General features: G+C 45.2%; 1 protein-coding gene across 2 annotated transcripts; it reads left to right on the top strand.

The window, feature by feature from the left end:
- The first annotated feature begins 39,901 nt into the window (after positions 1–39,901).
- PCIF1 (phosphorylated CTD interacting factor 1) lies at positions 39,902–118,862 on the top strand. 2 transcript variants are annotated; one of them, XM_044299215.1, is made up of 16 exons: positions 39,902–40,268; positions 48,821–48,943; positions 49,018–49,142; positions 57,457–57,597; positions 57,680–57,786; positions 60,136–60,311; positions 69,660–69,807; positions 69,893–69,976; positions 77,577–77,676; positions 78,682–78,844; positions 95,434–95,609; positions 95,689–95,775; positions 105,086–105,270; positions 108,121–108,214; positions 108,292–108,467; positions 118,038–118,862. In XM_044299215.1, the coding sequence occupies exons 1-16, from the start codon at positions 40,148–40,150 to the stop codon at positions 118,249–118,251; spliced, it is 2,220 nt and encodes a 739-aa protein (XP_044155150.1). In that variant the 5' UTR covers positions 39,902–40,147; the 3' UTR covers positions 118,252–118,862. The 2 variants fall into 2 exon arrangements, 1 of the variants encoding a protein (XP_044155150.1); XR_006390520.1 differs by lacking the exon at positions 108,121–108,214 and having other exon boundaries at positions 118,038–118,174.
- The last annotated feature ends 25,317 nt before the right edge of the window (positions 118,863–144,179 follow it).

Genomic DNA, 144,179 nt, shown 5'->3' with positions numbered 1-144,179 from the left:
CTATGAAGGGAACACAATGGGGATTATTACTGTGAAGGGGGCACAATGGGGATTATTACTGTGAAGGGGGCATAGAGAGGGCATAACTACTGTGAGAGGGCACAATGTGGGCATAACTACTGTGTGTACACATCTGTACAAAACTACTGTGAATGTTGTACAATGAGGGCAATACTACTGTGAGGGGGTACAATTTTTTTAAAAGTATTGGGTGGGGGTGCCAGAGAAAGGACCCGCCCGGGTGCCAAACACCCTAGGCACGCCACTGGTCCCTACTAAGTCCGCAGATTTGGTTTTTAATACCACCCCTATGCTGATAACACCCAACTATACACATCATCCTGTGGCATCACCCCTTCTGTTCTACAGAACACCAGTGACTGTCTGTCTGCTGTCTCTAACACCATGTCCTCTCTCTCTCTGAATCTGAAAGTTTCAAAAAAGAAACTTCTTCTATTTTCACCAACAACCTACCTAAATCTGATATCCCCTTCTGTGTGTGGCACTACCATGCCAGCTGTCACAGTGTTATCCGAGCAAAGAAAATGAACAGGATCAAGCGATTAAAAAACACACTGGATCCAGTTCCTTTTTTTACTTGGATTATCCTGGCTGTGAACTCATTGTGGATCCCTGCTGGGGACATGCCACAGCCTTTCTGGGAGCGTGGACAGCCTCCAAAATCCAGGACTGTCCTGCTGGATCTGGGATGGTTGAGACATATGCATTTGAACCCTTTTCATATTTTCGGTGGGCCCTTAGGGAGGAAGACAGAAGATTTACTGGGGCCTGTGAAATAAATGGACCCCATGTTTGCACATTATGGCCTACAAAATAAAGCCTATTAACACAAACGGAGTCTTGTGAGGTCGAGGTTGATGACAGCCATCTCATTATCCTGAGCCCTCGACTACGGTACCACCTGTAATACCCCGGAAGCTAAAACACTGGTAATATGGTTGCCAATCCCTGCAACAGACTGATGTGAATGTATGGTATGCATAGGAATATTATACATTTGGGAAATGCTTCCATACAGGAAGGCATCAGGGGCGTAACTATAGGGGAAGCGGCTGCTTTGGGGCCCTGACCCAGAAGGGGCCCATCCAGGAGGAGGAGGACTAAAGGATTTGGTCAGGGCCCCCTCAACAGTATTACACAATTAAATTTTATACAGTGACAGTATAGACTAGTGATGGCGAACTTATGGCACGGGTGCCAGAGGCGGCACTCAGAGCCCTCTCTGTGGGCACCTGCACCCTGGAAAATGTCTACGGTGTACCAATATGCCTTAGACTTCTCCTGCCATTCATTAATGCAGGGCACACTATGAACAGCGCAGGCAGCGCACTTTGAACAGCGCAGGCAGCGCACTTTGAACGGCGCAGGCAGCGCACTATGAACGGCGCAGGCAGCGCACTATGAACGGCGCAGGCAGCGCACTATGAACGGCGCAGGCAGCGCACTTTGAACAGCGCAGGCAGCGCACTTTGAACGGCGCAGGCAGCGCACTATGAACAGCGCAGGCAGCGCACTATGAACAGCGCAGGCAGTGCACTATGAACAGCGCAGGCAGCGCATTTTGAACAGCGCAGGCAGTGCACTATGAACAGCGCAGGCAGCGCATTTTGAACAGTGCAGGCAGCGCAATTTGAACAGCGCAGGCAGCGCAATTTGAACAGCGCAGGCAGCGCAATTTGAACAGCGCAGGCAGCGCGCTGCATGCATGCAGCTATTATAGCTAAGTGATAAAGTACATGGAAGATATACTAGACTGGACTGTAATATTCAGGGTACATTGCTGTGTTGGCACTTTGCGAGAAATAAGTGGGTTTTGGGCTACAGTTTGGGCACTCGGTCTGTAAAAGGTTCGCCATCACTGGTATAGACAGTGTAGAAAACGGATAGAACAGCCGCCGGGCCTGGTCTGAGAGAGCGATCTTTACTAGCCGCAGGAATGGGGGTGGCATGAAAGGAAGGGGTTGCGAATTTGCTGTGGGGCCCAGTCAATTCTAGCTACGCCATTGGAAGGCATATATGTACGAGAAGTATTCCATCTGTGTACTTTATTCCTATGGACTCGCACATATCTTCCCCTTGTGACTGGAGGATGAGGAGACCGTTTGATTGGTGCAGGGTCTCCTTATTCTAGAGAGAGTCTATTGGTAAGCACAACATGCAGGCGAATGGTCCAGCTGTTGCCAGGCAGTGGTTTCCATTAGAGCTATGTCGTCATAAGAATTCAGGCAAAGAGGAAAGCGCTGCACTCGGCCTGAATACACCACTCGCACTCTCTTTCACTTTCCTCTTTCCCTCTCCCACAGTCCGATTTGTGTTGCTATGGTTTATCTGTCAGCCAATCGGCACGAAGGAGGCGGTTCTTGTTTGTTTTCCAAAGTCAGCCAATAGAAACAAGCCTCCTGCAGCCAATGAGAAACCAGAGCAATTAATGATGTCACGAGAGAAGGTAGGAGAAGGCAGCCATGTTGAGTGTGGCAGTGCAGAAGCACAGTAAAAAAGGATGCAGTCTTTTGTGACTTTTTTTTTAGATAACTGGAATGCTGTGTGTCCTCCAGGTGCCTGAATGTGGCTTTTGTGAATACGTCTCATAGCCAGTGGGCATATACAGGAGGGGGCCATTACCGTAGATTACATACCTCAGCTTGTGTATGTAGTTTCTGTTATGTTACCTATCTGTTTGCCTTTTAGAAGCAAGTAGGTTTTGAATCGCGCTGTGTCTGTCTTTCAGGAATGTAAAGAAAGGATTGCTGGAATTCTTAAAGTATTAAGGGGATTTTGCTAATTCCTCTGATTCCTTTGGAGAAATTTGTATCTGAACCAAAATCAAATTGTACGCAATGAACGAAGAAGATTTTTATTTCTTTTTCTTTTTTTTTTTAAGATATCGTATTCTCTGATACCTTGTAATGATATGTCTATTTTTTAACATTACAGCCCATGGGAAAAAGATGCATCGCTGTGTTCTTATCCATTATAATGACGACACGACTTGGATGGAGAGTTTAAGCCTGCTGCAGCACCACGTGGGAATTTATCATCCCCACCACGCCAGTTTTCTGGCATACAAAAGTCGCAAACCAAGGGGGAGATTAATCAAACTGGTGTAAAGCAGAACTGGTTTTGTTGCCGATAGCAACCAATCAGATTCCACCTTTCATTTTCCAAAGAAGCTGTGAAAAATGAAAAGTTGAATCTGATTGGTTGCTATGGGCAACTAAGCCAGTTTTACTTTACAACAGTTTGATAAATTCCCCCTTGTTGTTAGTAACTTTTTAAAGCTTTTAAACTTTTAAAAAAAGTGACGTTTCTACACTGAGGAGAGGGCATGGTGAAGGCATGGACATGGACAAATGCACACGACCGTATGTATTTTGTGGTCCGCAAAAAATACAGATGACGTCCGTGTGCGTTCCGTATTTTGTGGAATGGAACAGCTGGCCCCTAATAGAACAGTCCTATCCTTGTCCATAAGGCAGACAATAATAGGACATGTTCTTTTTTTCTGCGGAACAGAAATACGGACATACAGAAACGAAATGCACACGGAGTAACTTCCGTTTTTTGCGGACCCATTGAAATGAATGATTCCGAATATTGTCCACAAAAAATACGGAACGGACACGGAAATAAAATACGTTCATGTGCATGAACCCTAAATGTCCGCATTCTGCAAAGGAAAACATTTTAGCATCATATTCAGAACATTCACACAACGGGGGAGATTTATCAAAACCAGTGTAAAGGAAAAGCGGCTTAGGCTACTTTCACACTCGCGTTTTGTGCGGATCCGTCAAGGACGGACCTGTTCAGACAATACAACCGTCTGCATCCGTTCAGAACAGATCCGTTTGTATTATCTTTAACATAGCCAAGACGGATCCGTCTTGAACACCATTGAAAGTCAATGGGGGACAGATACGTTTTCTATAGTGCCAGATTATGTCTGAGAAAACGGATCCGTCCCCGTTGACTTACATTGTGTGCCAGGACACCAGTTTCATCAGACGGACACCAAAACGCTGCTTTCCAAAGCAGAATGGAGACTGAACTGATGCATTCTAAGCGGATCCTTTTCCATTCAGAATGAATTAGAATTCAAACTGATCCGTTTTGGACCGCTTGTGAGAGCCCTGAACGGATCTCACAAACGGAAAGCCAAAACACGAGTGTGAAAGTAGCCTTAGTTGCCCACAGCAACCAGTCAGAGTCCAGCTCTGAAAAATGAAAGCTAGAATCTGATTGGTTGCTATGGGAAACTAAGTTTTGATAAATCCTCAGGATGTCCATTTCTGTTGTGGAGTTTCAGTGCAGGTTTCACTTCTTTCAATGTGGCAGTGGTGAAATCCACAATAATTTGGCAGTAAGTCCACATGCAGGAATTGTTATGGATTCACAGTGGATTTGTGGTAAAATTCAGAGCAGATTTATGGTTGACAAATCTGCTGTGTGTGCAGGTTCCCTAAGGTTACGTCTACACATGGCATAAACATACAGTAAGTTGTATAGGTAGAAAGCAGCGGAACACCCCTTGCGATCCCAGCAGCAATGCCGCAGTGAAAACCATCCAGTTTTGGGAAAAATTGTGCAGTGGACTTGCCATGTACCTCTACTTAGTGACCACCAATACGACTTTTTACGGCGGCCCTGTCTAAGCAATGCACAGGGAAGCTTGGGCTTGGCTCTCACATGAGAGCCGCGCTCTTGCTCTAACAGCCGGGACTAGATGGAGTGCCGATCCAGGCTGTTTATCCCCTTACATGCCGCAGATAATGGTGCCCGCCAGCTGTAAGTGGTGAGAGAGATGGAGCGGACTTATTGGCACCCCACAATCGCATTTGTCTGTAAAGGCTGGCTGGAGCCTGGTATAGGCCCCAAGCCAGCCTTGAGTGATTTCCAGCAGGCTGTGCCTCTCTGGCAGACAGACCACACAACTGCTATGGCGCCCGGTGGTGTGCAGGTTGAACTCCTTCTTTCTCTTCACGATGTAAAAGCACTGCATTTTCATACAACCGTCACTAGGGGGAGCTCAGTGCAAAGAGATTGTTTCAGCTTCCAGTGAATAGTAACTGTAGGCACTGAGCTCCCTGTAGTGGTGGCTGCTGGCAAACAACTGTATAATAAAAGAAGCAGGAGATGTATTAATGTATTTTTTTTTTCCAGTTGCCTGGTGTGAATACAGTAGTTACATAGTTAAAGGGGTTTTCCGAGATTTTTATACTGATGACCTGTCCGCAGTATAGGTCATCAGTATCTGATCGGTGGGGGTCTGACATCCAGCGCTCCTGGGAGTGCCGCAGCTTTCTCTCTGCTTTTCCTAGGCTGAGTGATGACACGTTCATATGCCACATGGTCTAGGAGCATCTCAGCCCCATTTAAGTGAATAGGGCTGAACGTGATACCAAGCACAACCGCCATACAATGTACGGCACTGTGCTTGGTGAGCTTCAAGAAGGCAACCCCGCTTACAGGAGCGCCGGTGTATTCTCAAGGCAACTGATCGGCGGCAGACCCGGGTGTCGGACACCGATCACATACTGATAATCATCATAAAAAAAAATCTTGGAAAACCCTTTTAAGGGTATTTTCACACTTGCGGCAGAGGATTCCGGCAGACAGTGTCGTCGCCGGAACTGCCTGCCGGATCCGTCAAAACGTATGCAAACTGATAGCATTTGTCAGACGGATCAGGATCCTGATCCATCTGACAAATGCATAGAAATGCCAGATCCGTCTCTCCGGTGTCATCCGGAAAAACGGATCCGGCATTTTTTTTTCAATTTTTTTGCGGTCTGAGCATGCGCAGACTGCAATGCCGGATCCGTTTTGTCGGAACACTCAGGGCCGGATCTGGCATTAATGCTTTTCAATGGGAAAAAATGCCATATCTGGCATTCTGGCAAGTGTTCTGGAATTTTGGACGGAGATAAAACCGCAGCATGCTGCGCTATTATCTCCGTCCTGAAAAGGCAAAAAGACTGAACTGAAGACATTCTGATGCATCCTGAATGGATTGCTCTCCATTCAGAATGCATTAGGATAAAAACTGATCAGTTCTTTTCCAGTATTGAGCCCCTAGGACGGAACTCTATGCCGGAAAAGGATAACGCTAGTGTGAAAGTACTCTAATACAGTTGAAATAAAACATAAGTCCATCAAGTTCAACTAAGGTGTAGGCGGGGGTGTGAATTTTAGAAAATACATTGAGAAATATGGTATTCAAAATGAGCGCTGTATTTATGAAGTATCTTTTTCACTTTTTCTGAAATATAAGTCAATTACAGTGATTGAGGTGCAGGCACACTTATTTTTTATTACTATTTTTTTAATTAAAATTTCTCCTACCTAATAAAAAAAGTAAATTCAACAGAAATCAGGGGCATTGCAATGTGTGTTACCTGGGAGTGATTGTCACACGCATATAGGAAACTGGGGCAGAGGCCGCCCATACTAAGTTTTGCTATGGGGCTGTCACTGGGGGAACAAATAGACTAAATTCCACCCGCACCCCTGTCCCTGCCTACTTGCACGACCGCCCTAAGTGGCGTACCACAACTGGTCGACAGTCCCTGCTTATTTATGTGCTGGGGTTTACCAGGGAAAAGCAGAGGGGAAAAAAACAATAAACAAAGTGACAGGCAGACACACAAATACTGAGAAAAACCCAGAACCAAAGTACTCTGAGTCAAACGTACCGGATCAAAACCAAGAGAGAACAATGAAGCCAAATCAGAAAGCAGATCACTAAACATTACCAAGCCAAGGTCATACACAAGCGGTCATGTCTCGGTCCAAATATGTCAGAAACAAGCCATGGTCAAACCAGAAGATGCAGAAAAGCCAAATCAGAATGCAAAAATCAGAGTCAAAAGGAGTATCCAAAGTCAGAAGTTAGAGGAGGTCAGAACAATTCACAATACAAAGCACTGGTGAGGTATGTAGAACCATTCACAGACAATCTGTAACCAGCAGATTGCCTGTTTAAATACCCCGCTCTTCCTGGTCACGTGATACGCCCGGTGTCACGTGATCTATGACATCAGAACACCTGACATGGGTGATCAGACTGTCTCCCTGGCAACCAGATACTGGCAGGTACGCGGAGAATCGTGTCTGCTGGCGCTGGTAGTGGCAGGGGCCCTATGAGATCTGTGTAGGCCCCTGGTCCGAAAAATACGCTCCATGTGTCTGAGGTATTTCCTGTCCTGAATGATGCTCCTATGACATAGACTCATGGCATTATAATGATTTATAAATCTGTGTGTTCCTGCCTGACCTCAACGCTAATGATTTGTATTAACGGCATTATAGGAGTATAGTTCATTAGAGTTGATATCAGGCAGGAACACACAGCATTATAAATCACTGTAATGTAATGGGCCCAGGACATAGGAGCAGCATTCAATACGGCAAATACCTCTGAAACATGAAGTGCATTTCTTGCACTGAATACACTCGTTTGATATTGGCCTATGTGTTTCCCTAATCAGGGAAAGCTACTTATGGATCTACTCCTGGTTTAAAGCAGTGAATTGACCAAGCATGCAATTTTACATTAATTGAACCACTGAATTACAGTGAGGGCACGTTCACATCAGCACTATTATTTCCACTATGAAAATAACGGAAGTGCCGGATTCAGCACATGACAGGACAGGAACGGAGCCAAACAGATCCAACTGACACTAATGAGGTCCGTTTGGTGTCCATTCGGGAGAACTTTCCTTTAGTGAAGATAAAACGTCCTGCATGAAGGACTTTTCACGCCACTATGTTTGATGTACTCTGTGCCAGAGGCCCCAAATGGGACCTCTAATGCAGATGTGAATGTGCCTTGATAAGTTTATGGGAATCTGTTGTATGACTGATGCATTCTGCATGATATAATCCTGTAGTCTGATGTTCAAATATATTTATTAAAAGTGTTATGACACCTCTAGTCGGTAACAGTAGAGTCAGACAGTTGAGGAGGGTGCAGTGACTGAATACGGCAGAGGGCCACAAGTTAATCCAAGCGCTCTACCTAATGGCTGGTTAGAATCTTTATTACAATTTATTAACAATTAGGGAGTTTTTTTGTACCTTTATATTGTCGTACTACCATTGCACTTGCCCATATCCTGTTATAATTGAGCAAAATGATCATTTAGATGTTCACTACCTTTTAAAAATATTTTAGATATCATTATTACAGTAGCTATAACTATATCGTCTTGTCGCTACCCTGTAGTTTGTCCTTACCAATAACATAAAGGCGTGTCAGGTCCTTCAGACGTCACTTTCTATTCTAGAGAAAGGGATGGATTTATGAGAATTGAAACTCTCGCTCTGCAAATTAGTCACAAAGCCTAAGGAGAGGTCTCTTTTATTACATTGTTCAAGGAATACAAGTGCTTCAGGTTGTCAGGAGAGCTTGAAAGTTTCCAAGATACGACCTGATCGCCATTTGGGTCAAAATTATAATCATATTATTTTATCTTGCTGATGTGCTGTTTATTGACTAAATTAAATAAGTGTTTCTCAAACAGGAACAGGTCTTGAAGATTACATAAAGAAAAGACTCCCAGGGCTATTACCAAGATAATCACACCAAATAAATAATTTGGAGAAACCATAAAACCAGTGACTTTTTCCTTGAGGTAACTTTAATCCTGTCCCTTCGCTGTGCTGGCTAGTGTCCACTGGACATTGGGAAATTTCTTGGCTTTTCAGTATTCCTTCCAACGCCTCCCCTTGACTTATGGACCTAGTGTCTTCTTATGTCATTAAAACACTATTGAACATAAGATCTTTCTTACAAAGTCTCATATTCCACTAACTTGCGGCAAAAAATAAAAAATTCTAGGAACTCGCCATGCCCCTCACAGAATACCTTGGGGTGTCTTCTTTCCAAAATGGGGTCACTTGTGGGGTAGTTATACTGCCCTGGCATTCTAGGGGCCCAGATGTGTGAGAAGAAATTTGCAATCAAAATCTGTAAAAAATGGCCTGCGAAATCCGAAAGATGCACTTTGGAATATGTGCCCCTTTGCCCACCTTGGCTGCAAAAAAGTGTCACACATCTGGTATCGCCGTACTCAGGAGAAGTTGGGGAATGTGTTTTGGGGTGTCATTTTACATATACCCATGCTGGGTGAGAGAAATATCTTGGTCAAATGCCAACTTTGTATAAAAAATGGGAAAAGTTGTCTTTTGCCAAGATATTTCTCTCACCCAGCATGGGTATATGTAAAATGACACCCCAAAACACATTCCCCAACTTCTCCTGAGTACGGCGATACCAGATGTGTGACACTTTTTTGCAGCCAAGGTGGGCAAAGGGGCACATATTCCAAAGTGCACCTTTCAGATTTCGCAGGGCATATTTTACACATTTTAATTGCAAAGTACTTCTCACACATATGGGCCCCTAAATTGCCAGGGCAGTATAACTACGCCACAAGTGACCCCATTTTGGAAAGAAGACACCCCAAGGTATTCCGTGACGGGCACGGCGAGTTCCTAGAATTTTTTATTTTTTGTCACAAGTTAGCGGAAAATTATGATTTTTTTTTTCTTTTTTCCTTACAAAGTCTCATATTCCACTAACTTGCGACAAAAAATAAAAAATTCTAGGAACTCGCCATGCCCCTCACGGAATACCTTGGGGTGTCTTCTTTCCAAAATGGGGTCACTTGTGGGGTAGTTATACTGCCCTGGCATTCTAGGGGCCCAGATGTGTGAGAAGAAATTTGCAATCAAAATCTGTAAAAAATGGCCTGCGAAATCCGAAAGATGCACTTTGGAATATGTGCCCCTTTGCCCACCTTGGCTGCAAAAAAGTGTCACACATCTGGTATCGCCGTACTCAGGAGAAGTTGGGGAATGTGTTTTGGGGTGTCATTTTACATATACCCATGCTGGGTGAGAGAAATATCTTGGTCAAATGCCAACTTTGTATAAAAAATGGGAAAAGTTGTCTTTTGCCAAGATATTTCTCTCACCCAGCATGGGTATATGTAAAATGACACCCTAAAACACATTCCCCAACTTCTCCTGAGTACGGCGATACCACATGTGTGACACTTTTTGCAGCCTAGATGCGCAAAGGGGCCCAAATTCCTTTTAGGAGGGCATTTTTAGACATTTGGATCCCAGACTTCTTCTCACGCTTTAGGTCCCTTAAAAAGCCAGGGCAGTATAAATACCCCACATGTGACCCCATTTTGGAAAGAAGACACCCCAAGGTATTCAATGAGGGGCATGGCGAGTTCATAGAAATTTTTTTTGGGGGCATAAGTTAGCGGAAATTGATTTTTTTTGTTTTTTCTCACAAAGTCTCCCTTTCCGCTAACTTGGGACAAAAATTTAAATCTTTCATGGACTCAATATGCCCCTCACGGAATACCTTGGGGTGTCTTCTTTCCGAAATGGGGTCACATGTGGGGTATTTATACTGCCCTGGCATTTTAGGGGCCCTAAAGCGTGAGAAGGTCTGGAATATAAATGTCTAAAAAATGTTACGCATTTGGATTCCGTGAGGGGTATGGTGAGTTCATGTGAGATTTTATTTTTTGATACAAGTTATTGGAATATGAGACTTTGTAAGAAAAAACAAAAAAAAAAAAACAATTTCCGCTAACTTGGGCCAAAAAAATGTCTGAATGGAGCCTTACAGGGGGGGTGATCAATGACAGGGGGGTGATCAATGACAGGGGGATGATCACCCATATAGACTCCCTGATCACCCCCCTGTCATTGATCACCCCCCTGTAAGGCTCTGTTCAGACGTCCGGATGATTTTTACGGGGGGTGGGGGGTGTAGTGTAGTGTGGTGTTTGGTGCTACTTTACACAGCTACCTGTGTCCTCTGGTGGTCGATCCTAACAAAAGGGACCACCAGAGGACCAGGTAGCAGGTATATTAGACGCTGTTATCAAAACAGTGTCTAATATACCTGTTAGGGGTTAAAAAAAATCACATCTCCAGCCTGCCAGCGAGTGATCGCCGCTGGCAGGCTGGAGATCCACTCGCTTACCTTCCGTTCCTGTGAGCGCGCGCGCCTGTGTGCGCGCGTTCACAGGAAATCTCGGCTAGCGCGAGATGACGCGCCGATGCGTCCAGGAGGAGTAAATCAACCACCTCCCGGACGCATCGGTGCGTACAGCGGTCGGGAGGTGGTTAAGGTGGTACATGTAGCTGTGCGTGTTCCTCCTCTCATTGGTTGCTTGGTGCACACAGAGGTAACTAGAAGCAGCACACTATATGTGCAGGGTCTTCTCTCCTGTAGATGTCCAACGGCAGTGGCGTAGCTAGAAATGACTGGGCTCCACAGCAAATTTTTGAATGGGACCCCCCTCCCCCAATAATTTTTTCACAACCCCTTCCTTTTATGCCGCCCCCATTCCTGCAGCTAGTAAATATCGCTCTCTCAGACCAGGGCCGGCAGCTGTTCCCTTCGTTTTCTACACTGTCTATACTGTCACTTGATATAATTTCATTGTGTAATACTGTTGAGGGGGCCCTGACCAAATCCTTTAGTCCTCTTCCTCCTGGATGGGCCCTTTCTAGGTCAGGGCCCCAAAGCAGCCGCTTCCCCTGCTTCCCCTATAGTTACGTCCCTGTCCCACGGCATAGAAACATAGAATGTGTCGGCAGATAAGAACCATTTGGCCCATCTAGTCTGCCCAATATACTAAATACTATGGATAGCCCCTGGCCCTATCTTATATGAAGGATGGCCTTATGCCTATCCCATGCATGCTTAAACTCCTTCACTGTATTTGCAGCTGCCACTTCTGCAGGAAGGCTATTCCATGCATCCACTACTCTCTCAGTAAAGTAATACTTCCTGATATTACTTTTAAACCTTTGCCCCACTAATTTAAAACTATGTCCTCTTGTAGCAGTTTTTCTTCTTTTAAATATTCTTTCCTCTTTTACCTTGTTGATTCCCTTTATGTATTTAGCAGTTTCTATCATATCCCCTCTGTCTCGTCTTTCTTCCAAGCTATACATGTTAAGGTCCTTTAATCTTTCCTGGTAAGTTTTATAGGAAGGTTTAGAGTAGGACCTGCTTGACTGAGACCACCTTGGAGCTGGTAGGTGGGCACAGATGTGTTTTGATCAAAATATATTGGCTGAGAGTATCAGATTTTATCATATCAGAGTGAGGGCTTAGTCCATATATAATGTTTGAATCTATTGTGCATTATTTTCTGTGATTTTTCTGTCGTAACATGAGCTGGGCAGCAAGTCTCGAAGGTTGGACAGAAGAGGAGGTGTGTGGGGGTGTAAAAAGGAACAGGAAGCAGGCTCTGTTGTGCCCACCATGACACCTCTATATTGCTGGGCTGTTAAAACTCAGGAGGCAAGTACAGGTACGTATAACTATATATGTGTGTATGTATGTGTTTAAAGGAGTTGCCTCTTCAAGTGTAAATGCGCTTCTATTTTATCTTGGGAGCAGTATTTTTGTGCACTTTTGACCCACCTATCCCATAGGCGACCTTGATTAGGTGGTACATATAGCTGTGCGTGTTCCTCCTCTCATTGGTTGCTTGGTGCACACAGAGGTAACTAGAAGCAGCACACTATATGTGCAGGGTCTTCCCTCCTGAATGTAGATGTCCAACTGTATAGAAACATAGAATGTGTCGGCAGATAAGAACCATTTGGCCCATCTAGTCTGCCCAATATACTAAGTACTATGGATAGCCCCTGGCCCTATCTTATATGAAGGATGGCCTTATGCCTATCCAATGCATGGTTAAACTCCTTCACTGTATTGTGCAGCTACCACTTCTGCAGGAAGGCTATTCCATGCATCCACTACTCTCTCAGTAAAGTAATACTTCCTGATATTACTTTTAAACCTTTGCCCCTCTAATTTAAAACTATGTCCTCTTGTAGCAGTTTTTCTTCTTTTAAATATTCTCTCCTCTTTTATCTTGTTGATTCCCTTTATGTATTTAAAAGTTTCTATCATATCCCCTCTGTCTCGTCTTTCTTCCAAGCTATACATGTTAAGGTCCTTTAATCTTTCCTGGTAAGTTTTATAGGAAGGTTTAGAGTAGGACCTGCTTGACTGAGACCACCTTGGAGCTGGTAGGTGGGCACAGATGTGTTTTGATCAAAATATATTGGCTGAGAGTATCAGATTTTATCATATCAGAGTGAGGGCTTAGTCCATATATAATGTTTGAATCTATTGTGCATTATTTTCTGTGATTTTTCTGTCGTAACATGAGCTGGGCAGCAAGTTTCGAAGGTTGGACAGAAGAGGAGGTGTGTGGGGGTGTAAAAAGGAACAGGAAGCAGGCTCTGTTGTGCCCACCATGACACCTCTATACTGCTGGGCTGTTAAAACTCAGGAGGCAAGTACAGGTACGTATAACTATATATGTGTGTATGTATGTGTTTAAAATACTGTACGTATATGCAGGTGTGCATATTGTGAATAGTGTATGTAATGTATGTATATATGTGTGTATTATATAGTATATAATGTGTACATATGAGTGTGTAATGTATGTATGGGGGGGCCACATTAAATCTTTGCTGTCGGTTAAAAAACACCTGGCTGCAGGTCAGAGCTGTTGTGGTGGGGCAATGTAAGCAGTCCAATGAACAGGGGTATACTTGTGCACAGGGCATATGTCTTCTAGAGGGCATCTCACATCTCTCTCTTCAGCTCACAGCTTATCCTTTGTGGTTGGTTTGGGTCACTGACAAGGGATGAGATACATTTTTGTATTACTAGCAAGATAATATGGCGATGACCTCTGAAGATTTCTACAGACCACCCAGGAGACCAGGAGATGGCAAAATTAAATGCCATACAGGGAGATATGTTTATGTTCTCACATGTCAGATTTTAAAAAGATTTCCTCGGTCAAATCTTACTTCTTGAGACAATTCTGTTCATTCCTAAATCTTCTAATTAAAAGCCAGAACAGCATAGCAGGACAGGCTAATGAATGGCTTTTGGCTGAAATATTTGCCTGCACAAAGTCTCTTTGTACAGAGAACATGAAAGCCCTCTGTGTGCAGATGCCACCTGAATACAAAGTGCACCGATCTGCTAATCTGGGACTAATCACTCAATCTGAGAATTAAAGGGGTGGTCTCACAAAAAAATATTCTGCAGTTTTGAAACCAGCACCGGGATCTGAATACTTTTGGAAGTGAATGTAACTAAAAATGTAATATAGCCACTGAGTTATTAAATAAAATGTATCTGTATAGTGCCACCTGCTGTTCATTATTTTTCTTATTTCTATGTCCACCTCTCTGAGGTGGACACATGTGCTCGGTTATATCCTTCAACTGCCTCCTGAGCTGTGAGGGGGAACGAGCTTCACCAGAAAGGACTCGCCCCCTGAGCTGCCAGTTTGATATACGGTAAATCTAGCAGAGAAATTGTAGCAATAAATGGGGAGATCTCTGGATCCATGTGAGGTACAGGGCTGGTCCTAGCTTTGTTAGAAAGAGATTGTCATGTACTTTATGATGTCTGATTTTCATTTTTTACATTAGTCATGGGATAACCCCTTTAATAATAGAAGACCCCAAATTACCTTTATCAGCATTCAGTAACTACACAACACAAAATGTTACATTTAATATAACAGTGAATAGATGTACTAAATGAAATCCATGGATGGACATTCAGCATGAACTTATGATAAAGCCATAAATTGTGACAGTAACTGCCACAAACTCAGGCCAATAGTAAAGAACAATATATTATTAATTATTGCTTTTTTTTAATACAGTGTGTTGGGACTTGAATTTGTAGGTGGGCTCGGCAATGACAGATTTTACTGGATTCAGAAGTTTAAAAGTCCAAATAATATATTTTTTTTTCCAACCAAGTTATACAGTCACTGGAGTGGATCAACGACACCAAAACAGAACTTAAACAACAAAACAAAAGTCCTTGCCCGTGTGGGCACTAACTAAAAATGGTTTTCTCATGTATGTTCTCAGTAACAGAGTAGATCAGGTTTACACAGCAGACAACTTACAGCTTCCAGGCACGGACACTGAATGAAGCTCTCAGGCTTATCTTTATCTCCACAGCAATAAGCCCAGAAGCTACACCAGGGACTGCCCAGACTAGAAGAAAGTTCTGTACTGGAAGGGATGGAATGGAAGTCCCCTTTACCAACACCTACCTGACATTCCATAAAAATTCAGGGCCATAAAACAATTTAAAGAGAAGTGCCTCGGCAAAGTACACTTTGTGAAAATACTATCCTGGATTCTTTTACCTTATCCACCTGAACATTCTGAGTGAGATATATACCCTCTCCAGTACTTTACCACATAGTGTTACATATCCCTGGAGGTCTGGCCACTTTCAACCATCATACAGTGCACTCTGGACAATGCATCATCTCTCACCTACAACTTTCCCCTCTTATGTTCCACTTTAAAATTTTGTAAAGACAGGAATCATCTAGTCACTCTTACATGTCAGAGGAGTATGATCTGTTACCAACCTAAAATCTCTACCCAACAGGCATTATTTAAGTTACTCTAATAGCTAAACACTCTTACTCCACAATGTCATAATTTTTTTCTGCAGTGGTTAGCTGCCTACTCCGATACATCACCAGATGTTCCTCCCCATTCATGAACTGTGACAGAACTGCTCCCAGTCCTACATCAGAAGCATCTGTCTGATACAGAAACTCCTTCATAACATTTGGCATGATGAGCACTGGCTGTTGAAACAGGGCAGACGTCAGGTTTTGAAAAGCCTTCTCTGCCTCGGGGGTCTATGTTACCATTACTGACTTACTGCTCTTTGTTAAGTCAGTCAATGGTGTTGCAAAGTTTGACACAAACCACATGTAGTACCAGTTATGTCAAAAATGCCCTAACTTGTTTTTTTGTTAATGTCTTAGGCCAGTTTTGTATTGCCTTGGCCTTGTTAACCTGGGCCTTAACTAACCCTTTGCCAACAATGTAGCCCAAGTTTTTTTTGCTTCTTCTAAGCCCACTGCATCAGTAATGGAATCTATGACAGCCCATACTTTGCAGATGTGACTTTTCCAATCTGAACTAAACATTACCACATCATCCAGGTAGGTGGCTGCGTAATCAAAATGTGGCCTCAAATTCAGATCCATTAACCTCTGACACGTAGCAGGGGCTTCATGTAACCCTGAATGCCATTACTTTATTTTCGAACAAACCCTTTGGAGTAGAGAACGCAGTTTTCTCCTTGGCCTCATGTGAAAATGGTATTTGCCAGTAACCCAGGGTGAGAGCAAGAGTTTTTACATATCTTGATTTACAAGCCTCTCAATCAGGTCATCTACCCTCGGCATGGGTTATGCATACGTTTTTGACATCTCATTTAATTTTCTGAAATCATTAAAAAAAAACTCCATGAACCATTGGGATTTTGGGATCAGTACAATTGGGCTAGACCATTCATTTAGATTTTTCAGTAACCCTGCAAGTCAAGCATGAGCTTGACCTCAAAGGGCACCATCTCTCTGCGTGCTCCTTGTATCCTGTATGGCTTAAGGTTTACTTTACTGTTAAGTTTAGTCTTTATATGCTGTTTTATTAGGTGTGAACGGCCAGGAAGATCAGAAAATGTATGCTTTTTTTGTGGAAACTCCTTTACATCCTGCTGCTGGAGCACTGAAAGTGACGTGCCTATTTTCACAGGGGGAATAGGTTGCGACACATCTCTAAACATGATATTTATGTTTCCCTGTCTTTCCAGGGCTTGGTCAAGTTAACATAATACATCTGAAATGGCTTTCTTCTATATGGATGGTGCACTTTGTAATTCACTTCACCCACCTCTTCTACAATCTTGTAGGGGGCCTTGCCACTTTGCCAATAACTTACTTTCCACTGTGGTCACTGAGATAAAGACTTTGTCCTCTGGATTAAAATTCCTCACGTTGGCAGATCGATTATAAATTCTCCTCTGGTCTTCTTGTGCCCTTTGCTCGTGCTCCTTTACAATAGGCATGACGGATCTTGCATCTGAGCCACATGCTCTGGACCCCGGTATAAGGAGTAGACTTCATCTCCCATGTTTCCTTGTCAACATCCAGCAAACTCCTTGGGTGACGGTCATAAACTAATTCAAAGGGTGAAAACCTATAGACGCTTGGGGCATCTCTCGTATAGAAAACAGCATGTATGGTAACAAGCAATCCCAATCACGACTATCCTTCTCTACTACCTTTTTCAGCATATACTTCAGACCAGGCCATTTACCCCCTTCCTGACCAAGACTAATTTTGCGAATATAAAATGTTTCACTTTATGTGGTAATAACTTTGCAATGCTTTTACTTATCCAAGCCATTCTGAGACTGACACATTGTACGACATGTCAATGGTAAATTAGAGTTACCGTAATATGTTTTACCTTTTATTTATTTAAAAAAAATCCCAAATTTACAGAAAATTTGGAAAAAGTATGTCTCCTTTATGATGGCATCATTTTGGTAATATTTTATTTTTTAGGACATTTAGAAGCAATTTTTTTAATTTTCAAGAAAATTTCCAAAATCAACTTATTAGAGGACCAATTCAGTTCTGAAGTCACTTTGAGAAACTTACATAATAGAAACCACCCATAAATTACCCCATTTTAGAAACTACACCTCTATACCAGAAAATAACTGATCAGTTTTATCCTAATACATTCCGAATGGAGAGCAATCCGTTCAGTATGCATCAGGATGTCTTCAGTTCAGTCTTTTTGACTGATTAGGACAGAGATATAACCGCAGCATGCTACAGTTTTATCTCCGGCCAAAAAAACGAAACACTTGCCTGAATGCCTGATCTGACATATTTTTCCATAGGGATGTATTAGTGCCAGATCCAGCATTCAAAATACTGTAATGCCAGAAAAAATGTGGAAAAAAAAATGCCGGATCCGTTTTCTCCAGATGACACCAGAAAGACGGATCGGCATTTCAATGCATTTATAAGACAGATCAGGATCCTGATCAGTATTACAAATGCCATCAGTTGGCATACGTTTTGACAGATCCGGCAAGCAGTTCCGGCGACGGAACTGCTTGCCGGATCACTCTGCCACAAGTGGGAAAGTAGCCTAGTTGTTGCAAAAGTAAGAATTAAGACTCTTACAAATATTATTCGAGGTCACCTCGGGTGAGCGACATTACTGTTTGAGGACTGTATTTAGACTAGTGGCTCTGGGCGTCCAGAGTGCGGCAAACATACAGTCCCGGGAGAGTAACGTTTTGGGAAGCGGCTTTGATTAATGCCCAAATCATAGTGCAGCGAGCACTGTTATGCTAGTTTCACACTAGCTGCAGGGGACTCCAGCAGGCTGTTCAGGCAGGTGAACAGCTTGTAGGATCCGTCCTGCCGCTAGTTCACGTGTGCCCCCGGACTGCCACTCCGTCCCCATTGACTATAATGGGGGCGGATTTACGGCGGCAGCACGGCAGCGCACGGCGAGAGGCAGCCGGACTAAAAGTACTGCATGCAGTACTTTCTAAGATCAGAGCCAAGGTTGAATTGGGAAATAAAAACACAGAAAAGGAACATAGCTCTTCTTTAGAAGAAGAGAGAGATTTGTTAGGTTTGGGGGAGTTAAGAATAATATATGAGTTAATGTTTCTGGTTTAGTTTCTCTTAAAAACCCTGACAACCGTAAAACAATTGACTAGACAACAGTCTGTGTGAGGGGATAAAGCTAGATAAATCAGGTCTCCCTGGTTCAAATGTCACAGCGTTTGGAGTAACACGGAGTCCATAAAGTCTCTATGTTCTACCTTCACCCCCCTCATCTGTCTCCTATTGATCTCCCTGACCGCTTTACATTAAGGCAGGGGGATGGATCTGTGCTAGAATCTAAACATAAATAAAGTGACCAGCCAAAAGAGGAGGAGGGGGAAGGAAGGGAAGCTGAAGAGTTAATGGTTGTAACAGCTGTAAAAAATAAAATAAAATCAGACTTTTGGATAGATAATTGCAGAGAAAGAGGGAGAATATTATTGCAACCCCTTCTGTGATGATCTGGATATACTGAGCAATATAGAAGTCAGTTTCCACATATATTTCCAGGGGAAGGACTTTTTAGACAAGCAACAATTTAGACAGTTAAGGGTTTTGCATATGGTCAGTAGGGAGATCCAGAAACTCAGGTCATGTATGAAACAAATCATTGTAAAAACTAATTGCATAATTTAACTTGAAGGAGCTGGTTTACTGGGTAAATTTTTAAGGTGTAACTGGCCTTTTGATGAATTTTGCAATAATAAGTAAATACAATGTGTGTAAGTAGAAAGGGGATTGTATGTGAATTTGATGAAGTGAGTGTGAGGTTGAGTTAAGCGGCATATGCTCTACTATGGAGATATAATGAGTGTAAATTTAGGTGAGAGCAAATTAATTCCATAAACTGCATGTTATGCTATGGCACTTTTGAAAGGATTAAGGGTATGTTAATTGGCATATAAGATTGTATAAGACCTGATAGTAGATTTCACAGTTTATAATTTTGAGTGAGAGTGTCTATGAAGTCAGTTAGGTGAAGCTAGAGGGGCTTCTGTGTAGTTTGGATGCACCCCAGTCCTCTCCTTGGAGAATGGGGCATGGCCTGCATAGACAGCGGAAAGAAGGAAGCTGGGGAATGAGTACTAAAGGTCCTGAAATGATGACATAGGAAAAGTGCCAAATGAAAGTGGAGGTGGGGAGATGTGCTGCTGGTTGTAGAATGGTTAACAGATGGAACGTGTAAGGAGAGAAAAGAGCAAATCTTCAGGGCTTTGCTCTCTAGCAGCGAGTCAAAATATGAGATGGATGAAAGTAAGTGATATGGGTCGAGGTATGTGATGATAACAAGGAAGTAGTTAATACAGTATAATGCAAGGTTTATGAATTTGATGTAATGATATTAATTGAGATATTTTTTCTCTTTCCTCGGAGATGAAGATACCTGGGAATGCCTGGTGGGCTTCTTGCTAATTACTTTTACTTTCTTCCAAATGTTTGATTAGGTGAATGTTTTATTTGTAGCAATAATTAAGACCATTACAGAACGTCTGGATAAAAAAATAAAAATAAATTGGTTTGGAGCTCCAATTAATATTTTTATGTTGAAAAGTGTCATGTCCAAAGTGGTCCTTTGTCTGTTTTATGTTGGTATTGCGTGTTACATGTTGTATGTTATATATGTTGAGTTGGGACATCTAATTAGGACCAGTGCACTGTTAACCGCCCCAGGCCCGCCGTACGCAGAATCGCGTCCTGGCGGCGGCCCTGTTATTCCTCCTGGACGGCCCGGCGCGTCCTCTCGCGAGAGGCGAGATTTCCTGTGAACGCGCGCACACAGGCGCGCGCGTTCACGGGATCGGCCGGTAAGCGGGTCGATCTACAGCCTGCCAGCGGCGATCGTTCGCTGGCAGGCTGTAGATGCAATTTTTTTTAACCCCTAACAGGTATATTAGACGCTGTTTTGATAACCGCATCTTATATACCTGCTACCTGGTCCTCTGGTGGTCCCTTTTGCTTGGATCGACCACGGGAGGACAGAGGCAGCTCAGTAAAGTAGCACCAAGCACCACACTACACTACACCCCCCCCCTGTCACTTATTAACCCCTGATCACCCCATATAGACTCCCTGATCACCCCCCTGTCATTGATCACCCCCGTCAGGCTCCATCCAGATGTCCGTATGTGTTTTACGGATCCATGGATCGGATCCGCAAAACACATACGGACATCTGAATGGAGCCCTACAGGGGGGTGATCAATGACACAGGGGTGATCCACCCCATATACACTCCCTGATCACCCCCTGTCATTGATCACCCCCCTGTAAGGCTCCATTCAGACGTCCGTATGTGTTTTAAGGATCCACGCATCCATGGATCGGATCCGCAAAACATACGGACGTCTGAATGGGGCCTTACAGGGGGGTGATCAATGACGGGGGTGATCAATGACAGGGGGTGATCAGGGAGTGTATATGGGGGGGGGATCACCCCTGTGTCATTGATCACCCCCCTGTAGGGCTCCATTCAGATGTCCGTATGTGTTTTGCGGATCCGATCCATGGATCCGTCAGGCTCCATCCAGATGTCCGTATGTGTTTTACGGATCCATGGATCGGATCCGCAAAACACATACGGACATCTGAATGGAGCCCTACAGGGGGGTGATCAATGACGCAGGGGTGATCCCCCCCATATACACTCCCTGATCACCCCCCTGTCATTGATCACCCCCCCTGTAAGGCTCCATTCAGACATCCGTATGTGTTTTACGGATCCACGGATCGGATCCGCAAAACACATACGGACGTCTGAATGGAGCCTTACAGGGGGGTGATCAATGACAGGGGGGTGATCAGGGAGTCTATATGGGGTGATCACCACCCTGTCATTGATCACCCCCCTGTAAGGCTCCATTCAGACGTCCGTATGTGTTTTGCGGATCCGATCCATGGATCCGCAAAACACATACGGACCTCTGAATGGAGCCTTACAGGGGGGGTGATCAATGACATGGGGGTGATCAGGGAGTCTATATGGGGTGATCACCCCCCTGTCATTGATCACCCCCCTGTAAGGCTCCATTCAGCCGTCCGTATGTGTTTTGCGGATCCGTGGATCCGCAAAACACGGACACAGCATATCCGCAAAACACATACGGACGTCTGAATGGAGCCTTACAGGGTGGTGATCAATGACAGGGTGGTGATCACCCCATATAGACTCCCTGATCACCCCCCTGTCATTGATTACCCCCCTGTAAGGCTCCATACAGACATCTTTTTGGCACAAGTTAGCGGAATTTTTTTTTAAAAAAAATCTTACAAAGTCTCATATTCCACTAACGTGTCAAAAAATAAAATCTCACATGAACTCACCATACCTCTCACGGAATCCAAATGCGTAAATTTTTTTTGATATTTATATTCCAGACTTCTTCTCACGCTTTAGGTCCCCTAAAATGCCAGGGCAGTATAAATACCCCACATGTGACCCCATTTCGGAAAGAAGACACCCCAAGGTATTCCGTGAGGGGCATATTGAGTCCATGAAAGATTGAAATTTCTGTCCCAAGTTAGCGGAAAGGGAGACTTTATGAGAAAAAACAAAAAAAATCAATTTCCGCTAACTTGTGCCCAAAAAAAAAAATTCTATAAATTCGCCATGCCCCTCATTGAATACCTTGGGGTGTCTTCTTTCCAAAATGGGGTCACATGTGGGGTATTTATACTGCCCTTGCATTTTAGGGGCCCTAAAGCGTGAGAAGAAGTCTGGAATCCAAATGTCTAAAAATGCCCTCCTAAAAGGAATTTGGGCCACTTTGCGCATCTAGGCTGCAAAAAAGTGTCACACATGTGGTATTGCCGTACTCAGGAGAAGTAGGGCAATGTGTTTTGGGGTGTCTTTTTACATATACCCATGCTGGGTGAGATAAATATCTTGGTCAAATGCCAACTTTGTACAAAAAAATGGGAAAAGTTGTCTTTTGCCAAGATATTTCTCTCACCCAGAATGGGTATATGTAAAAAGACACCCCAAAACACATTGCCCTACTTCTTCTGAATACGGCGATACCAGATGTGTGGCACTTTTTTGCAGCCTAGGTGGGCAAATGGGCCCACATTCCAAAGAGCACCTTTCGGATTTCACAGAGCATTCTCTACAGATTTTGATTTCAAACTACTTCTCACGCATTAGGGCCCCTAAAATGCCAGTGCAGTATAACTACCCCATAAGTCACCCCATTTTGGAAAGCAGACACCCCAAGGTATTCCGTGAGGGGCATGGCGAGTTCCTAGAATTTTTTATTTTTTGTCACAAGTTAGCGGAAAATTATGAGTTTTGTTTTTTCTTACAAAGTCTCATATTCCACTAACTTGTGACAAAAAATAAAAACTTCCATGAACTCACTATGCCCAACACGAAATACCTTGGGGTGTCTTCTTTCCAAAATGGGGTCACTTGTGGGGTAGTTATACTGCCCTGGCATTTTAGGGGCCCAAATGCGTGCGAAGTAGTTTGAAATCAAAATTTGTAAAAAATGGCCTGTGAAATCCGAAAGGTGCTCTTTGGAATGTGGGCCCCTTTGCCCACCTAGGCAGCTAAGAAGTGTCACACATGTGGTATCGCCGTACTCAGGAGAAGTTGGGCAATGTGTTTTGGGGTGTCATTTTACATATACTCATGCTGGGTGAGATAAATATCTTGGTCAAATGCCAACTTTGTATAAAAAAAATGGGAAAAGTTGTCTTTTGCCGAGATATTTATCTCACCCAGCATGGGTATATGTAAAAAAACACCCCAAGGTATTTCATGATGGGCATAGTGAGTTCATGGAAGTTTTTATTTTTTGTCACAAGTTAGTGGAATATGAGACTTTGTAAGGGAAAAAAATAAATAAATAAAAATCATAATTTTCCGCTAACTTGTGACAAAAAATAAAAAGTTCTATGAACTCACTATGCCCATCAGCGAATACCTTAGGGTGTCTACTTTCCTAAATGGGGTCATTTGTGGGGGTTTTATACTGTCTGGGCATTATAGAACCTCAGGAAACATGACAGGTGCTCAGAAAGTCAGAGCTGCTTCAAAAAGCGGAAATTCAAATTTTTGTACCATAGTTTGTAAACGCTATAACTTTTACCCAAACCATCTTTTTTTATTTATTTAGCCAAACATTTTTTTTTATCAAAGACATGTAGAACAATAAATGTAGCGAAAAATTTATATATAGATGTCGTTTTTTTAAAAAAAAATTACAACTGAAAGTGAAAAATGTCATTTTTTTGAAAAGATTTCGTTAAATTTCGATTAATAAAAAAAAAAAAGTTAAAATGTCAGCAGCAATGAAATACGACCAAATGAAAGCTCTATTAGTGAGAAGAAAAGGAGGTAAAATTCGTTTGGGTGGTAAGTTGCATGACCGAGCAATAAACTCGGAAAGTAGTGTAGTGCAGAATTGTAAAAAGTGGTCTGGTCATTAAGGGGGTTTAAGCTAGGGGGGCTGAGGTGGTTAAACACCAAAGCAGAACTGACTTAGGAAACATGGTACCAGCCAGTTGTCTACTCGATACACCAACGCGCACTATCTACAACCTCTCATAGAGAAGGCAGCGATCCATTACAAGCCGGGCGTAATTCTAAATTTTGAGTTATCAACCACGTGGGACACCAGGGATAGCGGGACTAACGATCCAGCCGCACTGCCAATAGGGGAGGAGCCGTTACAGAAGATGGCGATTACAAAAAGATTGTGGAATGGTAACGTATGATTTACAACGTTACAGTCTGCTAAATTATCAAGGGAAATATCACAGTGATAAGATACAATATTTTAAGACTTGCCTATAAAGGAGTGATCTGAACTACGGATCGCTCATAGGATAACATATACGAGTGCACTGAATATTTCTATTATGTCATCATTGCACCCTTGAAATAGAATCTTATTTCCTTTTTTTGGGGAAGAAGACTACTTATATATACAAGTCCACATAATTATTTTATGATCAACTATTTTGCAACATTGTGCCCTAAAGGAAAGCTACATTGTATTCTACAACCTTTGGGTACGCGATTACTTTAAAATAAGTCTTCATCAACATCTTTTGACCAAATATTGAAACGGGACATTTGCATGATTTTAATCAACAAATAATGGTCACTTTTAGAACATACTACTAAAGGATGACTTTGCATCTTTTTGAAAAAAAGTTTGGGAACTTTTCGGATGTATATCTTATATTTTTTTGGGGGACTTAGACTGCTAGTTCCATACTCTACTAATTGTCATCATTTATTGCTGCCTCTATTACCTACTGCTACAATTAGTGCTGATTTTATATGTGCAATTTTTAATCTTTTTTTTTAATCCTGTACTTTTATTTCTATTTATATTTTTGGGTAACACAAAGTGTGCATAAATTTGTTTATAACTTCTTATTCTAATGTAGTCCATGCAACACCAATTTAACCTATGAGGATAAACTTGCATTAGAAACAGGATATAGTGATAAAAATAAATGGTTAAGGCTACTTTCACACTTGCGTTCGGTGCGGATCCGTCTGGTATCTGAACAGACGGATCCGCACCTATAATGCAAACGCTTGCATCCGTTCAGAACAGATCCATCTGCATTAGACAGCTTTTTCAGATCTGAGTTTTCACATTGTGAAAACTCAGATCCGACAGTATATTCTAACACAGAGGCGTTTCCATGGTGATGGGGACGCTTCAAGTTAGAATATACTAAGAACTGTGTACATAACTGCCCCCTGCTGCCTAGCAGCACCCGATCTCTTACAGGGGGCTGTGATCCGCAAAATTGACCTCTCAGGTGCCGCACCTGAGGGGTTAATTGTGCGTATCATAGCCCCCTGTAAGAGATCAGGTGCTGCCAGGCAGCAGGGGCCAGACCCCCCTCCCTCCCCAGTTTTAAATTCATTGGTGGCCAGTGCGCCCCCCTTCCCTCCCTCCCCAGTATTAAATTCATTGGTGGCCAGTGCGGACCCCCCTCCCTCCCCAGTATTAAATTAATTGGTGGCCAGTGTGGCCAACCCTCCCTCCCTCCCCAGTATTAAATTCATTGGTGGCCAGTGCGGCCCCCCCTAATTAAAATCCCTGCCACCAATGATTGGGGGGGTGATTTAAATTAGGGGGTGAGGGGGGGCCGCACTGGCCACCAATGAATGTAATACTGGGGAGGGAGGGAGGGCGCACTGGCCACCAATGAATGTAATACTAGAGGGGAGGGAGGGGGGCCGCACAGGCCACCAATTAATTTAATACTAGGGAGGGAGGGAGGGGGGGGGCCGCAGTGGTCACCAATGAATTTAATACTGGGGCGGGATGGGGGCTGGCCCCTGCTGCCTGGCAGCACCCGATCAGGGGTCTGAGATCCGCACATTTAACCCCTCAGGTGCGGCACCTGAGCGGTTAAGTGTGCGGATCTCAGACCCCTGTAAGAGATCGAGTGCTGCCAGGCAGCAGGGGGCAGTTATGCACACAGTTCTCAGTATATTCTAACTTGAAGCGTCCCCATCACTATGAGAACACCTCTGTGTTAGAATATACTGTCGGATCTGAGTTTTCACGATCTAACTTAAATCCGATGGTATATTCTAACATAGAGGCGTTCCCATGGTGATGGGGACGCTTCAAGTTAAAATATACCATGGGATTGGAGAAAACTCAGATCCGATGGTATATTAATAGGGACGCCTGACTTTACATTGAAAGTCAATGGGGGATGGATCCGTTTGCAATTGCACCATATTGTGTCAACGTCAAACGGATCCATCCCCATTGACTTGGCTCCGCACGGCCAGGCGGATACGAAAACGCTGCAAGCTGAGCGGAACGGAGGCCAAACGGAGCCATACTGATGCATTCTGAGCGGATCCACAAGGAGCTGCAGGAATATCTGGCTGTGTGGTACATGTGACAACAATCTCCCGTATTCTTCATATGTCTGGGCTATGGGGTAGAGTGGCAAGACGAAAGCCTTTTCTTACGAAGAAAAACATCCAAGCCAGGCTGCATTTTGCAAAAACACATCTGAAGTCTCCCAAAAGCATGTGGGAAAAGGTGTTATGGTCTGATGAAACCAAGGTTCAACTTTTTGGCCATAATTTCAAAAGATATGTTTGGTGAAAAAACAACACTGCACATCACCAAAAGAACACCATACCCACAGTGAAGCATGGTGGTGGCAGCATCATGCCAAGGGGCTGTTTTTCTTCAGCTGGAACTGGGGCCTTAGTTAAGCTAGAGGGAATTATGAACAGTTCCAAATGCCAGTCAATATTGGCACAAAACCTTCAGGCTTCTGCTAGAAAGCTGAACATGAAGAGGAACTTTCAGCATGACAACGACCCAAAGCATACATCCAAAATATCAAAGAAATGGCTTCACCAGAAGAAGAATTAAGTTTGGGAACGACCCAGCCAGAGCTCAGACCTGAATCCAATTGAAAATCTGTGGGGTGATCTAAAGAGGGCTGTGCACAGGAGATGCCCTCGCAATCTGACAGATTTGGAATGGGCAAATCTTGCCAAGTCAAAATGTGCCATGCTGATAGACTCATACCCCAAAAGACTGAGTGCTGTAATAAAATCAAAAGGTGCTTCAACAAAGAATTAGTTTAAGGGTGTGCACACTTATGCAACCATATTATTTTATTTTTATATTTTTTCTCCCCCCTACCTAAAAGATTTCAGTTTGTTTTTCAATTGAGTTGTACAGTTTATAGGTCACATTAAAGGTGAAAAAAGTTCTGAAATGATATATCTTTGTCTCGTTTTTTTACATCACAGAAACCTGACACATTAACAGGGGTGTGTAGACTTTTTATATCCACTGTATATATATGTAAATTTTTGTTAGTACTAGGTTAGATTTTTTAACCCACGCATGTGCCGTTTGCGTGCATGGGTCCTGCACCTGCTGAGCGCTGGTCAGTAGTGTTGAGCGAACGTGTGTTTTTAGTTCGGCGTCTAAAGTTCGGGTTATCGAAGTATCCCGTTATGGATTCTGCTACCACGGACCATAACGGAATTTAGAATCCATAACGGGATACTTCGATAACCCGAACCTGAACTTTAGACGCCGAACTTAAAACACAAGTTCGCTCAACACTACTGGTCAGTACTGTCAATTACTGACAGCGTCTGCTCAGGTTTCAGTGCTTTTTTTTTTTAAATTTTTATCTTATTCTTTTACTTATCTTTTTCTCTTTTCTTTGTTTCTCTTTTTTCCTTTTGTCCTAATTATTATTTTTTTTATTCATTACAATTCCCCTCACGTGTTAAATCACTACATACACCCCCCTGACACTTTTCATTTTACACACACCAAGAAAAATGTCCCATCCATCCCAGAGAATGTACTCCGTTGAAGAGGCATACACCATTCTTGCCTCTGAAACGGAGTCTGCAAGTGAGGGAGAAGAGGATGCCACATTACTCTACTCCTTCATCATCATCGTCGTCATCTGGTGATGAGGGACCCTCAAGGAGAGATAAAGTAGCTCCCCCCCCCCCAGTGATCCCTTATGGACCACACCACCTGAGGATTATGAGCCCCAAATTCCAAAGTTTGTGGGAAACTCTGGAATTCAGATTGACTGCACGGGCGTCACAGAAATACAGGGTGGGCCATTTATATGGATACACCTTAATAAAATGGGAATGGTTGGTGATATTAACATCCTGTTTGTGGCATATTAGTATATGTGAGGGGGAAACTTTTCAAGATAGGTGGTTACCATGGCGGCCATTTTGAAGTCGGCTATTTTGAATCCAACTTTTGTTTTTTCAATAGGAAGAGGGTCATGTGACACATTAAACTTATTGGGAATTTCACACGAAAAACAATGGTGTGCTTGGTTTTAATGTAACTTTATTCTTTTATGAGTTATTTACAAGTTTCTGACCACTTATAAAATGTGTTTAATGTGCTGCCCATTGTGTTGGATTGTCAATGCAACCCTCTTCTCCCACTCTTCACACACTGATAGCAACACTGCAGGAGAAATGCTAGCACAGGCTTCCAGTATCCGTAGTTTCAGCATATGCTGTGAAGATACGAGATGTGCAGCACCTGAAACTACGGATACTGGAAGCCTGTGCTAACATTTCTCCTGCGGTGTTGCTATCAGTGTGTGAAGATTAGGAGAAGAGGGTTGCATTGACAATCCAACACAATGGGCAGCACATTGAACACATTTTATAAGTGGTCAGAAACTTGTAAATAACTCATGAAAGAATAAAGTTACGTTAAAACCAAGCACACCATTGTTTTTCTTGTGAAATTCCCAATAAGTTTGATGTGTCACATGACCCTCTTCCTATTGACAAACCAAAAGTTGGATTCAAAATGGCCGACTTCAAAATGGCCGTCATGGTCACCACCCATCTTGAAAAGTTTCCCCCCTCACATATACTAATGTGCCACAAACAGGAAGTTAATATCACCAACCATTCCCATTTTATTAAGGTGTATCCATATAAGTGTCCCACCCTGTATATTTGTTCAAAATCTTTTTCTCTGACGAATTAATAAATTTGATGGTGACCCAAACAAATTTATATGCCCAGCAGTTTATAACTCAAAACCCGACATCCTCATATGCTAGACCCCTAGTTTGGACCCCAGTAAATGCAGCCGACATTATGACATTTTGGGGGCTGTTGCTGCATATGAACCTGGTAAAAAATAAAAATAAAAAAATGAGACAATATTGGAGTTCAGATGTTTTGTATAACACTCCAATTTACAATTTGGCCATGTCCCCCTCAAGATTTGAATCCATTCTAAAATTCCTACATTATAATGATAACACAGTGTGCCCCCACCCAAAATGACCCTCAATTTGACCGTCTATTCAAAATAAGACCCCTCCTGGAGCACCTCAACTCCAAATTTACTGAGATGTTCACCCCAGAAAAAGAACTTAGCATAGAGGAGTCCCTTGTACATTATAAAAGAAGAGTTAAATTCAGCCAGTACCTGCCCAGCAAGCGGGCACGGTACGGAATTAAAATGTACAAGCTGTGCGAGAGTACCTCCGGGTACACCTATAGGTTCCGGATTTATAAGGGGAAAGATTCCCTGATACAACCCTCTGAATGCTCCCCCATCCTAGGAGTTACTGGGAAGATCGTGTGGGACTTACTGCACCCACTGGTGGATAAGGGTTACCACCTCTATGTGGATAACTATTATACCAGCATACCCATATTCATGTCCCTAAAAGCCAGAGTTACTGTGGCTTGCGGCACAGTACGCAAAAATCAGAGAGGCCTCCCTAGATCCCTGGTAGGGCAACTACTCCAAAAAGGCGACAGTAAGGCTCTCTGCCATGAGAACATCCTGGTGGTTAGGTACAAGGACAAGAGGGATGACCTTGTACTTACCACCATTCACACTTACAGAAGTTCTCCTGCCCGAGTGTGAGTTACCACAACCACCGTCAACAAGCCAGACTGCATCCTTTATTACAACAGGCACATGGGAGGGGTTGATCTGTCTGATTAAGTTCTGAAGCCCTACAGTGCCATGCGTAAAACTAGCGTGTGGTACAAAAAGCTGGCCGGATACATTGTACAGATGGCAGTGTACAATGCATACATTTTACATAGAGCTGCAGACCACACAGAAACTTTTCTTCGCTTCCAAGAGGTGGTCATCAAGGCCCTAATTTTCCAAAGTCAGGAAGGGGAGGGCCCGAGTACTTCAGGTCATGGTTCCCGTGTTGTACCAGGGCAACATTTCCCTGGTGAAGTCCCACAAACAGTGAAGAGGGTAAAGACCCAAAAAAGATGTTGGGTTTGTTACAAAAGGGGAATACGAAAAGACACCACTTATCAGTGCGACACCTGCCCAGATAAACCTGGCCTATGCATAAAGGGTTGTTTCTGAACCTACCACTCAACCATGGATTTTTAATTTCATCCTTTATGCTCCCTATAATATTTCCACTTTTGTATCTGATTTATTCCACCTCGCTTGCATATCCACTTTCCAACAACCACTACATATTCTTTTCTTTGAGACAACTGTTAGGTCAAAAGTGCCCTAACCACTCCTTAAAATGTTCGTACGGGGGTGCTCTTTCCGAAATGGGGTCACTTCTTGGGGTTTTTCATTTCTGGGAACCTCAGGAAATCTATTTAATGCGACATGGCAGCTAAAATCCATGTCTGTTTATTCAGGCCTGCAAAAACCATATTTTGCACCTTGCCTCTAGAGCCCTGCTATGCGCCCATACAGCAGGCTACAAGCACATATGGGGTGTTTGCAAAAAGGGGAGAAAATGGGGAACACATACTGGGGTGCATTTTCTCCATTGTGGTCTGCTAGTAATTTTTCATTTTTACAAATGTGTGCTTTGAAATCCTTTCTCTAGTATTTCTGCCTTCTGTGAGACACCTGTTAGCTTAAAAGTACTCTTTCCACCACTTAAAATGTTTGTACGGGGGTGCTCTTTCCGAAATGGGGTCACTTTTTGGGGTTTTACATTTCTCGGGACCTCAGGAAATTTATTTAATGCGATATGGCACTTAAAATGTATGTCTGCCAATTCAGGCCCTGTCAGCAAAACTCATATTTTGCCGTTTGCCTGCTATGCGCGCATACAGCAGGCTACAAGCACATATGGGGTGTTTTCTGAATGGGGAGAAAATGGGGAACACAACCTGGGGTGCATTTTCTCCTTTAACCCCTTGTGGGGAAAAAAATTAGGGTCTGCTAGAAATTTTCTTTTCACAAATATGCGATTTGAAATGCTTTCTCAAGTATTTCTGTCTTCTGTGAGACACCTGTTTGCTGAAAAGTATGGGGGTGATTTTTCCGAAATAAGGTCACTTCTTGGGGTTTTTCATTTCTGGGAACCTCAGGAATTTATTTAATGCGACATGGCACCTAAAATCCATGTCTGCCAATTCAGGTCAGCTAAATCCATATTTAGCTATTTGACTATAGAGCCCTGCCACACGCCCATACATCATTTTTTGAGCACATATGGGGCGTTGGCATATTCGGGGGGAAATGGGGAACAAAATGTGGGGTGCATTTTGTCCTGTTACCCCTTGTAAAAGTGAAAAATGTGGCTGTAAAGCAACCTTTTCCGGAAAAAAAATTCATTTTTCTTTTTCACAGCCAAGCATTTCCTAAATCTGCAAAATGGGGTCACATTTTGGGGGTTTCCACTCTAGGGGTACCTCAGGGTGTGTTCAATTGGAAGATGGCGCCTGTGAATTATTCCGGTGAAATTTGCCTTTCAGAAGCCATTTGGTGCTCTTTTCCTTCTGACCCCTGTGGTACACCCATATAGCAGTATACAAGCACATATGGGGTATTGCTGTAATCAGAAGAAAATGAGCAATATATAAGTGGGTACATTTTCTACAGTTCCCCCTTGTAAAAGTGAAAAATGTGGCTGTAAAGCAACATTTTCCTGAAAAGATTGTCATTTTTCTTTTTCACAGCCAAGCCTTTCCTAAATCTGCGAAATGGGGTCACATTTTGGGGGTTTCCACTCTAGGGGTACCTCAGGGTGTGTTCAATTGGAAGATGGCGCCTGTGAATTATTCCGGTGAAATCTGCCTTTCAGAAGCCATTTGGTGCTCTTTTCCTTCTGACCCCTGTGGTACACCCATATAGCAGTATACAAGCACATATGGGGTATTGCTGTAATCAGAAGAAAATGAGCAATATATAAGTGGGTACATTTTCTACAGTTCCCCCTTGTGAAAGTGAAAAATGTGGGCCTAAAGTAAATTTTTCTGGAAAAATAAATTTAATTTTTCATTTTCATAGCCAATTCCATCAATCACCTTTGAGTTCAAAGTTCTCACTACACATCTTTAAATATTCCTTGAGGGGGGTAGAGTTTCCAGAATGGGGTCACTTTTTGGGGGTTTCCATTGTAGGGCCACGTCAGGGTGTCTTCATATGCGTTATAGCTCCCAATTACCATTCCAGCTAAATCCGCTCTCCAAAAGCCATATGGTGCTCCTTCCACTCTGAAGCCTGCTGTGCGCCCATACATCAGTTTTCGAGCACACATGGGTGTTTCTGTAAACTACGGATTCTGGATAATTGGTTTTGAGTTTTGTTTGGCTGTTAACCCTTGATGCGTTGCAGAAAAAAAAAAGAGATAAAAATTTAAAATCTGCTAAAGAAAAGTGAAATTTTTAAATTAATTCTCATGGGGCATCTAAAAGTTTGTAAAATCAGTTTTGAATAGCTTGAAGGGTGTAGTTTCTAAAATGGGGTGAATTATGGGTGGTTTCCAATATGTAAGCCCCAGAAAGTGACTTAATAACTGAACTGGTCCTGAAAAAAATTGGGTTTTGGAAATGTTCTTAAAGAGGACCTTTCACTAGTTTAAAAACTAACTCTATCTGTCGGCAGAGCGGTGCCCAGGGGTCCCCCTGCACTTACTAGTATGTCTGGGCGCCACTCCGTTCGCCCGGTATAGGCTCCGGTGTCTGCAGCTCCCTCTGTTGAACTGGACGGAGTTTTTGTATTAGGCGTGTCCCTTGCTGCAGCGCTGGCCAATCGTAGTGCACAGCTCATAGCCTGGGACTCCAGGCTATGGATGAGGAAGTGGATGAGGTGAGTAATATTTTTATTTTTTAACCCTCAATTGACATTTGACTTTGCATTCTGTATTAAAGAATACTATTATTTTCCATTATACCTATGTTATAATGTAAAATAATAAAGTAAATGGGGTCCCGGGTCGCTCATCCCTCGTCTCCTTAGCAACCAGACGTGAAAATCGCACTGTATCCGCAAGCAAGATTTTCACGCAGCCCCATTCATTTCTACGGGGCCTGCGTTGCATGAAAAACATCGCTCATGTGCACAGCCCCATTCAAGTGAGTCGGTCAGGATTCAGTGTGGGTGCAATGCGTTCACCTCACACATTGCACCCGGGCAGAAAACTCGCTCATGTGAAAGGGACCGAAGACCATGGGGTACATTTATCAAGCTTGCCTGTTTTTTAATATAAAATTAGACAGACGTATTTCATTTGGCTGTCTTTTTTTTGCTGAGTATTTATTAAAAGTCACATAGCAGTCGATGAATTAGGGTACTTTCACACTAGTGTTGCCGGAACTGCCTGCCGGATCCTGAAATCCGTATGCAAACGGATATCATTAGTTTCCAGATCCGTCTGACAAGCGCAATGAAATACCGGATCCATCTCTCTGGTGTCATACGGAAAAACAGATCCTGTATTTATTTTTTTTTTACATTTATAAAAGTCAGCGCATGCGCAGACCGGAAAACCGGTTCAGTCAAGGTGGCAATTTCATTAACACTTGGTACCGGATCCAGCATTAATACATTACAATAAAAATGCCGGATTCAGCAAGTGTTCTGGAATTTACCGTAAAAGGGACGAGACGGAACGGAAGACATCCTGATGCATACTGAATGGATTGCTTTCCATTCAGACTGTATTAGGATAAAACTGATGTGGTTTTTTTTTCCGGTATTGAGCCCCTATGATAGAACTCAATACCGGAAAATTTTAAGGCTAGTGTGAAAGTAGCCTTAGACTAGGGTTATTTTTATTAGCCTGATCTGGTGGTTTTCATTTAGACAGGTTCATATTCACTGAGACTCATAATTTATTTACGGATGAAAAAAAGTTGCATCTTTGTGGAGAAAAGTCACCTTTCTAGGAAAGTCAGACTTTTAATACAAGAAAAAAGGTGCACTTCAACACTGAAAACAGGCGAAAAAAAGTATGTCAGCCCTGGAGTGGAATAGAAATGAACAAAATTCGGCTGCAGCTACATAAATAGGTTGGAAAAAAGTCGCAAAAGTTAGAAAACGTCTGAATTAGGGATCATGTCCACAACTGTGTGCTGGCCATACCCGTATTGCGGCCTGCAAAATACGGGCACAGGCCATTCTGGCACTGCATCGCAGATGCGGACTGATTCACTTGAATGGGTCCGCAATCTGGAAGGCTGGTACAGAACAGAGGCACAGAACCACTACTGAGTGCTTCTGTGAGGTTTCTGTCCGTGCCGCAAAAAAAAAGTTGTGCATTCAAGTGAATGGGTCGGTGCCTGTGCATTGCAGACCGCAGCACGGGCCCAGTCGGCACACGGTCGTGGGCATGAGCCCTTAACCACCTCCCGACCGCCTAACGCGCCGATGCGTCCGGGAGGTGGTTGATTTATTCCTCCTGGACGCATCGGCGCGTCATCTCGCGAGACGCGAGATTTCCTGTGAACGCGCGCACACAGGCGCGCGCGCTCACAGGAACAGAAGGTAAGCGAGTGGATCTCCAGCCTGCCAGCGGCGATCGCTCGCTGGCAGGCTGGAGATCCGAATTTTTTAACCCCTAACAGGTATATTAGACGCTGTTTTCATAACAGCGTCTAATATACCTCCTACCTGGTCCTCTGGTGGTCCCTTTTGTTAGGATCGACCACCAGAGGACTCAGGTAGGTCAGTACAGTCCCACCAAACACCACACTACACCCCCCCCCCCGTCACTTATTAACCCCTTATAAACCCCTGATCACCCCATATAAACTCCCTGATCACCCCCCTGTCATTGATCACCGCCCTGTCATTGATCACCCCCCTGTCAGGCTCCGTTCAGACGTCCGCATGATTTTTACGGATCCGATCCATGTATCCATGGATCCGTAAAAATCATGCGGACGTCTGAATGGAGCCTTACAGGGGGGTGATCAATGACAGGCGGGTGATCACCCATATACACTCCCTGATCACCCCCTGTCATTGATCACCCCCCTGTCAGGCTCCATTCAGACGTCTGCATGCGTTCTGTGGATCCGATCCATGTATCCATGGATCCGTAAAAAATCATGCGGATGTCTGAATGGAGCCTTACAGGGGGGGTGATCAGTGACAGGGGGGTGATCACCCTGATTACCCCCTGTCATTGATAACCCCCCTGTAAGGCTCCATTCAGACGTCTGCATGCGTTCTGTGGATCCGATCCATGTATCCATGGATCCGTAAAAATCATGCGGACGTCTGAATGGAGCCTTACAGGGGGGGTGATCAGTGACAGGGGGGTGATTACCCTGATCACCCCCTGTCATTGATAACCCCCCTGTAAGGCTCCATTCAGACGTCCGCATGCGTTTTGTGGATCCGATACATGTATCCATGGATCCGTAAAAAATCATGCGGATGTCTGAATGGAGCCTTACAGGGGGGGTGATCAGTGACAGGGGGGTGATCACCCTGATTACCCTGATCACCCCCTGTCATTGATAACCCCCCTGTAAGGCTCCATTCAGACGTCTGCATGCGTTCTGTGGATCCGATCCATGTATCCATGGATCCGTAAAAATCATGCGGACGTCTGAATGGAGCCTTACAGGGGGGGTGATCAGTGACAGGGGAGTGATTACCCTGATCACCCCCTGTCATTGATAACCCCCCTGTAAGGCTCCATTCAGACGTCCGCATGCGTTCTGTGGATCCGATCCATGTATCCATGGATCCGTAAAAAATCATGCGGATGTCTGAATGGAGCCTTACAGGGGGGGTGATCAATGACAGGGGGGTGATCAGGGAGTCTATATGGGTGATCACCCCCCTGTCATTGATCACTCCCCCCCTGGTAAGGCTCCATTCAGCCATTTTTTTGGGCACAAGTTAGCGAAAATTTTTTGTTTGTTTTTGTTTTTTCTTACAAAGTCTCATATTCCACTAACTTGTGTCAAAAAATAAAATCTCACATGGACGCACCATACCCCTCACGGAATCCAAATGCGTAAACATTTTTAGACATTTATATTCCAGACTTCTCACGCTTTAGGGCCCCTAAAAAGCCAGGGCAGTATAAATACCCCACATGTGACCCCATTTCGGAAAGAAGACACCCCAAGGTATTCCGTGAGGGGCATATTGAGTCCATGAAAGATTGAAATTTTTGTCCTAAGTTAGCGGAAAGTGAGACTTTGTGAGAAAAAAAACAAAAAAAAATCAATATCCGCTAACTTATGCAAAAAAAAAATAATTCTAGGAACTCGCCAGGCCCCTCATTGAATACCTCGGGGTGTCTTCTTTCCAAAGTTGGGTCACATGTGGGGTATTTATACTGCCCTGGCTTTTTAGGGGCCCGAAAGTGTGAGAAGAAGTCTGGGATCCAAATGTCTAAAAATGCCCTCCTAAAAGGAATTTGGGCCCCTTTGCGCATCTAGGCTGCAAAAAAGTGTCACACATCTGGTATCGCCGTACTCAGGAGAAGTTGGGCAATGTGTTTTGGGGTGTCATTTTACATATACCCATGCTGGGTGAGAGAAATATCTTGGTCAAATGCCAACTTTGTATAAAAAAAATGGGAAAAGTTGTCTTTTGCCAAGATATTTCTCTCACCCAGCATGGGTATATGTAAAATGACCCCCCAAAACACATTCCCCAACTTCTCCTGAGTACGGCGATACCAGATGTGTGACACTTTTTTGCAGCCAAGGTGGGCAAAGGGGCACCTTTCAGATTTCGCAGGCCATTTTTTACACATTTTGATTTCAAGGTACTTCTTACACATTTGGGCCCCTAAATTGCCAGGGCAGTATAACTACGCCACAAGTGACCCCATTTTGGAAAGAAGACACCCCAAGGTATTCCGTGGGGGGCACGGCGAGTTCCTAGAATTTTTTATTTTTTGTCACAATTTAGCGGAAAATGATGATTTTTCTTTTTTTTTCTTTTTTCCTTACAAAGTCTCATATTCCACTAACTTGCGACAAAAAATAAAAAATTCTAGGAACTCGCCATGCCCCTCACGGAATACCTTGGGGTGTCTTCTTTCCAAAATGGGGTCACTTGTGGCGTAGTTATACTGCCCTGGCAATTTAGGGGCCCAAATGTGTGAGAAGAACTTTGCAATCAAAATGTGTAAAAAATGCCCTGCAAAATCCGAAAGGTGCACTTTGGAATATGTGCCCCTTTGCCCACCTTGGCAGCAAAAAAGTGTGACACATCTGGTATCGCCGTACTCAGGAGAAGTTGGGCAATGTGTTTTGGGGTGTCATTTTACATATACCCATGCTGGGTGAGAAAAATATCTTGGTCAAATGCCAACTTTGTATAAAAAAATTGGAAAAGTTGTCTTTTGCCAAGATATTTCTCTCACCCAGCATGGGTATATGTAAAATGACACCCCTAAACACATTCCCCAACTTCTCCTGAGTACGGCGATACCAGATGTGTGACACTTTTTTGATGCCAAGGTGGGCAAAGGGGCACATATTCCAAAGTGCACCTTTCGGATTTCACCGGTCATTTTTTACAGATTTTGATTGCAAAGTACTTCTCACACATTTGGGCCCCTAAATTGCCAGGGCAGTATAACTACGCCACAAGTGACCCCATTTTGGAAAGAAGACACCCCATGGTATTCCGTGAGGGGCATGGCGAGTTCCTAGAATTTTTTATTTTTTGTCGCAAGTTAGTGGAATATGAGACTTTGTAAGGAAAAAAGAGAAAAAAAAAAAAATCATCATTTTCCGCTAACTTGTGACAAAAAATAAAAAATTCTAGGAACTCGCAGTGCCCCTCACGGAATACCTTAGGGTGTCTTCTTTCCAAAATGGGGTCACTTGTGGCGTAGTTATACTGCCCTGGCAATTTAGGGGCCCAAATGTGTGAGAAGAACTTTGCAATCAAAATGTGTAAAAAATGCCCTGCAAAACCCGAAAGGTGCACTTTGGAATATGTGCCCCTTTGCCCACCTTGGCAGCAAAAAAGTGTGACACATCTGGTATCGCCGTACTCAGGAGAAGTTGGGCAATGTGTTTTGGGGTGTCATTTTACATATACCCATGCTGGGTGAGAAAAATATCTTGGTCAAATGCCAACTTTGTATAAAAAAATGTGAAAAGTTGTCTTTTGCCAAGATATTTCTCTCACCCAGCATGGGTATATGTAAAATGACACCCCAAAACACATTCCCCAACTTCTCCTGAGTACGGCGATACCACATGTGTGACACTTTTTTGCTGCCAAGGTGGGCAAAGGGGCGCATATTCCAAAGTGCACCTTTCGGATTTTGCAGGGCATTTCTTACACATTTTGATTGCAAAGTTCTTCTCACACATTTGGGCCCCTAAATTGCCAGGGCAGTATAACTACCCCACAAGTGACCCCATTTTGGAAAGAAGACACCCCAAGGTATTCTGTGAGGGGCATGGTGAGTTCCTAGAATTTTTTATTTTTTGTCGCAAGTTAGTGGAATATGAGACTTTGTAAGAAAAAAATAAAAATAAAAAATCATCATCATTTTCCGCTAACTTGTGACAAAAAATAAAAAGTTCTATGAACTCACTATGCCCATCAGCGAATACCTTAGGGTGTCTACTTTCCGAAATGGGGTCATTTGTGGGGTTTTTCTACTGTTTGGGCATTGTAGAACCTCAGGAAACATGACAGGTGCTCAGAAAATCAGAGCCGTTTCAAAAAGCGGAAATTCACATTTTTGTACCATAGTTTGTAAATGCTATAACTTTTACCCAAACCATTTTTTTTTTTGCCCAAACATTTTTTTTTTATCAAAGACATGTAGAACTATAAATTTAGCGAAAAATTTATATATGGATGTCGTTTTTTTTGCAAAATTTCACAGCTGAAAGTGAAAAATGTCATTTTTTTGCAAAAAAATCGTTACATTTTGATTAATAACAAAAAAAGTAAAAATGTCAGCAGCAATAAAATACCACCAAATGAAAGCTCCATTAGTGAGAAGAAAAGGAGGTAAAATTCATTTGGGTGGTAAGTTGCATGACCGAGCGATAAACGGTGAAAGTAGTGTAGTGCCGAAGTGTAAAAAGTGGCCTGGTCATGAAGGGGGTTTCACCTAGCGGGGCTGAAGTGGTTAATATAAAAATTCTATAGAGCCGAACCAGGTGCCTCAAAAACAGGCGCGATTTCATAAATGTGACAAAAAAAAAAACTGCATTTTATTCGACTAAAAAGAGTTACAAACACGTTAGTAAATGTGTCCCTCTGTTCACACAGCGGGGGACATTTACAAAGACAGGCATTTTCATGCTGGTCTGTTTCCCCCTTACGCTGCCGGAGGATTCGCCTATGACGAGGAGTGCGCCCCCAGGCCGGTGTAGGTTTTCGAGAACACATACGACCGTTTCCAGACATACATGTTAGGAGATTTGCCGATGCTGGAGTACCGGCCACCGACGCTCCCCTGCCAATCCCCCGTCTCGGCCACTGACAAAAACTTTTCAACGTAAAAAAGGGGACTTAAATAATCACAAGTTCCTTGATAAATGACCCCCAGCATAATGCGTAATTTTGTGAGGTAAAATCCTGTGCTTCCTGAAGAAAACCTGTGAACCAATGACGAACGGTTGGGATCCATTGTTTTCCTATAAAGAGACAGAAGTAAAATTGATGAGAAAGTCCAATATTAATGAATCTCCTCTATAGTACTAGTCCTGCATACACTTCAACAATACTCTCAGATATATATATATATTCTTTTCACATGATTTGATTCCGTTTTTCCTCACAAAACTTCCACTCCGCGCACAACAGCACCCGAGCGGCCGTCTGCCACCTCTAACATGGCGTCACAAGTCGGCCGTTTAGTCCGGCGGGCAGAGCATGCGCACTCGGCAGGGCCGGGGCTGGAATACAAGATGGCGGCCCCGGCGGGGAGGGAGAGGCGGAGGCGGGATAACAGTGAACGGACAGGAGTCAGTGACGGAGATTGCCTCGGCCCCAGGTGAGGCTCCCGGGGCGTCCCACGCTCTGACACCCGAACCGTCTGGCGTCGTAAAACCCCGAGCTGCCGCTGAGCTCAGACTGCGCTCCCAACGCGCCCCGATAACCGCGCAAAATAACTGCAAAGCCCAGAGCCGCCAGCGCAGCTTCCAGCGCCATCTTGTCACCGCCCGGGGAGCGCGCTGCAGAAGGCGCGAGCACGAGGGGGAGAAAGACTAGGCTTGTAACGAGCGCGCCAAAATGAGAGCGAAGCGACTAATAATAAGAATAGGAAATGTGAATAAATAAAGTGGATGGCGGCGGCAGGGGCGGGGAGTGCAGCTCTGGAGGATGGATGTGTGCCCTGCACAACACGGAGACAGCGAGCTGTGTACCTGTAGACATGGCTGCACCCGCCACGGCATTTTACTAGGCGTATTCCTTTGGTGGTCCCCGCACCCGTGTAAGGGGGGCTTCTGTGTAATATGGGGTCCTCTCTGTGGAGGAGTGTATGTATCTATGTGTCTGACAGGAAAATGGTGGAAAACCCCGGACAAACTGTGCTCTAATGAAGGAGGAGTGTTCACTTCAAGGGTTTGTCCACTTGTGGGCATCTAAGACAGGGACCAGTGGTGACCGCTGCGAACTCTGAGATGAGCCAGTATCACGCGCTGGTCCATTCTGGTTAATGTGTAACGAGGCATAGTTTTCGCTGAATTTTGGACCCCCACAAGCTTCCCCCCACTCCCGTATTCAGCGACCCACCTCCTGTCACAAAGTCAACAAATTCACATAACGTTCAATAGCAAAATACCGCACAAGAGATGCAACACGTGAACCTGTGTGTGCGATTTTCTAGAATCTTTTCATGCTAAAAAGTTGGAATTTTTTGTTCAAATTGGGGCTTGATTAATTTATTTCTTTGCCATTTTTGGGCAGCCTGCCATGCTTATTATAGGTTACTGCCGTCTCCGCCAGCCTAGTGCACAACGGCCCGAGATGTGCCACGGTTATGATGATGATGATGATGGTGGTACAGCTGACCGACGTGTAACACTGTCTCCCCGTAGTCTTTTTGACGGTTTTACAGTTTTTGTGTATTCTGAAATTCTCTACAAAGTGGGGCATGTTTACTTTTCTGCCCCCCCCCCCCAATCCCGTGCACACATTTAGGGTTTGATTTATTTGGTGCACAGCTGTTCTTACATGATCCGTGTTTTTCCAGTTTTATGCTGGATAATACTTAGTGATTGTGAGGCCTGGCTATTGCTCCTAATGTATTATTGTGTCGAGTGTCTGTGGTCCGGGTGGTTTTTGGCGCATCCACTACCCGTATACAGGACGCCTCTGTGTGGGACAAATATTGTTTCCCGTCTTTTCTGTAACTTAGATCATTTTGGTTTCGCATCTTTGGTCACGGCTTCAGTTGCTCCTCCATCTTTACAGGGACCTTTCAGCCCTAGTTTTACCTAAATAAAGAATATTAGAAAAATGTTCCCTGTCCCTGCTCATTAGAAAAAACAATATGACAGTAAAGTTTATTAGAACACATCTGAAAAAAGTGCGCCAAAAAATCATACACATGTAGACAAAAAAATACGCCTCCCCCAGTGTGTCATAGTTTTAAAGGGGTTAGCAAACCCCTGTAATGCCCCCCAAAATGCCCGGGACCCTTGTACTGGTTATACTTCGCTACCGGTGTCGCTTCAAAACATCGGGGGGGTGGGGGCCAGGCCGGGCCGCAACGGGAATGAGTCTCCAAACAGCTTATTGTCTAATAAACCTAAAGGGGTTGTCTCATCACAGACAATGGGGGGCATATTGCTATGATATGCCCCCATTGTCTTATCGTTGCGCGTCCCAGCGCCTATATCGGAAACAGAGCCTGCAAGGTGGTGGCTGGAGGACTTCAGTCCGACCACCACCAAGGGCGCTTCCCATAGAAGTGGATCGGAGCGCACCGCACATGACCAGCCACCGCTCCCATTCACTTCTATGGGGCCGATGGAAATAGCCAAGCCAGCTCTCGGCTATTTTCAGCGGTCCCTTAGAAAATGAATGGAGGACGGCTGTGCGTGCGCAGTGCGCCCTCCCAACGCTTTTGGCTCTCCATTCTCGATGCGGGTGGGTCCTGCACCTATAAGACAATGGGGGCATATCCTATATTCCCCCATTGTCTTTGATGAGACAACCCCTTTAAAGTGTGTGTATATATATATATATTCACAAAAAAAGGCGTACCTGAGGGCTCGTTCACACGAATGTGAGAAGCCCGTGCTGTGGACCGCAAATTGGGGCAGCCGCATGGGGATCGTGGACCTATTCACTTGAATGGGTCCGCGATCCCTCCGTTCCGCAAGAGTATGGGCCCTTAGTTTACATTCACACAACTGTATGTATTTTCCAATCTGCAAAATGTGGATCCTCAAAAAAAAAAAAAGGGGGGACGTCTGTGTTTCAGTTTTATTTTCGTGGACCCATTGTAGCAATGTCTATCCTTCTGGTCACGTACGTTTTTTCTGGACTGCAGAACAGACATACGCATGTGGACATCACACAGTGTGCTGTTCGCATTTTTTGCAGCCCCATTTAAAAGAATTGGCCCGTACCCAATCTATAAAAAGTACCTAGCGGAGCAAATATACAGTTATAGGGCCTTAGGGGACCTTCCCACGCTGCAGCTTCATTCACCTGACTAGGGCTTGCGGAAATCCACGTGCTTGTTGCCTTATTCAAATGAATGGAGCAGCAAAATCCGTAGCATGTGAAGGCGCCTTAATACATTACCAGCAAAGACAAATCTCAAGTAGAGTTTCCTTCATTTTTTTTTTTTTTCCAGTGCTGAAATTGACCTGCCATGCGGATTTAGAAAGAGACGGCATGTCAGTTGTTTGTGTCATATTTTTTTATTGCCATACAAAAGGTGAGATCTTCAGCAAACCTGAACCAAAAACTGCAAGTAACAAATGCGGATTTTGGTGCAGAATTTCTGTTAGTCTAACCGCACCAGTGTGCAGGTACCCTAAGTCTCTAATCTCATTGGTGGGATCATTCCTAGGAACAATCTGATGGACAAATGGTCACCGCCTTCTGGCCTATCATAATCCTATGTGTAGGGCTAGGTCTGGGCACGTCAGTGTAAGGCCTCTTTCAGACTATTATTATTATTTTTTTTCATTCAAAAAAAAAAAATCTGAAGACATACGCAAATGCATCCATATGTCTTCTGTATCCATTCCGTTTTTGCAGAACCATTAATTGAAAGTTTTATGCCCAGCCCAATTTTTACTATGTAATTACTGGATATGGAAAAACGGAACGGAAAAACGGAACAACTGATCCGTGAAAAATGGACAGCAAAAAACTAAAAAAAAGCTATACGGTCATGTGAAAGGGACCTAAGGGCTCATGCAGATGGTTGTTGCTTGGCTGTTCCGTGCATCGGGGACTGCAATTTGCACGGGCATAATCAGTGCAGCTGTTGCAGACGGATGCAGGACAATTCAACTTGAATGGGTCTGTGATCTGTCCGCAACTGATGTGGTGTACAAACGGCCGGGGCCCGTATATTGCGGACCTGCTGTCTGCGGGGCACGGCTGTCTCCATGAGCCCTAATACGATGGGTTCTGTAAAAAGAACAGCTCCAGATCAAGCTCTATGGGAAATAGGTATTGCAGAACACACTTTTTTTCTGCTACTTTTTGTTGATTAGGTGGCGTTTGGCGACTAGTACCTCGAAACCGAAGTTTACAAAATCAGCTATCAAAGTTCTTCAACGAAGTCCCGCTCTACTTTGTAAATAACTTACTTTGGCTTATCGGAGCCCATACATTCTAATACTGGTACTGAGACAGATCTCCGCACAGTATTATTCCAGAGTTTTGACCGAAGCGACTTCGGATGAAGCATCCGCAGCTCGCGTCGCTCAACACTTATAATGACATATGATGCAGTGAGTTTCTACCTCACTACGGGTCTATCGTACTGTACTCAATGCATTATCTGAACATGGTCCTGGAAATGCAGCCGTCACACATAGTGGGTCAGACCCATTGACTTGAACAAACAAGCCTAGCGGGAAAAACGGACTAGAACAGAGCATGCTGCGGTCTTGATCGTATGAATTGGAGCTCAGACAGCACATCATGAACATCACTCATTGGAATAAAGACGTTATTGTGCCCTCCCATTTGTAGGAGGCCAGGTTGTAATGAATTTAGCTTACAAGTGCTTGCATCATATGACAGTGCTCGCTAATTAGAAAAAGAGATGTCCCTCCCTGGAAAGAGGCCCGGAGCAGTAGTAAATGCGCCTGTCTTGATTGCATTTCAACAAGTACAAGTCATAACGTGGCCAATTAATGTTAAATGGGGAGGCCTGTCTGTAGATTGTAAGCTCATATGGGCAGGGCTGCCACCTAGTGCATATTGTTACCCTGTGTGTGGACTGAACATGTATAGCTTACATAAATGTCACATCTCCGTCAAGGAGATCCGGCAGGCTGTTCCGGCATAGAGCAGCTGGATCTCGCAGGATTCAGCGTTGCCAGATTTTCTACTTCACCCCGGATCACCATTGACCGTAATGAGACAAAAGCTGTTGCATGCAACATTTTTATGTCTGGCCGACTGCCGGATCTTCTTGACAGAGGTGTGAACTGGGCCTTACTGTGTCGAGTGCCACAAAAGCTGATGGTGCTGTGTGAGTTTCATATACCATTACTGTCAACTTTATTGATTGGAGCATTGAGTAAAACTGACTGGAAATGGTTACAGAATGCAGTGCAGGGTCATGGAGCGATTGTGCTGAGTGCGTGAACCCCTTTCTTCTTTAGGGTAGAGTTTGGTTTAAGTGCCACTGTAGTTTTAATGTGTTTTTTTTAATTTTATTTTTTTATACAAAGTGTATTCAACAGATAAATGTTAACTAGAAAGGTACGGGTTTTAAAGGGGGGTTTCCCAGATTTTTTTTTAAACTGATGACCTATCTTCAGGATAGGTTGGCAGTATCTGAACAGTGCAGGTCCTACACCTGGGACCCACGCCGATCTGCTGTTTGAGAAGGCATTGATGCTTGCAGTAGCGCCATGGACTTTTCACAGCTTTGCCTAGGCCAGTGATAGGCAAACTGCGGCTCTCCAGCTGTTGCAGAACTACTACTCCCAGCATGCAAAGACTTCCTACAGGTATCAGCCTACAGCAGGGCATGGTGGGAGTTGTAGTTTTGCAACAGCTGGAGAGTCGCAGTTTGCCTATCACTGGCCTATGCCATTGTGAAGTCACATTCATCTGTCACATGGTCTAAGCGGAGCTGTGACCCATTGAAGTGAAAGGGGCTGAGCTGCGATACCAAGCATATCTGCTTTCCAATGTACAGCGCTGTGCTTGGTAAGCTGAGAGAAGGCTGCAGCGCTACTGCAATCGACAGAGGTCCCAGGTGTTGGACCCCCACCGATCAGATAGTGATGATCGATCCAAAGGATAGCAAAGAAAAAGGGGGTCAGTCAGCGCATCCCAATGCGCAGCTGCCATGGCAAGAAACGCAAAGAAAAAAAAATACACAATGCAACAGCACTCTGCAAACCAAATAAAGTACAATAATGCTATAGTAATAGAAAATTTTCTGCTGCTAATGCTATGCTTATTTTGTAAAATTGAGATTCTTGGCAAATATATTTTGTACAAAATTATTTGGGCCCGTCTGCCACACGTCAAGGACTAAATGCTAACTGCTACTGCAGTTTGTACTGAAGTTGTGGCTGACTCCACCCCTGACCAGCCTGTCTGCCCCATAGGCTGATTTTAATTAGTGTAAGTATAATGCTCCCTGCACACGAATGTGTGCACCCTGTGATCGTGCTGCAGCCCGCAAAATGTGGGCCGCAATGCACGAACACAGTCCGTGGGGCAGCCACAGCGGATCGCGGACCCATTCACTTGAATGGGTCAGCGATCCGGCCGTTCCGCAAAAAGATAGGACATGTTCTCTCTTTTTGCAGAACGGAAGTACGGGACAAAACCCCATGGAAGCACTCCGTAGGGTTCCGTTCCGTGCTTCCATTCCGCATCTCTAGATTTGCAGACCCATTCAAGTGAATGGGTCCGCATCCGTGATGCGGAATGCCCACCGAACGGCACCAGTGTATTGCGGGTCCGCAATACGGCAAGGCGGCGCACACATTTGTGTGCAGGAGGCCTAAGGGTGCGTGTGTTCAAGGGGTGGTCTCACGTTAACAAATGGCAGTTAGGGTGGGTTCACATCACGTTTTATGCCTCCGTTTCACGTACATGTTAGGAAAAAAAAGATACAAAAACGCAGCAAACCATGTCACAATCCGGTAAAAAAAGTATACATTTTTTTTACAATGGTAAAAAAAAGTATAATTTTTATTTTATTTTTTTGCAATGGAACTCCATGTGGAACGGATGGCCATTGTATGGTATTAGTTTGAGGCATCCGTTTAATCTATAAAAATTTTTTGTATACATTAAACGGACAGGAACAATGTGAAGTGCAATACGGCAACGGGGTGCACACGTTAGTGTGCAGGGGGCCTAAAGCTGTAGCCTGCACTCACTCATTTGGCACCAGGAGAGGTATAGAGTGGGCTCAGCATGCATGTTGGTACCTGCATCTCCTGAATTTTATAGTGGTCGTTATGGCACATAACGGGTAGCATTTAGTGTTAGGTTCCTGTCTTTCAGAGATCACCTTGACGTGTGGCAGACGGGCCCAAATAATTTTGTACAAAATGTATTTGCCAAGAATCTCAATTTAAAAAAAAAAAGCGTAGCATAGCACCAGAATATTTTCTATTACTATGGCATCATTGTACTTTATTTGGTTTGCAGAGTGCTGTTGCATTGTGTTTTTTTTTTTTTTTTTTTCTTTGCGATCCAAAAGATAGGTCATTAGTAAAAAAATTAAATCTCAGAAAAAAACTTTAAAAGGGACTCTGGGGCCAATTTTTATTATTGCATTGTACTTGTTTTGAGCTCAAAATCATTTTTCAATTTGTTTTTATTAAAAAAATGTTGAACCTCTGTCTCTGTGTAGCCTTCAGATTCTCTAGTAGCAGGCTCTGACTTTTCACTCGGTTCATTATCTCTGATCTCCTAAACACTCATTATAGGTCAGTTTTTTCTCTTACTGATAAGAATGCGTCTTAGGCTACATGCACATGACCGTATTTTGTTTGTGTCCGATCCGTTTTTTTCGCGGATAGGATGCGGAGCCATTCATTTCAATGGGTCCGCAAAAAACAAGGACAGCACACAGTGTGCTGTCCGCATCAGTATGTCCGTTCCGTTGCTCAGCTAAAAAAATAGTGCATGTCCTAGTGCATGTTTCTAGTTTGCGGACAAGGATAGGCATTATTACAATGGATCTGCAAAAAAAACGGATCCGCAAAAAAAACTGATGCCATACGGAATGTCATCAGTTTTTTGTTTGCGGACCGCAAAACACACACGGTCGTGTGCATGTAGCCTTAAAAGGAACCTGTCATGTGGATATTTGATTATAATCTAATTATATACAATCATTAACTACTAAAAAGTACCTTGTATTCACTTACTGGTGTGACAGATGGTTACCTCATAATACACACAAAGATGCCGCATGCCACATGCTAATGAGCTGATTTGAGTCCAGCGTATATTTAATTCAGAGCTATAGCCACTCCCCTGCCCACCTGCTGCTGATTCATATGGAAACAAACTGTCACTCAGCAGCAGGGGGGCGGGGAGAGTCAGGAGCTCATGTATATTTATGACTCATCATTATCAGCTGGAGCTTTTCAGTACAAGATGTTGGCAGATTGACTGGGTCAATTAAAGAAAGTGACCCAGCATTTTGCTAAGAGAATCAGTCACTTATTTATGTTGTCCTTAGTTAGGACACCATAAAACTGGTGACAGGTTTCCTTTAAATAAGTGTTTATGACCTCTTAGTAATTTCGAGATTTTTTTAGATGACCAACACAAAGTGAAAAATTATTTTTAGTTCAAAATTAGTAAAATGCGATCATAAAACAATTGCCCCCAAAGGTGTACATAGCCTTTAAACCTTTGCTGAAACCATGATGATCGGCACATTCAGGTTTTCATCGGCATCGCTCAACGGAGATTCGGGGAGCATAGTGACCAGCGGGAATGCTGGGACTTGGACCCCCGCTGATGATCCTATCCTGAGGAAAAGTCATCTTTATCTTTTCCAGGATAACCCCTTTAATTAGAAGATGCTATATATATTTTTTTTATTATTTATCTGATATCCATTGATTTTAACCCCTCAAATAAGTGAAACCATAAGGCAATGAACCAGAGTATTCTCGTTTTTACAGTATATCATTAAATCCCACTACTGGGCCCACATCGCATTGTTTTCTACAGATATAATAATGATGATTATCACTATTGTGCCTCTGCAGAAGTAACATAACACCCATGTCATCCTGCGCTCACTTGTACAGTCATTTGCCAGCATGATATATCTATACATCATATATGTTGTGTCAACACCAGTGATTAATTTTATTTTTTCATATACGTGTGTCTTTTTTTCATTGCTAGTTTGGTCACACAAAATGGCCCGGGATAACCATGGAAGTCCTCAAGAGGATGCCGCCTTGATCAGCCTGTCCCCTAGTACATCAAGCTCACCTCAGCCTCAGTCCGTCTTCTCTGACTTGCCAGGTAACTTACATCCTTCATGGTGGTTTTGCGTTGAGATATAATATGTGATACTCATATCTGCCATATTTCTGCAGATGAGCTGCTGCAGGCTGGATGGGAGAAGTGCTGGAGTAAGAGGGAGAATCGACCATATTATTTTAACCGTTTCACCAATCAGTCCCTGTGGGAGATGCCTGTGCTGGGCCAGCATAACGTCATTGTGAGTACCAGTAATCTTTTCATTGCACAGAATATCACATCTGTAGATCATCGCCATGACATCCGCTTAACTTATTGATCGCTGAGATATTATGTTGGATTATAGGTTTGTCTGTCTGTAAATTGTCATATAATTTCTTTTCACACTGTTTAAAATGGTTTTCAGTCAGTTTAGGTTTTTTAAGGACTCTTCATGGTGTAAAATAATAAAATGTCAAGACTAACCTTACCGGCCCCCCACAGACTGCATACATTAATAAATGTGTGTTCCTAGATCAGTCATTCATGGCTGACGCTTGAATGCCAGTCATATACGTTAACCAGAGGTGGCTTGGGTTATGAAATCTGTCGAGTGGGCTGTGCTGTTTTCTTAACTCCCCATAGAAGTGAATGAGAGCTATGAAAACAATGTAGCACAGCCTTCCCAGCTGTTTCTGTAACCCCAGTCACCTCTGACATTTATGACGTGTATGCCAATCATCCAGATCGGCAGGGGTTCAGCTGTATGACGAGAAGACACATTGCCGATCTTATATTGATGACCTATCCTGAGGATAGGTTATGAATATTAAATGCCTTGAAAAACCCCTTTAACCACTTTTGGACCGCCTGTTGACTATATACCTCGAGGAGGTTCACAGTTCTGGATGTTTCTGAACATCCTTGCAGAGTTAGAAGCAGCATAGTTATCAGACAGCTGCAGGAGAGGTAGATCGACTGTCAGTGACAGCTGGGCTTCTCATAGAGAAGGCAGCGATGGTTGTTACTGTCCCTGTCTTCTCCATTGATGTATACACAGTGCTCAATGACTGCTGTATATACAGATCAGAAATTGACAATGCCGCTTCCTGTTTCAGTACTAGTGATCATGTGATTGCTAGCGGACAGGTATCTGGATGAGATGTTGGATGTTAGCAGACCCAGATCAGCTCTGCAGGAAGGCTCAACCTCCCTTGTAAAGGGAACTGTATCCCCTTGTAACTGGGGCTAATATGTCAGAGAAATCATAAAAATGTTAAATGCCCCAAAAACTCTTTTATAATCTTTTACACAGGCCGATTGGGAATGAATGTTGGTATACAAGATGACTGTAAACATGTCACTGTCAAACACTTGGGTGATGAAATCTTTTATTCTCCTCCATTAAAAATGCTCATTTGTCAGCAGAACACCTCCCCATGTAAAGAGGGAATGTCCTCAATAGCTCTCCTCTCCCCCCCCCTGGCTGTGACGTGCTCACCTGTGATTGGACAGCTCACAGCAAGGGAGTAGGAGACGCCCGTGAGAAACACAGCCATCTCCTCCTCCCTGTACTAATGGTATGGATTTACATACCAAGGTCATTTAGGGGACGGTGAAAGGTCCTGTTTTTTTAAATCAAATCATTTTTATTGAAATTGAAATTTCTGTTTTCTTTTTTCCAAAAAAGACATTTTCAGGGTTCACAATATGACAAAATGAATAACAGAATAAAATTCCATCATGGCTCACAGCAACAAGCATAATAATTATTACCATAGCACAGCATACTCACACTTGAGTACATGAAGTCGCAGAGAGTAAACATCCCCCAAAATCTACCATATCCCTAAACAGGTCAACTTTCCCTTGACCAACAGGACATCTCCCCCCCCCCCTCCCCCCTCTTCCCCTCCCCCCCCAACAAAGAAAAAGGAGTATTAAACCTTCAAACCCATTTTATAACATGAGATGAGTATGAGACAACCATTCATTCCACAGTTTTTCAAACTTCTGAGGGCAGCCACGCTTTACAAACACACTCTTTTCCAAGATCAACATGTCATTCACCTTCCTTTCAAACTCTTCTATAGTTGGCGGACTCCCCTGGATCCACCTCTGCGCCACCAGTTTCCTAGCCACATAAAGCAGTCTTCCCACCGCCACCTTAACCAACTCACTCTCTCCAATCTCAGCTACATATCCCAGCACACACATCTTAGGATCTCTTTGCAATCTCAGCCCCATGTTCCGGTTAATCCTATTCATCACCCTTTCCCAATATCCACTTATAACCGAGCACGACCACAACATATGCACCAGATCCGCTCCTTCCACCATACATTTCGGACACCTATCATCGGTCCTGACCCCAATTTTCCGTAAAAACACTGGTGTCTTATACACTCTGTGAATGATAAAAAGTTGTGAAAATTTTGCCTGCTCGCTGAGAGACACTCTGGGAACCGCCTCCAATATATCATCCCACTGATCCTTCGAAACTGCACCTAAGTCCCCTTCCCACTTCATCATCCTTGACCGGGGGAATCCCTCCAGAAAGCTATCCAATAACACCGTATACACCTGAGAAATCAGTCCTCTCTTCCCGCCCTTCGGAAGGATAAGTTTCTGCACCACATCCATTGTAGCTATACGACACCCTTTTCTCACCGTGACCTCATATGCATGCCGCAATTGCAGATACTGATAGAACCAATTCTTGGGGACATCAAACTCTTGTTGCAGACCCTGAAAAGATTTGAATACCGTGCCATCAAGTAATTGACCTATCCTCATGACTTCCCTAGACTCCCAGTTCCTAAGTCCCGACAGTGACATGAATTCTGGCAACAGACAGTTGTCCCATATTGGGGAAAGCTCCCCCACTCCTCCCACACCCCTAATTTGCTTCACCGTCGCCCACACTTTCTTCATAAGATCAATTACTAGGACCCTATCTTTCCCCCCATGCATGCCCGCCCCCTCCAAAATGCACATAAGGTCCCTACTACCCACCCAATGCTGTAATATCTTTCCCGTCACATCCACGGCCTGAAAGTCAATCCAGCCCTTAAAATGCTGACACTGAGCCGCCAGGAAATACAACCAAGCATTAGGTACAGCCAAACCGCCCTCCGTCTTAGAGTACTGCAGCGTCTCCAATTTAATCCTTGCTTGGCCATACTTCCAAATAAGATCTCTAAAAATGGAGTGTATTTTCCTAAACCTATCTCGCGGAATCCAGACAGGGGCATTATTAAGCACATAGAGTAACTGCGGCATCATTACCATTTTTAAAAGGTTCACTCTACCCACTACCGACAAAAAGAGCTTACACCAAATTCTCACCTTCAGCCTGAAAGCTACCAGCAGAGGGGTTAGATTAAGATCCTCAAAATCCATCAGTCTAGGCGTTATGTACAATCCTAAATATTTAAACTTCGTCACCCAAGGAATTCTATCATCCTCTCGCACCTCAGGCACACACTGTCCATCCACAGGCATCAAAGCAGATTTTTGCCAATTAATCCTAAGACCGGAGAAGCTCCCAAAGCTATCTATCAGTGACATGGCACCATCCAAGGATGACCCAGTATCGCCCAGAAAAAGCAAGGTATCATCGGCGTAAAGAGCCACCTTATTCTGGACATTACCGTATCTAAACCCCACAATATGAGGAGACAGGCGTATCAAAGCAGCTAGTGGCTCAATGGCCAGAGCAAATAATAGGGGCGACAATGGGCATCCCTGTCTGGTGCCTCTTGCCAATTTAAAACTGTCCGACAACCCTCCATTCGCTCTAATACGGGCTCTGGGACAGGAATACAAAACCTGCACCCACCGCACAAACCGGTCCCCAAACCCCATAACTCTCAGAACACCCCACAGGTACGTCCACTCCACACTGTCGAATGCCTTAGCGGCATCTAAGGAAAGCAAGGCCCTATCCCCGCAGTTGTCAGCCGGGACATTCAGACCAGCATACAGCCTCCTGATGTTGATAGCCGTCGACTTCCCAGGCATAAAACCTGTCTGGTCAGGATGTACAATAGACAGAATCACCCTGGACAACCTGTTCGCCAACACCTTAGCCAGGAGCTTCACATCAGCCGTAAGAAGCGAAATTGGTCTATACGATTCTGGAAATTTGGGATCTTTCCCAGGTTTGGGAAGTACTACAATTATAGCCTCCTGCATTGAGGGTGGAAGCGAACCAGTCTCCAGTGAGTATTCCAGCACCTTGAGTAATTCCGGGAGAAGCAACCCCTGCATTTTCTTATATACCTCCACAGGCAAACCATCTGCCCCCGGGGCCTTACCATTCGCCATCCCACCCAGTGCTGCTTCCAGTTCCTCCAATGAAATCGGCTCCTCCAGTCTCTCTCTATCCTCCTCCGACAGAACCTGCAACTGTGCCCCCTCTAAAAAGGCGTTCAGCGCTTCCCCAGAACTAGGGACAGTAGATTCATACAGTGACACATAAAATCCCTTTAATACCTCTAAAATTCCCTTGGTATCCTGCCTACCGCACCCATTCCCATCCCACAGCTCCTGTATACAGGAGGATCCCCGCTGGGCCTGAGAGACGACCGACAGCAAATGCCCTACCTTCTCACCCTCTTCGAAGGACCTTTGGCGGTAAAAACTACGCTTCCGCTCCGCTGCCTGAATTAAGTGACACCTCAACTGCTCCTGAGCCCCCGCCAGCGCCTCACTATTAACCAGGGAAGGCACCCTGCCAAACACTCGCTCAGCTTCTGCCGCTTGTAAATGTACCTTAACATCCGCCTCCCTAGACTTGGTTTTGTGCTTACAAATCTCTTTAATTAACACTCCCCTCAAGAATGCTTTCATAGCATCCCAAACCCCGTGAATCGAGGCCGTTCCTACATTTATTGCAAAGTATTCCTTAACCGCTTTAGAGACTTCAGATAGATCCCCCAATACATTCAGCCAGTGCGGATTGCACTTCCACAACCTCGGTCCCTGTCCAAGCTCCCCCAAGCACAAATCAATCTGTACCAGAGAGTGGTCAGACAACGACCGGGGATGATAAACAACCCCCCGGACCAGAGGTAACATACGGTCATTAACAAGCGCCAAATCAATACGTGATAATGAATGATGCGTAGCAGACCGACACGAATATTCACGCCTATCGGGGTTGCGAACTCTCCACACATCCACCAAACCAACTTCAGCCATAATATTCCTCAAGGCCGCACTACCTGGCGATCCGCCCGCTCCTTCCACCCTACATCTATCCATCAAATCATCCGGCGTGCAATTAAAGTCCCCCACTAGTAGCCAAGGCAACCCAGGGAAGTCCGCCACAAACGACATAATCGCCCTCACCAAGGGAGAAGCAAACGGAGGTGGCACATAAACCGCCACTAATACCACCTGGACCCCATCAATCTTACACACAATACAGACAAACCTGCCCTCACCATCCACACATTGCTGCACATGTTCATACCTGATACTCTTATGCACTAAAACACTCACCCCCCTGGAATGCGAAGAGTGCGTCGCATGAACCACTTGGCCCACCCAATTCTTGCTCAGCCAATGTACAGTATCCCTAGTCAAGTGCGTTTCTTGCAAGCAAAGAACGGCTGGCTGAAAGCGCCCCAAATAGTGAAAAATACTCTGCCGTTTTTTCCCATCCGCCATACCTCTCACATTCCAGCTCAACACTTTAATCCCCCGTGTCATGGTGAAACATACCAACATATCTGAGTCTCACTCCCCGCTCACACCCCATCCACTCACACACACCTCCCTTCATCATACTCCTATCGGTCTTTCTACTCCTACCCCAACCCCCCCCCACCCCCCCACCCCCCTCCCCATCCAATAACAGGTTACTGTACCCGGGGATCTCAGTCCCCCCTCCAACACCCACCCTCCCTAACACAGGGCATACAGAGAGCAACTCGCCCCCAAACCTATTATACTTATAACATATTACAACTCCTTTTCTTGAGTAGAGAATCCTCCCCACTACAGAGAAAAACATCTAACATTGCGAAACCGCCTACTCCCTCCTCAGGATCTACCATACGGTAGCATTGCATAACACACTTCATAACTGGTGCAACATCATAGCAACCTTAAAGTGCAAACACATGGTATTAATAAGCATAAGAACCATATCTCAGCTGTCTTCAAGTGTCCAGGGCCCCACTCCTCAATTGCCGCTCGTGGACGTCCAGCCACTGCGCCGCTTCCTCCGGATCCTCAAAAAATCTGGTGGATCCCAAAGCCACCACACGCAATTTAGCAGGGAACAGCATAGCATACTGGACTTGTAATCCTCTCAGCCTCTTCTTTACATCCATAAATCTACTTCTTCTCCGCTGCACCTCATTCGAGTAATCAGGAAATATGGACACTTTAGCTCCATTCAGGACCATCTCCACATTGTCCCTAGACTGCCGCAGGATAGTGTCCCGGTCCTTAAAGTGCAGAATCTTCGCCAACATCGGGCGGGGGGGCCTGCCGGGCGGCAGCGGCCGCATGGGCACCCTGTGCGCCCGTTCTACCGCATACAGGGAAGAAAGGCCTTTCTCATGAAATAGCTGATACAACCACTTTTCCACGAACTCCGTGGCATTGTCCCCCTCCGCCTTTTCTGGCATTCCCACAATCCGCAGGTTACTTCTTCTGGACCTGTTCTCCAGATCGTCCGTTTTGGCGTATAAAGCAGCTATGTCCTTAGCATTCATTTTCGCCGCCATTTGCAACGGCTGTACAGCATCTTCAATTGTGGACACCCTTTTCTCTAATTCAGAGGTACGCTCAGAAATCTTATGCAGGTCATGCCTAATTATAGACACATCTGATCTCAGGCTGCCAACTTGCACTGTGAGCACTTTCAGGGTACTGTTACAGCTAGCCACAGCAGCCATGATATCTTTCAGGGTGGGCTCCTCAGTAGCTGCAGCCTTAGGGCCTACTGTATTTTTCACTGCGCCTGCAGGAGTGAGCGGCGGCCAGTTCACCGCATCCAGGGCCTCACCATCAAGGGAACCGTCCTCCTGATCAGACGAGGTATGTATGTCCACCTCCTTTCCCTCAGCCCAATCGCCCACTCTGCCATCAGCACGAGCATACTTGCTCAGTTTCGCCGCCACACTCTGACTCATCGTCATCTGCGCCGGCTCCTCTCCTCCATCGGCGCCATCTTGGCCCGCATCCAGCCTGTCAGACCTCGGCGCTTTACTTGACTTCCGCGGCATAACGGGGCACGCACAATCACCGCTGCACTCTCCGGTCTCTGTCTCTCCACCAGGGTACACCAGGAAAGCAATTAGCTGGGTGCTACCATATATTTATTCAGGATATCGGCAGGAGCTGTGAGCGGTGCGTCCTACTCCATGCGCTCTCAGGCCACGCCCCCCCGAAAGGTCCTGTTTAAAGAGGTCTCATCACAGACAACGGGGGCGTATTGCTAGGATATGCCCCCATTGTCTTATAGGTGCGGGCCCCACCACTGGGACCCGCACCTTTATCGAGAATGGAGCCTGCAAGGTGGTGGCTGGAGGACTCCAATCTGGCCACCCCCAAGCGTGCTCCCCATAGACGTGAATGGGAGTGCACTGCGCATGACAAGCCATTGCGCCCATTCACTTCTATGGGCCCGACGGAAATAGCCAAGCCAGCGCTCTGCTATTTTCAGCGGCCCCAAAGAAAATGAATAGATGGAGGCTGCGTATGCACAGTGCGCCCTCCAACACTTTCGGGGCTCTGTTCTCGATATAGGTGTGGGTCCTGGCAGTGTGACCCACACCTATAAGACAGTGTGGGCATATCCTAGAGATATTCCTCCATTGTCAGTCATGAGACAACCCCTTTAAGGATTGAAATGCTTGAGGGCCATGTGAACGATAAATGTGATGTCACAGGCTGAAGAAGAGGCCGCAGCGCTCACTTGAACGCTGTGGTCTGTTCAAACAGTTGATTGCTGTGAGTCAAACCCCCACCCAGATATTGATGACCTAGTTAGTCAGTATTTAACCCTTTTATGACTGCCATACAGCTGTATACATGTTGTTTATGCCCCGTGCAGTTAGCATTCATATCAATGCTAGCCACATGACTACATTTTTGCAGTTTTCTCCCAAATTAAACCTAAAAAATGGAAAAGAAAATCTCTAAAAAATTAATAAAAAGCTTTAGGTGCCACATAAAAAATGTTGCAAAAAGATTTTAGCCAAAAAAGTAAAACAAGTTAGGGCTGTTAACCCACTAAGTGTGCAAAATCACAAAAAAACTGTCTGGTCATTAAAGAGGTTGTCTAGCTTCCTACATTGATGACCTATTCTCAGCATAGGTCATCAGTATCCTATCGGCAGGGTGACAACTCCCGGCTGTTTGACCTTCACTGTTAACTTGATGAAATGCTGTCCAGTGCTGCCTGTAGAAAACTCCATTCAATTAAACTAAGATTCATCTGGAGTACAGACTATGAAAAGGCAGCCTTGCAACAGTTAGATGTATGTCATGAATGTTATACTAGATATTACTGAAGAGATTTCAGAAAAAAAACAATGTTGTGTCTTTTCCGTTAGTCGGATCCTCTTGGCCTTAATGCAGCACCGGTGCCTGCAGAAGGAGGAATGCCCTTGCCCACAACACCCAAGGAGACAAAACCAGCAAAGAGAAGATTGTCTGAGGAGTTGCCAACTACTGATGTCCCAAAAAAGCCGAAAGTTAGTAATTTTCTGTTTGTTGTCAGTTCTGAGAAGCTTCCTTTTTAGGTTCATTGATCTTAACCTCATCTTTAACTTCTAGATTGAGTCTACTCCTACAACCACACCAGCTGCTGTGCCATGTTCGCCAGCTGTCCCTGGGGTATCTTTGGAAGAAAAGCAATTTGCAAACCTGATAAAAGCTACGGAGTGAGTTATGAGACTTATGAAGAAAAAATGTACAGGGAGAATTAGTGATTATAAAGTATAAACCATAGTGGTTTTTAGTCCACTGTTGTATGCAGAGGACAACGCTGCCAGAACAATCAGATCATTGCCCAGGAATGTGTTTACAAAACCCTGGCTATAAACTGATATCACCAGTTGTGGCCAGCAATAGAAAATGTAGTTTTACATGGTGCACTTTAAAATGGCAACCAAGTCTACGAGCCACTCTTGGTAACAGAAATGACTTGTATTTGGCTTTCTTTACCACCAGTTTTCCCCTCTGCAGACTCTATCTGTAATTCTCAGTTGTCCCTAAGCTAGTGGTTGTAGACCGACTGCTATGATGTCTCCTATACACATCACATATAAAGTAGAGGAGATCCTGCTAATCTGTCACTATTACTTATATACAGAGAAGCATGGAACATTAAAGAGAAGTGCTTAGTAAATTCGATGGGAATCCACTATCCACCCCTTACTATAAGGCCTCATTCACACATCTGTATTTTTGGTCCTCGCTTGATCAGAATTTTTTCCGAATCACACGTGGATCTATTCATTTCTATGGGGCCAACAAAAATGCAGACAGCACATGGATGTCATCTGTATGCTGTCCACATTTGTGCGGCTGAGCCGCAAATCATAGATCATGTCCCATTCTTGTTTGTTTTGTGGACAGGAATAGGTATTTTGACAATGGTGCCTGCCAAAAGTGCAAAATGCACATGGCCGGTATCATCATTTTGCAGACTGCAAAACTGATAAAGCTGTGTGAATGTAGCCTTAGCTGCATCAGCATGTCTGTGTGTGATTGAGACTGTTAAGGGCACCTTTAGAATACCGCAGATAATGGCTAATGAGCATCCAAAAATATGTAAATGTACCACGATTACCCGATGAACGAGTGAAATGGGTAATAGGTCGTTTGCACTGTCACAAAAATGATCGTTTGCCCACAGTAGATCATGCTAAACAGCATCTGCTACCTGCAAGCAATTAGTCTGTATGGGGACATGCGATGTCATTAGCTATCGACCCTCCACATACTGTGGAGGAGATCGTTGCATGTAAATGCAGCGGTCTTCTCCACCAGCGAGCAGGCCATTCCTTCCCGACAATCTGCTGCTGTATCATACTTGTAAAGGGACCTTTATATACGTGGTGATACCAATTATGTTACTTCTGTATTGTTGTTTACCTTTTTTACATAGTAAATAAAAAAGTTTTTTTTTTTTACTCTTTGCCTTCCAAGAGCCATCACCTTTTTACTTTTCCATTTACATAAGGGAAAAAGTAGTTTCCATGCCATGTCAACTTTTTTATATTAAAGAATGGAGTACTGCGCACAGTTTTGCTCTTCCTGGTGCCAGAAAAGTACAGACGATCATCCAACCATAGTATGAATATGCGGCACACGGAATATTCTTTGCAATTTAAAGGTCATTTTATTTACTGACTTTCGCAATAAGAGGTTCATGATCTAGTTTATAGGAAATTAAATGCTGCGTAACCACTCGCCATATATGAGCCGGACGTTTCGGTCCATAGGGACCTTTTTCAGCGGCTTGGGGTTTCTGTGGTCAGGGATGAAGGGATAGCATTTAATTTCCTATAACTTTCCTATGGATCATGAACCTCTTACTGTGAAAGTCACTAAATAAAATTACCTTTAAATTGCAAAGAATATTCCGTGTGCCGCATAGTTATACTAATGCCCACTTTTTTAGACCTGGTTTGAACGGGGAAAAGTCGCAGATTGCGGCGCAGATGACCTTTGCGCTGCTAATGTAGGTGTAATAAATTACCCCCATAATCTATAGAGAATCCACTCCAGTGCCACTGCTCCGATCTTCCTGGCCAATGCAGCCATGACGTCCTGTAGAGCGCTTCAGGCAATCGCTGGCCTCAGCAGTATATGTCCAATGATTGACTGCAGTCGTCACATGCGGCATAGATGGCATGTCACCACTCAAGTTATATAAACTAAGCCATGGTCACTATTGACGGGCGGATGTCAGCTGTATAACACAGCTGCACCTGCTGTGGATGGAACCCGCTCCATACTTCCCATGTACGCAATATTTCAAGGAAGAATTAGAAGAATAGTAAACCTAGAACCGAGTGACAAGTAATCAGATACAGTTCACCCTCTTGGTTTGTCAGTCTGCAGATTTGTAGAAATCCTGCAGAAAACACAGTTAATCTGCTGATCTCTTCAACTTTATACTGCTAAATGGTTGAGTAGTTGGGGTTAACACTGCAGACAGGGGAGAGTGGGAGGCTTCTGCTGCAGAAATAATGATCTTTTTCAAACTTTTTTTGTGTCATTAGTGTTTTTTGGGATTTGGACATACAGAGTAATGTAGTGGTCAAGCCACCTTCAGCTTCACACCTTCTGCCACCTCCATCAGAGTCGCTACCACCACATCCTGAAGTGGAACTGCTCCGTTCACAACTTATCCTTAAACTACGGCAACATTATCGGGAGCTTTGTCAGCAGAGAGAGGGTATGTACCCTAAAGTAATCTACATGCTTTCTGTGTTTGTTTACAGTCCCAAGCTTCTTGTGTTGGACATAGCATATTTTAAAAACATTAGGTGCACTTTTTTTGCAAAAAATAAATAAAAAATAGTCATATGTTGGTTCAATTAATCATCCAGATTAGGGCTAAAACGATTACTCGATTGAATCGAGTGATTCGACAAATTGACACCAAAAAAAATTTGTGCATCGAGGATTCGTTTGTGTCATGTCATGTGACCACGGAGCGGGAGTGAAGCGTTTGCTATTACTCACTGCTCCGTGGGGACCCGCCGGCCCGTACTGCATTGCTACCTCCGCCAGGCACAGCTGCGGCCTCTCATCTCTCCTGCTGCTTGAACCAGTCTGTGCGCTTCTGTCTGTTCTTCAAGAAAATGGCCGCCGTCTACTTTGTATGTAGGCACGTAGTATGCCGCTCACCCTCTAGCGACCGCAATGGCTTGTGGTTGCTATGGGGATGGGAGCGTGGCTCTGGAAATCACTTTTGTGTATTTCAGTTTAACGGAGTTTCATAGTGATCATTTGGAGATCGGTGCAGCAGGTACTGTACTGATTTCCCCATATGTATATTCATGCCAAGGTGTAGCTGGGGTTGCACCCTGTGCAGGTGTGGGTGGCCCGGCAATGTGGATCGTCTGATACAGTGAGGCTACTAGAAAAGGAATATACAGCCCTGCTGTTATATCTATTATTATTACCTGTAGTAATGCTCTGATTTTTCTGCACCATAAAGTAGGGAAACCGTTCAGTTCATGTCCACATTGGTTTTCTGGAAGGGATTGTCGAATAACAGGTGGAATTAGGTGTCTGCAGTTCATATTTGGGCAAGCTGATGGCACAGGGGGGAGCTGATGGCACTGGGGGATTGTGGAGCTGATGGCACTGGGGGATTGTGGAGCTGATGGCACTGGGGGATTGTGGCGCTGATGGCACTGGGGGATTGTGGAGCTGATGGCACTGGGGGATTGTGGAGCTGATGGCACTGGGGGATTGTGGAGCTGATGGCACTGGGGGATTGTGGAGCTGATGGCACTGGGGGATTGTGGAGCTGATGGCACTGGGGGATTGTGGAGCTGATGGCACTGGGGGATTGTGGAGCTGATGGCACTGGGGGATTGTGGAGCTGATGGCACTGGGGGATTGTGGAGCTGATGGCACTGGGGGATTGTGGAGCTGATGGCACTGGGGGATTGTGGCGCTGATGGCACTGGGGGATTGTGGCGCTGATGGCACTGGGGGATTGTGGCGCTGATGGCACTGGGGGATTGTGGCGCTGATGGCACTGGGGGATTGTGGCGCTGATGGCACTGGGGGATTGTGGCGCTGATGGCACTGGGGGATTGTGGCGCTGATGGCACTGGGGGATTGTGGCGCTGATGGCACTGGGGGATTGTGGCGCTGATGCACTTGGGCTGATCGCACAGGGGGAACAAAGGGTGTTGGAGACTGATGGCAGGGGGTCTGATGAGTTTTTATAAAGGAAAACCGTCTATTAATTCATTTTTTCTTATTGGATTACTCGATTAATCGTAAAAAATAATCAATAGAATACTCGATTTCTAAAATAATCGTTTACTGCAGCCCTAATCCAGATATAGACCGCTGCAGGGGAAGGCCTCGCTGAGGAGCACTAATCTGTCTGTGTATTACAGCTCCATCCGGAGGCCTGTGTATTTTCCAGCACAAGTAATTTACTGTCAGCATTAGGGGAGTAGCGGTGCTGGTAACTGTCAAGAGTAGCATGCTGATTTTGTGTTCCTTCCGCACTGATTTTTGTGTTAAATTTTCAGTGCAGTAAATGCTTGTAATGCCAACAGACCACATTGCTTAGGGCTTGTTCACACAAACGTTTTTCTGCATTCCGTATACGGGCCGTTTTTTGAGTTCCGTATAGGGTCCGTATATGGAACCATTCATTTCAATGGTTCTGCAAAAAAAAAACGGAATGTACTCCGTATGCATTCCATTTCCTTTTTTCCCGTTCTGTTCAAAGATATAACATGTCCTATTATTGCCCACAAATCACGTTCCGTGGCTCCATTCAAGTCAATGGGTCCGCAAAAAAAAAAAAAAGGAACACATACGGAATGTACTCCGTATGTCTTCCGTATCCATTCCATTTTTGCGGAACCATCTATTGAAAATTTTATGGCCAGCCCAATTTTTTCTATGTAATTACTGTATCCTGTATATAACATACGGAAAAACTGAATGGAATGAGAAACACTACTGAAACAAAAAACGGATCCGTTAAAAACGGCCCGCAAAACACTGAAAAAGCCTTACGGTCGTGTGAACAAGCCCTTACATAGAGGGCAGACTCAGTGTCCGGTAACAAGTATTATATTAATCTATTAACCCCTATTCCACCTGGAAAACAAAACTTATCCGGCGATATGCAAACACTACAATATCAATATAACAGAATGTTTATTTTTTGTGGTTGGAGAAGATTGCAATTGCCATTCTGGTAAGGGGTAATTAAGAAGAAAAGCACATGTCCCATGGCCATCAAATGGCTAAAAAGAAATCGAGATCATAATCACCTCGCAAACCACAATTCATTCCTGTTCCTATCTTGCCCCATGTCCCCGCTGCACTCTACTTCTGCCTGACGTCCCGACACAACAGGAAATAGCTGGGAATGCTGCTCAGGCAGAGGCGGGTGACTGATGAAGCCATTTCCTACTGTGTCAGGATGTCAGCCAGAAGTGGAGCACAGTGGAAATCAAGAGTGTAATCTTCTTTAATTTATTTTTTTACAATTTGATGGCCATCGGATGTATTAGGGTTGTGCAATCTTCTGACTCAAAGCCAGAAGTGGATCCAGCAGGAATGAAAAGTTTATATTAATGTAAAGAGGAGCTACTAGACAACCAGTATAGGTGTTTTACTAGCGAAATAGCCATGTTGGTTGTTGGGTCTAGCTTCAATTTACGGTAGTCCAGGGAAGAACCCTTGTAAGTTGAAAATATTGTATTCTGAGGCCATTGTATCCTGAGGGATCACTGTACAAGCGGGCAGCCACATCCATTGCGGATAGATGCATTCTGATCTGCAAATCTGTCTGGTCACCTGTAAGTGCTATTATTATACACTTGAAGCACCTAGGAGTAAGAACAGTCGGCCACAAAGCGATAGACTCACTTCAGCAAGGCTTGTAACTTATACTTTAAGTCTTTACTTTTCCAGAATACAGTTGTACGCAGCGGCTGTCTTTATCAGTAAAACTGCTATCCAGGTATGCACCCTTACACCGGGAGTGCTATCAGTCACAGACAACAGGTGAATTAGAAAGAGCAGAGATTCAACATGTTATCTTGAACATATATAAAGGTATCAGTCATGTCTCCCCTCTCCATTTTTGGGCTATTAAAAGATTTTTTTGCAAGGCCTTATGTCTAGCTACACCATGCATTTAGACAATCGTCACTTTTAACTTTGTGGCAACAAAGACCCTTTCTGGTGCGGTATAGCTTTGCCTCTGTGCACAAAATGAGGCCCATGAAGACAACGATTGATTAACAAGTTTATTTGTGAAGAGACTCAAGTGGCTCCACAGAGCCCTGACCTCCACCATATCCTACACTTTTGAGATAAATTAGAACACAGATTGTGAGCTCGATCTTCTCATCCAACATCAGTGCCTGACCTCACATATACGTTTGAATGGGGACAAATTCCCACAGACTCGCTCTGAAATCTTGTGGGAAGCCTCCCCAGGTGAAAGGTTGCTATAGCTGGTTTTGGATGTTGAAGCTTATATACGTGTGTGGGTCAGGTGTCCACACATATAATGTATGTACATTCATTAATTCATGTATAAACCTACAGGTATAGTGCTTCTCAAAGACATTGCATTTGGCTATGTCTGTCATTCCCACGGCATTTCCCGAATACACAGATTCTGTGAGGTCTTTGTGGTTAGTCAGTCCATGGCCTACAGTGTACATAGGGGTAGGTTCTCCATTCTGTAGAAATTGATTAGTTTCTGTTATTAACAATGAGGCATAAAGGTCACATACAGATCCCAGTGACACCTGTAGAACTGCTGACTTTTTTATGTCACTTGCTTTCTCTTCTCTTTATTTCTCCATATGATATGTATTCTGCAATGTAAACCTGTAACCTATTTGGGCAAAGAAAGTGACAGATTTTAAGGAGTCCTTTCTCCTTCCTGATAAGTTGTATTGTAGGATAAACCTGTTCATAGATTGCACTGGAAGGAGAGTAACTCATGGGAGCAAGTCTTATACTGTCCATCACACCAGCGTCACGCAGAGCAGTTATGTCAGATTTAAAGGGGTTATATAAAAATGAAAATCTGACATCATATAGTACATGACATCAAATTTTTTGTATTGCATTCTACTCATTTTGTGCTAAAAAAACATTTTTTAAATTGGTCTTTATTAAAAAATGTGGAGCCCTTTTTTCTATGCAGAGCTGAGATGCTGTAATAGCACCCTCTGTCAGTTGGGGAGCTGACGGGCTCCTGATCTCTGCTCTGACATTATAAACACTCATTAAAGCTCGGCTGTTATCTTACTGATAAGACTGGCTTTAAATAAGTGTTTAGGACCTCATAGTATTTTAGAGTTGAGGTTTATTAGATGAAAGTAGCGTTTTTTGCAGATCCGTCATGGATCTGCAAAAGAGCTTCCGTTACAATAATACAACCGCATGCATCCGTCATGAACGGATCCGGTTGTATTATGTCTTCTATAGCAATAACGTATCCGTCATGAACACAATTGAAGGTCAATGGGAGACTGATCAGATTTATATTGTGCCAGATTGTGTCGGAGAAAACAGATCCGTCGCCATTGACTTACATTGTGTGTCAAGATGGATCCGTTTGGCTCTGCTTCATCAGACAGCAAAACGCTGCAGGCAGCGTTTTGGTGTCCGCCTCCAGACGGTAATGGGGACGGAACAGAGGCAAACTGATGCATTCTGAGTGGAACCTTTTCCACTCAGAATGCATTAGGGCAAAACTGATCTCACAAACGGAAAGCCAAAACGCGAGTGTGAAAGTAGCCTAAAAGTACCAGTCGCACAGTTAGAAAAACGGTTAACCTTTTGTGATAGAATGGCTCAATATTTTTAATAAAGGCCAATTGAAAATATGACTTTTAGCCAAAAATGAGTAAGATTCAATCGTAAATAAAAATTCTACATAGCCTTTAAGTCCAACATTCTGTGTGATCTTATATTTTATAGCAGTCAGAGCTCCACTATCTGATATAGAGCTCCAAATCCCCCACATAAACATAATTATAAAAAAAATTGTCTGTCCACCAGCAGTTGCTTAAGATGACCATACTATACACATGAGAAAAGTGTCAGAGGCAGCCTTGGCAGCAACTTATCTCCCCGAGAACAGGAGTTGGGCATTGAAATGCAACATGCCCGATCCTAATTTCCCTCTACATCAGCTGTTTTGGGGTGTCTCCTTATATATACCCATGCTGGGTGAGAGAAATATCTTGGCAAAAGACAATTTTTCCCTTTTTTATTTTTTTTTATACAAAGTTGTCATTTGACCAAGATATTTCTCACCCAGCATGGGTATATGTAAAATGACACCCCTAAACACATTGCCCAACTTCTCATTAGTACGGCGATACCACATGTGCAACACTTTTTTCCAGCCTAGGTGGGCAAAGGGGCACATATTCCAAACAGCACCTTTAGGATTTCACAGGGCATTTTTTACACATTTTGATTTCAAACTACTTCTCACACATTTGGGCCCCTAAAAAGCCAGGGCAGTATAACTACCCCACAAGTGACCCCATTTTGGAAAGAATACACCCCAAGGTATTTTGTGATGGGCCTAGTGAGTTCATGGAAGTTTTTATTTTTTGTCACAAGTTAGTGGAATATGAGACTTTGTAAGGAAAAAAAAGAAAATCATAATTTAACTTGTGTCAAAAAATAAAAAGTTCTATGAACTCACTATGCCCATCAGCGAATACCTTAGGGTGTCTACTTTCCGAAATTGGGTTATTTGTGGGGTGTTTCTACTGTCTGGGCATTGTAGAACCTCAGAAAACATGACAGGTGCTCAGAAAGTCAGAGCTGCTTCAAAAAGCGGAAATTCACATTTTTGTACCATAGTTTGTAAACGCTATAACTTTTACCCAAACCATTTTTTTTTTACCCAAACATTTTTTTTATCAGTCAAGTAGAGCAATAAATTTAGCGAAAAAATTTATATATAAATGTCGTTTAAAAAAAAAATAATTTACAACTGAAAGTGAAAAATGTCATTTTTTTGCAAAAATTTCGTTAAATTTGGATTAATAACAAAAAAAGTAAAAATGTCAGCAGCAATGAAATGCCACCAAATGAAAGCTCTATTAGTGAGAAGAAAAGGAGGTAAAATTAATTTGGGTGGTAAGTTGCATGACTGAGCAATAAACAGTGAACGTAGTGTAGGGCAGAAGTGTAAAAAGTGGTCTGGTCATTAAGGGGGTTTAAGCTAGGGGGGCTGAGGTGGTTAAAGCGTTGAACATTGACTTATAGGATAGCTGCCTTACATCTGGTGGCATCAGAGGCAGAGCTTGTTAGAGCTCATTTGCATCCCTTTCTTACCATTTAATTCAACACATAAACACAGTAAGCACCTAAGCTGCTTTTAATGGTAGCTGAAATCGGCTACATTTGTATCATTTTGTAGAGGAAAGTTGCCAGCAAAACAAATCTTAAAAAATAAATCAGTACATCATTTTGGGTGAGTGAAGTCCACCAAAAACCGCTGTTGGACATTGTGGATTTTGGTATGGATACGCTGCAGAAACGTACAGAAATTCGTGTGGATCTTATGTGCGTTCACCCGCACCCATGTGCATGTGGCCTAAAGGGGGTTGGCCAGTTTATATTACTAGCTGCATGCTTGCACTGCGCTGGGTACTTGGCTGCTGATGGAGAGTTCAGTCCATCAGTGGCCTCTATTCACTTATACTGTGGACTGCGTATGCTCTAGTTCCTCTGACCGTATCCACTATAAGTGAATGGAGGCCGCTGATTGAACTGTTCATCAGCAGCCATGTTCCCAGCACTGGCACTCGGGTCTGGAGACCTACATGTAAACCTGAATTATTTATAATCAGTGCCAATACTTTTTTAATGCTTATTACTAGCTGCATGCATGTGCTGTTACCAGGATATGTGCAGCTAGTCATATAAGCTTGCCAACCCCTTTAAGATAACCCATTAAAGGGGTTATCCAACCCCTAATAATGCCCAGGCCCATCACGCTGGTTATACTTAGCCCTCTCCCCGTCACCCGTGCCGCTTCTGATGCCCGCACGCCCGCCGTTGAATTTCCCTTTGCACGGATCAAAACATCAGTCGACAGAGGGGCAGCCAATAGCTAGCCACACTGGGAACAAGCTGCCCTAGCGACACCTGTATGCAACGGGGAGATGTGGTGGCCATGCAGGGATCAGGAGCGACATAGGTGCTGGGAAGCGGGATAAGTATAACCAGTGTTAGGGTCCTGGGCATTTTGGGGGGCTTTATAGGGGTTGGATAACATATATGTACTGTAAGTCATTATGCTTAAGGTACAGTGTGGAGCGAGCTCACACGTTTGGCTTGCTACATAAAGTTCATAGCAGGTGCTGGCTGTATAATACAGCAGGCATCTGGCCGCAATAAATGGAATCCGCAATGATGCCATGGACAATAGCGATTGCGGCGTCTTTGGGGATCGGAAGAGGGAATGAAATCGTGCGACTCCAATCAGTTACCATGTTGCATTGCATTAAAGGGAGTCTTTCACCTAAAATCACCATTATAGCACACTAACATCAGGATCTCCATTACATTCCCCATATTAGAATAGTACCTTCCATATTGCTGTCCATCGCCGATTTTCTCAGAAAAACACTTTTTTTCAATGTTAATTAGCTTCTGAAGGTGCCCAGCTGCTGTTGCCCAGGCCCCTTCTCGCTTTTTATACGAAACACCTCCCCTTTCACCCCTCTGGCCCGCCCTAGGTTCTTCTGATTTACATCCTCTTCTTAGTGACAAATCCAGCGCCAGCGCCGTTCAACAGATTTGCCGCGCCTGCGCACTTCATTCCCCATTATGGGCAGAGGCACAAGAGCGCTTAATGCGCATGTGCCGGCCCATACATCCCGATCTAGCCGGCCTTGTGCCTCTGCCCATAATGGGGAATGACGTGCGCAGGCGTGGCGAATCTGTTGAACGGCGTTTCGTTTGAAAAGTGACGAGGGGCCTGGGAAACGGCTGCATAAATGCTGCGCCTGGCACCTTGAATAAGTGTTTTTCTGAGAAAATCGACGATGGCCAGCAATATGGAAAGTACCATTCTAATATGGGGAATGTAATGGAGATCCTGATGTTAGTGTTCTAAAATGGTGATTTTAGGTGAAAGACTCACTTTAACTATAATGGGGACCGGTGGAGATCCAGCCCCAACCTGGCCAGTACATTGAGAATCAGCTGGTGCTGAGCACAGTCCTCAAACTGCAGAATTTGTGTCCCCGAATTGATCCTGACATCAGGTAATAATCCTGCGAAGCTTTATTGGATTACCATCTGTAATGGGGACGGCCTGAACCGAATACTGGAATCGGTCAAGTAGGTTATGCATTGGAGGTGTTATACCAGTACTCTGCAACCAGTGGCTCTCCAGCTATTGACACTACAACCCTCAGTATGTTCTGATCACCATCAGAGCCACAGCTTGGAAATCCTAGCAGGTTTACAGTGTATTATTCCCCAAGTGTGTAAACTGGAGGAAATCTATTAAAATCCAAGAGAGTGACTGCATTGCAGTAAACTAATCGGGATCGTTGTTTTAATTGAAATCAAGTTTACTGAGAACCGGACAGCCATTAATAACCTAATTGATAGCATGCTGAGGTGTGTAAGTGCGTGTGTTTCTGCAAGTGGTGCTCATACTCACTAGTGAATAAATCAAAATGTTTTGAATACTGTTTCCATTGATTTAACATTTGCATATCGTTACCTTGTCCATCCATCCTGTGATTTCAGTGTTGAGGAGTGTAGTTTTATGTATGACTGATCAGAGTAGGGCCGCCCACTGGACTCCTAAGAATAGAAAAGCGGGTATTTAAATTAATAAATAGCAAGTTATACTGAATAAGACTATAGTCTGCTCAGCTCCTCATCTGTGACAGGTTCCCTGTAAGAGTATTTTTCTGTATAAGAAATATGAATTGATTGTGCTGTGGTGTTCTCTTGCAAACCAATCTAAAGATTAATGTGTTTTAATGTAAAATAATGCTAAAAGCATTCCATTTTTCTCTTTAAGGCATTGAACCACCGCGGGAGTCATTTAACCGTTGGCTGTTGGAGAGGAAGGTCCTAGATCGTGGACCAGACCCCCTTCTCCCAAGCGACTGTGATCCAGCAGTGTCTCCATCCATGTTCAGAGAGATTATGAATGATGTTCCAATAAGGTGATGATCAGCCTCGCGGTTATGTACAGACAGAACACATAGACTTTTTTTCTATTTCGCAAATTCGACTTCTTAATTCTTCCAGGTTATCACGTATCAAACATCGAGAGGAAGCAAAACGATTGCTATTTAAATATGCAGAGGCCGCCAAGCGACTTATTGAATCCAGGTGAGACCCTCAACCATTTAAGTACCAAGTCTATTTTGGCATTGGGGCCCACTGGGTTTTTAGTTTTTGTGCTGCTGCATTCAGCCTTAACTTTTTTTAAATTTTTCCTTTGACATAACCATTTGTGGACTTGCTTTTTCGCAGCATGAGTTGTATTTTTCATTGGCACCATTTTGGGGTACATATAACTTTTGCACTGATGGTGCAACATAACTACCATTTTGATTTTATTCGATGGCTGGGTATGATTGCCGCAGTACCAAATATGCATGGGCCGCATGAATAAGTATTTTTGTAGGACAAGCTGTATTTTTTTTTATTGCACCGTTTTGGGGTACATGTAACTTACAGATTTAATTTTTTTAACCCCTTACTGACCACTAATACACCTTTTTACTGACGTAAACAAAGGGGGTCTTTAGCTAAACAGCTGGCTTTAATCAATCATTACATGTACTTAAAATGGTTCATTAAAAACTATAACTTGTCCTGCAGAAAGTAAGACCTCATACAAGTACATTGATGAAAAAACAAAAAAGTTATAGCACTTGAAATGCGATAGTGTGCGTGGTCACTATTTAAGGGTAGAACTGGAAAAAAAAGCAATGGTATTATTGGTTTTGCTTTTTAAATTTACTGTGTGGCATAAACTAACATTTCAATTTGTACTATTACTTAACAGTAGCACATATTATGCAAATAGGGGAGAGGAATGGGAAACAATTCCAATTTATTTATTTATTTTTGTTGCTCGCCGGGTTTAATTAGCAATTAACTTTATTATATAGGTCGTGGCGATTGAGTTGACACCATGTGTGTATGTTTTTACTTGTTGTACAAAATAAAGCCACCTTATATGGAAATTTATTGTTTAAACTTAACGTATATGTAATATTTTTTAAGTCCTACTAGGGGACTTCACAATGCGATCAGGCGATCGCTTATATAATGCTTTGGTATGCTCTGTGTACCGGTACATTGTAACCTGTCAGTGTAAAATTGACAGGATCTCTATTAGGCTGTTCCACATGCACAGCATAAAACACAAAGTCATGGGAGGTCTTTGCTAGGCCCCCAGATGCCTCGACACCCCAAAATTGCATAGAGGGGCATAAGTATAAAAAGACAGATTTTAAAAAGTGTCAACACTGTAAGCCTACACCATAAAGGGTAAGCACAAGTGGTGAAGACACAGATTAGCTGTCCATGACAGTCATACAAAAATGCCAATTAGAGGGGAAAAAAAATATATAAACTTCATTCTAGTCCAAGGTGACAGTATATAAATCCACGTACACAAAATAGTTTAAAAAAAATACACATAATACTGAGAACGGAACAAGGGGGACACCTGGTGGACAAAAAACAGCATCCACAAAGAGTAAATGGCTCATAGCGAGGGCATGAGAATAAATAGACAATTGAACGTGAAAATGTGCAAATTTGCAGGAAGCCTTGCTTGCTGGAGTGGCGGGGCATCCTGTGAAACGCATTGGGCGTGGTGGGTCACTGTCGGTGGCCTGCATCTATTGTCCCTTAATTTTCCGGTGTTACATTTTTATGATTTTTCAGGTTCAGTTGTCTGTCTGTATTCTCATGCACTCTCTGTGAGCCCCTTACTCTTTGAATTGCTGTGTATACTCAGTCATGTGACGATTTCACATACTAGTCGCTTTGTGGATGCTGCTCCACCAGGTGTCCTCCCTTGTTTTGTTCCCTGTTCTGTGTGGATTGTTTATGGGGATTTATATATGCTTTATTTTACCTCAGACTACAATAAAGTTTATGTATTTTCTAGTTTTCTGTGTATCTGTTTATAGTGCAAAAAGATTAAACTTAACCCCTTAAAGAGAACCTGTCGCCACTCCTGACATTCCTGTTTTAATAGCTTAATGCATTCCCCATGTAATAACAATTCTGGAACATCTATTTTTATGTCTGTATGTTGTGCCATTCCTGTTTTATTTCTACTAGAAGGTATGAAGAAATTCCTATTAGCCTTCAGTAAAGGTACAGAAGGGAGGTAACCAGTTGGGGGCGTGTACCTGCACAGTCTGAAAATGACGGCACTGATTGGATAGTGAGAGTCTGTGGAGGTACACCCCCCCAACTGGTTACCTCCCCCCTATACCCTTACTGAAGGCTAATAGCAATTGATTCATAACTTAAAGTGCAAATAATAATAATGAGAAAAGGGTGGACTCGTATCGCCCCATCTCTCTTCTCAACACAGATTTTAAATTATGCGCCAAGTTACTTGCAAATCGCCTAAAAAGAGTTATTGAGAAGTTAATACACCCGGATCAATCAGGGTTTGTACCTAGACGCCAGGCCCAGACGAATATCCGACGGACGTTTCTGAATCTGCAGAGGGGTGGGGAGGGTGCCCACTCCATCCTGTCTCTGGACGCTGAGAAAGCGTTCGACAGGGTGGAGTGGGCATACCTCTGGAGGATTATGCACGAGTTTAATTTGGGGGAAAAATTTATTGGATGGGTGCAAACGCTATATAAGAAGTCGAAAGCCAGGATAAAAATAAATGGAGTAATATCAGAGCCCATACCCCTGCAGAGAGGAACCCGTCAGGGGTGTCCACTCTCCCCATTATTGTTTGCCATATTTGTCGAGCCGCTAGCCTGTAAGGTCCGAGCGGACAACAAAATTAGGGGGTTTGGGGGAAGAGGTGTATCGGATAAGATGGGCCTTTATGCCGACGATATCTTGTTTTTCCTGGCGGGGGGAATACCAACGGTATCATACCTCATAGGAATAGTAAATCAGTTTGGCTCAATCTCAGGTTTTAGGGTGAATTGGACAAAATCGGTGTTGCTCCCAATCGGTTATGAAACAGGGCAGGAGGAAATTAACGTCAAAGTTTTGAAATCCACTGAATCGTTTGATTATCTGGGCATCAAGGTTAGTTCGAGGATACAGGAGTATCTAGAACTAAATATTGATCCTCTCTTAAAAAGGATTAGAGAAAAAACATGTACCTGGCAAAAACTGTTAATCCGACAGGCGGATCGAATCGCGATAATAAAGATGGTTCTTCTGCCGCAGATTTTGTATGTTATCTCCTCCTGTCCTGTATGGATAGGGGATCACTTCTTTAATGCATTAGAAGGAGTAATAAATGATCTCATTTGGGGGAGAAAGAGGGTCAGGCTGAAACAAAAATATTTATGGTTAGATGAGGAAGATGGTGGCCTGTCTGTTCCATGTTTCCGGGGTTACTATTATGCATCCCAGCTTCAGTGGTTAATGATGGAGGACGATGGATTGCGACGTTTTTTGGAGGGGGAAATTGGAGGTCTCCAATATAATATAGTCAGCCTTTTAGAAACTGGTGCTCTAAGAATCAAGGGCAGGAAGTGCCCAATTAGTAAGATGATACATCTAGTCTGGGTTAAGGTTAAAAAATTATTGGGTATAAATTATTTATTAAGCTTCACTCCTATTTGGGGAAATCTGAATTTAAGAGAGTTTTGGAAGTCTGAAGATTATGTATTTTGGGATAGACAGGGTATTAGGTTTGTGGCTCAGTTGGTGGTGGAAGGACAGGTGAAGACTTTAGAGGAAATGGGGGTTAACACAGATGTAGATGGTCTTACTTGGTTTAGATATGTTAGTTTAAAACACGCGTTTGATTTAACAGAGAATAGAGAATATTTTAACACTAAACACTCTGAATTTGCTGAATTTTGTTATCAGGGAGTTGGGAGTAAAGTATCAATTTCACAGATTTATAAAAAAAATAAAGAAGGGGTTAGGAGGAGTGATCAGATTTAATAGTGAAAATAAATGGGCACAAGAGGTGGCACCGTCTATCCTGGACTGGAGAAGTATCTATAAAAATATAAAAAGGAGCACCATTTCTAGTAACTTTCGACTGACGCAGTTCTTTATCCTCCATCGGACTTATATTACCCCCTGGGCATTGAGCAAGATGTATAAAACATCGGAGGCAAAGTGCTGGAAGTGTAGTAAGGTGGGGGCCGATTTTGATCATTTGATTTGGTATTGCCATATTGTGCAGGGCTATTGGGCGCAAGTATTTCAGGACCTTAGTAGAGCAACGGGACATCTCGCCCCACTAGAGATCAGCATAGCAGTGCTGGGGGATACCAGAAGAATTGGGGTGAACAGAGAAAGTGAAAGGAAATGGGAAAAAGGTTTAATGCTTGCGCGGGTGGTGCTGGCTAGAGGATGGGGAGCGAGCAGCCCTCCAAGTGTGGAAGAGTGGAAAAATCTATGTGAGAGAGTGCAGAGATATGAGTATATTAGTCAGGAGAAAAAATGCGATAATAAGGAAGGGAAAAGGAGGAATAAATAAATAAATAGATAAAAATTAAGAAGGAGGGATACTGGTTAGAAATAGAAAATAGAAGCCTGAAAAAGGACTACGGAAACAAATCGCCTGCAGAGGCCCCCCAGGACAATCAAGAGGGTGGGGGGATGGGTGGGATAGGGCGGGGGTGAGGGTATGTTCATTTTCTTGATGTATTTGTTTTGTGAAGTAAAATGAATTCGATACGGGGAATATATGTAGTAAAGGGAGTCCACTAAATAACTATGTAATACATGTTGATCAAAAACTTAACCGATAGTAACTATGAAATGCATGAGGATGTAAACAATTTGTATTCTGCAATGTGTACCCCCACTGTGTAACTGGGGAATTGTTGGCTTCCTGTTTTAAATATATGTATGAAAAGTGATAAATAAATATTTATAAAAAAAAAAAAAAAAAGTGCAAATAATAAAGGAATGGCACAACATACAGACATAAGAATAGAGGCTCCAGAATTGTTATTACATGGGGAATGCATGGAGTTATTAAAACGGGAATGTGAGGAGCGTGACAAGTCCTTGTTAATGACCGGGCCATTTTGCACCTTCATGACCAGGCTTATTTTTGAAAATCTGACATGTATCACTTTATGTGGTAATAACTTTGGAACACTTTTACTTATCCAAGCCATTCTGAGATTTTCTCGTTACACGTTTTACTTCATGACAGTCATAAATTTGAGTCAATATATTTCACCTTTTATTTATGGAAAAATCCCAAATTTACCCCAAATTTTTTTAAATTTGCAATTTTCTAAATTTCAATTTCTCTGCTTTTAAAACAAAGTGATAACTCATAAAAATATTTATTAGAATTTTAATTTAAGAAAATTTCCAAAACCCACTTTTTAAGGACCAGTTCAGGTCTAAAGTCACTTTGTGGGGCTTACATAGTGGACCCCCCCCCCCCCCACACACCTTTTAGGTGTTCTAAAAAAATTAAGGGAAAGTGGAGATGGAATTTCTAAATTGCACTTTTTTGGTAGATTTTCCATTTTAATCCATTTTAATCCATTTTTTGCTTTAACACATCGAGGGTTAACAGCCAAACAAAACTCAATATTTGTTACCCTGATTCTGCGGTTTACATAAACACCCCACATGTGGTTGCAAACTGATGTAAGGGCACACGGCAGGGCGCAGAAGGAAAGAACGCCATATGGTTTTTAGAAGGCAGATTTTGCTGGACTGGTTTTTAGACACCATTTCCCATTTGAAGCCCCCCAGATGCACCTTACAGTAGAAACAATCAAAAAGTCGCCCCATTTTGGAAACTGAGATAAAATGACAGTTTTATTGGTACTATTTTGGGGTACTTATGATTTTTAATCGCTCTGTAAGATGTTTTTTGTGAGGCAAGGTAACCAAAGAATGGATGTTTTGGCATAGTTTTTCATTTTTTGTTTGTTACAACATTCATCTGACAGGGTAGATCATGTGCTATTTTTATAGAGCAGGTTTTTACGGATGCAATGATATCAAATATGTCTAATTTCTTTGTTTCAGTTTTACATAATAAAGCATTTTTGAAAAAAATGTTTTTGTGTCTCCATTTTCTGAACGCCATATTTATATTTTTCTGCCGATTGTCTTGTGCAGGGGCTCGTTTTTTGCAGGAAGAGTTGGTTTTTATTGGTACAATTTTTGGGTACATATGATTTTTTTTGATCATTCATTATTACGCTTTTTGGGACAAGGTGACTAAAAAATTGGTAGTTTTGGCACAGTTTTTATTTATTTATTTTTACGGTGTTTACCTTCTGATATTACAGGAACAACAATCCACAGGGAACCAAATATATTAAATATATTAAATAGATAAAAATACTTTAATGAAAAAATACTGGTCTAGTGCATATATTCTAAAACAAAACAAAAAATAAATCTGTCTAAAAACATGGATAACGAAATCCACCCTTTTTAAAAATGCCCAAAATTGCGATAGTATACTGCTCAATCAGTATCACTCAATAGATAAAAATAAATCTGTACATAACGGACAACCATGAAGTAGTAGTTATGAGTATTACTGATTAGGTATACTGCAATTAGTACGTAGTACACACTATGCAGACAATTGCTCAAAGTAGTTGGTTTCTAATGCTGAGTTTGGATATTGCCCCATACAAATCCTCTCTGTGATTAAGTCCACAATATCAATGTGGCCAAATATATTCCCTCCAGATAAGTAACAAGTGTCCAGAGTAATCCGTACTTGACAATGCGAGGTGGATGCACAGTCCACAAATAAGTGACAAAAAGCAAATGTCCAGAATAATCCGTACTCATCAATGAAGGATAGATACGTAGTAGTCTAAACTAGTGGTAGGCATTGGTAGATGTTGCACATTTATATCTCCCACTTGTTAGAACAGTTGGCGATCATGTAGATTAATAGTGAGCATAAATCTTTTCTATCATTACATATCTGTAATCGATATGGCAGAATGAATCGGATGTGGAAAGGTGACTCTACCTGCCACATACATTTGTGTGATTCTGTATATGTTGACCTTTTATAAATGTGTGTGTGCATCAATCACTATTATCTCTATATCTATATGAGCACTTGCTTAATTATATATAAGAAACATGACAACAGAATCTGTTCAAAACATGCCTAGAGTTTTAAAGTTGATCTGTGAGGTTTACTGTGCGAGGTCTATTTGAGAATATAAGATACAGAAGGAAATTTTGAGCTCAGGAGTGCACAGTTTTTATGATTTGACTGTGTTTGTGGAAAAAGCTGATTAAATGATGTGAGGAGCCATAGAGAAAACCACTTACCGACCACCAACTCCACATGGTGATTGACAGCTCACTTATATAGCGCTGACTTATTCCACAGAGATTTACAGACATTATCATCACTCGCCATCTCCAATGGAACTCTCAATCTAAGTTCCCTATCAGGATGTCTTTGGAGTGTGGGAGGAAACCTGAGGAAACCCACGCAAACACGGGGAGAACATACAAACTACACACAGATGTTGTCTCTGGTCAGATTGGAACCTCAGGACCCCAGCGCTGCAAGGCACCGGTGCTAACCACTGAGCCACCAAGTTGCTGATGCATTGAGGAAGAGTTGTCAATCACTGTGTGTGAGCAGAGAAAGCTACTCATCATCTCCGAGTCCTGCCAGCGTTAAGTCAGCTTCTGCAGCGTTTCCTCCCCTATCGTATGCTTTCCTCTTCTATGCATATGTAATGACTATAGCCACATGTTGCTCAGATTCTTGATTTCCCTCTAGGAGAGCCTCCCCAGATATCAGGAAAGTGGTAAAATGGAACGTGGAGGACACATTTAGCTGGCTGAGAAGAGACCACTTGGCGACTAAGGAGGATTACATGGTTAGTGGTGCCTGATGGTTTCTCATAACTTTGCTGCAATGTATTATAGGAAATGATTGGTCAAGAGCTTTGTTTTTTTTGTAACCCACTGACCCAGCTAAAACTGACTGGTTAATTTCCACATAACTTCCCCCTTAAATGCTTGTTAACGTCACACAATTCCTACAATACAAGGGATAAGTGATTGAAGGGGGTTTCTGAGTGTTTAATAGTGATGGGCTATCTTCAGAATAGGTCAACAGTATCTGATCATACCCCTGCCAATTTGAAGAGGCTATTACGCTGCCTTCTTGCATCTTTCCAAGCCCAGCGCTGTCCATTGTATAACGACTGTGCTTGATATTGCAAGCTCTGCCCCATTCACTTGAATAGAATGAACATGACTAAGTCACTGGAGTGCCACAGCCTCTTCAAACAGCTGATCAGTGGGGGTGCTCGGAGTCGGGCCCCCATGATCAGATAACTGATGTATAAAGATACCACAGCACATAAACAATGCCTACATATGTCTTTGTTTTATTAAAGGCACTCCATAACAGACAAAATTATAGGCAGACAGTGATACGCTGGGACCTCACCCCAATTATCACGATTATGGTGGTTCCCGAGTCCCCTGTGTGAGCGGATCTGTGGTGCACATGTGTGACCACAGCTCTATTCACTTTTATGGGACTGCCGAGTACAGTGGTTAGCTATTGTCTTCAGTCCCATAGAAGTGAATTAAGCATGTTCACGAATGCATGGTACTGCTCTGTTTATACAGGGAAAAAGGGGACCCCAGGTCTTGTGATTGTGGGGTCAAGTTGTCGGACCCCAGCAATCAAACTTTCATCACCTACAGTATCCTATGGATAGCTATTAAATGTTTATGGGAAAAGACTTTTACATTTCAGTCTAAAATTCCTTCCTTTCAATTCAGCTTTATAACCTTCTCTTCTCATGTTGTTTGCTTAATAGCAGTAAAGTCTTTTTACGGTAGGATTGTAAATGTTCTCTCTGTCCTAGGATCGTTTGGAGCACCTACGTAGACAGTGTGGTCCTCATATGACGGCGGTGGCACGTGATTCAGTAGAAGGCATATGTAGCAAGATCTACCACTTCTCCCAAGATTATGTAAAGAGGATCCGGGAGAAGCATTTGGCCCTACTACGTGATGCTAATATACCAGGTGACTAGCTTGACACATTACAACTAGAAAAGGTACAATTTCTGGGGAAATTGTGTGAAGTGTTCTTGCCACCACCAGTAGCTTACAACTGGAGTGGGCTAAGTAACTGGGTGGAGTGTAGACTCCGCCCACTTTTATAAATTTTGACCTTTTTTCTCACACTGACCCACCCTACCGAGTTTGGGTGCTGTGGCTTAAATACTGTGAGAATGACAGCTGTTTAAAGGTTTCTTATTGAAGTCAATAGGGAAAATCTGATTGGTTGTGGCTCCGCCCACTTTTTAGCGTCCCTAAAATGAAATATACATTGGCACAGTCCTCCAGTGACCAACTGTGCCAAGTTTCAGAACCCTGCCATTAACAGTCTAAGAGCAGCGGCAGTTTTAATTTTTCAAATGGCTGAAATTTGATTGGCCGTTGTAGACCCCGCCCACTTAAAAAAAAAATAATTTGGACCCCAGTCACCCAATGACCTACGGTGCCAAGTTTGGGTATTCTGGCTTAAATATTGTGAAAATGATAGCAATTTAAAGGTTTCTCATTGAAGTCAATAGGAAAAATCTGATTTGTCGTTAACTCCGCCCACTTTTTCCATTTTTGAAGCCGACGTAATCTATGACCTGATTTCTGAGATTTGAAGCCCCTGACATCAATAATGGCAGCATTTTTAAATTTTCAGCATTTTTAAATTTTCCCATTGAAATCAATCAAAGAAATCTGATTGGTTGTTTTTGGCCCCGCCCACTTTTCTGAATTTTAATCCTAATCCTAAATTGTCCAACTGTACCAAGTTTGGGGATCCTGCCATTAACAGTCTAAGAGCAGCGGCAGTTTTAAATTTTCCCATTAAAACCTATAGCTGAAATTTGATTGGCCGTTGTAGACTCTGCCCACTTTTAAACATTTGAATTCTAGTCACCTATTAACCGAATATATTAAGTTTAACAACCCTCCCATTAACAATGTTGAAATGGCAGCAATTAAAATTTTTCTCATTGAAGACAATAGGGAAAATCTGATTGGTTGTTTGTGGCTCCGCCCACTTTTTAATGTCCCCAAAATGTGACAGAAATTTTCAGGTTGACCCCATGACTAAGTGACCCAAGTTTGGCGAGTTTCACTCCGAAGCTGTATGAGTGACAAACGTTTGCATTTTTCCAATAAAACTGTATGGGAGAAAAAAAGAGGTTTTCGGGGGCCCGCCCCAGGGGCCCGGAGGGTGGGATCAATTAACAAAGCACAAGCAAGATCCTCGGGTATGTGCCGACCAAGAGTGCAAAGTTCGGTATTTATACTCCTAAATCTGTGGGAGGAGTAGCAATTTGAACGTCTCATTGTAGTCAATGGGGAGAATTTGATTGGTTCTGTGTGGCCCCTCCCACATTTTTGGGTCTCCGAAATGTTCTAACAAATTGGGCGTTGACCCCATGACTAAGTGACCCAAGTTTGGTGACTTTAGTTTAAAATCTGTGCGACTGGGAGCGATTTGAAAATGTTCCCTGTCAAAGTCAATGGGAAAAATGTGGATTGCTTAGCCGTGGACATTTTTAGTGGCAGCAGGGATAGCTGAACGTTTTGATATAAGATTTGTGTAGGTGGGCCTGAAAATGAGGGAGTGGTGGCAGTTTAGAAATCATGTCCTGATTTTTCAGCTTTTGCCAGCTCCCACTCTAGCTTTGCCATTCATTCCTATAGGACAAATTTCGCCACAAGAACCACGATATTCCATGAACCATTCGGCGAAACATTCCACAAAGTAATAGCAATCCGATCGGGAACAATCTGCACATTTTGGTAAATTTTTGTCTATGTAGTGTAAAAACTGTGGGAGGAGTTAGGGTGGCAAATTTGGCTATAATAAGAATATATATGTGAGATAACATTAAGTGGTCTTGCTATGCAAGAACACTTAATTAGCACTGCACTTATCATATAGCCATCTCTGAGGCTACTTTCACACTAGCGTTCTGGGCTCCGCTTGTGAGTTCCGTTTGAAGGCTCTCACAAGCGGCCCTGAATGGATCCATCGAGCCCTAATGCATTCTGAGAGGATGCGGATCCGCTCAGAATGCCTCAGTCTGGCACGTTTGTCCTCCGCTCCGCTCAGCAGGCGGACATCTGAACGCTGCTTGCAGCGTTCGGGTGTCCGCTTGGCCGTGCGGAGGCAAACTGATCCGTCCAGAGTTACAATAGAAGTCAATGGGGGCGGATCCGTTCGAAGGTGACACAATATGGTGCATTTTTCAAACGGATCCGCCCCCCATTGACTTTCAATGTAAAGTCTGGACGGATCCGTCTGAATACAAATTGTACTTAGACTTTTTTAGTAAATTATAATGCAAACGGTTCCATCTGAATGGATACCATCATTTGCATATAGGAGCGGATCCGTCTGTACAAATACCAGACGGATCCGCTCCGAACGCAAGTGTGAAAGTAGCCTTAGCGGCGGAAGTCCAAGCGCCAGGACGCCAATCGGCTAATAGAATGAAGGTGCAGTAAGCCCCTTCATCATCATCTAAGCACAGAGCTTCTAACCAGACGCTGTTCAAATAGATGGAGCTGATTTGCAATTCCTACAAAGCGATATGTTAAAATTGGCGCCCTACAGACAGACATCCTAAAATCCACTAGGACCTGTAGTTGGAAAACCCTTTCAGCATTATAAATATTTGTCTGCCTTTAACCCCTTCAGGACACAGATTATTTGTTTTTTTCCCTTCCACATAACATATTTGACTTGCTTTTCGCAGGATAAATTTTATTTTTAATGGCACCATTTTGAGGTGTATATATAATGCTCCCTGGGCATTGTGTGTCCCCATCACATGGTCCTTGGCTTGAAAAAGGACTTTTGCCTGAAACATTACCACGTGCTTATGCTGAAGCCATAATAAAACTTTCTAAAAGCCATCAATTTTAGTGTGTGCTGCCTGGACCATGGATCCGCAAAATATGGATCCGTTCCGAGTGCAGTCTGCATTTTTCTCACTCCCATCAATAGAGATGACTATTCTCGTCTGCAATACGGACTAGAATAGGACATGTTCTATAATTTGTACATTATACAGTGACACATCATTGAAGTTGTTCTGTGTCACTATATTACACCATCCTCAGATTGGTCTGCATAACTCTGGCGACAGATTCACTTCAAAGTTACTGACTCATACACATGACAATTGCCTGTTTCTCACCCATATTCGTTGGGGGTCACAGGAACCGTGGGTGTGGGTATAGCTATGTCCTCTAGGAGGCGTTGACGCTCGTAAAAGCTTTTAGCTCCTCCCCTGCAGCTATACCCCCTCCAGCCTAGAGAGAGAGCTTGTTTTTCTAGTGTCAATAGGAGGCAAGACCTCCCTGCTCTGCTTCCTGTTGCATTACCCCCTTCTACTAGTGATCCACTAGCGGGGGGAATAATGGGCATCTTGGGATGCCGCAATTCAACTGAACCATGGCTTCTACGGGATATTCTCAGGCCTCCCCCACAGTTTTGAGCTGACGGGGAAAGCGCTGGCTACTACTGTGGGAGTGGTAATTGCTTTACAACTACATACTGGGGTGCTTACTGCACAGCTCCTTCACAGGTGGCGGATTCTTCTAGTACTGAATTTGGTGGCCTCTGCGGGTGGCCCCTTCCTTTGCTGAAGTAGGGGGCTAGCAATACAGTATGACTCCCCTTGCCTGGCTTCCTGGATGCCTTATTTTATTTCGCAAGTGGGGCGTGGCACCAGTCGGTACCCACGGGTGCCCGGTACTCCATCTAGTGGCATATGGGTACCGCAAGTGGATACGGTGGCTATTCCACATTGTATCCTCTTCTTTTTGATGCTGGTTTTGGGCATGATTATAACTTCCTCTGCCTTCAGGGGGTTACCTAGCAACACTTGTGTCCCAGAAGGCCTTCCGCCATCGCCATGAGCCTCCACTGTTCCAGTCAGTCATGAATTTGTCCGCATCAATACGTAGTGCGTACACCATTGCACTAATATGGTGCATGCGTTCCACCGAGTCTGGTGTTTTCACTGACTCTGCATTCTCTATCCACCACTCCTCCTTATTGGGAAAGTGCTTATGCTGGCACTCTGGTTTAGCTACTACAACCAGTTCTCCTCCACAGGGGCAGATTTTACGCTAAGGCTCGAGTTCGTGGTCGCTGCAGTGAGGCATCCCCCTCAGGTGGGGGCCCTACTCTGGCGTTAGCTTGGCAGTTGCTCCTGTTCAATAACTTACCAGTAAAATCTCTTTCTCGCTCTTCATTGGGGGACATGGCACCCACCCAGTATTGTTATTCAACCACAGTTGTAGCTGTTGCTGGTTTGCACCCCGTTGGGTCCTTGGCATGGTTGGTGTTCCATGTTTTTTCTTGGTTGGCTTGCTTCTCCTACTACTTGTGCACAAACTGAAGCTCTCTCTCCAAGCTGCAGGGGAGGAGCTAACAGCTTTTACTAGTGTCAACGCCTCCTAGAGGACATAGCTATATCTACGGTTCCTGTGTCCCCCAATGAAGAGCGAGAAAGAGATTTTACTGGTAAGTTATACAAAAATCTTGTTTCTCGCCCAGTTTCCTTGGGGGACACAGAAGACCTTAGGGTTTTTACCGGGGGTTCTGTGGGAAGCTGGGCGTTCCCCCACTCTGCCTTTCTCTCTCCATGGTTCTGTCTTTCTCCAGTCCGACCTAGATCTGGGACTGGGACTCTGTTGCTTGAAGTGTCAAGTGTCAGCACTGTCCTTCCCCTTTCAGCGTTCCCCGGCCTTCTGGGCCTGTCAAGACCCTCTTCCGTGGAGCGGCTTTGGGTTCCCTTGTACTGCCCTCGGGTACCGCCCTGGGAATTACATACTGGGCTCTTGGCACTCCAATCTTTCCCTTGGAGCCGTTACAGAAGTTCTCTCTACTCCTTCTGTCCTGTACGGTTGTGTTTCTGTGGCCGTTGTGTCTCTGACGGGTGCCTGAGTGGCGGCCCTTCTTGTTTCAAGCCTTCTGTCTTTCCTCAGGACAGGGCTGTTCTCCATTCCGTCTCTTCCTTCCTTCTAAAGGTGGTGTTCGTCTTTCATTTTAACGAGGCATTCGTCCTCCCCTTCCCACCCCCGGGAACGGACACTTCACCGGTTTGGACGTTGTTTGGGCCTTGCGGTTTTTACTTGGAGATCTCCGACTCTTGTCGCCGTTCGGTCTCTTGGGTTTCCAGGTGGTCCGCGCAAAGGGTTGGCGGCCTCCAGGGTGGCTTTCCTCCGCTTTTTTCACAGTGGCTATTGCTGTGGTTACCGCACCAAGGGCAGGGTTCTGCTTTTGGTGTCACCGTTTTTTCACTGGAGCGGTCGGTGCCTCCTAGGCCGGAGGCATTTGGCTTCGGCCATGCGTTTGTGCAAGGCGGTCACTGGTCTTCCTTGCAGAGTTCTACAGGGTGCATACTCTGGCTTCGGCAGATGCTGCCTTGGGCTGCCTGGTCTGCAGGCGGCGGTTTCTTGGTGCCTTAGGGTGCTTCGCCTTGGTGTTGTGGTCCCTCCCCTTTTTGGACTGCTTTTGAACGTCCCAAGGTCTTCTGTGTCCCCCAAGGAAACTGGGCGAGAAAACAAGATTTTTGTATAACTTACCAGTAAAATCTCTTTCTCGCTCTTTCCTTGGGGGACACAGCACCCACCCATTCTTTGTTTTTCTCTACACGGTTTCCGAGTTTGTTTTACCCGTTGGGTAGTTGGCTTGTTGGTTCCATTTTTGGACTTTGCCTTTTTTCACTACTTGGACACGCAACTGGCAGCCTCTCTCTCCAGGCTGAGGGTATAGCTGTGGAGGTGGGGCTTAACAGTTTTCACTTAGTGTCACGCCTCCTATGGAGATGAGCTATACCCATATAGCTATAAGACAGAACCATGGAGAGAGAAAGGCAGAGTGGGGGAACGCCCAGCTTCCCACAGAACCCCCGGTAAAAACCCTAAGGTCTTCTGTGTCCCCCAAGGAAAGAGCGAGAAAGAGATTTTACTGGTAAGTTATACAAAAATCTTGTTTTTGTTGTACGCAAAATATGGATACCTGGCCATAATAGAACAGTCCTATCCTTGTCCGTAATGCGGACCCATTGAAGTGAATGGGTCCGCATCAGACCCGCCAAAAAAAGCAGATTGGATGCAGGCAAGAAAATATGTTTGTGTGAATGAGCCCTTAAAGCCTGAAACTACACGCTTTGCACATCCTGTTCTGAGGGACGTTCTGACCTGACAACTATCAGGTACTGACGGTGTTAAAGAGATTTTGTGGTGATCCAAATTACCAAATAAAACTATATCTTTATATGTCTATCTAGTCTTCACATTCTCACCTAGTTCATTCTGAAGTTAAATGTGTTTTGGCTGACACTTCACTGATGTGATGGGCTTCAGTTTTCTATGACTATCTTTGTCTACCCAGCTTTCTTCTGTATGCCGGACATGTGGTTTTTTTAACTCCAGTACACTTTAAGGGCTAGAGAGAAAAGAAAAAAGGTTGGATAATGCCTGTACTTATTTGTACAATCGGGAAGTCATTCAGCCATATAATTTTCCCTATTTCAGCTGCACAGCTAGATGCATTTCTCTCAGAAGCAGGGGATATGTCTCTTCTGCTATCACTGTATGCAGTTACCTCACTTCCCTTACTTCCCACTATGTTTGTTTGTTTTCTTCTAGGGAGCTCAGAAAGCTGATAAGGAGGGATAAAGCACACAGACAGGGTGCTCCTGTGACATACAGAAGCAGTGTAGAGGCAGTTGTTTTATCAGGCTCCGGATCTCGGACAACTTTGACACGCCCCTACTTCCTCTGTTGACTTTTGAGTCTGTTACCAGGAACAGACCTTGCCTAACAACAAACAGTGGGCTGCAAATTAGGTAGAAGTAAGACCCCTAGTGGCCATGAATTTACAGCTTTTTTTCAGGTGGATGCAGGCAGATTTTTTAAATGACGTGATTAGAGATAAGCAAATTTCCGCTTATGAAATTCGTTCACACTTCGTTTGTTGGTAAAAGGTGAATTGCGTTATGGATTCCGTTACCACGGACCATAACACAATTCTATGACTGAATGCCTTTAGAGGCATTCCATTATTCATTCCGTCATAATAAAAGTCTAGGGGCTGCAAAACGGATCCGTCCCGTTTCCTTTATGCAGGAGAGGACTCCCCAGCATAACGGAAATGGGACTGATCTGTTTTGCAGGCATTCCGTTATGCATTCCGTCATAGAATTGAATTATGGTCCGTGGTAACGGAATCCATAACTTCACCTTTTACCAACAAACCAAGTGAACTAATTTATAAATATGAAATCCGCTCATCTCTAGACGCGATTTTGAAATTTGTTATTTTACACCATTCTCTATTAAATGAAATGAAATTGTGTGAAAGTACAGCAACTCTTTAAAGAGAATTTCTCGTGCGTGGCATTGGGGGACACAGCACCATGGGTATATGCCCAGCTGCCACTAGGAGGCTGACACTAGAAACAAAAAAGTGTTGGCTCCACCCAGGTGGGCTATACCCCTCTGCTAGAGCCAGAACAACTCAGTCTAGTTCTAGTGTCCGTAGGAGGCAGACATGACCTGCTAGCAGGTCCTTTTTCTGCTAATTTTTTATCTTTTATTTTTATTTTTATTTCTTTTAATTTTTTCCTCTACAGGTAGCAGGGGCGGCTCCATCGTGTTCCACCTTAGTTGTCCCCCTGCGGGCGCGTACTCGGTACCTTGCAGCCACCCAGTCCCCAACGTGACCTGCTTCCGCAGTGGATTCCGGCGGACCCACGGTTTCCGTGTTGAGTCCGCCGAGGGGGTGGTCATGCTGCGCCTGAACTAATCGGAGGGTGAGTATGTGCTTCAGCCCCAACCCCCTCCCCCACCCCCCCACCTCCACTTAGTAAGCTGGGCCTTTGGGGGGGGGCACTTCTCCTTCTTGGGGTCTCCCCCGCTCTCCTCTCAGGGGGGTCGCCATTCTGGAGCCTTTTTTAATGGTGTCGGCCCCTTTAAGACGGCCGGTTTCGGCCCTCGCTCTCCCTACCTCGGTGGCTGTGTCCCCTCCTCTGCCTTCCCTCGGCGCTGGCTGTTTGTTAGCCGCTTCCGCCTCCTGCGCTGGCGGGCGGGGGCCTGCCGGCGGCGGCGCTTTTCTCCTCCGGCGGCACCCTGGCATACTAGAGGCCGCGGCTTTTGCCTGGCCTAGGCCGCGGTCACGTGGGCGGGCGTCGTCTCCGCCTCCTGGGCTTCCCGGGCTTCCTCTCTGCCTCTCCCCTTGTGGGCGTTCCTCCGGAGGCCTCTCTTCTTTCCGCCCAATCCTGCGCCAGCGCGGGCTGCTAGGGGGGCGGTTCTTCTGCCGGACGCTCTCTCTCTCTCTCTTCTGCCTGAGCTGTGCGGCCGCGTGCGTCCTCACTCTGTGCGCTCCGGATCCTCCAGCTTCGGTTTTTTCTGGGACACAGCACCATTGGTCGTGGTAGGCAGCCTCTGGCTGACTCCTTCCTCTTCTTTTCAGGTTCCACCACCGAGAGGCCATCATGTCTTCCTCTGGTCAGGCCCCCACTCCCCCTGCCGCCATTTCCACTCATTACGCCTGCTCTGTGTGTAGCAGGAAGTTCCCATGCGGCCAGCCTACGTCCCTCTGTGTGCAGTGCCTCACCCCCGGGCCCGCCCAGTCCGCTCCTGCGGCCTCCACCTTGTCGGTTCTCCCGGAATGGGCTGCTACCCTGTCCCAGGCCATAGGTAGCCTTGCTAGCCTCTCCCAATCCCTGGCGCAGTCTCTGGACAGTCTCCCTGCCCAGATTGCGGCCGCCTCTGGCAGGGCCTCTACCGCTGGTGATACGCCTGGCGACAGTTCCCAGCCTCGCTCCGGCTCTCGGTCCCGCAAACGACCACGTACGGTCTCGGCTGGGTCTCACTCCTCCTCAGTTTCCCCGGATCACTCCCCGGCTAGGTCTGAGTCCGGTGAGATTTCTTCTTCAGCCGCTTCCGCCGCTCCTGGGGACTCCTCCGCTTCAGATTCTGAATCTGAGCGGTGTTCGGCGATGTCGGCAGCAGTGCAGGATCTCATCAGAGCCGTGCGGGACGCACTCCACGTGCAGGATGTCCCCTCGTCCTCCTCCATGGAGGCAGTGTCCTTCCGACGCTCTAAGCGGTCCACTGTGGTTTTTCCCAATCACGAGGATCTGGACGCTCTCCTTGCCAGGGAATGGCGTCACCCTGATCGGCGCCTTCATCTCACCAAGGCTTCTGATGTTCCTTATCCTTTCTCTGAGGATTCGGTCAATCTCTGGACGATGCCCCCCCTGGTGGATCCTCAGGTCGCTCGTCTGGCGAAGGCTACTACGCTTCCCCTGGCTGATGCGGCTTCCTTGTCGGATCCCGCTGATAAACGGGTCGACTCCTTGGCCAAGTCCGTTTTCATCGCAGCGGGCGCCGCCATCCGTCCTGCGTTTGCCGCCTCTTGGGTCGCCAAGGCATGCGCCGTTTGGGCAAAGCAGCTTCTCCGTGCTTTACCTGCTGACTCTGAGCAGGGGGACTTGGCAGTGCTTGCCTCCCAGATCTATCAGGCCTCCAAGTTTCTTTGTGACGCCTCTATGGAATCGGCTCGCCGCTCTGGGCGCGCGGCCGCCAACTCTGTGGCTATCCGCCGCACCATCTGGCTTCGTTCCTGGGCGGCGGACGCCGCCTCTAAGAAGGCTCTTATCTCTCTTCCCTTTCTTGGTGGAAAGCTCTTTGGGAAACGCTTAGAGGAGCTCATCTCCGAGGCCACTGGAGGTAAGAGTTCTCTTCTTCCTCAGAATCAGCCTCGCCGCCGTCGTTTCCCCGGATCGTCCTCCCGGACGCAGTCCTTTCGGTCCTTTCGGGCCCCTCCTGCCCGATCTGACAAGAAGCCTTCCAGGCCTTCCTTCAAGTCCAGGCCCTCTTGGCACGCCAAACCCAAGCCCGCTCGTCCCCAGCCCACTAAGCCTCCTTCAGCATGACTCGATCCCCGTCATGGTGGGAGGGCGCCTGCTCGTCTTTCGGGATGTTTGGCGGGCAAACGTAGAAGACGCTTGGGTTCTCGAGGTGGTCTCTTCGGGGTACAAAATCGAATTCACCGACCTCCCACCCAGTCGGTTCTTCTTGACGTCCCCCCCCATGTCTCCCGCCCGGGCAGACAGTTTTTTTCAGGCCATTCATTCCCTGCGCGCTCTGGGGGTCATCGTTCCGGTTCCAGAGTCAGAACGTTTTCGGGGCTTCTACTCGAACCTGTTCACCGTCCCCAAAAAGGACGGCTCACTCCGTCCTATCCTGGATCTGAAGGCGCTCAATCGGTTTGTCCGGGTCCGTCATTTCCGCATGGAGTCCCTCCGGTCCGTGATCGCCTCCCTGGAGTTGGGCGAGTTCCTGTCGTCGGTCGACATTCAGGATGCCTATCTCCACGTTCCCATCGCCCTCTCCCATCAAAGGTTCCTTCGCTTCGCGGTGGGTTCGCTTCATTTCCAATTTGTAGCCCTTCCCTTCGGTCTGGCCTCCGCACCAAGGGTTTTCACCAAGGTGTTAGCTCCCCTAGTGGCTCTTCTTCGTGCCAGGGGGGTCGCCCTGGTGCCTTACCTGGACGACCTTCTGATTCGGGCCCCGTCTCCCGAGGACAATCTGTCCAGCCTGAGCATCACCCTCTCGGCTCTTGCTCGGTTCGGGTGGCTTGTCAACCACTCCAAGTCCTCCCTTGTCCCACGCCAGAAGATGCTCTTTCTGGGAATGCTGTTCGATACTCGCCTCGGGCGGGTGTTCCTTCCCCCGGAGAAGGTGTCTTCTCTTCATGCGGGGGTACATCTTCTCCGCAGGCCGTCCTCTCTGACCATCAGGACGTGTATGCGCGTCCTGGGGAGGATGGTGGCCTCATTCGAAGCCATTCCTTATTCCCAATTCCACTCTCGGGACCTGCAGATGTTCATCCTGTCCAGGTGGGACAAGTCCCCGGAGGGTCTCGAGCGCCTCGTTCGTCTCCCTCCTCAGGTTTGTCTGGATCTCTCCTGGTGGTTGCTTCCCCGGACGGTGTCCCTGGGCCGGTCCTTCCTCCCCCCCAGTTGGCGCGTGATCACGACCGATGCCAGCCTCTCGGGATGGGGAGCGGTGTTCGAGTCCCTTACGGTTCAGGGTCTGTGGTCTGTTCAGGAATCTTCCCTGCAGATCAACGTTCTCGAACTCAGGGCGATTTTCTTAGCACTGTCGCACTGGACTTCCCGTCTGCGCGGCCTCCCGATCCGGATTCAAACGGACAACTCCACCGCCGTGGCTTATCTGAATCATCAGGGGGGCACCAGGAGCGTGATGGCCCTGCGAGAGGCCTCTCAGATCCTGCGATGGGCGGAGGAACACGTTCCCGTTCTCTCCGCCGTCCACATTCCCGGGGTCGACAATTGGGCGGCAGACTTTCTCAGTCGTCAGCTCGTCGACCCGGGCGAATGGTCTCTCCACCCGGAAGTGTTTCATCAACTGTGTCTCCGGTGGGGAGTTCCGGACGTGGATCTCTTCGCGTCTCGCCTGAATCACAGACTTCCGCGCTATGTTGCGCGGTCCAGGGATCCGCAAGCTCTTGCGGTCGATGCCCTGGTTCTGCCTTGGTCCCAGTTCGACCTTCTGTATCTCTTTCCGCCCATCCCTCTTCTGCCTCGAGTGCTCAAGCGTCTCAAGGCGGCCCGGGTGCCGGCGATTCTGGTGGCCCCAGATTGGCCCCGCAGGGCGTGGTACGCAGATCTCGTGTTCCTGCTCGCCGACGTTCCATGGCGTCTTCCCCTGCGTCGCGATCTCCTTTCGCAGGGCCCTCTGTTCCACCCGAATTTACCGCAGCTTCGTTTGACGGCGTGGCTGTTGAGACCGCGATCCTGAAGGCCCGTGGTCTCTCGGACTCTGTCGTTCAGACGATGCTTCGCGCTCGGAAGCCCCAGTCGGCCCGTATTTACTATCGGACCTGGAGGGCGTATTTTGCTTGGTGCGAGTCCGCACGTTCTCGTCCTCTCCTTTTTTCGGTCCCTAATATTCTGGCCTTTCTTCAGGCTGGTTTTGATAAGGGGCTTCGCCTGGCTTCTCTCAGGGGGCAGATTTCTGCCCTTTCGGTCCTTTTTCAACGTTCTGTGGCCACGCGGGCTCAGGTTAAGACTTTTCTGCAGGGTGTCGCTCGCCGAGCCCCTCCTTTTCGTCCTCCGGTGGAGCCGTGGGACCTGAATCTTGTTCTTGATGCTCTTCAGTCCTCTCCCTTTGAGCCCTTGGCAGACATCTCTCTGTCGTTTGTGTCATTTAAGGTTGCCTTCCTTGTGGCTATCACCTCTATCCGTCGGGTTTCCGAACTGGCGGCGCTTTCCTGCCGGTCGCCTTTTCTGGTGTTCCATCGGGACAAGGTCGTTTTGCGTCCCGTTCCTTCTTTTCTCCCTAAGGTTGTCACCCCGTTTCACATCAATGAGGAGATTATCCTTCCTTCCTTCTGCCCTAATCCTTCTCACCCTCGGGAGAAGTCTCTCCATTGCCTGGATGTTGTTCGGGCTCTCCGCTGGTACCTTCGCCTCACGGAACCCTTCCGTCGTTCGGATTCTCTTTTCCTGGTTCCGGCGGGTCCTCGTAAAGGTCTGCCTGCCTCCAAGGCCACCATCTCTCGCTGGGTTCGGTCGGCTGTCAAGGAGGCCTACGCCGCGAAGGGTCGCGCTCCCCCTTCCAGGTTGACCGCTCATTCGACTAGGGCAGTCGGAGCTTCCTGGGCGGTGCGTCATCAGGCTTCGGCTGCCCAGCTTTGCCGGGCCGCCACCTGGGCGTCAGTTCACACTTTTGCCAAATTCTACCACATTCATTCCCTGGCTTCTGCTGATGCCAGCCTGGGGCGTAAGGTTCTGCAGGCAGCGGTGCTTTAGGTTGCCGTCTGGCGATCTTCTTCCCTCCCTCAGGGACTGCTTTGGGACGTCCCATGGTGCTGTGTCCCCCAATGCCACGCACGAGAAAAATGGATTTTTTGTACTCACCGTAAAATCCTTTTCTCGTAGTAGGCATTGGGGGACACAGATCCCTCCCTTTCCTTGGAGCATCTGTTCTTGTTCGTGGTTCCGGCGTTTGCTTGTGGTTGTCGGGTTCCCCAGTTCAAGACTTGTTGGCACTCCGTTTCTTTTTGGTTCAGGTGTGGCGTTCCTACTGCTTTTGGTACTGACTGAGTTGTTCTGGCTCTAGCAGAGGGGTATAGCCCACCTGGGTGGAGCCAACACTTTTTTGTTTCTAGTGTCAGCCTCCTAGTGGCAGCTGGGCATATACCCATGGTGCTGTGTCCCCCAATGCCTACTACGAGAAAAGGATTTTACGGTGAGTACAAAAAATCCATTTGTTTCATAAGAAAATTACCTATCACATTATTTATTTTTATTATTTAAATCACAGAATTTTTGATGAGGTTTAAAAAAGAAAGTTTCATTGTCTTTTTATATTAAAACATGTATATAACCATGCAATTTTTGCACTAGCCGCTATGCCTAATAGGTGATCATTTCCTGTTCTCTACAGTTAGCTTTTCAGTAGCTATCTTCTTATCACAGGCAGAATAACAATGTCAAGTGAGAAATCTGTATGGATACCATTCACAACAGGTGATATCACAGCTTATTTGCTCCCTCCTGACCTCTGCACACTGCACACCTTGAATACTCTCCCATAAAGTACATGGGGTCCCCTCCTGTCCATTGTGGGGAAGTCTTAACATATTTTAGACTTGGTGGCCAATACCAAAACTCAGGATTTTTATTTAAATGTATATAGGGACATGGAAAAATAAAATAAACACAAAAAATTAAAAACACGTTTAACATAAAAGCGTGAGAATATCCCACAGAATGAATACCTGTGATAAGTCTTGATGCGTTGACACAAGCTATATCCCCTGCTGAATACTAAGGAAATCCTAAAAACATGACCAGAAGGTGGGCCCTGAGGACTTGAGTTTAGGAACACTGATTTAACTCCTTTCCAACTTCTGCCGTGCATGTACAGCAGGTGTCTGCTCTTTAAAGCATCAAATAGGGAGCCATAGCTTACCATGTGCCTGCTGTTTCACACCGATCGCACACGTTTGACCCCTCAGATGCCATAGTCAATTGTGATGGCGGCATCTGTGGCAGCTTCGCTGAATTCAGGGAAGGTGTTCCTTAGTGGTGATAGCCTTGTATAGACGCAGGCCTATCTACCATCAATAATACGTGCAGCTATTGAGCCATATGATAGATCATGTAAATGAGTAGAGATAATACAACTCGTCATTTGGAATAGCCATACCTTCTTCTTTATTCTTAACAGGTGATACTCACAGAGGAGCCGACGTTCAAGTTACCCTCATCTTGCACAATATTTGGGGGAACATACCCCCTTACTCATGTTTCAGGCTTTCCTACCAGGCTTATCACAGGTATATTTCAATGTAGGCCTGCAGGTGGCAGCACTTCATTGGAATATACAAAATTTCACACGTATAAAATCACATTAGTGTATGAGAAAGGCAATCTGACTGTATATTTAGGTCCCCTAGGGGTGTCTGAAAAAAAGTAAAGCGTTTTTAAAACTATTAAAAAAAAAAAGTAAATAAAATTCCCCCTGTTCCCCATAATGAAACAAATGTGAATGATGAAACATCAAAATGGGCAGTTTGCTGTTTTTTCATCCCTTTACATCCCAAAGAAACTGAAAAAAAATGGGATTAAAAAGTCATGCACACTCCAAAATAGCATTAATAAAATACAAATCGCCTTGCATAAAATGAGTCCTCACACATCTCTGTAGATAATGTAGATATAAATTTAAAAACTTTACAGGGGTCAAAATATGGTGATGAAAAAAATATTTCCAAATGGTTTAATATATATATATTTTTAAGTATTAAAGCACAAGAAAAAGTATGTTTGGTATCAGTGTAATCGTACTGACCCAGAGAAGGTAACGGGTCCCTTTTATCACATGGGTAAAAACATAAAACTGTGTTGGAATTGCATTTTTTTCCAATTCCACCCCATTTGGAATTGTTTCCAGCTTTCCACTACATTGTATGCTATATTATATGGTGACATTCAAAAGTGACACTTGTCCCACAAAAAAACAAGCTCTCAAACGGTTGTGAACGGGAAAAAAAAAAGTTATGTCTCCAGGAAGGGAGAAAGTGAAAAGCGAACATGCAAAATCTGTCAGGAAGGGGTTAAGCAATAGGTCATTTTCTGATTACGCATTCCCTTTAAGCCAACCTTGGTTACATAATTGGAGATTTTAGTCTTCTAGAGCTTTCTGATTGTCTGTAGAGGACCCTCTGAATGCCTAGACGTATATATGGGAATCCCCACAAAATGTATACAGGAGAACAGACAAATCGATGTCAGCAATATCAGACACGTGGAAAAAAATGTAGAAAAGCGCTTAGCGGCCAGGCTGGACGTATAGCGACAAACTGCTGATAAGATGCTATCTGATCCTGTAATCCTGTTACTTAATACTGGCTGCATCTGCCACATATACTCCGGCTAAGACGGAGTTGCTTAGCAGACTCGGGAACTGGAGTTTTAGCTCCTTAATAATCATTGGAGTGTAAATACTCCCTCTGGTGACGGATACACCTGTTCCCACCCCATACATCTCCATTACGCTGCATTAGGTGCCATCAGTAAAGTGCTCTGCCAGTGCGCCTCTGCATCCGACATCCATATATTCCACTTAGTTTCTCTGCTCTACACCAGAGGAATCTTTGGCCTACATACAACTGTCAGCATGGACAGATTAAGGCGTACGATGTAAAAAATGATCATTATTGGGTAAAGCAAACCTTCTTACAAACTTCCTTGGGGAATGGTGATTGTGTTACACCAGGGCTACGATCACTGGCTTCATACATCATTCCATCAGTTTGTGCATTCATAGTTTCCCTGTAAGAACAGAGCACAATGTGTTGTTTTAAAGAGGTATTCTGCTTAATTCAAGTCAATCCCTATTCACAGAATAAGGGCTCATTCAGACGGCCGTATGCTGTCCGCAAAAATGCGGGATCTTTTTTTTTTTTTTTGCGGATTAGATGCTGTCACATTCACTTCTATGGGGCCCTTTTCTTCCATTGCACGGCTTAGCAAAAAAATTAAACATGTCCTATACTTGTCAGTGAAAATCAGGACTTGGCCCTATTGGTCTATGGATCAGCAAAAAAACTAAATGCAATTAGTTTTTTTGCGGACAGCATACGGCCGTCTGAATGAGCCCTAACTATTAGGTGGGTAGGGGTCTGACCTGAGGCCCCTATTTCCCGCGATCATGGAGTGTATGGTTAATCTGTCTCCCATAGATATGAATTAAGTGCATGCTTGACCTACCACTCTGTTCTTTTCGTGTGATCTTGTGGGTTATGCCACCACCATTTTTGTGATTTGGTGATGGTCCCACACAAGCTAATAGTTATCCCCTATTCTGTGGGTAGGTGATAACCTGAAATAATGGAATACCCCTTTTATGTTCAGTGGTGGGGGTTTCAGACCCTGTTTTGTGGATAAGTCATCAATATAAGGTCCTAGAAAACCCCTTTAACTTATCAAGAATTTTAATAGCGCTAAAATAGTATTAACTTTGTTTTACAGAGTCCGCTCCAGTTGCACCATCTCCAGATAAGAGAGTGTTCTGCCACCCGGTAAGGCTAACAACGCCAGCACTGCCTGTCCAGGGAGGAGTGGATGCCCAACAAGATGGCAGCTTGGTGTGTGTACGTTACAAAGGGGAGTCTGTAAGAATCAACCAGAGCTACTTCAGCAAATTGGTGAGCACACGCTTCCTCCTGGGCTTTGTGGAGCATTTCCTCATGATAACATCAAATGTAAAACGCACTGTTTTTGCAGTTTCAGCTTTATCGTCTCAGTTGCACTGAAGATCCAGGATCGGAAAAGTTCTTGCCTCGTGTGTGGTGTCTTTTGCGGAGATATCAGGTAGGTAGAATATGCAGATATTAATGATGCAAATGTGTGTCCGCCCCAGTTTTAGAACTGAACCCACAGCAGCAGTCTTCTAATTGCTGGGGCTTGAATTTAGAAATAGGGTTGTTTAGCTGCAACCTATAGGTGTTAGGCACTAACCATGATTAGTCCATGTGCTGTCAAGCAACTGTTAAGTCAAATTCCTTGTAAGTGCAAACTTATTTGGCCAAATTGATTCTGATAATGTTTAGATAATTTTTTTTTTTTTTTAAAGAATATCATTGTACCTCTGAGTAACCAGAAGTAAGCTTAAAGGGGTTGGCCACTCTGCTAGCACTTAAGCAGAAAGTAGGGAGATATTACACTTACTAATATATCTTCTTAAAGGGAACCTGTCATCAACTTTATGCAGCCTGTACTAACGGCAGTATAAAGTAGAGACAGGTGAGTTGATTTCAGCGGTCTGTCATTTATAAGTTAAAAGTATGTGGTTTCCGAGAACCAATAATCACAATCATTGCCGACTGGGCCTGGAAAAGAGTCACGGCCACCTGAGAAGAGTCCTGGTTACTCATGAATTCCAGCTCTCCTGATGATGACTGACAGTCTTCTACCTAGTTTTCTCCCTTTATCTCTGAGAGAACTGCCAATCATCAGCAGATGGGTGAGAGTGCAGGAGATTATGAATAACCATGACTCTTCTCAGGTAGATTTGATGACAGGTTTTCTTTAGTCAGATCTGCCTGGTTTTCCTGCTATTGGCAGCAGCAGCAGCCCTCTCCTTCCTGCACTCTGTATATGGTGATATGTGACCCTCACCACTGCATATAGAGATCAGCGACGCCCTGTACACTGTATACACCTCTTGACCTCAAAAAAGCACTCCAGGTTTTTTCCTGGACACATAATGCAATCTCCCCAGCAGTACTGTAGCAGTTCCATTTGTTTATTCCCAGCTCAGTTACCTGAATACATTTTGAACCACTTTTATTATGGGCAGCTGCCATGTGATCCCCAGTCTGACCACTAGTCCAGGGCCTGCTACCCTGTGTAGGTGGGAGGTCAGTCTCCCCTGTTTGGAGGTCTTCCTGTGTGTGAACTACACAATTACATCACCATCTATCAAATTCAACCTGGATGGCCACCAAGCTCCACCCTCCCGGTTCCTCTGTATGTCACTCCATTTTTAGAGTGCTGCCTTATATAAGAGACCAGGAGTGCATTGTCATAAAACTCCCATGACTGTCTGTGTTGTATGCAGAATCTCCCATGTATTCTATAAAACTTAGTTTCACACTGCTTCCTGCTGGTAAGAGCTAATAGGAAGAAACTTATTACAAGCAGGAGGAAGAGGAGATAGGCTGAAGCTCCATCGCCTAGTCCTGTCCATCAAGAATTGAATCTGGAGAATTCCAGTTGTTGGAATAGGGGGTAACCATTATGTCAGGAGGGATCCTACCGCAGGGACAACCACAATCATGAGAACGGACACCCTGTACTCCTCGGGACCCGCTGACATGAACGGAGTAGCAGGTTGTGCCACTCCATCTATTTTGGGGGGCTCCAAGAGGTGCAGGGTCCTAGTTCTAGGGGCCCCCACTGATCTACTAGTTAACCCCTATTCTGTGTGTAGGGGATAATGTGTAACAACTGAAATACCCCTTTTAACCCCTTTAGGACACAGTCTTATTTCACCTTAAGGACCAGGCCATTTTTTGCAAATCTGACCAGTGTCACTTTAAGTGGTGATAACTTTAAAACGCTTTGACTTATCCAGGCCATTCTGAGATTGTTTTTACGTCCTATATTGTACTTCATGACACTGGTAAAATGAAGTAAAAAATAAATAAATTTATTTATAAAAAAAAATACCAAATTAACCAATTTTTTTTTTTTGTTGCAAATTTTCAAGTTTCAATTTCTCTACTTCTATAATACATAGTAATACCTCCAAAAATAGTTATTTTACATTCCCCATATGTCTACTTCATGTTTGGATCATTTTGGGAATGATATTTTATTGTTTGGGGATGCTACAAGGCTTAGAAGTTTAGAAGCAAATCTTGAGATTTTTCAGAAATTTTCAAAAACCCAATTTTTAGGGACTAGTTCAGGTCTGAAGTCACTTTGCGAGGCTTACATAATAGAAACCACCCAAAAATGACCCCATTCTAGAAACTACACCCCTCAAGGTATTCAAAACTGATTTCTCGTAGATTCCATTGGGGGACACAGACCATGGGTATAGCTTAGAGGTATTACTAGGAGGGACACTATGCAAATACAAAAGAGAACTCCTCCTCCTCGGGCTATACCCCCAGGCTCCACCAGGAGGAAGTCTTTGCTTAGTGTCCGATGAAGGAGGATGACACTTGTGTTGATTTCTACTCCGGTTTGTTATTTTCTTTCTAGATGGGGACACAGGTCAGCATAGCGCTTTCCTGGTCCCCTGTGGAGTGCCCGCCGCCGTCGTCTTCAGGACGCTGCCTGGCTGCCTCCATTCACCCCCAAGAAGACAAGTGGATCCGGGCTCGACCTGTTAGCTCCGGAATCCCACCAGCTCCTAGGTCACCTGCTGCTGCCCTCCAGAGCACTGTACTCCGGTGAGTCAGATGTCTGAAGAGGTGAGCCCTGCTGGTACTGAACAGAGGGAGAAGACTGCAGGAGCAGATAAGTATGGCTGCAATCCCCTCTGCTCCCCCTTTCTCCCTGCCTGATACCTATGGGCCGCCTGGGTGAGCTGGGGAAAGGGTGTTTCTGTCTGGAGGTACTGGGGGCAACTGGAGGCACTATACTGGGACTTTATGGGGTGGTATCTTCCCTGCTAGGCACCGCTCCTACCACTTTCCAGCAGCACCTGCGAGCGGCGGGCCCCAAGCTTCATTCGGGGGGCCTCCGACACCATGCGTCGCCGTTCGGCCCTTCATAAACCCCCGCTACGCCGCGTTCGGCGCCGGGGGACATTTTTTCATAAAGCGCGCGCTCTTTTCGCGCTTCTATGACGCGTCCTGGGGGTGGAGCCTCCAGCGTCTTCCTCCGCTTACTGAGAAGCTCCTCGCACGCGTGGCTGCTCTCCGGTGGACTTCTGTGCTGTTGCCTGGGTGGTAGGACCTTTTAGCCTTGTTGCAGCTGGTAGAGATCTTTTTTGTGGTTGCCATCATGCCTAAGCCTGGGGCCCCCCTTAAGTCTGCCAAGACCTCTTCTCATACCCCAATAGGGTCCTGTAAGGAGTGTCTTCTGCCACTTTCTGTCTCTGGTATCTGTGCCTCCTGCCCTGCTCCTGGACAGGATCATCCTTCTCTTGCCCAGCCCAGTCCCCCCCTGTCCCTGCAGTTCCCGCTTGGGCATCTGCCATGTCCAGTGCGGCCGCTGATTTGGCCTTAGTCTCCAAGGCAGCCATGTCCTTTATGGAACGTATGGCAGTTTCCAATCCTGTGGCGCCAAACACTCGTCTCCTCTCAGTGGTTCCCGCAGAGGACGCTTGACCGCTAAGAGGCAGCGTGAGCAGCAGCATCCCTCCTAGGATGACTCCGCCGCCCCCCCCCCTCCCCCCCTCCCCCCTCCCCCCCCTCCCCCCTCCTTATTTAGATGACTCCCCGTCTAGACTCCAAGTCCTCTCAGATCCAGGGGGTGGTGTCGCACCTGCTGCGCTCCCCGTGTCTCTCAATGCGGGTCCTGGGTCTTATGGTAGCCTCTTTCGAGGCCGTACCATAGGCCCAGTTTCACACTCGTTCGCTGCAATGGGAGATCCTTTACCTCTGGGACAAGACCTCTCGTGGTCTGGACGCTTGCATCCGCCTGTCTCAGCGGGTTCGGGCAGCTCTCCCTTGGTGGCTGTCCCCTATGAACCTGACGTCGGGAAGATATTTCCTCCCGTTCTCCTGGACGATCGTCACTACCGATGCCAGCCTCCTGAGTTGGGGCAGCGTTCTCCAGTCCCGCACGGTTCAGGGGGTTCGGTCAGCGGCGGAATCTCGCCTCCCGATCAACATCCTGGAGCTGAGACCGATTTTCCACTCCCTCTCCTTGCTGGTCGCCCGGTGAGGATTCAGTTGGACAATGCCACTTCTGTGGCTTACATCAACCATTAAGGCGGTGATGCAGGAGGTGAGGAGAACACGTTCCGTTGTTGTCAGCGGTACGCATTCCGGGAGTCGACAATTGGGCAGCGGACTTTCTAAGCCGCAACAAGGTGGATCCAGGCGAGTGGTCTCTGCATCCGGATGTATTCGAAGACGTCTGCCGTCGGTGGGGCCGTCCGGATGTGGACTTGATGGCATTCAGGCGCAACAACAAGGTTCCGGTGTTCCTGGCTCGCGCTCGGGATCCGAAGGCGTACAGGGTGGACGCACTGGTGTCTCCGTGACAGGACTTCAGCCTCCTCTATGTCTTCCCTCCACTTCCTCTGCTGCTGAAGGTTCTACGCAAGATCGAGGCGGAAGGGATTCAGACCGTTCTCATCGCCCCAGATTGGCCTCGCCGCGCATGGTTCTCGGACGTCGCTCGGATGCTGGCGGACGCCCCATGGCCTCTTTCCGACAGAGAAGATCTACTGTCTCAGGGCCCGCTCTTACACCGGAATTTACGGTCACTTTGTTTAACGGCGTGGCTGTTGAAACCGCCATCCTGAAGAAGAGGGGGTTCTCGGATTCTGTAGTTAGAACCATGATCAGAGCTAGGAAGCCGGCTTCCTCCCGGATTTACTATCGTACCTGGAAGGCCTTCCTTGCCTTTTGTGAGAACTTTGGTTTCCCTCCCCTTTGTTTTTCCATCCCGATGGTGCTCTCGTTTCTTCAGTCCGGCCTCGAGATGGGACTGTCGCTGAGCTCCCTGAAGGGTCAAGTTTTGGCTCTGGCCGTCTTTTATCAGAGGTCCCTTGTTGTCCTGGGTCCTGTGAGGACTTTCCTGCAGGGGGTGGCACATTCGGTCCCTCCGTACGTCCCCCCTTACCCTCCTTGGGATCTCAACTTGGTCCTGCGTCCCCTCCAGGCGGCCCCCTTCGAGCCTCTGAGGGAGGTCTCCCTGACCTTTCTCACCTGGAAAGTGGTCTTCCTTGTGGCCATAACTTCCATCAGGCGGGTATCGGAGCTGGCCGCACTTTCCTGCCAGGAGCTTTTTCTGTTTTTTCACCAGGATAAGGTGGTGCTCTGTCCGGTTCCCTCCTTTTTGCCCAAGGTGGTCTCCCCCTTCTACCTTAACGAGGATCTTGTCCGGCCCTCCTTTTGTCCTTCTCCGGCAAACCCCAAGGAACGCGCTCTCCATTCCCTGGATGTCGTCCGGGCCCTGAAGGTGTATCTGACGGCTACCGCCTCCGTCCGCCGTTCAGACTCCCTCTTTGTGATTTCCGAGGTGCCTCGTAAGGGTCTGGCGGCCTCCAAGGTCACTGTGGCGCAATCGATCCGCTCGACTATCGCCGCGGCTTATCGCGCTCGTGGCAGGGTTCCCCCGGCTCGGATTACCGCTCACTCCACTAAGGCCATGGGAGCTTCCTGGGCAAGGCGCAATCGTGCCTCTGCGTCTCGGCTGTGTAAGGCGGCCACCTGGTCGTCCTTACATACCTTTACGAAGTTTTATCAGTTGCTTTTGCTGGCTTCGGCTGATGCTGTCTTTGGCCGCAGGGTTTTGCAGGCTGTGGTTCCTGTTTGACCGTTGGACGTTTTTCCTGGCGGTTCTGATGTTTTTTCCCACCCCGTTGACTGCTTTGGGACGTCCCATGGTCTGTGTCCCCCAATGGAATGTACGAAAAAAGGAGATTTTTTGTGAAACTCACCTGTAAAATCTTTTTCTCGTCTTTTCCATTGGGGGACACAGCTCCCACCCATTCTGGAGGGGTTGCAGGAGGGGTTCAGTTCTGTTTGTGGTTTGGCCTCATGGTTTTAGGTCCGATGGCTTCCATTATTTTTTCTTTTCTCCTTCTCCTACTGCTTTTGTAACGCCTGACTTCCTCCTGGTGGAGCCTGGGGGTATAGCCCGAGGAGGAGGAGCTCTCTTTTGTATTTGCATAGTGTCCCTCCTAGTAATACCTCTAAGCCAGTGTTTCCCAACCAGTGTGCCTCCAGCTGTTGCAAAACTACAACTCCCAGGATTCCTAGACAGCCTTTGGCTGTGCGGGCATGCTGGGAGTTGTAGTTTTGCAACAGCTGGAGGCACACTGGTTGGGAAACACTGCTCTAAGCTATACCCATGGTCTGTGTCCCCCAATGGAAAAGACGAGAAAAAGATTTTACAGGTGAGTTTCACAAAAAATCTCCTTTTTACAAACTTTAATCTTTATTTTCCATTAATTCTTGTGGAACACCTAAAGGGTTACCTTTAGGTGTTCCACAAGAATTAATGGAAAATAGAGATATAATTTCAAAATTTCACTCTTTTGGCAGATTTTCCATTTTAATATTTTTTTTTCCAGTTACAAAGCAAGGGTTAACAGCCAAACCAAACTCAATATTTATGGCCCCGATTCTGTAGTTTACAGAAACACCCCATATGTGGTCGTAAACCGCTGTACGGGCACACGGCAGGGCGCAGAAGGAAAGGAATGCCATACGGTTTTTGGAAGGCAGGTTTTGCTCGACTGTTTTTTTTTTTTTTTTTTTATATACACCATGTCCCATTTGAAGCCCCTCTGATGCACCCCTAGAGTATAAACTCCAAAAAAGTGACCCCATTTTAGAAACTACGGGATAGGGTAGAAGTTTTGTTGGTACTAGTTTAGGGTACATATGATTTTTGGTTGCTCTATATTACACTTTTTGTGTACAAAAAAAAAAAAAATCATGTTCTGGTGTTTCCATAGTCTGAGAGCCATAAACGCGATTACCTTGGGTAGGGTATGATTTTTGCGGGGTAAGATTACTGTTTGGCACTATTTTGGGGTGCGTATGACTTTTTGATCGCTTGCGATTACACTTTTTGTGATGTAAGGTGACAAAAAATTGCTTTTTTTTTTTTACGGTATTCACCTGAGGGGTTTATAGAGCAAGTTGTTACGGACGCTGCGATACATAATATGTATACTTTTATTTTATTTATGTAAGTTTTACACACTAATATCATTTTTGAAACAAAAAAAAATAATCATGTTTTAGTGTCTCCATATTCTGAGAGCCATAGTTTTTTCATTTTTTGGGCGATTATCTTAGGTAGGGTTTAATTTTTTGCGGGATGAGATGACTGCTTGATCGCTTGCTATTACACTTTTTGTGATGTAAGGTGACAAAAAATGGTTTATTTAGCACAGTTTTTATTTTTAATTTTTATAACAGTGTTCATCTGAGGGGTTAGGTCATGTGATACGTTTATAGAGCCGGTCGATACGGACGTGACAATACCTAATATGTATACTAATTCCTTTACAATGCATTTCAATACTTCATGGGACCCCCCCCCCCCCACGCATTTAGCCAAGGTGCCGGGCGGCGGTGATTGGAAATACAAATGACGTACCGGTACGTCATGTGTCCTGAGAGGTTAAGGGTATGCTGTAAAAATTTGAATTAAAAGTATTGTGGTATAGTCACACACTCTAGATTTTCTGTAACTGTTCCATTCTTCTGAATGAGACTTGCAGAACTCCATGCAGATGCTGATGTACCCCATTCTGATGTATTGGACTGATTTCTGGCTTCAGGAACTTGTGTAATCTGCGAACTGCGGATATACACTTAAAGGGGTTGTCTCACTTCAGCAAGTGGCATTTATCACTGACTAATGTATTGTGATCCTTCATATTGGCTCCTTTGCTGGCTTTATTAATTTTTCCATCACATTACACACATCTCCATGGTTACGACCACCTTCAGTGGTCATTCTTGCACACTATAGGAAAAAGGGCTGGCCTCTCTGGTGACTGGGACGGTGTGAGCGCACATAGGCTAGTGCTTTTTCCTATAGTGTGCAAACACTACCACTGCTTCCGGATTGCATGGTGGTCGTAATGACGGAAACGAGCAGTGTATAATGTGATGGAAAAATTAATCCAGCCAGCAAAGGAAGCAATATGGGTAATCACAGTACATTAGTAAGTGGCTTGTATTAACTTTCTCTACATGATAAATGATATTTGCTTAAGTCAGCCAACTCCTTTAAAAGGGTTTTCTGAGAATCCATCAGTATCGGATAGGTGGGGGTCTGGCAGCCCCGCCAATCATTTGTTTACAGACAGCTCACCAAGCACAGCCCCGTATATTGTATAGCGGCTGTGCTTGGTATGACAATGCTCCTAGGCCACGTAAACAATAAACGTGATGTCACTGGCCTAGGAAAAGCCTAGGAAAAGCTGAGAGCTTGGTAAAAACCAGCGGTGCTCACCGTGGGGCCACTGGCTTCTCAAACAGCTAATCCTGGCTGTCGGCTGTCACTGAGGACAGGTCATCAGTAAAAAACAATCTTTGAAAACCCCTTTAAGGGGCATTTACTTGCACCAACCGAGCAGGCAATTATCGGGAAGGGATCTTTGCTTCCCGATAACTGCCTGCTTGTCAGTGGAGGAAAGAGCTGCATTTCCTCCTCTGTACGGTAATAAATGGTGGTCACAGTCATTGCTCGTCCTCATCCAGATTCATTGTTTCTGGGCAGCAGATTACTGTTCACACACCACGATCTGCTGCTCAGAAAGAATGATATAATGTGCTGCATGAAAGATCATTTCGCCCAATGAGCGATTCATTGCTTGACCGGCAGCACATTTACATGGGCCGATGAACGAGCGTTCACAGTAATGTTCATTCCCAATAATCGGCCAAACAATTGTGCTGTGGGAATCTGCCTTTAGGCCTCAATTTGTTGCAGATTTCCTGTGGCAATGTTGTGACTTTTAGCGATTGTGTCTGAATCCATACCTTTTCCTGCCCCCCAAATTGAATGTGCCTGAACGAGACAGCTCTGCCGATGTCCTTTACTAGTCTGCAGATATAAGCATCTCGGAAATGGTCAAAGGCAATACAACTGTATTACATAATGACAATATGTTCTAGAATAACTCTGATGCACTGGTGACCTCAGATACTGGAGCAGATTCATCAAAACTAATACAAAGGAAAAGCTGAGCAGTTGCTAATAACCAATCAGGTTCCAGCTCTCATTTCTCTTTAGAAAATGAAAGTTATGACCTGATTGGTTTCTTTAGACAGCTGTTCCACTTTACCCGTGATCCACTTTTGATAAGTCTGTACCAATTAGCCTATTTTGTGTATAGACAGCATTGATGAAGGGGATCTGTGGGGGTAGCACACAGCAGTGGGGTACTTTACTGTTATTAGATTACAGAACAGTGTTAGAAGTGAATTGAGAGGAAAACTTAACAGTTCTGTCTTATATTACGTAGGTGATGTTCGGAACAGCACAGTATGAAGGCTCAGGACTGCAGGGGGCGCTCCCAGTCCATGTGTTTCAAGCTTTGCACAGGATTTTTGGTGTTACTTCTGAGTGCTTTGCTTCTCCCTTGAACTGTTATTTCAAGCAATACTGCTCTGCATTCCCAGACACAGATGGATATTTTGGCTCCAGGGGGTGAGTGTTCAATTCTACATATCCTCTATAGGACGTATCAATTTTAGTCACTCTATCAATTATGCATTATCGCAGTATGATGAAATTATTTGCTAAGGCAAATCCCTCATACAGACACCGTTTTATCGGTGTAGGGGTGGGAGTTCAAAGCTCAGCTTGTGAATAACATTACCGACGATTCACTGACAAGTAGACTATGGGTCATGAGGCAAAAAGCTATGTGACTGACAACTTCTGCCACAGAGAAGCCAGTTTTTATTTATCATCCGTGTCATTGGGGGACACAGCAAAGATCTTGGTATTTGTCAGAGTTAGCATTCCAGATTACACAGGCTAGCGAGTATATTTGTGAGGCCTCCCTTGATGCGGAAATGGTGGCAAGAGCATCAGCTATGTCTGGGGCCATTTGTAGGACTCTTTGGCTGAAAGACTGAGCAGCGAATCAATCATCAAAGACCCTTCCTTTCCAGGGTAACCGCTTGTTCGTACCCCATCTGGACCAAATCATCTCGGACTCTACGGGGGCGGGAGCACCTTGCTTCTCCAGAATAAGCCGCCGCGGTCCAGATCTTACCGAGGACCTAGATCGCGCATTCGCTCCTTTAGTAGCAGTTCCAGTCCAGGCTCTTCCTGTAGATGACAAACCCAGGAAACCAAGAAGAGGCCGTTTTTAAGCTTCGACAGGCTTGGCGCTCAAGAGCCCAGACTGCAAAGCCCAATTCCAGTAAGCCCACTTCTGCATAATGGGCTTCCCTCCCCCCTTGGGTTTGGGGGGGGGGGGGGCGTGTCTATGGTTCTTTAAGGACACTTGATTCACGCACATTTCCGATTCTTAGGACGGCAAAGTAATTGAATCCGGTTTTTCAGGTTGGTTCCTCCAAACAACCCACCTTGAGCTACCGAAGTTTTGTCTGCAATCCGAGACCTCCTGATTCAGGGTGTAATCAGCCTAGTTCCACCAGAGGAACATTATCAAGGTTTCTGTTCCAATCTTTTCGTTGTCCCAAAGAAGGACGGGTCTGCGAGGCCAGTACTGGATCTCAAGGGCCTCAACCGGTTTGTCAAAGCTATCTGCTTCAGGATGGAATCCTTGAAATCACTTATAGCCTCCATGGAGAAAGGGAAATCTCTTTCCTCAGTAGACATCTGGAGAATGGTCCCTCCATCTGGATGTCTTCATGGCCTGCGACTAGGGCTGAAAATATTACTCGATTTGAATCAAGTAATTCGACACAAAGAAATCCTCGATGCTAATTTTTTGCTTTGAGGATTTGTTTGCTGCACTGGATCCCGACACATCGTCAGGACATAGTGCACGTAAGCGTGCACTATGACCTAAGGCTGTGTGACATCAGGACAACAGTGCAGCGCGGGGAGAAGATGATTACAGGAGAGGTAAGTATTTTATTTCACTGGTGCTGGGGAGATGGTGGCACTGGGGGGGCAAGCTGGTGGCACTATGAGGGGAGCCTGACACTGGTTGGAAGCTGATGGCACTGGTGGGGGCTGATAAGTTTTTCTAAAGAAAAACATTCTTTTAATTAGTTTTTTGTTATTAAAGTACTCTATTAATCATTAGATTAATCAATAGAATACTCTATTTAAAAAAAAACTGTTGATAGCTGCAGCCCTACCTGTGACCCCTGAGAGGTAGCGACTGATTCCCTGGCACAGGTTCAAGAGCCTGTACATATTCTTCCCCCTGCCTCTGCTCCCCAGGGTCTCAACAAGCTCAAGACAGAAGGCTTCCCGGCAATAGTCATTGTTCCAGATTGGCCCAGGCAGTCTTGGTTATGCCGATCTAGTAGCCCTGCTAGCGGACACCCCATGGCCTCTACCTCCCAGAGAGAACCTTCTCTCTCAGGGTCTGATCTACCTCCCGCATTCAGACATGCTTTGTTTGATGGCATGGTGGTTGAAACTACCATCTTAAGGGATCTCCTTCTCCAAGATATATTATTGCACTTGGAGGTCAAAAGTGGTCTCCTCGTTCCATCTGAATGCCCTTCACACCTTGGACTTTGTTTGGAACTCAGACTATCTGGACAGAACAGCGGCCTTTTGCAAGTCTGACTCCTGCTTTGTAATCCCTGAGGAGCTCCAGCAAGGGCTGTTGGTCGCTGGATCAGGTCGTCTATCGGTGAGGCTTATAGTTCCCAGGTCAGAGCGCTGTCCTGTCAGGTAACAGCCCATTCCATTAAGGCGGTTCGAGCCTCTTGGGCAGTCCAGCACAAGGCCTCCCCTTTGCAAGTGTGCAGAGCAGCTATGTGGTCCCCTCTGCCCGCTTTCACAAAGTTCTATAGGGTGCATACCTTTGCTTCCTCTAGTGCGGCTCTTGTTCGCAGGCTGCTGCAAACTGTGGTGCATTGACTGCACTCACGCTACTACAGTTGATTGTCTTCCCACCCATGAGGACTGCTCTAGAACATCCAAAGGTCTTTGCTGTGTTCCCCAATGACACAAAAGAGAAAACTGGATATTTTGTTACTCACCGTAAAGTCCCTTTCTCGTCTCCTTTATTGGGGGATCAGACATGTTGTTGGTTACATAGGTTCATTTTCCTTTTTACTCATGTTTTTTCTCCACTACTTCCGCACTGTCAGTGTCCGCAGGAGGGGTAAAGCTGGTGGGAAGAGTTAACACTTTTTGCTTAGTGTCTGCCTCCTACTGGCAGCAGCTATATCCAAGGTCTTTGCTGTGTCCCCCAATGAACGAGACGAGAAAGGGATTCTACAGTGCGTAACAAAAAAATATTAATAAAAAATAGTCACTGGAGGAGCAGTGTATGGAAAGGCTTGTGAAGAATAAGGAAACTGTTACCAGTAGAATTCTATTTTTTTGCCCTCCTAGGCCATGTCTCAGCTTTTTTCCAGTCAGTGGCTCATTTGAGGCTAACCCGCCATTCAGTGAGGAACTGATGGATGCCATGGTCACACATTTTGAGGTACAAGAAGAATAATAACTTTGCCTGCTATTCTGTGTCATGGTTGTTCTTTGGGTGATCAACCTGTGTTTTTACAGAATCTTCTGGAGAGTTCAGATCAGCCTCTGTCCTTCATTGTGTTCATCCCAGAGTGGAGAGATCCACCAACACCAGCCCTCACACGTATGGAGGAAAGTCGCTTCAAGCGCCACCAGTTGATTCTCTCAGCCTATCAGCATGAATATAGAAGTGGCTCTCAACATATGTGTAAGAGGTATGTACTGTAGACTGGTTTATGCCTTGACGCTTTATGAGTAGCAGCGGCTTTTGTCCGGCCAAATCCCAGCATGTATTTGCTGTTTAATGGCTGGCAGTGTCGGACTGGGGTACCTGGGACACACCAGTAAAATTTGTTCTGAGGGCCCACTGTAAAACTCCATGCAAATATTACCTGCTCACACAGTGGCAGCAGCAAGATGCTACAGGGCAGGTCCCTGAGGAAAGAAAATACTGCATAGCCTGCCATTGTGCCTAGAAGTCATCTCAGACCAGATGCATCTATAAGAATAAACTAGGTACTTTCTTAAATAATCTGTTTTTAATATGAATATAGGCTTGTGGGGACCGTATTTAGGCGTATTCACCTGTTCCCCTGTGGGGCAGTTCAAGCCTGCTATTTTAGCCAATGGGGGCCGACAGGCATTTTGGTAACATCTGGCAATGCTGGATCTAGAGAGCTGCGAATAGATGTGTGAAACTAGCCCTAGTTGTGAAGTTGTTCAGAGTTGTATGAGACTTCAAACTACAGAAATAAAAATCTATGCAACTGTCAAGGCATGTTGGGAGTTTCTAGAGAACACGGCCTTGCACTTGAAGGGGCTGTGAGGAATTTTAAGAAAGTTCTGTTAGTGCAGGAAATGGTACAACATGTAAAATATTCATTTCTTACCCATTAAATCCCCCTTTGTTCGAGTGGTCTCGGTTGGCCCTATAGCGATGACATCACATACATCATTCACATGACCACTGAGACAAGTGACAGCGACAGTCACGTGAATGGTGTATGTGACTACATCGTTGTTCAGAGCAGCGGGAATGTCTGAACAGGACTATCCCGTGCATGTGTGGCTTTCTCAGTTCACTTGTATGCAACTTCCAAAAATAGCTGAGTAATTACACTGAGCTATTTTCCGAAAACTGAACACTGATAGAGGCGCATGCCCATTCCCAGCAGCATGAGATGGGATCCCATTCTGAGAAAGGAGTGGGTCCCAACAGTGTCATAAATGTCCACAAACAAGCTTCTTATAATCCCACCCAACCCATCTAAGGCTACTTTCACACTTGCGGCAGAGTGATTCGGCAAGCAGTTCTGTCGCCGGAACTGCCTGCCGGATCCGTCAAAACGTATGCAAACTAATAGCATTTGTAAGGCTGATCAGAATCCTGATCCGTCTTACAAATGCATTGAAATGCCGTATCCGTCTTTCCGGTGTCATCCGGAAAAAAGGATCCGGCATTTATTGGTTTCACTTTTTTTCCGGTATTTTGAATGCCGCATCTGGCACTAATACATGCCTATGGAAGAAAATGCCGGATCCAGCATTCAGGCAAGTGTTCAGTTTTTTTGGCCGGAGATAAAACCGTAGCATGCTGCGGTATTCTCTGTCCTGATCAGTCAAAAAGACTGAACTGAACACATCCTGAACGGATTACTCTCTATTCAGAATGCATGGGGATAAAACTGATCAGTTCTTTTCCGGTATTGACCCCCTAGGACGGAACTCTTTGCCCGAAAATAAAACCGCTAGTGTGAAAGTACCCTTAGGCTGGTTTAACACGGGCGTTGCAGATTGGGGCCGGATGCGTTCAGAATGCGTTCAGTGAAACTCTAACTATTTTGCAAGCAAGTTCAGTAAGTTTTGTCTGCGATTGCGTTTAGTTCAGTTTTTTCCGCGCGGGTGCAATGCGTTTTTATGCATTTTTCACGCGTTTGATAAAAAACTGTTTACAAACAACATCTCTTAGCAACCATAAGTGAAAAACGCATCGCACCCGCACTTGCTCGCGGATGCAATGTGTTTTTCACGCAGCCCCATTCACTTCTATGGGGCCAGGGCTGCGTGAAAAACGCAGAATATAGAACATGTTGCAATTTTCACGCAACGCAGAACTGATGCGTGAAAAACAACGCTCATGTACACAGACCCATTGAAATGAATGGGTCAGGATTCAGTGCAAGTGCTATGCGTTCACGTCGCACATTGCACCCGCGCGGAAAACTCGCTCGTGTGAAAGGGACCTTAGTAAATGACTTCTTTATTGTGTATATTTGCTTAGGGTACTCTCACACTAGCGTTTTTCTTTTCCGGCATAGAGTTCCGTCCTAGGGGCTCTATACCAGAAAAGAACTGATCAGGCATATCCCCATGCATTCTGAATGGAGAGCAATCCGTTCAGGATGCATCAGATTGTCTTTAGTTCAGTCTTTTTGCATGCTGCTGTTTTATCTCCGTCCCAAATTCCGGAACACTTGGCGGATCCGGCACTAATTTACATTGAAATGTATTAGTGCCGGATCCGGCATTGAAAATACCACAGTGCCGAATCTGTCCTTCCTGGTCTTTTGTGAAAAAAAAAATAGAAACGGATCTGTTTGTCCCTATGACAAACTGACAGACGGATCCGCTCTTGCAATGCATTTGTGAGACAGATCCGTCTACAAATGCTGTCCGTTTTCATGCAGATGGCAACGGAACTGCTTGCCGGATCACTCTGCCGTAAGTGTGAAAGTACCCTTATACTGCTTCCTTATAAGGCCCCTTGCAGACGAGCGTGTCCGGATGTGTTGCGCCTGCAATCAGGGAAAATTGTGCGAGTAGGTACACAATTGCAGTCTGTTTTGACTGCGATTGCGTTCCGATGTTCAGTTTTTATCGCGCGGGTGCGTGATAAAAAACTGACTGTGGTACACAGACCCGAACTTCTTCACTGAAGTTCGAGTTTGGGTTAGGTGTTCTATTCATTTTATTATTTTCCCTTATAACGTAGTTATAAGGGAAAATAATAGCATTCTAAATACAGAATGCTCACTAAAATGTGGCATGAGGGGTTAAAAAAGACAAAAAAAAATGTACTCGCCTCATCCTGTTGTTCGCGCAGCCGGCATCATCTTCTTCCAGGACCCGCCAAAGGACCTTTGATGACATAATCGTTGGTGATGTCAGCACAGGTGCTGCTGAATGAAGATAGAAGATTCACATCATCAAAGGTCCTTTGGCAGGTCCAGAAAGATGATGATGCCGGCTGCGCAAACAGGATAAGGTGAGTTAATTTTTTATTTTTTTTTTATTAAACCCTAAAGCCACATTTTAGTAAGCATTCTGTAATAACCATGTTATAAGGCAAAAATACAGTAAGTTGACTTTCTCGCCCATTTTCCTTGGGGGACACAGACCTTGGGTATAGCTCAGCTCCCTAGGAGGCGTGACACTAAGTAAAACTGTTAAGCCCCTCCTCCATCAGCTATACCCTCAGCCTGGAGATAGAGGCTACCAGTTTTAGCTTAGTGTCCAAGGAGGCAAGACACTCCCTGCTACTGCAGGGCTGTTTTCTCCTTGTTATTTTTACTTTTTCTTCTAATTTTGTTATTTTATTTTTTCCTAGGGATACCAGAGACGCATTAGACCTCTCTGCTCTCCCGGGGTTGAGCTGCGCCAGTGCCAACTTATCTGCACTGCTGCCTCCCCCACAGAAGCAATAGGAGGATCTGGGCAGCAATGGCTCCCCTACATCCCGCCAGCTAGGGGGTCGCCCGCACGCCAAGCCCCTCTTCCAGCTTCCTGCCACTGCGGTGCCAGTGGCTGAAGGGGCGACCCTGCTGGAAAGGACTGAGGGTGAAGACGTCGGACGGTGAGATGGCTATTCCAGCCCATACCCCGTCCCTATCTGCAGCATCTACCCCTCTGGGTAAGGGGGGCACCCGTGGTCGCTCATTCTGAGCGCTCATCTGCAGGACAATGCAGCACAGCAGCATCCTCAGCACCCCCACGCCGTTCCCCCCCACGCTGCTATCTTTCCACCTTCCCCCCCCCCCCCTCCCCCTCATTCGGGGCTGACTCCATTTTTCTCTTCTCTCTCCCCCCCTTCCCGCCGAGAACGGGGGGCGGGGCTTAGCGGTCCCGGCAGGGGGCGGGGCTTACGCGCGCGTCATTTTGGGGGCGGAGCTACGTTCTCCTTCACAGGAGACATTTCAAGCGCTGGAGGGGGCGGGGCTTGTTCCCCGCGCTTTCTGCTGAGGTTTCCCGCGCTTCCTCACTCCTGACAGGAAGCTGGGACACGGTGGGGGACTCTAACCTCCTGTGTACATCGCTCGGCTTCTGTGGGCGCTCTCTGCTGCTCACTGCTGTTCACTGCTTCTCTGCTGCTGCTGATCTGGGCCATCTCCTGACGTTCTTCTGAGGCACTGGTAGGACAGTTAACCCTCTCCTAACCCTCCTGGTCATAGCTGCTATAACCCTTTGTGGTCTCTATATTAGAGTACAACCACACTTCAGCATGTCAGATCCCACAGGTGCCCCCAAACCCTGGTACCATGCCTGTACCGCCTGTAAGGAACTTTTTCCGCGTGGGCAATCTGAGCCGCATTGCCTTGCATGTCAGGCCCCGGTGCAGGGCCCGCTTCCCGCTGCGCCCCCCGGTGCCTCTGAACCCCCTGACTGGGCTAGGTCTCTGTCTCAGGCGGTGGAAAGCCTTACACACGTAGTGGGCCGTCTCGTGGATAGACCGCCTCTCCCGCAGGCTGCCACAATCCCTGTCGCACCCGCTGGGACTACCGTTTCTGCCGCCCCCACTGGTTCCCTGCCTCCCAGCGAATCTTCCAGGGCCCGGCATACTCAGAAACGTTCAAGGGTTGAGCGCACATCTTCTCCAGATGCTTCGCTCTCTCCGCCATGCGTGCGAGCTCAGTCAAGTCTATCCTCTCAAAGGGATACGCTTTCTGAGGGAGAACTGGCGGATTCGGACGTGGACATGGACTCAGAGTTTCCGTCCAAATTGGCGTCCGCGGTGGGGCATCTTGTCACTAGCATCCGTGATACCTTTCAGCTACACGATGACCCCCCCAGCTCTGAACAGGCCGGCGTGTCCTTTCTCCGCCCCAAACAGGCCTCCAAGGTTTTTCCCATACACGCTGATTTTTCTTCTGTGGTATCCAAGGCTTGGACTCGGCCTAACGTCCGCTTTATTACACCCAAAAAGCTGGACATTTGTTATCCCTTTCCAGCGGATTCTGTGACCACGTGGACATCCCCGCCTAAGGTTGATCCTCCCGTGGCTCGCCTGTCCAAAAGCACTACTATTCCTGTACAGGACGGATCTTCCCTCCAGTCTGTTGAGGACCGTCGTACGGAATCCCTCTCCAAGGCCATATTTACTGCCTCTGGTTCGGCCCTTAGACCGGTCTTTGCCTCCGCCTGGGTTGGCAAAGCGGTCTCTGAATGGGGTTTGCAACTGGAACGGGAGTTGGGGTCGGACGTCCCTGTTCAGGACCTCCGTTCCTTAGCCCAACTAATTGTTCAGGCCGGAAAATTCGTCTGTGAGGCCTCCCTTGATGCGGGTGCCCTCATTGCCCGTTCCTCTGCCCTGGCAGTTTCTGTCAGGAGGGAACTCTGGCTGAAGGTTTGGGCGGCGGACGCCGCTTCCAAACGCTCTTTGGCCGGCCTACCATTCACGGGTTCCCGCCTGTTCGGAACCCGTCTGGACGAGCTTATATCAGAGGCCACGGGTGGGAAGAGTACTCACCTCCCCCAGTCCAGGCCAATGGGCGCCCCCCGTGGTCGCGCTGGTTCGTCCCGTTTTCGGTCCTTTCGCAAGCCCACCGGGTCTAGACCCGCAGCCAGTTCTTCTTCCTCTGGCCCAGCCCAGGATAGACGCAAGAAGCCGTTTTTTCGGACGCAACCTACCTGGCGCAAGTCCCAGCCTGCACGGGCTCCCACAGGCCAGCAGCCCTCTGCCTGAAGGTGCGCCCCCACCCACCCGGGTGGGGGGCCGCCTTCTCCTATTCAGGAACGTATGGCGGGCCCACATCTCAGACGCATGGGCGCTCGAGATTGTATCTTGCGGATACAAAATCGAATTTGCGTCCATTCCGCCAGACCGTTTCTTCCGATCCCGTCCTCCGCGAGATCCCGTACGAGTGGCCGCCTTCTTCGCGGCCATTCACTCTCTAATGGACAAGGGTGTCGTCGCCCCCGTGCCTCCGACGGAAAGGTTCAGGGGGTTCTACTCAAACCTCTTTGTGGTTCCCAAGAAGGAAGGCTCAGTGCGTCCGATCTTGGACCTAAAACGCCTGAACCGTTTTCTCCGACTGCAGAGATTCCGGATGGAGTCTCTCAGGTCCGCAGTGGCCTCCCTGGAAAGAGGGGATTTCATGGCCTCAATCGACATTCAGGATGCATACCTCCACGTTCCGGTTGCTCCATGTCATCACCGCTTCCTGCGCTTCGCGGTGGGGGACGATCACTTCCAATTCGTCGCCCTTCCCTTTGGTCTGGCGACGGCTCCTCGAGTGTTCACCAAGGTCCTGGCCCCTGTCTTGGCCCTTCTACGTTCAAGAAGTGTTTTTCTTCTCCCATACTTGGACGACATCCTGGTCAAGGCACCCTCCTTCTCTCAGACATCCCGCAGTGTGGAACTCACTCTGGAGACCCTGACGCGGTTCGGTTGGATTATCAACCACCCCAAATCTTCCCTTACCCCCTCCAGACGGCTGATCTTCCTGGGGATGCTCCTGGATACAGAGTTGGCGGAGGTCCGCCTTCCGTCGGACAAGCGTCTGGCCCTTCGCGGGTCGGTTCGCAGTCTCCTCCGTCATCACCGCCCTTCCCTCAGATCCAGCATGCGGTTGTTGGGAAAGATGGTTGCCTGTTTCGAAGCGGTGCCGTTCGCACAATTCCGATCCCGCACCTTTCAGAGGGCAATTCTGTCGGCCTGGGACAAATCACCGAGGAGTCTGGACAGGACCTTTCTTCTGCCTCCCCTGGCTCGGGCTTCCCTCGGCTGGTGGTTGCATATCCCTCTAAGGGGGAAGTCCTTCCTTCCACTGAACTGGCTGGTGATTACCACAGATGCCAGCTTACGGGGGTGGGGGGGGGGTTTTCCCTCCCCGGTCCGTCCAGGGCGTTTGGTCTCTATCGGAGTCCAGACTTCCAATCAATATTCTGGAACTGAGGGCGATTCTTCTGTCCCTCAGACACTGGACCCATCTGCTGAGGGGCCACCCTGTTCGGATCCAATCGGACAATGCCACGGCTGTGGCATACATAAACCATCAGGGAGGCACTCGCAGCGCTGCAGCGATGCAAGAGGTGACCCTCATTCTCCTCTGGGCGGAGACGCACGTGCCGGCCTTATCTGCGATTTACATCCCGGGGGTGGACAACTGGGCGGCGGATTTCCTCAGCCGGTCCACCATCGACCCGGGAGAATGGTCCCTGCACCCAGAGGTGTTCGAAGCCCTTTGTCTTCGCTGGGGTCGCCCCGACGTGGACCTCATGGCCTCCAAATTCAACCACAAGGTCCCCCTATACCTGGCCAGGGCACGGGACCCGAAGGCATACGGCGCCGACGCGCTTGTCCTTCCGTGGCGCGAATTCTCCCTTCTGTACGTCTTTCCTCCTTTTCCCCTCCTGCCACGGGTTCTTCGGAGGATCGCGGTAGAGGGCGTCCCCGCGATTCTAATCGCCCCGGATTGGCCCCGCCGGTCTTGGTACGCCGACCTAATGTTGCTGATGGCAGACGCACCGTGGCCACTGCCCTCCAGGGAAGACCTTCTCTCTCAGGGACCGATCTTCCACGAGCATTTAGGCTCGCTACGTTTGACGGCGTGGCTATTGAGACCGCCGTCTTAACGCGACGGGGTTTCTCCGCGGACGTAGTCCGCACCATGATCCGGGCTCGTAAGCCCGTATCCTCTAGGATCTACTATCGGGTTTGGAGGTCCTATCTGGGGTTCTGTGAGTCCCGGAGCATCCCACCTCTCCGGTTTTCTCTTCCCACAATCCTGTCCTTCCTCCAGTCGGGTCTGGACCTGGGGCTGTGCCTCAGTTCTCTGAAGGGTCAGATTTCGGCGCTGTCTATTCTTCTCCAGCGTCCCCTGGCCCCTCTAGGGCCAATTAAGACCTTCTTACAAGGGGTGGCTCACTCTGTTCCGCCGTACCGCCCTCCAGTTCCTTCCTGGGACCTGAATGTGGTGCTCTCGGCGCTCCAATCAGCCCCCTTCGAGCCTTTACGGGAGGTCTCCCTTCGCCTTCTGTCCTGCAAGGTCATCTTTCTTGTGGCCGTCACGTCTCTCCGACGGGTGTCGGAGTTAGCGGCTCTTTCTTGCTCCGAACCTTTCCTGATCTTCCACCAGGATAAGGTTGTGCTTCGGCCTGTCCCGACTTTCCTGCCAAAGGTGGTCTCCGCCTTTCACATCAATGAGGACATCGTCCTTCCGTCGCTCTGTCCCTCTCCTTCCCACCCCAGAGAACGGGAACTGCACCGTCTGGATGTGGTCAGGGCGTTGAGGATTTACTTGGAGGTCACCGGGTCCTTTCGGCGCACGGACTCCCTGTTTGTGGTTCCGGAGGGTTCGCGCAGAGGGTTGGCGGTCTCCAAGGTGGCTATTGCCCGTTTCATTAAACTGGCGGTGTCTGAGGCTTATCGAGCCAAGGGCAGACCTCCGCCTTTCGGCGTCACTGCTCATTCCACCAGAGCAGTCGGAGCTTCCTGGGCGCAGAGGCATCGGGCCTCGGCTGAACAGTTGTGCAAAGCAGCCACTTGGTCCTCTCTGCACACTTTCACAAAGTTCTATAGGGTGCATGCGGATGCTGCTTTGGGCCGCCTGGTTTTGCAGGCAGCGGTTTCCTGATGCTCTGGTGGTGTTCCGCCTTGGGTTTGTGGTCCCTCCCTTCTTGGACTGCTCTTGAACGTCCCAAGGTCTGTGTCCCCCAAGGAAAATGGGCGAGAAAAGGAGATTTTTGTATAACTTACCAGTTAAATCTCTTTCTCGCTCTTCCTTGGGGGACACAGCACCCACCCTTCTGTGTTTGGTTACAGGGTTATGGTCTGGCGCCCCGTTGGGTTGCTGGCTGGTTGTTTCCGTTATTGGTTGTTATCCTTTCACTACTTGGACACGCAACTGGTAGCCTCTATCTCCAGGCTGAGGGTATAGCTGATGGAGGAGGGGCTTAACAGTTTTACTTAGTGTCACGCCTCCTAGGGAGCTGAGCTATACCCAAGGTCTGTGTCCCCCAAGGAAGAGCGAGAAAGAGATTTAACTGGTAAGTTATACAAAAATCTCCTTTTTAGCAATTTACTCACATCATCTCATAGCAACCATGTGTAAAAATTGCACCACATTCGCACTTGCTTGCGATTTTCATGCAGACCATTCATTTCTATGGGGCCTGCGTTGCGTGAAAAACACAGAATATAGAACATGCTGCGATTTTCACGCAACGCACAAGTGATGCGTGAAAATCACCGCTCATCTGAGCAGCTCCATTAAAGTGAATTGGTCCGGATTCAGTGCGGGTGCAATACATTCACCTCGGACCCACACGGAATTCTCGCATATGTAAAAGGTGCCTAAGTTGTCTGTTACTACTGTATATATATGTATGTTTATTCAGTGTAGCATTTTTAAATGTACTGTAAGCCTTTCATGCTCCCTATTATATGTGGCTTTCAGCTTATCATTTTACTCGTACTTTCTTTTTCACAGTTATTCTACAATAGTTACAGAATTTATTAATTTTTTTGCTATTATATATTTACCATTCTTCTCCTCTTCTTATCACAGAGATGAACTGTATTACAAGGCTGTGCACAATACTGCCGTACTGTTTTTGCAAAACGAAGCCGGCTTCCAGAAGTGGACCCCTACCCCAGAGCGTGTTCAGGAGCTGTGTACAGCATATAAACACTCGGGAAGGTTTTCCAATTCCTCCTCTGGGTCCTCTGAGAAAGAGTCTACAAGGGAGGAGGGCACTAGCAAGGACAGTGTGAATAATTAGAAGCCTAGATGGAAAACTGACATTCCCATTTCTGTGGGCAATATATGCCCTAGTCATTAGGGCAGAGAGTAACTCTCCTTTCACTAGGACGTAATTCTGGTCTCCCCTAGTCTTTGTACTGTAAAGCTGACTATGAGAATCCACCAGTTACAGTGGTCATGGCGTTGGACTTTTTGTACCCCTGATTGATATTAGGTAGAGGATGATACATGCCTATGAATTCTTTATCTGTAAGATATGTGGTCATTAGTCCTCTGCCATGTGGAAGTATGGGGAGGCCACATAGTTCTGTGTGAAGAGAGGATAGAACTCCGATGTGTGAAGTTGTGTGTGTGCTGCGCTGCTCGTGAGTATGACTTTGCCTCCTATCTAAGGGCATGTATGCAGCTTTCCCATGTATATAGCTCTATGTATCTGCAAAGTGCAGTATCTTTGGTGTTAGGGATTTGCATGTTTTACTCTCCACTTCCATTTTGTGTGTATGTGCTTTTTTTCCCCCGGTATTGTGATTGGTGCACGTTGGTTATGTGCTAAATATTCCTTGTAATTAATTTAATGTCTAACCATTTTATTACTTTTATCGAACAGTAAAAGGTCTATTTTTGATTACAGTCTCCGAGTATTAACTAAAAAAAACAAAATATGCAACTAAATAAATGACACCAAACTGCATGCATGCAGAGGAGCATCAGCAAAGCCTATTATCTCCCCAGACACTGGTCAAAAAACCCTGCACCGAAGGACATTTAGTCCCCTCTTCAGTGATCTGTTTGCTGTAACAAGTATTATATATTTGGCTTAAATGTCAGCATATGGGCTGGCTGTGGCATTCCTCTGCATTTGTAACAACCACCTGCTGCTCCCTTTGATTTGTCTGCTTTATGTCTGCAGAGGTCTCCTATTTTGTGCTATGTTTACACATTTCATGATCACAAAATTTGCAACAGCCTCTAATAGTAAAAAAAAAAAAAATCCACCACACAGACAAGAAATCCACTGCAATTTACTTGCTCTGATACCATCTCCGTTAACGGAGTATCACATATACAGTATATATTTGTACTAATTAAAACCACACAAGGTATTCTTTTTTTCTAATGTGTTTTTATTTTCTGATTGCACATTTTTATTCTGTTTTCTGTACATGATTATGGGGCAGCCATCTCCCCTGAGCTTTTAGCAGCATTCACAGTTCTGAATTACACCAGCCACATGGACCATATGAACCTGTAATCTGGAGATGATTAACTACTGTGGGAGAGTGTAGTGGGCATGCTCTGTAACCTGTGCAGGGAGGGGGAGGAGGTGAGCTGTGACCATCCCCCATTATCTGTATATAGGTGTAATCTGTAACCCTGCCTGTGATGACAATGAGATCACTCCTAAAAAGTGATCTATACAAAACAGGAAGTGTCAGTCTATTTTGAGGCTCAGTGGCCAGAGTGAAAATTATGAAATGTCATGTTTATTTTTAAATATATATGTAATGACAAAGAAAAGTTTTAAAAAACAAAAAAAATCACCAAAAAGTGTTTGAAAATATATTTAACATAAATGGGTTTACATTTACTAAGGACTACCGTTTCTATGCAGTAAAAATCCCCCTGGAAAAAGATCTGACCAATTCATTAAGAGGCGCACACCTCTTAATAAATTGTCAAATCGTCTGCTGTCCATTTGCCATAGCTGAAATCTACTCCATCCAGATGCTCTAGTTAAAGGGGTTGTTCAGCAATAGGCCAGGATAGGTCATCAATATCAGATCAGCGGGGGTCTGACACCCAGTACCCCGCCGATCAGCTGTTTGAAGAGAAGGCGGCGCTCCATACGAGTGCCGCTTCCGGTTCATTACACTGCACTTCGTCTCAGAAGTGCAGTGTAATGACGAATGTTTGTTCACTTCAATGAAACAACTACTTGTAATTTACATTACCAGGCCGCTCCACAGGAGACGACAGGTAGTGTAATGACCAGGAAGCAGCATTCTCCTGGAGGGCCGTCTCCTCGTCATACAGCTGATCGGCACAGGTGTCGGACCCCCGCTGATCTAATAATGATGACTTATCCTTAGGAAAGGTCATCAATATAAGGGTCCATTCACACGTCCGGCACCGCTATAGAACTGCCTATTCTTGTCCGCAATTGTGGACAAAAATAGGACATGTTCTATTTTTGTCCGGAGCCGCAGACTGGAAGATCAGCGGCGCGCTCCAGAAATGCGGATGCAGACATTCCTGCCCTATAGAGAATGAATGGGTCCGCACCCATTCCGCAGAATTTCAGAATGGGTGCGGACACATTCACGGATGTGTGAATATGGACCATAAATCGCTGCACAACTCCTCTAAATAAGTCGGCTAGTGAAGCTCTGGCCCTCTTACACCACTTTTTTTTTTATTTTATTTTTATACTTTTCTACCCCAAAAACTTCTGTAGAGCTGTAGTAAATGACCCCCAAATACTTTATTTAAATAGGTAATTTTCTGATGACACATTCCCTTTAAGGGGAAATTCAGTATTTCCCTTAACTCACATTAAAAATCCCCACATAAAATGTACAATTTTTATTACGTATCATCCAAGGAAATGTCATGTGAGGCTTTGTTACGGGTACAGTATTTCCCCTACTATGAACAGGAGAATTAATATTGCAGTAAATATATATAATAATTTTTATTTTTTCTCTTGTACTCCTAAATCTAGGACTAGATCTACCCCTCTGACATCACCAGTCATCTTTCATATAACATTTCTCATTGGCTTTTACAGTGTGTTCATATCTACATCTTCTCTGTTTTGTTTCCATCAGCCAGACCGCACACCGCACCATGTCTGAGCACAGTATAAGGGAGCATTCACACGACCCTGTTGGTTTTGCGGTCCGTAAATCACGGATCAGCGTGTTCCGTATGTCTTCAGTTATCTTTCCTTTTCCGTTCCGCAAGTCCGTATAATACGGACGTGTTGCTTCCATGTGTCATCCGTTATTCACGGTCCGCAAAAAAAACGGATGGGTAATGAAATGGGGTTTCCTAGAATGTTTTCAGTCCAAGGGTCCGTTAAAAACTGATGACACACGGATGCATTTCCGTGTGCTGTCCGTTTTTCACGGACCCAATGACTTTCTATGGGGCCACGGACCGCGATTTGCGGCCAAGTATAGGACATGTTCTAAAACACACAGAACGGACACACGGAACGGACAGCACACGGATGAGAATAAAAGGCATACCGCAATTTTCACGGACCCATAGAAATGAATGGGTCCGTGCATTGTCCGTCAAAATTGCGGAACGGACACGGAAGAAAAACACGTTCGTGTGAATGCTCCCTAAGCCTTGTCTCAATTGTTGTTTTTTTTTACCCTGCTTTAGTCAAATAACTGTATTTGGCGGTATTATAGACAATATAGATATATTTTATTATCACTACATAAATGAAAGGAGTATAGTATCAGGATATTGGAAGTCACCGCTGTGCTCCATGGCTTGTGGCGAGTTGTAATGTCTTCAATAACTTGTGGATGCATCATGCTTTAGGCCAGGTTCACACTAGTGTACTTCATATTAGCACCCGTTGTGTGTTCTGTGGACAAATAGAAAATAAGCACAGGAAAACTAGCAAGCACTCAGTGAGAACCAGCCATATATCATGTAACCTGAAGATATGAATCTCTGTGATATTTTCAGGTCACATACAATGTATAATTAACAAAACTGATGGTGTAACTATTCCGATTTTTCCAGAAGTGCATCGCTCACATTGTCTGAGGTTTACAGCCCCTTCACAGTATGAGATGTGATATACAAGTCTGTATAAATAATTTATTATTGTCACAATATTCTGGAATTATATGGATGCATTTTTATTTTAAGTGACGAGAACAAAGAATATGGCAGCTACGGCTTATTTAAATAAATCTACATATGCCTCCAGCACTCTCTCCCTGCATTGTTCACTTTCTTTCTATCGCCTATTTTTTTAGTGCAAAGTATATTTTAAAGGGGTTTTCCGGGCCTTTTATATTGTTGACCTCAGCATTAATGTCTGATCGACGCGGCTCCCACATCCAGCACCCCTGCCGATCAGCTGCTCGGAGAAGCTGCGGCCTCCTCACAGTTAACCAAGCACAGCGCCATAGATTGCATAGTGCAGGCATGGCCAACCTGCGTCTCTCCAGCTGTTGTAAAACTACAACTCCCACCATTCCCTGCTGTAGGCTCTCTGGGCATGCGGGGAGTTGTAGTTTTGCAACAGCTGGAGAGCCTCAGGTTGGCCATCCCTGGCATAGTGGCTATGCTTAGCATTGCAGCTCATTTGAATAGTGCCACTTGACCGATTAAATGTGAAGCCATGGGCCTAGGAAGGAGCAACAGCGCTCACCAGACCACCACAGCTTTTTTAAACAGCTGATCTGCGGGGGCGCCAGGCGTCGGAGCTCCATGGTCATATATCAGTGTCCTGTCCTGAGTTCACACTGATTTTCATTGAACGGTCTCCTGTTATGATTTGTTATTTAAAGGGACACTGACAGGTCCAATAAGCATAATTATCTATATATATATATATATATATATACATGCACAGGTCTTCTAATGTGTATTAAAAACACAAGTCTAACCCCTGTCCACCTTATGAATACTGCAAACTGATGTTTTATAACCTGAGGTAATCGCTCTTCTTTCTGCCCAAGGGGCGGCGTTTCAGCTTCACTTCTGCCCAGCCAGCCACGCCCCAACCGCCGCTTTTAAGTGCTGCCCAGCTCATCAATATTCACTTCACTGGGTGGCTTTTGCTGTCCCTGATGCTCAGAAGAGTGCCCGGCGCAGAACGGAGAGGCTGAAGTGGCCTCAAATAAGCAGAGGCACAATGTGATCCCGGCGAGTGAGGGTGCCGGGCGCATGCGCAGAAGCTGAAAGTGAGTCCGATGCCCATAGCTTTCTATTGGACGAGCGCTGCTCTCAAAGACATCGGGGACAGCAGAAGCTGCCCAGCGAAGTGAATATTGATGAGCTGGGCGGCGCTTCAAAACAGCGGTTGTGGCTGGCTGGGCAGCCCCTTGGGCAGAAAGAAGAGCGATTACCTCAGGTTATAAAACATCAGTTTGCAGTATTCATAAGGTGGACAGGGGTTAGACTTGTGTTTTTAATACACATTTGAAGACCTGTGTGTGTGTGTGTGTGTGTGTGTGTGTATATATATATATATAATTATGCTTATTGGGCCTATCAGTGTCCTTTTAAGATGGATCTGCCAGCTGAAGATGCTATCCTGTGTTATGGCAGCATACACCTATAGGTGCATACTCCTATTACACAGAATACAGCTAATCATAATTATGTGTTTGATGTATGATGAGGGGATTGTCCCCTCTCCTCACTGCCCTGATAGGTAGGGGGGAGTCAGGGGTAGTGCTTGCCTAAAATAAACTGAACCCATGGCTAGGAGTCTGCTGTATTATCTCAACACTTCTATTAGTTAATTGGCACAACATTATTTTATGTACCTTTTTGGCTTATTGGAAAACTGTCCTATGTAGCTGTAATATGCTGCACTTACGCTGACCGATCTACTGGGAAGAGTAGTAGTGAGACCTTAAGAAGCTCACTGCAGGAGAAAGCCTAAGTAAGTAGGCACAGAACTAACCTATGGAATTCAATGTGGCAGTAACATCCGTGCTTGGTAGCTATAGCCAGTAGCTGCAGGTCACATCTGTGCTAGCACTTACTGTCTTCTGTTCCGTTATAGGAAATGCAGGATCATTTGCCAGATGGACGTGTACAGCGTTCAGTGGGGTCCAGGATTTTACTGGACAAAATTGAACTTTTTCTCTGGCGTTAAGGTCCCTTAACACTCTTTTTACACTGGCCAATTTTACAGGCGATTGCTGGGAAGGAAACGTTCCTTCCCTGCAAGTAAAGGAGACACATTTACACAAAGAGCTCCTCAACAGTATGTGAAGTAGCGATCGCTAATGCCATCGCTCATCCCCTTACAGACTCTATCTGCTGCCGGCAAATGACAATTAGGTGGCTACACAAACAATGCAATTACCCGACGAACTAGCGTTTCGTTCATTCATCAGGTAATCAGCGGCACCTTTACACCTCCAGATAATTGCTAATGAACGCACGTTGGCGATTATCTGGTGAATTCTCAGCCCGTGAAAGGGGGCCTTTAAGGGGTCATGCCCCTGGTTGTATTACAGTTCTGTGTAGAGCCAGACAGACTTGTCAGATTTCCCAGGATAGGATGAAAGGAGCTGTAATGACTTCTGTGTGCAAAGCCCTGAGCACCCGGTGCTGCTTCTGTAAAGTAATAGGGACAGCTGACACACATCACACGGTGGTTAAGTGTAGAATAGGGCAATCAGGGTACTGTAAACCGTGAATAGACGGCGGCACAAAAGAAATCACAGGGTTCAGCTGACACCTTGCTGCACCGCAGTCTATTAATTATACAAGCCACTGCCATACATACTCCATAGCCTACCTTTTAGGAATCCAATTTCCACTAAACCATTTTGTTTTCTATTTTTAGAAGTGATATAAAGTATGGGTCACGGGATGTCAGCCAGTCCTATGAACAAGCTGCACTGCTGTCTAGCAATAAAAGCATTAATGCTAAACCCATAATTCTGCAGGATTCACATGGGTGACTGATGCCGCACCATCTGGCCCATGTCCACTTACAATATGTGACTGCTAGCAAATATAGTCGTGTGCAGCACTTTTAATCCAGCTGCAATTGAAATGTTGAAATACATCATTTTAACTATAAATCGGCTCTTTTGGAGACAGGGGAAACCTGACACTAATGGAGTATAATCTGGGAATTTGGAGCTAAATAAACCCATATGGTAAGCATTACTCAGAATTCTCCCATTTTCTTTTACCACCACGACAGCTTTATTTGATGTCGTATTTACACTGCATTTAGTTTAAATGATCCCCATCGCTGCCCTAGAGAGAAGAAAGCCAAATTCTGTATCTGCGGTATTGCCTCAATTTCATTCATACAGCCATTTTTATAATTTTTTTTAAATGTAATTCAAATAGCTGTTGTTGCAGATCCGGGTGCGGATGGGGTCGGCAATGTCAGATTTCACTGGATTCTGTAGTTTAAAAGTCCAATACTGTTTATTTTTTCTATAAAGGTCATACAGTCACTTGAGTGAAACTAAGGCACATAAATAAACCATAAAACTAAAGTCCTTGTTCATTTGGGCGCTAACTAAACAGTGGCTTTTCCTATCGCCCATGACAGCACCACCAGAGAGAGGAGAATCCGCCCCCCGAGACAGGAAACCTGCAGAATAAAAAGGGCGGACACTCTCCTCCCCTTCAGTGTGATTTCCTGTCTGGTGGGAAGCCTGCAGCATGGATGCATCAGATCCCTCTCTCTGGTGGTGCTCCGCTACTGACCTGCGGTCCCTGAGAATTGGCGGCATCGAGGTGCGCTGGGGTCCATACAGAGGCACAGCTGAACTCCGGAGGGGGTATTCAGTGTGCTGGAGCTGGGAGAAGCCGGCGCCTCCGTGGAGATGCCGCGAAGACTGACGCCGGCCGCCTGGGGGAGGAAGAGGAGGGGCTTCGGCAGTGAGTGCCGGATAGCGCTCCTGCAGTCATGTGACCGGCGCATGCGTCGGCGGTGACGTCATCGGTATGCGCCCTATGAGAGGAGCGCGATTTTCCTATTGCCGGCGTCCGTTTGCGACCTGGCTGAGCCTGCATCATGGAGGAAGACAAGCCATCTGAGGAGCTTGCTGTCCCTCCTGCTTCGGTACCTCTGAAGGGGTGAGTGGGGACCTAGATTCCTTTTTACTAATTGGCATTACTGTTTACTTACAGGTTAAGCCTAAGAAAGTGGTGGCCAAAAAGAAAAATAGAGAGTGTGCTTTGTGCAAAGTGGGGTTACCCTCAGAGTGGGATAAAAAAAATGTGCCAGGGCTGTATAGACACAACAGTTGCGGAAGAATCTCCTTCCTTTTAGAAGTGTCTACAGGCGTTAGTTTGGTCAGAGGTTAACTCCTCTTTAACTGCTAAAAAGGATCAGAGGCCTATTCGTAAGGAGACCCGGCGAAATCCCATTGTTTCAGAAGAAGAGGAAGATTTTCCTTCTTCAGTAATTGAACTTTCGGACGTCTCATATCAGTCCTCTCCTGATGAGGAGGAAGGTCAGGGGCGGAGACCGTGTTTCCCGGTGGAAGATACGGAGAAGCTTTTAAAAGCCGTTCGTTCTACTATGGGCATAGAAGAGACCCGGGAGCCCCGTTCCTTTCAGGACATTATGTTTGAAGGGTTAGAAGCCAGACAACATGGTACTTTTCCGGTACACAAAAATGTAGCTGCGTTGATTAAAGGGGAGTGGAAGAAACCAAATAAGAGAGTATTTATCTCCAAGAATCTCAAACGCAAATACCCCTTTAAAGAAGAGGACTCTGCCTCCTGGGATAGGGCTCCCCGTATTGACGTAGCCATCTCCAAGGTCTCTAGGAAAACGGCTTTGCCATTTGAGGATACCGGTATACTGAAAGACCCTCTAGATAAAAAAGCAGACGCTTTTCTTAAAGGATCTTGGGAGGCATCTACCTCATCCTTTAGGCCCAGTATAGTCTCCACCTGTACGGCCCGTTCTTAAATTGTTTGGCTATCCGAATTAGAAGCCCAGCTAAAAAACAGGAGTCCCCGTGAGGAGATACTGGCCTCCCTCCCTACGATTAAAAAAGCAGCTGATTTTTTAGCGGATGCATCTGCCGACTCAGTCAGACTGGCCGCTAAGTCAGCAGCCTTATCCAACTCTGCTCGGAGAGCACTGTGGATAAAGAATTGGAGTGGCGATACTGCCTCCAAGACTAAGCTTTGCGGAGTTCCATGTGAGGGGGAGTACCTCTTTGGTCCTAGTTTGGACGACCTCCTGGATAAGGCGGCTGACAGAGAAAGTTTCCCGGTTTTCAGAGCTCTTTCCCCAGTAAAAACAGGTTTAGTCGCTCCTTTCGTCCCTTTAAAAGTAACCAGGAACAGGATAGAAAACCTAGGGAAGACCGGTTTAGGGGTCAAAGGAAGAGCAGAAATTTTTTCTTTAACCAGCCCTCCTCAGATAAAAAGAAGTCTGACCAGCAATGACGCCAGCATTCCGGTAGGGGGCAGACTGAAGGGTTTCGCTTTAGAATGGAGGAGTATTTCCTTGAGCCCTTGGGTACTCGATACCATTTCCAGAGGCCTAAATCTGTGAAATCCTTCAGTCTCCTCCTGCCAGATTCTTACCCACCGTAGTTCCGTGTTCCGTGCAGGGAAGATCCATCATGGAAGAAGAGGTGGTGAAACTAGTAGGAAAATCCGTTTTAATCCCGGTGTTAGAAGAGGAAAGAGGGAAAGGGTTCTATTCCCCGCTTTTTCTGGTCAAGAAACCAGACGGTTCCTGGAGAACCATCATAAATCTAAAGAAACTAAATCTCTTCCTTCAGCCAAAGAAATTCAAGATGGAGATGATAAAATCAGCGATCAATCTCTTATACCCTCAGTGCTTTATGGCAGTTCTCGACCTAAAGGACGCGTATTACCACGTCCCCATTGCTGTAGAACATCAGAAGTTCCTAAGGGTAGCAGTGTTTTTGGATGGTCATCTTCAACATTTTCAGTACCAGGCTCTCCCCTTCGGGCTTTCCATGGCTCCGAGAGTTTTCACAAAGTTGGTAGCAGAGATGGCAGCCCACATAAGGGAAAGGGACATCCTTTTTATCCCTTACTTAGACGATTTCTTAATCGTAGGTCAGTCAGAAGAGGCTTGCAGTTCTAGAGGTCCGTTCCATTTTAGGCAAACTGGGTTGGATGATAAACGAGGAGAAGTCAAGATCCCGTCCACTAAAGAAACAGGTGTTCCTGGGCCTAATTTTGGACTCCTCTCTCCAGAGATGCTTTTTACCTGTAGAGAAGATACAGACCGTTCAAAGCAAGGTTGCGAGTCTAACCCAGAGACCAGTGACTTCCATAAGGAAAGCAATGTCAGTCCTGGGCTCCCTCACGTCCTGTATCCCAGCAGTAAGGTGGGCACAGCTTCATTCCAGGACCTTACAGTGGGAGATTCTGGCCAGTTGGGAGAAGAGCAGGTCACTGGATGCCAGTTTAGAAGTCTCTTCCCAGACTATCCAGGAACTAGCCTGGTGGCTAGTAAAAAGAAACCTAACTCAGGGGACACCTTGGAAAATCGAGAGTTTAGCTTGTCTGACTACGGATGCAAGCCCTTGGGGGTGGGGGGCTCACATTCAAGGTTCTTCCTATCAGGGCCGTTGGAATTCCCTTCAGAAAATTCAATCCTCAAATCTAAAGGAACTTATGGCAGTGGGCTTAGCTATGAGGAGTTCACTTCCAGAAATAAAGGGAAAGAATTTAAGAGTTCTTTCAGACAACAGGACGGTAGTTTCCTATTTAAACAGACAAGGAGGAACGAGATGCAGAGCCCTCATGAAAGAAGCCTTCTCTATTCTGAAGTTAGCAGAGAGAACGTGTTCCTCGATTTCAGCCGTTCACATAAGGGGTGTGGAGAACAAACAAGCCGATTTCCTGAGCCGTCATACCCTGTCTCAGGGGGAGTGGTCTTTGGACCCATTAGTCTTCCAGAAGATTGTAGATCTTTGGGGCCTTCCGGAAATCGACTTGTTTGCTACCCATTCAAACAAGAAAGTTCCGAGGTTCTTTTCTCTAGACCAGTCGGGGTCCCCTTGTGGGATGGATGCTCTGTCCCAGGAGTGGAAGTTTCATCTAGCTTACGCCTTCCCCCCCCCCCCCCTTTCCCCTGATTCCCCGGGTTTTGAGGAAGATTCGGGAAGAAAAGGCCAGGGTAATCCTAATAGCACCCTTTTAGCCCAGGAGAGCCTGGTTCACGGGGCTCAGAACCATGTCAGTGTCCGATCCTTGGGCTCTTCCTTCGGCCAGGGGGCTTCTAAGCCAGGGGCCGGTATTACATCCAGCTGTGGAGAACCTACACTTAACGGCCTGGAATTTGAGAGGTGGTTACTAAACAAGGAAGTGTTTTCTGACGCCCTAGTTTCTACCCTGTTAAAGAGCAAGAAAGAGGTCACTGTTGGAATTTATAGCAGAATCTGGCATAAATTTCTAGACTTCGCCCAGATCCAGTTAGGGAGCATCCCTGCAGTAGCCCCCTTACATACTATCCTGGAGTTTCTCCAGAAGGGGCTAGAACTGGGCCTAGCGGTCAGCACTCTAAGAGTTCAGGTCTCAGCTCTTTCTGCCTTGTTCAACCTGAACTTAGCAGGGAATCCATGGGTTTCCAGATTTCTTAGGGCTGTAGATAGAACCTCCCTAGTGTCAGTTCCTAAGCCTCCTCCGTGGAGTTTAGAGGTAGTGCTGAAAGCCTTATCAGTATCTCCCTTTGAGCCTATTGAATCCTCCTCTATCAAGGATTAGTGAAATTCAGGCCATCTCCATAAATCCTCCGTATACCTTGATATTAGATGACACGGTTATCATTCGTCCTGACCCGGCTTTCCTTCCGAAAGTCATCTCTAAATTTCACCGTTCTCAGGAGATTGTTCTTCCTACCCTTTTTCAGAATCCTTCTACTAAGGAGGAAGAGTCTCTCCATTGTCTTGATGTCAGAAGAGCTCTTTTAGCTTATCTATCGTCCACATCTACCTGGCGGAAGTCTTCTTCACTGTTTCTGCAGTATCAGGGAGTGAATAAAGGTTCGGCTGCCTCTAAAGGTTCCATCGCCCGATGGATTGATGCTGCTATTTCCTTATCCTATCTATCCTCTAGTCTGTCCCCTCTTGTTGGGTTAAGGGCTCACTCAACCAGAGCGGTGGCGGCATCTTGGGCAGAGAGGTCTACGGTTCCAATTGAGAAGATTTCCAAGGCAGCCACTTGGTCTTCACCCTCTACCTTCTTTAAACACTATAGGTTGGACTTGAACTTTTCGGGGGATTCTTCCTTTGGTGAAGGGGTCCTTCTTTCTACATCCCACCCTTAAGAGTTCCTCTAGTAAGTCTCTGGTGGTGCTGTCATGGGCGATAGGAAAAAATGGTATTACTTACCGGTAATTTTATTTTACGGAGCCCATGACAGCACCACGGCTTTCCCTCCCTATGTGTCCTTCCTTTTTTGCACGGGTGATATAAAAAAATAAAAATAAAAAAAAAGAAAGAAAATCTTCATTTACACGTCTAATATTTGTTGGCGGCCTTCCTCCGGTACTTGGAAAACTCACTGAAGGGGAGGAGAGTGTCCGCCCTTTTTATTCTGCAGGTTTCCTGTCTCGGGGGGCGGATCTTCCTCCCCCTGGTGGTGCTGTCATGGGCTCCGTAAAATAAAATTACCGGTAAGTAATACCATTTTTCCTTACCTATACTCTCAAAAGGGCTCATGCACATGACCACATCCGTGTTGTGCTCCGCAAATTATGAATCTTCAAAACACTGATCCCTACTGAGTGCATGCTGCCATTTTTTCACACTCCTCTAGAAATGTCCTATCCTTGTCCACAAAATGGACAAGAATAGGACATGTTCTTTGCGGGGGCTGTGGAACGGACGTGTGGATGTGAACAGCACACGGTGTGCTGTCTGCATCTTTTGCGGCCCCATTGAAATGAATGGGTCCGCATCCGATCCACAAAAAATGCAGACAAACTACATGAGACCTAACACAGGAGATTAGGCTTTACACAACAGGTTATGCAGCTTCCAGGCATCTTACCATGAATGAGCGTTTCAGCCCTGTCTTTATCCCCACAGTAGTGAGACCAGCAGGTACACCTGGGTTTGCTTCAGGCTAGGGAAAAAGTGTTGTACTGGAGTGGGGAGGGAATGGCACATTCTACTACCAACACCTACATGCCATAGCATAAAAATTGAACCAATAAAACATTTTAAAGAAAAGTGCTTCAGCAAACTACACTTTACTGAAACAACCCAGCTTTCCTGGATTTTTTTTTTTTTACCTCATCCATTGGAGCATTGAGTGATTTATATACCCCCTCCAGTACTTTTTCACACACCATATTACACTGTATATGAATATAGATAAATCCACACAAGCACGCTACCAGAATAACACCATAGAATAGCGAATAAATATACAATCAGTGCACAAATTAGAATGCCGTGTGTTGCCAACAAACCGCCATAGTGTGTACTATCCAAATAATACCCCCATACAAAATGCCCACAAATAATGCCACCATGCACTGCTTCGTAATAGCGGGTGGTTGTAGGTTTATTTGAAAATTTGGTAAAGATAATGTCGGCTTTCCAGGGTGGTGATGGATTAGATCAGGAAACCTTGGCCTAGGAGAGTGGTGCTATTATTAATTCCTTTGGGGTCTAGGGCAATGAAAGGGTTCATTGTAAAACTTCTGGTGGTTTAGAGTAGTGAAGAAGTTAATGGTTCATTTCCTGGTGGGTCTACAATTCGGATACCTGGTGCCACTTGGTCTTCTTAAATCTCCAGGCTATAGTGATGTCCTGGTGGTCACGTTCAACTCCTTCTGCACTCTATAGTTAAAAGATCATCTGTACAGAGACGTGCAGGCAGTAGACAGAGGACTGTGCAGCTGTCAGAAAGAGTGTTCAGTGTAAATGAGTACAGGAGCTGACATTTGAGTGGTATATTTACCTTCCTTGGTGATCATCCCTAAGAAATGGGGTCCCTGGGAATTGCCCAGTAAGTCCTGCCCTGTCAGGAAGCTGTGATATGTAGAATAGGAAGGTTGGGTCCTCTACAGCAGTGTTTCCCAACCAGTGTGCCTCCAGCTGTTGCAAAACTACAACTCCCAGTATGACTTGACAGCCTTTGGCTGTGCGGGCATGCTGGGAGTTGTAGTTTTGCAACAGCTGGAGGCACACTGGTTGGGAAACACTGCTCTACAGATGTTGTGGGAGATAAAGATCAGGCCCAATCCTTTTGTTCTTGGGAAGATAAGCTGCCACCAGAGACACATGCACACTTGGCCAAACTGAGTGTGCTTGTGTATGGGTAAGTCAGGAGAGGGAGCTGCCAGGCCAATGAGCGGTTACCAATGACTATCTAACGCACGGCCACTTTTACATACTCACAGGTAATGCAGGATTCCTGCTAAACAACAATGCACAAAATGCAGATCGGATGCGGGCAAAAAATGTTTGTGTGCATGAGCCCTAACTATGATTTCACATATTTAGCAGGTTATATGACATTATTTTTAACTCATTATTACATATGTGTGTTTCCCATATAAAATACAGTTCCCATAGAAGGGGTTGTATGAAACTAAACAAAAGTCTTATTTTTTCCCCTTAAATAGTCATGTACTTGCACACAGTTTAATTTAATAGAGAATGGTGTAATTAGCAAATTTCTAAATCACTTCATAAAAAAAAAAAAATCTACCTACATCCACCTGCATAAAAGCTGTAAAGTCATGGCTCCTAGGAAGTCTCACTTCCACTTAAAGGGGTTGTCCAGGTTCAGAGCTGATCCCGGACATCCCTCCATTTTCACCCCGGCAGCCCCCCTGACATGAGCACCAGAGCAGTTCATGCTCCGATGCTCTCCTTTGCCCTGCGCTAAATTGTGCAAGGCAAAGGCATTTTTAGGAGTTCCGGTGACGTAACAAGGGCTCTCCATGGGGCTGACAGGAACCCCGGTGACGTCACCGGCACTGATGGGCGGGATTTAGCTCTGCCCTAGCCAGTAAAACGGCTAGGGCAGAGCTAAAGCCCGCCCCTCAGAGCCAGTGACGTCACCGAACAAACTGCCGGGCGGAAGTTACCGCCCGGCAGTGTGTTATTGAAAACAAAAAAGCCAGTGCCCTGCGCGATTTAGCACAGGGCATGGGAGCGCATCGGAGCATGAGATGCTCTGATTCTAGCCTCAGGGGGTCTGGGTGAAAATAAGGGTATGTCCGGGTTCAGCTCTGAACCCGGACAACCCCTTTAACTTGCAGTCCACTGCTGGTTGTTAGGCAAGGTTCGTCTCTAGTATCACAGTCATAGAAGATTGTTCACAGTTAATCGGGGCGTGTCAAAGCTAGCTGAGCTCTTGAGCCTGATACAATCACTGCTTCTAAAGAGCAGAAAAGTCTAATTTCTCCCTCCTTATTTCTGAGCTACCTAGAAGAAAACAAACCTAGTGGGAAGAGAGGTCACTGCATACAGTACTGGCAGATTCCACAGAAGGGAGACACACACTGCTTGTGAGAGAAATGTATCTAGCTGTGCAAGTGAAACATTGTATAATATGGCTGAGGAAGAGTTTAGGGGTGCCCAAAAAATAATCTCCGTTATGAAAGCATTATGCAAACTCAGGTATGCTTAAAACACCACCACTCTTGTGCATAGGCCGTGCCTGGTGCTGCACATTATTTGCATTTAAGTGAATGGGGCTAAACTGTAATACCAGTAATAGCTCGGATAATCTAATCTCAGACAACCCTGTTTTAGCTTTTATATCTGAAATGTTAAGTCAATCATGCATATAGAATGATGGCAGATGTACTGTGCGGTTAGTAAATATAAGAAAGAAATAAAAATGAGGACAGTTGTCTGGCTGCAGCCAGTAACACATTCTTCTTATGTAATTGCTCATTAGCTGCAGCTCGTTTCGTGCTGTTTATAGGCAGGCAGTTTTTCTTTTAATTCACATTTTCTCTTTTATCCTCTAAGTAGTTTTCACTGTACCCAGTGTCATAAGCATTTCTTCAGATTAGCATAATTTTTTCCTCTTGCAGACACAAATGATGTGACCCATTTTTCCACAACTTGCGTCACGTCTCATGTTTAAAATTTTGTAGGTCGCCCCCTACCCCCTTAGTACTTGATTTGTTACGCTGCATGCTTTTCCGTTTTACCTAAAGATGGCGCTGTAGTTGATTCAATTTAGGTTTTGTTTTTTCACTCCATTTATTCCACAGTTGTTGATGGCTTATATTTTATGTCCTGCTAAGACTGCATCATATTAGCCTTAGTTTTGTGAATTAGTTGACACGAAATACCAGTTATACAATCTTAGTTACTGCTATTCTACATCAACCATGTTAGTCAAAGTAAAATATTCCCTCACCTCTAGTCTCCATTGTGACTAATTCATATTACGTGCCGAAAGAGAAAAAACGAGGACCATGCCTCATGTAATACATCGCAAGAGAAAAAACTGAATTCACTGTGTACACGGGTCTTCGCCTTGAAGCACTATGATAGCGCTGGTCACCACTAGAGGTTATAGATTTCAGAGACTGCTGTGACGGCATCAGTGGATGGGGTTACCAGTCAGGTTACCTATACTGCAAGGAAAAGAAACTGGCATCTTGTGTGTTGCTGTCAGCTCATTGTGGAAACACAGGTCTTCACTGGAGCAAATTTCAATAGCTCCTTTACTTCCTAGTACAGTCCCCAATTAGAGTACGCATTTCAGAGACAAACATCTTCATTTATGAGACATCTCATAGATCTGATAAAGGAGATGTTTCCCCCAAACGCGTTATCTAATTGGAGACGTCTCATGGATCTGATGAAGGGAATGTTTCCCAAAACGCATTATCTAATTTGAGACGTCTCAAGGATCTGATGAAGGTGATGTTTCCCCAAAAGGCATTATCTAATTGGAGACGTCTCATGGATCTCATGAAGGGGGATGTTTCCTCAAAATTCATTATCTAATTGGAGACATCTTATGGATCTGATAAAGAGAATTATCCCCCAAAATGTGATATCGAATTTAAGATGTCTCATGGATCTGACGAAGGGGATGTTTCCCCAAAACACATTATCTAATTGGAGACATCTCCTGGATCTGATAAAGGGGATGTTTCCCCAAAATGTGATATCTAATTAAAGATGTTTCATGGATCTGATGAAGGGGATTGTGTTTCTCTGAAATATGTTATCTAATTGGAGAAGTCTCATGGATCTGATGAAGGGTTTCCCCAAAATGCGTTATCTGACTGGAGATTAATCATGCATATGATAACGCATCCTCTTTATCAGATCCATATGACATCTCCAATTAGATAAATGCATTTTGGGAAACATCATCTTTATCTAATTGGAGACATCTCATGAAGGTGGTGTTTTCCTGAAATGCATTACCTAATTGGAGACTGTACTGAATAAAGGAATATTTACTATTAAAGATTGTTCCTGTGAATATTTGTGTTCCCAAGAAGAGGCGGCAGCGCTCTACAAGACACCAGTTTCTTTTCCGTTCATCTATCCTAATTCTTATCACAATTATACCACACTTAAAGGGGCTTGAAGTAATGATCACTTCCTTTCCTCATAGGAGGGTCTTGACTTTATAAAAATTGGAGGATATTGACCAATAATCTTGTACTGCATCCCAGTGTTACTGCTACTAAGTCACACCAGCTTGTGCCACGTGTAGCTCACAGCCATTTTTTCTGGAAAAGCGTGACAGAACTCTTGTGTGTTGGGCTGATAAATATGAAGCTGAGCCTGAATATTCTTCTCTTAAATGCTGTTATTACAGAAAACATTGATATGTATGCCCCAGTGTGCCAAAGGCTTTATGGGAATACGCACCTGAAAACCTGATATTCTGGAGATGCCCACAACCCAGATGCACCCAGGGCCAGAGTTATTACCCCTAAGATTGTTCTGTCGGTCACGTTGATATGTCACAGAATAGAGTCCATCAGGTAGTAAGTCTGTGTAGTAGTGGACACAATGCTACACTGGTCGATGAATTTCAGTATGTTGGGTACTGTCTGACCAAAGCACCTACTCATACCTAAGACTGAAATGACCAAAATCAGTATCTGGTGGAGCTTCCTGGAGGTTCTAATGGCTTTGGAGTGGCATTTAGAGGGTTCCTGGTGGAGAATATCCTCAAAGAGAAGGCAGATCCATGGCTCACTCCCGGAAGAGCCTTATTGTAATCATTGTCTGCCAGGTGTAGTGTTCACACAGCATCCTTCAGATTCAGTTTCCATGCCAGATTAGCAGGAAGCTGCCCAACGGTTGGGTATGTCAGTTTTCCAGTGCGCTGGGACTGGCTAATAGATGCCGCTGCATTTCTTATTTAAGCCTTTGGTAATTGAAATGTCACATAGAAGATTGCAGGTGTCGGGTATAGCAAACAGAAAGACAGCTTGCAGAACATAACTGCGCATAAGCAGACGTGAAATGCACAATAAGGCACTATGGATGTGACTATATTTAGAGAGCTTCTGGCAGACAGAGCTGTCTGAGAGCAGGCGTGGTGCGGGCTGCCAGAGCTCTGATAGTGACAGCCTTTGAATATAAGGCAGATCCCAGGGGTAATATAGAATATAACTAATCCGTATTAAATGCTTCACACTGCCAGATGCATTATTTAGCTTCAGTCTTGGGACCGAGACATTTCTTCCCAAAGCAGAAGCATTTCTTCACAGCTTAATATATAACTACACAATTGCTGGATAGACTTAGTACATAGCCAGGTAAACACATTAGGAGGAGAACATTATCTGCCTTCCTCATACTTATTGATCTGTCCGTATATCTATCCATCTCACTCAGAATCCTCAATACTGCTTGTCTATCTATGTATATCTCTTTTTATATCCATCTTTCTCTCTATACCCATATCAATGTATGCAGCCAACTATCAGTCTCAACCTTTATCCATATTATATCTATCAAATATTTATGTCTGTCTGTGTCTATCATTACGTACCCATCTTTCAGGTCATTCATCATCTAGATAAAGTTGTATTTTTGTTTGAAGGCTTTAGGGCATCTGTCAGCAGATTTACCTATGACACTGGCTGACCTGTTACATGTGCGCTTGGCAGCTGAAGGACATCTGTGTTGGTCCCATGTTCTTATGTGCCCGCATTGCTGAGAAAAAGAAAGTTTTAATATATGCTAATTATACTCTAGGAGCAACGGGGGTGTTGCCGTTACTCCTAGAGGCTCTGCTCTCTTTGGAACCGCTGTGCCCTCTGCACTTTGATTGACAGGGCAAGGCAGTGAAAACGTGATCACACCTGGCCCTATTAATCAAAGTGCAGAGGGCGCGGCAGTTGCAGATAGAGCTGGGCCTCTAGGTGTAACGGCAATGCGATGACATCATACTGCTGCTCCAAATACCGGGCCTACATAGTAAGTACTACTACAGAGAGCACGGGCCCATACAGTAAGGTGAATGTGTGCCTGCACAAGAATAGAGCGAGCAGCATGATGACATCACCACTGCTAGGAGAAGGAAATGCAATACCACAGATAGGGTATCTACAATTGTTTATTATATATTGTTATGTCATATTATGTGTTATGTATCTGCCCACTTATACCAGTCCACTTTCTCCCCTCTTGGTGGGAGTAGTCTTGTCCTACTTCCTGCCAGGAGGGGGAGTTCTAGAGGGAGAGTTAGCTGAGCAAGCCTGGAGTGACAGACCATGTCCATTCTGCCCCAATGGCCTTGGGACTAGGAAAACAGCTTATCTGTGAGGACCACTACTCTAGGGAGACTACAGGGTCCCAGATGACCTGCAAGCTACAGTGTACAAAGACAGCAGAGTGATTAGCACTACAGAAATACAGACTCCAGCTGCAGATGAGGGGATAACAAGTTAAGACACCCATCATCACAGTTCAGGACAGGCACACTCAAAAGCCTGCAAGACACCTATAGCCACAAGTAAAATCGGGAGAGAGAGGAGGACTACTCTTGAGTGCTATCGTCTGTCATCCTGCCTGCCACCATACAGCATCATCTGGGTGTAGGGACATTCCACCTTATACAGACAGCGCAATGTAGTATAACTCATCGTTTGCAGTCAGAAAGAAAAATGTTTGTTGCTCTTCTACTGTCCTGCCTGAATTTTTCACTGAACCGAACCCCAGGGAGCAATGGCCTGAGGTAGTACACTGTGACACATCATCTTGTCAGGGCCACTACAACTTGCATTCTCTGCACCGGCTGAAGGTTATCTGTGCTATCTGGCACCAAGGTATTCACAGCAGATTCTCCTGTAAGAGTCCTGTAATTTGTAGGGTATGGCCCTCACAGTTTTCCCAGCACATGCCCCAAATGCGCCAATGGATAAGGATCTGCCAAATTTGGAAGCCAATTCAACACCTTGAACGTTTTACCAAGTTTGTTAAACCATTCCTGAACAATTACTTGCCGAGTGTAAGGGCACCGTATCCTGCTGAAGAGGCCACTGATATTAGGGAGCACTGCTGCCATGAAGTAGTGTTTAGGTAGGTGGTACTTGTCAAATCAACATCCACATGAGTACCATGACCCAAGGCTTTCCAACAGAACATTGTCCACCACAGCATCATGCCGCCTCTTCTGGCCTTCCTGGAGCGATCTCTACCCAAGTAAGCACCACACATGCACCCAGCAATCAACATGGTGTAAAAGAAAATGTAATTCATCAGACCAGGCCACCACCTTCTATTGCTCATGGTCTAGTTCTGATGCTCACATGCCCATTTTAGACTTTTTGACAGTGGACAGGGGTCATCATAAGTCTGAAACTGAGCAGCCCCATACGCATCAAACTGATGTGTTTTAAACCTTCGTATTAGGCTAGGGCCACACAACGACATTTGTCGTGCGAGTCGCACTAATGTCATGCAACAATTTTTATAATGATAGTCTATGGTGTCGCACTGCGACTGCTGCACAACAGTAGCAAAAAATCCATCCAAGATGAATGTCGCATGTCGCAGTGCGACACCATAAACTATCATTATAAAAATTATCGCGCGACACATGTTGCAGTGTAGTTGTGCCCTATGTCTCACGCGACTTATTGTCATGTGAAACGTTTTTGTGTAGCCCTAGCCTTACAGTCAACATTAAAATTTTCAGTAGTGTGTGTTACAGTAGCTCTACTGTGGGATTCACCCAGTCACACTATCTTTGCTCCCAATGTGCATCAATAAGCCTTTAGCATCAAAGACCATGTCAACGATGCACCAGTTGTCTTTAGAACACTTTTTTTAGTTACTAAGCACAGTATATGAAAAACACCCCATATGACCTTCCATTGTGGAGATGTTATGACCCGTTCGTCTAGCCATCACAATGTGGTCCTTGTCACAGACACTGAGATCCTTATACTTACCCATTTTTCGTGCTTCCAACATATCAACTTCAGGAACTGACTGTTCACTTGCTGCCTGAGATATCCCACTATTGTCACGAGATAATTAAAGGGAGTCTGTCACCTGTTTTTCACCAATATAACTAAGAGCACTGCCCCATAGAAGATTGCATACATATCCCAAACATACCTGTCTGCCCTTTGTGCCTTTATTCCATGTCCATGAAGAGCACTTTTATTCTGCTGGAAGACAGCTCCTAAGTGCCCAGCTCTGCTGCAAGTGTCCAAAGTAAACCAGACTGAAGAAGGGAGGGCTGCTTTAGTTGCTCATATCTTGGGATTGGTAGCAGCTATGGGCCTGCCCTTGTTTGAAAGCTGGCATTCCAACCTTTCAAACGATACCAGAATCATAGCATTATATCCACTATACCAGAAGATATGGCTGTTAGAAATCGAGTTAGGAGTGAAAGCTGTTTTTACTTTCACTTTCAGCTGGGCACTTAGGGTCCATTCAGACGTCCGCAAAATGGGTCCGCATCCGTTCCGCAATTTTGCAGAACAGGTGCGGACCCATTCATTTTCAATGGGGCCGGAATGTGCTGTCCACATCGGCATTTTCGGATCTGCACTTCCGGATCCAAACTTCCGTTCCGCCAAAAAATAGAACACATCCTATTCTTGTCCACAAAGGCATTTTCTATGAGAGTGCCGGCGGTGTGCGGTTTGCAAAATTCGGAACGCACATTTCCGGCGTCCCTGTTTTGCAGAACCGCAATTTGCGGATCCGCAAAACACATACGGATGTGTGAATGGACCATTAGGAGCTGTTTTCCAGCAGAATAAGGACTCTTTCACACTACCGTTTTTCTTTGCGGGCCGTTTTTTGCGTTCTGTATACGGAACCATTCATTTCAATGGGTCCGCAAAAAAAAACGGAATGTACTCCGTATGCATTCCATTTCCGTATCTCCATTCCGTGCAAAGATAGAACATGTCCTATATTTGGCTGCGAAACACGTTCAGTGGCTCCATTAAAGTCAATGGGTCCGCAAAAAAAACGGAATGCATACGGAAATGCATCTGTATGTCTTCCGTATCCGTTCCGTTTTTTGCGGAACCATCTATTGAAAATGTTATGCCCAGCCCAATTTGTTCTATGTAATTACTGCATACTGTATATGCCATATGGAAAAACAGAACGGAAAAAAAGAACCGAAACGGAAACACAACGGAAAAAAAAAACAGAAAAACGGACCACAAAACACTGAAATAGCCATACCGTAGTGTGAAAGAGGCCTAAAAGTTATTTTCCTGGACATGGAATAAAGGCACAAAGTGCACACAGGTATGTCTGGAATGTGTCTGCAATCTTCCATGGGGCAGTGCTCTTAGTTATATTGGTGAAAATTAGTTATCCACTTACGGTAATTCCTTATTGGTTTTCATGTTATATGTAGTTTTAAAGGTAGAAGAATTTCATATTTTAAGCTATAAATTGAGAAAAAATTCAACGTAGCCACAGTGGCCATCTGTTTGTTGATTACAAAGCAAAAAGTGGTTGTTTCCCCACTTTGAATCAGGGAACACAAGTCATGGAATCCTCCTCCAGAGGTTGGACCCATCAGATCATAAAATGTCCAAGATTGGAATACCCCTTTAAGATTCCAGTAAAAAAAACAAAAAAAAAAACACCACCAGGATTTGCCAACATGACTAATATGTTTGGGTATTTTAATAATCTGATCTAATAGATTCTGGCTGCAATAATTATTAGTGTCAGGCAGTATGGGGCAAGCCAAGAGCAGCCGACATCAGGCATTACTTTATCACAAAGAATTCTCCTGAAGTTCTAATATATATCCTTCTCTTCATTGCCGTCAGTTAATCCTTCTTCTTAAGCTTATCGCTACGAAATTTGTCGCCTCATTTATTCTGATTTGGAGGTAACCCAGCCATGATATTATAAAATGCTGACACTATGCCTTTAAAGGGAATCTATTACACCAGTCAGACTTTTCTTAATAGGAATGTCTGTCTACTGGTGACTGTAACTTGTGACCCAGTACTAGCTCTGATGTCAAGATATATATGTTTCGGCTTCAGCATTCTCCAGTAATCTTCATCTGTGCTGCATCTCTGCATCTTGACTGAAAATTAGAACCCTAATAGAATATATATATATATATATATATATATATATATATATATATATATAAAAGTCTACACACCCCTGTTAAAATGTCAGGTTTCTGTGCTGTAAAAGAAATTAGACAAAGATAAATCATTTCAGAATGTTTTTCACCTTTAATGTGACCTATGAACTGTACCACTCAATTGAAAAACAAACTGAAATCTTTTAGGTGGAGAGAAGAAAACCAAAAAAAAAACTAAATTAATACTTATAACTGGGGATGTAGCTGTGATCAGAATTAAGCAATCAAACTCAAAATCCTGTTAAATAGGAGTCAGCATACACCTGCCATCATTTAAAGTGCCTCTGATTAACCCTAAATAAAGTTCAGCTGCTATAGTTGGTCTTTCCTGAAATTTTCATAGTCGCATCCCACAGCAAAAGCCATGGTCCACAGAGAGCTTCCAAAGGATCAGAGGGATCTCATTGTTAAAAGGCATCAGTCAGGAGAAGGGTACAAAAGAATTTCCAAGGCATTAGATATATCATGGAACACAGTGAAGACAGTCATCATCAAGTGGAGAAAATATGGCACAACAGTGACATTACCAAGAACTGGATGTCCCTCCAAAATTAATGAAAGGACGAGAAGAAAACTGGTCTGGGAGGCTACCATAAGGCCTACAGGAACATTAAAGGAGCTGCAGGAATATCTGGCAAGTACTGGCTGTGTGGTACATGTGACAACAATCTCCCGTTATGGGCTATGGGGTAGAGTGGCAAGACGAAAGCCTTTTCTTATGAAGAGAAACATCCAAGCCAGGCTGCATTTTGCAAAAACACATCTGAAGTCTCCCAAAAGCATGTGGGAAAAGGTGTTATGGTCTGATGAAACCAAGGTTGAACCTTTTGGCCATAATTCCAAAAAGATATATTTGGCGCAAAAACAACACTGCACATCACCGATAAGAGCACCATACCCACATGTAGAAGCATGGTGGTGGCAGCATCATGCCAAGGGGCGGTTTTTCTTCAGCTGGAACTTAGTTAAGCTAGAGGGAATTATGAACAGTTCCAAATACCAGTCAATATTGGCACAAAACCTTCAGGCTTCTGCTAGAAAGCTGAACATGAAGAGGAACTTCATATTTCAGCATGAGAACGACCCAAAGCATACATCCAAATCAACAAAGGAATGGCTTCACCAGAAGAAGATTAAAGGGTTTCTACCACTTAGGCGTCACATATTTGGCTGTCAGACACTAGCGATCCGCTAGTGTCTGCTCTGGCCAACCATCCTAATATAATTGCTTTTGGGACGGTGGTTTGGCTAAAAAAAACTACTTTTATTAATATGCTAATGAGCCTCTAGGTGCTATGGGGGCGTCATTAGCACCTAGAGGCTCCGTCTACCTTCAGAAACTGCCGCCGCCGAGCGCGTCCCTCCAGCCCGCCCATCTCCTCCTGAATGCGATCCTCGTATGTATTCTGCGCATGCGCAGTGAATGTCTGACCGCTTCCTTGCTCAGACATCTCCACTGCGCCTGCGCGATGACGCCATAGTGCTCCGAGGAACAGGCGCAGTGGAGATGTCTGAGCAGGGAAGCTGTCAGACATTTACTGCGCATGCGCAGAATACATACGAGGATCGCATTCAGGAGGAGATGGGCGGGCTGGAGGGACGCGCTGGGGGCGGCAGTTTCTGAAGGTAGACGGAGCCTCTAGGTGCTAATGACGCCCCCATAGCACCTAGAGGCTCATTAGCATATTAATAAAAGTAGTTTTTTTAGCCAAACCACCGTCCCAAAAGCAATTATATTAGGATGGTTGGCCAGAGCAGACACTAGCGGATCGCTAGTGTCTGACAGCCAAATATGTGACGCCTAAGTGGTAGAAACCCTTTAAAGTTCTGGAATGGCCCAGCCAGAGCCCAGACCTGAATCCGATTGAAAATCTGTGGGGTGATCTGAAGAGGGCTGTGCACAGGAGATGCCCTCGCAATCTGACAGATTTGGAGTGTTTTTGCAAAGAAGAGTGGGCAAATCTTGCCAAGTCAAAATGTGCCATGCTGATAGACTCATACCCAAACAGACTGAGTGCTGTAATCAAAAGGTGCTTCAACAAAGTATTAGTTTAAGGGTGTGCACACTTATGCAACCATATTATTTTAATTTTATATTTTTTCTTGCCTCCACCTAAAAGATTTCAGTTTGTTTTTCAATTGAGTTGTACAGTTTATAGGTCACATTAAAGGTGGAAAAAGTTCTGAAATGATTTATCTTTGTCTCATTTTTTTACATCACAGAAACCTATATATATATATCATCACAAGTTATCAAAAAGCAATGTAATTTTGCTGGTTGTATGAATCTACTACTCCTAGGTCATCTGTCAGCAGATTTGTACCTATGACACTGGCTGACCTGTTACATGTGCAATTGGTAGCTGAGGGCATCTGTGTTGGTCCCATGTTCATATGTGCCCGCATTGCTGAGAAAATTATGTTTTAATATATGCAAATGAGCCACTAGGAGCCACGAGGGTGTTGCTGTTACACCTAGACTCTGCTTTCTCTGCAACTGCTGCACCCTCTCCACTTTGATTGACAGGGCCAGGTGTAATTATGTTTTATCTGCCTAGTCCTGTCAATCAATGTGCAGAGGATGTGGCAGCTGCAGAGAGAGCAGAGCTTCTAAGTGTAATGGCAACACCCATATTGCTCTTATAGGTTCATTTGCATATA

This window comes from Bufo gargarizans, chromosome 6, assembly GCF_014858855.1.
Source record: "Bufo gargarizans isolate SCDJY-AF-19 chromosome 6, ASM1485885v1, whole genome shotgun sequence".
In the NCBI taxonomy this organism is placed as follows: Eukaryota; Metazoa; Chordata; class Amphibia; order Anura; family Bufonidae; genus Bufo; species Bufo gargarizans.
Note: the sequence above shows the minus strand (reverse complement) of the source record. Positions and strands in the feature narration are given on the sequence as shown.

Coding starts and splice junctions, on each gene's coding strand:
- PCIF1 (XM_044299215.1), top strand. CDS start 40,148: ATGCGCACTCGGCAGGGCCGGGGCTGGAATACAAGATGGCGGCCCCGG. Junction 77,677..78,681: donor CGACTAAGGAGGATTACATG/GTTAGTGGTGCC, acceptor TCTCTGTCCTAG/GATCGTTTGGAGCACCTACG. Junction 78,845..95,433: donor ACGTGATGCTAATATACCAG/GTGACTAGCTTG, acceptor TTTGTTTTACAG/AGTCCGCTCCAGTTGCACCA.